The sequence below is a fragment of the Amblyomma maculatum genome, chromosome 1, assembly GCF_055883805.1.
Source record: "Amblyomma maculatum isolate TAMU_Amacu chromosome 1, ASM5588380v1, whole genome shotgun sequence".
NCBI classification, from domain to species: domain Eukaryota; kingdom Metazoa; phylum Arthropoda; class Arachnida; order Ixodida; family Ixodidae; genus Amblyomma; species Amblyomma maculatum.
The window spans coordinates 393811401-393955579 of NC_139344.1; the positions used below are offsets into that span (position 1 = coordinate 393811401).

The following is a 144179-nucleotide window of genomic DNA, read 5'->3' on the forward strand; positions in this document are numbered from 1 at the left end:
CTGACTTAGTAGTATTTTACGCTGTGTTCTTATGTAACTTTTGCTCATACTTATAATATCTGAAATACCTGCTTTATTATCTTTATAGTCTTCATATTTTTATCACAGTGTTTTGTTCATTGTCGGGTTATTTTTTTTTTCTCTTATCATTTATTTCTTCGTCTTTATCAATATCTTGTCGTGGCGTTGTATTCTCTTTCATTGTACTCTATTATTATCAGTGTAATTTTGGTCTGCTATTTATAAACCTTCAATTGTTTGTAAAAGAAAGTGACCTATTTGTACTTATTCCTCAATCACACACCGACACACGTGCTTCACGGGTTGACCGGCCTAACTTTTAAATGTGTTCACAACCCTCATAGAGGAACGACGAGTAATCGTAAAGAGGATCCCGCACCTCTTGTGACCGTAAAGGCGGGGGTTTGTGACAGGCAAAATGGTTGGTTTGGTTGGTTTGTGGGGTTTAACGTCCCAAAGCAACTCAGGCTATGAGAGACGCCGTAGTGGAGGACTCCGGAAATTTCGACCACCTGGGGTTCTTTAACGTGCACTGACATCGCACAGCACACGGACGCCTTGCTTTTCGCCTCCACCGAAAAGCTGCCGCCGAGGCCGGGATTCGATCCCGCGTTCTTGGGAACAGTGGTCGAGCGTCGTAACCACTGCGCCACCCCGGCGGGGTATCATGCGGCAAAATACCAATGTGGAAGTGCGGCCCATGTTTTTGTGCAGTTTTCATGCTTCTACAAAAGTTAAAAGCAATGTTATTTGTACACCCATAGTGCTACGTGGCATTACAATGGCAAGGGTTGAGTTACATGAAACACAAAAAGTAAAACCTGAAAACCATAGCTCCTAATATATTATATGGAGAATATACAGTAGCCGGCCGATCTGCGATGGTACAGAGCTCGGAGATTTCGACCACTGTACGAAATGCGTACTTCACGACTTCGTCAGCTATAGGATTTTATATATATATATATATATATATATATATATATATATATATATATATATATATATATATATATATATATAAGCAGATAAATGAAGGGGAAATGAGGGTGCTCGTTATAATACATGAAGGAAAGAAGCCAACAGTTGACGAGTCCAAGGAAAGCTTTGCGGATTGTACTTTGTCTTTTTTTTTTTTAATTTTTACTTCGATAATCACATAAATTAGTAATGTAATCTGTTTAGGGGAAAAGAAATTAAACACAAAGTAGAAGAAAAAAACTGCGTGCCGATGGTGGAAACCGAACCCACAACCTCCGAATATATATATATATATATATATATATATATATATATATATATATATATATATATATATATATATATATATATATATATATATATATATATATATATATATAGAGAGAGAGAGAGAGAGAGAGAGAGAGAGAGAGGACTATTTACACCGACATGGACCTCTAGACAGGGGTTCAGCCAGGGGCAGGGTTTCCTTGCCGGCTCTCCTGCGCCGTGGCCGCAGAGAAGGTCTTGGAGTAAGCCTCCTCCGCCAGGCGTAGGACGATCTTTTCTTCATCCGCATTTGGGCTGCGGATGTAAGACTCCCAGGTAATTTGATCAAGGGGATAAGTTTCTTTAGCTCCCAGAGAATCGGGGCATTGCCAGATTAGATGTGATGCCGTAGACCAAGGTTTGAATTTGCCGCACAAGCGCCACGCGTTTCGCCGACGGGAAAATTCGCAGCAACATGAGCATCAGCAAGATGGCCGCACCCAGCAGTTTCCGATCTCAAGTCGCCGACAAGTGAAAGTTTACGCAGTCGAAAAACGTTGCCTGAAAACGGTTGGTGCCGACTGTCTACGCTGCGGTCAACAGTAAAACATGAGGTGAAACTAGCTTGGCTGCTCTTTGGTGCAAAGCCCCGCTGTGCGTATTAAAACTGTTTTCAAAGCATGGTGAGAAGGGAGGCACCGCGAAAGAAACCGGTTTTGTAGCCTCGCGGCTAATTCAGCCTATAAGTTAAGTAGAGCAGAAGCAAGGGCTTCAGGGGCCAACGAAACCGGTTATCTAGTGCTGCCGACCTTGCCCTTCATGGACCCCTCCCAACGCTTGCCTTTCCGTCCCTCGCGAGTAATTGAGCAGTGAGCGGGCGTCCCTTTCGCAGGTGCGAATCTGACGACGAGGGTCCACCGGAACTGTCCGACTATGCGAAGGCCGCACTGGAGGAATTCTTACGTGAAAGAGAGGCGCTGGAAAAAGGCGCTGTACCGGAGGAAGACTGGGTATGCTGAATAGCCCACCATATAGTACGGTACGCGCTGTGGTGATGGCAATATTACGGGCGTCTTCAAAGGCAGTGAGGTATTTGTGACACTTCTGGAGTGTTGCGTGTAATATTACAAATGTGAAGAGAAAGTGTCACATTAACCGGTTACTGAGATTAGCGTCATTCAAACTACGATACTTAAAACTCTCCAAACAAAATCGTGCAGCAAGGAAATATTTTAGTGAAATCTGTTTCCGAGTAGAGCTATGGGGGCCTTGCCCCGCTGGGGTGGTGCAGTGGTAAGACGACCGACCACTGTGCCGGAGTACCCGGTAACCCGACCTCGGCGGCTGCGTTTCGATGGAGGCGAAACGAAGAGGCGTCCGTGTCGAAATTACTCCGTAGCCCTCCACTACGGCTCCTCTTTCTCTCTTTCACTCCCTCCCTTCCCTTACGGCGCGGTTGAGGTGTCCACAGAGAACAAGTGAGACAGTACCGCGCCCTTTCCCTTCCTATAAATAAATCAGTTCGCTTCCGAGATTCAGATGTATAAGATATGCATTATCGCATTTAAAGTACTTATTTTGGTACACATCAGTTCATTTGTGGTGTCAGCCCCAGAATTCAGTGCCATAAGCACAGAAGCAAAACCATTGCCAATTGCACACTTCTCTTTCCCCAAGCAACTGAGCCAGTTCTGGTACAGCGACGAGACGGCAGCAGCTTTGGCCAAGGAAGCAATGAGAGCAGCAGGACCAGAAGGAGCGTGAGTAATACTTTGCGCCCCCCCCCCCCCCCCCCCGTCTTCCTAACCCCCCTTTTCGCTCGGGTAATTCGATGTCTGCATAAAGGTAAGCTCCCAAACCAAATGTCAATTTCTTGACAGATCTCTGAATTGGGCTGAAATATATTCCAAGGTGGAATGACAGATACACAGCATTGTATGCATAGTTGACAATGTTTTATGCTGTGCAGCCAAAACACTGTTTCCTTCCTGAGCCTCAACAAATGTTATTTTGAGAACATGTGCTGCCCATTCTTCATTGTCAGCCCCATTATACGTTTGGAAGAATGAAATTATGGCATCTGCAAAGGAACAGCACAAGTACTGTAGATAGCTTTCCTTTTTTCATCTAGAGATACTTTTCTACTATACTAGGTTGTCATTTAAGGTATCAGTTTGCATGTCATATTGTGGCTTTCCTGAAATGGCAAGTCATGTGGATAACCAGCCTGTAGATAGCCTACATAAACTAGGAAAAGGAAAAGACATACAACTTTCAGAATTCTTATTGTAAGCATTTCTGCAACTGGTGGCTCTGTAGCTGCCATATTTTACAACTTTAACAAACAACATTTCAATTCCCCTTTTAAGCACCCTTGTTGAAACTTGCACTCCAACATAACTGAAGGTGTGCCTCAATGGCATTGTTATTGCAGCATTGCCTGTATATCATGCCCAACTTTGTATATGAAGCTTCGTGACATGGGCTGCAAGAACATGCTCAAGCTGCTAGAGTTCGACCGTCGATTTGAGTGCCACGGGGAAGACTTTGTGCACTACGACTACAACGCACCACTCCAGATACCTCAGGACTGGCCAGGAAAGTTCACTGTGGTGGTGCTTGATCCCCCTTTCCTCTCCGAAGAGTGCCTGTCAAAAACTGCTGAAACAGTTGTGTTCTTGAAGCCCAAATTCATAATCCTGTGCACAGGTAAGGCATGAAATTTGTAGCCACTCCTAGGCCTTTCTTCTGTTTCTCATACTTTCCAGCTGCTGGGCTTAGTGCTGTGTAATGGGTGACAAGTGTATAAGACTGTTGCTACCAGTGTGGGTGCTGATCATGTGTCAACTTTATCATTTGTAAGGCAACTTTTGTAACATGCCTTTATGGATGGCATGCAAATGTTGTGCAGCCAAGGTTGGGACATGTCAGCTGTCACCTTTGCTCAAAAACATTGAACTGCCCGATTAACATATTAAAAGGCAGGCTTGATGGTGTGCTTTGATTCTTCCCTAGAAAAAGTCCTCACGTGATGTCGTGGGGTAGTGGAGTTGGCTTAGTGCTACAAGTATTGTACAAGTTATTACTCTAGCATAGTATCAAGCCACATATTTTATCTTAGTCTTTCTGCTGTGACAGACTATTAGGTACATATCAGTTTATCTGCAAAGTCATGAAGTCGTAGAGGCTACCACAACATTTGTTTCAATTGTGTGGCATCGTACCCAAGCCCATGAAAGTACAGCATTTCTCAAAACCTTAATGAAACCTTGTGGCTGGTGGTGGAAGATATCTATAAAAGCATCATGCAACAGATGCAGCCTGCAGAATCTGTTTGTCAAAATATGCAAGCAAATAGAGCTTTGCTCACCACTGTTTTATGCACATTTTGTCCTTGTTGCTTTCAGGTGCAGTTATGGAATCCCATGCAGAACAGCTTCTTGGCCTTCGACCGTGCAGTTTCAAGCCAATGCATACACGGAAGCTCGGCAACGAGTTCAAATGTTTTGCAAACTATGACCTAGATGAATTCTGTCGCCGGGTAACAAACTAAGGTTCTCCTTCCAAAACGAATTAACTAAAACAGCAACCACTACAGGCAACGAAGTAGGATGAATGCTGCTGTCTTGACATTTTATTTGATACAGTGCAGTACATGTAGTCCCAAATATGCTATTATTAGGCTAGAAATGAGCTTTCCAGTAGCCCAAAGAAGTAGTTTACTAAGCAAAGTATTTTCTTTACCTAACCATGCTTGCTTTCTAGTCTGGTAAATTTCAGTATTTTTTTACAAACGTTTTGTATGTGTTAGAAATAAAATATATGCAAAAGTCGGTGGACGTATGTATTGAAATATTCACAACATAAGTCTTGCATGTAACTTGCATTTTCAGGAGCACCTTGAATGAATACTTTTCATTATCATAGTGTTTAGAATGTTCATTTTATTACGCAGCATAATAGTTGATATCTGTATAACATGTCAGAACATGGCAGGTATAGAAGCCATCTCAAGTGATACCTATTATATCTTCACGGAAAATCATATTCCTGCCCTACACATACAGCTCCTACTACTAGGCAAAACATATTCCCAAACATTGAAGTCCTAGCTCTTGTTTTCCACTTTCAAGGTTTGGTTATATCTGAAAAAGAGAGGACACCATATTCTTTAATGGAACATTTTTTTTTTCTCCAAACTTCGTTACAAAAGCAATATCCTCCATATAGGCTAATGGAGTATTTGTGTGGCCAAAATCTGATTTAGTTCATTGCTTTGTACTTCGTGTCGTGTATGTTAACTGCTACTTATTGTAAGCAGACATAGTCAGGAAAGATGCACCGTACCTGTAGATCCTCAACAGCTGATACAACCCAGTCAAGGCTACAAAAATGTTGACGCTGAATAGATTGTAGTTTTTTGGTATGATGACCATCGAGTATCTAGACCATATGATCCCTGCAAAACAAAACGCAGCACATCGTAGGCGCTTCATGCAAATGCCATGCCTGGCACCATCATACACACCAGTAGCAGCTAAGGCTGTCGACTGAGACGCGCTAAGCTTCTCAGCTGGCCTCGCTAGGTCACCGATGCCGGCAATCACGAGCGCCTGCGTGGTATTCACATGAACAGCAACAAGATAATCAAAGCGTTCTCGCAGTGAAGCAATACGGGATTGCACAGGCTCACTCACCCATTTGAATGAAGGTGCCCAGAAAAAAATAGTCTTGGGACCTGCGGAGGAAAGGTTTGAAAAATGGGATAACTACACAAACGCGCAAACATTTGGTTTCGAGTAACTTTTGTGGCACGCGCACGCGCTGGATAAGAGTAAATACTGCACGCGATTTTGTCAGGGCAGCACGACGCACAAGACAAACAACGCTTTTCTCGTATACGTCGCAATGCAAGATAACGAGTGCCGAATATTACCGCAATCAGAAGGGAACCGCCACAGTTGGAATGAGCGACGGTGGGAGAAGCGAGAGCATCGGGCATTCGTGTAAATAACAAAAGTAAACAATTCTGAAGGGGCTTTGATTTGACTCACCAGCTGGATGTTCCCACAACGGGCGGAGTGCAGAAGGAACAAATTTGTCCGTTGTAGTCACAAGGGCACGATAAAGAGCAGCCATCGTTCTACAGGCTGCAGGCTGCGGCAGCGGCTTGGATGAGGAAAACCAAAACTGCGGAGGCGGGAAATACCACCAGGCGGCGGAGTCGTCTGACGGTCTGATCGACCTTGCGACTTGTGTGGACGATCCGAAAGAGGTTTCTGAATTCACAGTTCACACTGCGGTCTGCGGTGCAGCTTGAACTTGAGCGTTTAGTGATCGCGATCAGAAATCCTCGCTATTAAAAGTAGTTTTGGCGAGGTGGGAATGTGTGTGTATTGAGGTGCAATAACTAGTCCTGCATACAACTACACGTCTGCAACCGCTATGCACTCTTCGGTGGGCCGAGTCATCTCCGATGTCTTCAGTGGACACAAGGTGAGCGTGACGCACGCCCCAAACAGTGATTGGGGAGAAGTGCACAGCACGGAAGCCGTGGAACAGTTACACTGATTATCATTTCACATGTAATCACGTTTGACGGTTTGATACCACTGTGTGCCGCGTTTGTAGTGCATTTTATTAAGGATCGGTCATGTCATCTGTTCTACTTATTCATTTGTAGTGTTTAAGTTATAACTTGTGTAACCATTTGGAACATAAACAGTGAGCACGCTTATCCCACTGTGCATAATATATGCCGAACCGACGTGACCGATAACCAGTGATCTCTTTTGATGCTCGCTTGCAGAGATGCATCTTCGCTGTTATCAGCAAGCGCAACGCTTCCGAGGCGACCTTTCAAACAAAGGTAATGATTCAAGAGTTTACACGGGCCCGCATTCAGTGTCGAACATTGCGGGCTTTGTCCTCTTCGTAACAAGAATTCTTGAATTTTCGAGCTGAGCCTCATTTATTGGTTTTCATCGCGTGTGTTCGTCCACTCTTTCCTCGTCTATCGCCGGTAGTTACGCTCTAAGGACGCATCTTGTATTTTCACCAACTAGCTTAAGGATAACACTTAGCTCATTGTAGGCTAGGATGGGAAGATTATAACCTTTCTTGTCCACAAGACGTAAAATAACAGCTATTAAATGCTGCCGTGTCTGCTCTTTAGGCATTCAGCTAACACCATTCATGGTCCTGTTATGTCTTTTCTTTTTTGCGTTATCTGTAATTCAGAATCGACATGTTAAAATGTAGTTAAATCTCTCTGTGCAGAATAATACATTCCTTCATAATTTGGGGTGATGCTTGCTTAATTCTTCATTATGATCTTCAGCACATCTTGAATTTCCTTGAATTTCTCTTCAAGTTCTCTTGCAATGTGCTAATAATGTAAATACCACTCCCTCTTAACAGCCATACAAGCTGCACAGGCTAGATCAAGGGCCATCGACAGACGTCAGCTGCACGAAGGAGGATGGACTTAAGTTTTACAGGCAAATGTTCGCAATTCGCCGCATGGAAGCTGCAGCAAACAGCCTTTACAAAGCAAAGATCATTAGAGGCTTCTGTCATCTTTATTCTGGCCAGGTACAGTACTCCCCCAGCACTGCCGAATTTTAAAAAATGTCTGTTGTTTTTTTCGTGAAGTCTTGTACATGTGTAGTCAAAATGCATTACATTGTAGTAGATTAGTATAGCACATATAAACACTGGCATGGTATGTTGGGTTTATCATCGTGAAGCGACTCGGTTGGGAAGGAACGCCCTAGTGGAGGGCTCCAGATTAATTTAGGGCGACTTGGGAATCTTTAATGTGCATTGATACAGCACATACACGCCTTGTTACATGTTGCCTCCATCGAAATGTGACCGCCGTGGCTGGGTTCAAACCAAGGTAATCTGGCTCAGTAGTCGAGCGTTTCTTAACCACTGAGCCAGCATGGCTGGTGTAAGCGCTTAAATGGGTTTTGATAAGTGCCATATGTCTTGTCAATTGTTCTGAAACAGAAGTGAACTGAGAGGAGCTAACTCAAAATGCAAGACTGACAAGAGATTTTAAAGTGTACCCTGCTCGCAAAACTAAGACCATGAGAAAGAAGTTACACATTTCTAGAACTTCAAGTATTTTTATGTGCAAAAGCAAAACTGGTTTAGCTGCTGGCTTCAGATTAGTGTTGGCCTCCTGGGAACATGCACGAAAATTTTCTTGCACCTCTTTTTCTTTTTTTTCTTTTTTTTGCATTTCATCTGTATCGCAATGTGACTACCGTGGCTGTTAACCAGAAGCTTGTTCTGTATAGATGACCTCTATAGCCACTGAACTATTGTGACAAGTGGCGTTTAAAGCAAAAACTTCCTTTTTGCCGTGAAGGCATTTTTGTGACTTTTCAGTTGATCTGCTTGGTGTGCGTAGTAAGTTCATCTCAGTGTTATAAAAAAGTGGACACATATTGTACAGGAACTAACAAGGTATAGAGACCGCAGTTTGTCGAGCCTGTGGAAGCATGCTGTGTGGTTTATCATTTCTCTTTAACAACATGGTTAGCATGCTATATAGTAACACACAGTCTCCACACATATGCCTCCTCATTTGGCACACAAGCTGACAGTCTGAGTGTCATCAGCTCTGGGGAAGCAGTGTTTATTCAAGTATCTGGAACGTGTTCAAAAATTCAACTGTTTCTATGTCTCACCAAGTGATTTATTGAAGAATAGTTAAATATGGCGGCTTCACTTTTTATAACTGACCGCTCAAATCATGATGTGTCTATCTACAAATTTTTTATCGCATGTAATTACAGTTTTACCAACCAGCTCTTCCTGTCCTCTGTAGGTGAGCACTTTCCACTTTAGCAAAAATAAGGGTTGGTGAGCTCTTCAAGAACTTGCAGGCAGAAGAAAAAAAAAATACTGACAGACAATTTTACCTCATTGGTTTCCTTTTTTTTAGCTAGGAGGTCTTGAGCTTCTCTGCCAAGTAACAGAATGTTTTCAGTATTTGTGTTAAGTCATGCATAGAAAGTCGCACTTGTGCACCTATGCTAGGTGTTGTCACTGTAGATTCGATGTCGTAGGAACTGTTTTTGTCTTTTTATTTGAGGCTTGGCCATCAGTGGTTGTTGCTGGTCATTTTTCGTGATGGCAGGCTGAAATTGACTTTTGCAGGAGGCCTGTGCAGTAGGCATGGAGTCTGTCCTTGAAAAGGGTGACAGTGTAATAACAGCGTACCGTGCACACGGCTGGGCTTACCTGCGGGGCGTGAGCATATCTGGCGTCCTCTGCGAGCTGACAGGTGAGCTCGGTCATGAACTTGGGAGGCAAACTGCTGCTTGTTCGCGAAGGCAAAAAAAAAAAAAAAAAGGCATTAAATTAAGCTGGCAGCTTCCTGCAGTAGAAATAATATGTGTTGCAAGTTTTCAGCCACACGCGCATTTGTCATCATGACGTTTAGTAGGATTATAATGAAATCTGCCATATTATGTGTACTGTTTGCATTATTCCTTTCGCACTATTAAAATCCGACTGTTCTTCTATTCTTTATATGATGTCAGGTGCCTTTAGTGTGCCAACTGCAAGTCCCCTGTGCATTTTATTTGGGGTGTTATAATCTTATTATTCTTTTGCAATTCTACTTGACTTTGATTGTCTGTGGTGGTTACACAAGCCTGCTTTTATTGAGATTGAGTTAGAGATAGGAGGAAACTTGGGGCATAGGGTCACTTTTGCGAGTCTCAGAAAGCAAGAAAATAAAGATGGAATGTAATTGTGAAGCAGACCTGGTAAATCTCAGAACAAACCCACTGTATTCGTGGACAGCTTTCTGTGGCTCTGCAGCTTCTCTAGGCTGCAAAGGGAAGGAGACTGGCCTTTGTCGTTGTAGCCACTGTTCCTGTAGCCTTCGCTTTAGGGCCGCAGAAAGTTATCCGTGAGTACACAAACACTTCAGCTGCTCTTGGTGGCTAGGTGAAACAGCAGTGGGTTCCTTTTTTTTTTTTCTTTACTTGATATAAGATACTGTCATAGTCAAAGCTGCCTTGTTGGGGTGTTACTTACGGGAGAACAGTATGGCACTGGTTAATTCTCGCAATCCTAAGGGCAAGAGTCATGGCGCAAACCAACGACGAGGGTGCAGAGAAGAAGGGAGGCATGTGTCTTTTAGCTCAGCAACTTTGTCTTGCGCTATCACTCTTGTTCATTAAATGACAAACCGAAAAGACCAGCACTGTGTACTGCTCATCCCTTACCCTCAGATTTTTTTCTTGCAGGAAGAGAGCCTGGCTGCTCACGTGGCAAAGGAGGGTCGATGCACCTGTACTGTCCCGACTTTTATGGTGGGAATGGCATTGTTGGAGCTCAGGTAACATTCATGCATGCACATGTACACAGGCTTATTTAAACATTTGTGCACTGATATCACTGTGTTTACATTGTTGGATGTGTTAAAGTAACTGACGAGCTAAGAGAAACTGCAGAAAGAGTTCAGTTCATGTAAGCACACAATGTGGCTGTTTGCATTTTTCTAAAGTGTGTTGGTTATTTTTCTTTCTTAGCTTCCTTAGGTTTCACATACCATTGGGTGAGAATATGGGTGGAATTGCAATAGAATCTCGGGGATACAAATTTCACAGGGTTCGAAAAAAAAAATCATATTATCGGAACAAGTAAATTTTGTATTCAGGAGCATAGAAAATGCATTTACACAGATCTATCGGTGACTGAGGGAATGTACTTATGGTAGCTACAGCTGACTGCTGGCAATTGCAGTGTCGCCGATTTGTGGCCCGGGCCCCTGCAAACTTCTTCCTGTGCGTTCAGTGTGACCAGTGATCCTGGTTTCAGTATTTCTGAAGTCGCAGAGTTAACGATGTCCATGTGGTGCATGTTATTCGTAGTGGAGCGGGAGGTTGTTCGGAATGTATAAAGTCACCCACATTGTATCCACAGTGCACGAATGTCACCAATTCATATCATTTTGAAATTTGTTTCAACTGGGTTCGTATCACCAAGATCGTACCGTAGATGGCTTGGTTTGTGCAGCATGGCAATCAATGGACATGGGGTTATGTTTAATGCATTCTTTCATAATCCTGACCTTGTCAGGCAGCTTGCCTACTTGGCCAAGTAGCGTTCCTCTAAGGGAAAGCTCTGGTTTGATCCTGACTACCAGTTCTGTAACTTTCACTGATGCAGCACAGCACGTGAACATCTTGTGCATTTTGCTTCCAACTTCAATCCCACGACCTTGTAACTCTAGCAAGCATGTTGTTCCCCTGTTGTCAAAGGTGCCACTGGGAGCCGGCATTGGTTTCGCCCATAAGTACCTCGGCACGGATCGAGTCTGCTTGGCACTGTACGGGGATGGAGCGGCCAACCAGGGTCAGGTCTTTGAATCCTACAACATGGCGAAGCTATGGGACCTGCCTGTCATCTTTGTCTGTGAGAACAATGGCTTTGCCATGGGCACGAGTGCGGAGAGAGGTGCCGCCTCTACCGACTACTATAGCCGTGGGGACTACATCCCTGGTATTTGGGTGAGTGGCAGCTACGTAGCCGTTTAGAACCCAGTCATCTTGAACTGCAGTAACATGGAGGTGCGAGTTATTTGGCACATGCAGGAGATGAAGTAATGATGTGATATGGTGGTGTTGTATTGCTGAGTGTAGCATTACACAATCCCACTGAGCAGTGCATGGGTGATGAGGCATTTTTAGGCAAGAAATACTGTAAAATACAATACAAGTAAAATACAATACAGTACAAGAAATACAGCTCATTAATTTGACTCCCATTAATTTGGAAAATCGGATACTTCGACCTTCGCTCCTGGTCCCCAGAATTATGTATAGGAGTCTATGGGACGAAACTCGCGTTAATTCGGACCGATTTGACCGCACAACGGATAATTCGGACAACTTTGGGCAGCTACCGAGGCTCGAAAACGAAAATAAGACGAACGCGGCGCAGTAGCGATACCCAAAAGCAGCATCGCCATGGACATCAATTAATCAACTTGGCTCGACTTGTGGCTGGATGGGCACTTTTTCTTGTTTTTTCACGAGTCGACGTTACTGGCGGTGCCATTTTGTCGTTTTGCTGCTGTCGGTACGGTGGCTAGATGGGTAGGTGTGCCGACCGGCAGGGCACAAAGCGTAGTTCCGCGTGCCTCCGCTTCATGACGACGAAACTGGCGCTGCTGTTCTCCGCCCGGTGCTCACCGGCGGATCGTCTGCTACTTGTCGCAATCGCATCGCGCGTTTTGTTAACCTCATTTTTGTTTAAAAACATTGCTTATTACTTGCGTTATCAGTCAAAATAGTAGCTGAAACTGAGACTTTTGCGGTCTGGCATTGAAACAATAAACAGACGACACTAGCTACCTGTTTTCTCGTCTGTTTGCTATCTGTCATCGTCCACATGCAAGCGCCGTAGCGGAGCAGGCGCTGCGCTTTTTGTGAGAAGTGATCGGAATGAAGACCAAAAAGGACACAACTTGTTTCGCACCCTTCTGCAAATCTGGCTACAAGTCATCGAGAAAAGGACTGAAAGTCTCGCTGTTTTCGGCGCCGCGGGATCCCGAACTGTTCAAAAGGTGGGAGCTTGCTCTTCATCGTGCCGACAAGAGGTTGCAGCCACACTCCGTTGTGTGTGAGTGGCATTTTGACCAAGAGTGTATCGAACGGGATTACAAATATATGATAGAAGGCAACGTTGTTAGCCTCCCACGTTCTCACCCACGATTGACGAAAGATGCCGTGCCTTCTGCCCTGCCCGATGCTCCTGCTTACCTGTCAAGAAAGGTGACCGCGAAACGAAAGACGAAGAATTCCACAGGCTGCCGCCCAACCAAGGCTGCCAGAAGTGACAGCCACGACCTTGAGACAGTGCCGGACGATCCAGTACCTTCAAGCTCCAGTGAAGGTATCTCTACGTCTGTAACCGAAGTGTCACGTACCTCGTGCGGTTGACATTGACTTCACCACCTGCACGGTATCCCACAGCGACTGGACACATCACTCTATTGAAGATTCTGGCGCCTCTGCGTTCTCGACTTGCAGAAAAAGCGGACAGAGCATCGTTCTGGTGAAAGTAATACTCCTGGAGCACTGTGCGTCAAAACTGCGAGCCACCGTCCGTGCAAGGCGCCGTAACACAGAAGCTGGATTTGGAAACTCGTGAACAGGTTGGGGACCTTTGGCTGACGTGGATGCCATGATTCCATGTCAAGGCGTAAAATGCAATGACCAACTTGACACCGTCCTCGCGAAATCCAAGAATATAAGAATCCACGGCAACACAATTCATTCAGCTCCAAATGCGTCGGCATCGCCGCAAGTCAAGGAGACTCCTGTTTACATTGCCGATACGCAAAAAAGTTGCTCCTAAATCAGCTGTCGTACAAAAGAACAAAGGACCGGAGGTCGAGGGAGCGCGAAAAGAAGAGAAAGCTTGCAACCGCAAAGTTCAAGAGACTGAAGCGAAATATGTTTACTCTTGAGACAAAACTGGAAGAGATGAGGAGGAAGAACTCAAAACTAGAAAGCTGCGCGCTCATGTCAATAATAGAAAATTTGCCAGTAAGACAACAGTCACAAGTCATGGCCTGTTTAAATGCTTCAAAGCGGAAAAGCACGAAGGGTTTTAAGTACCAGCGCGAGTGGCTGCTCGAATGCTTGATAATGCGGATGAGGAGCAAACGGCTTTATGAGCACCTGCGCAAGGAGTAGATATCATGCTGCTGCCCGGCAGAACGTGTCTCCAACTGTTACTGCGCGGATTTCGAAGCGGATTCGGCTTCAACAAACGGGTGTTTGCTGCCTTGAAGGAAAAATGCAGATGCATGACGGAGCAGCAACGTCATGGCAGCATTATGATGGATGAAATTAAACTTTCCGAGAACCTGACGGTCAGTCACTACGGGAAAGTGAACGGTTTGGTGGACCTCGAAAAATTTTCATCTAGCTCAGAATTGGCGGATCACGCCCTAGTTGTTCTCTTCCAACCATTCACGGAAAGTGGCACCAGGTGCTTGGCGTTTTCGCCTCGAAGGAGAACGTGAAAGCTGATGTGCTAGCAAAAATTACGGTGGAGGGTGTGATAATGGCAAAACGCCTCACTTTTTGTGGATTTCATAACAACAGACGCTGCTAGCTGGAATCGTTCCATGTGACGTATTTTTGGAATTTCTGGGAAAGCAGGACAAGTTAGAAAGTCTCGCAGACTTCGCCTCTTTTCTGCAGCTCAAACCTTCGCCTATGATCGGTTGTGAGGACCATAAGATTGAGATCACTAACAGCGTCGTCAAGTTTTACTCTATCATGCGCCTCCACTTCTTGGTCAAGAGCAAGAACCTGGCCCGTGAAAACGCGCGAAAAAAAAAGAAAAAAGAAAACACCTGAAATTGAGACACGTGCTTTGAACGCATAGGCATGATTTTGGGGTGTGTTACTTCACTGACTCAAAAACACTAATGTGTGCATGCCATTTATTGCACTTTCAAAAGTTCAGCTAGAAGATACCGTTTTGCAATACAAGCTTATGCGCTCGTTTTATTTTATTTATTCGCAAGGTCTGCTTACGCCCATGCACATGCATAAATCACAGCTGAGCACTGTGTTAATATATATTCGCGTTGCCTTGTGATGGCGTGGAACATTTAATGAAAAAAAAATTAAGAACGAGGAAGTGACATAACAGTGTTTGGAGTTGCTTGCCTGAAAAATCGGGAACGCAGCAAACACGCTGTACGTAAAAAAACAGCCTTAAACTCGGATTCCCTGCCTTTGTAATATGTTTACATCCCTTCCCTATTCCTGTAAGACAGCTTGTTTGCAATAAACTCATTTTCACTTGGAAAAAAGTGAAGCGAGTCGCTTTCTGTCATGCGTGGCGACAGCCGGAGGAAACGGTCATGAACCGGGCTTTCGCTGGTGGCGCCACTGCGGCGTCATGAAGAAAAGGCACGCGTTACCCCCGCCGGTCGGCACATCTACCCATCTAGACACCGTACTGTCGGTGCGCTACGCTGTTGTATTGAAGACTGCTTGCTTTAGTGCGGCTCATTGCTTCTCTGTTGTGCGCTGGTATCACCGCACTCGCCCCCGATGGCAAAACCGGCGAAACGGCCGGTGTTGCCGAAAACTGAGGAAGAAATTGTCCGGGACGTACTGCATGGCGAAGATTCGGAGAAGGAAGAGGGGCTACGAGAGGAGCAGCCTCGGCCCCCTCGCACTGTGAAGGAAGCAGCAGAGGCCCTCGTTGTGTTAGAGGAATTTTGTTGGGGCACTGCAGATGGCATGCGTGCTGCTGAGCACCTGGAAGGACTGAGGAAAATAGTATCCGCGCGGGTTTCTGCGGGAAAGCAGACAAGCATCCGTGATTACTTTAAGTAATAAAGGTATGTTGAGATAAAATCGTGCATGTTTTTTTGTTTTTTTGTTCTCTCGATAATTCGGACATTCGGTTAATTTGGACATATCTTACGGTCCCTAGAAGTCCGAATTAACGAGCTTTTACTGTATGTGCATTTTTAACCGTTACATTGCATCTAGTTTGTCTGAAAAAAAAAAAAGATCTAAATTAATCTGCAGTGCAGAAGCTTGGACATTGATGAAAATGCTTGTAATTTTACTGGGGCATTGAAGAATGCTACAGCGAGAAAAATGACAAAGGTAATGTCAAGAGGTGACAAGAGAGCGTCTTTGGTTGGAGAACAATTGGGATTTAGCAGCATTTTCTCAATTGAAGAAGCAAAACTGGACATAGGCAGGGCACAAGTACTAATTGATAATTCATTAGGCTAATGTGGTAGGTTCTAACGGAACATAAATGTAGCAGTGAGTGACAGAGTGTTAGTTTGCCTGATGAGATAATAAAATTTGCAAAAGTAGATTGTGCGCAGATGATGCAGTACTGGTTTAACTGGAGATAGTGTGTGGGATCTATGTTTTTCATGATGAATAACTAGAAGGAGGAGGAGCAGATGATAGAAACACATAGTACTTGCTCACTCATGAGAATGGGGTAAAGTTTCCATTGTGTAGTAGGCTGATGAAGGATTTATTTTCAACAGGCGCATGCTGGAGTGCATTGCTGCCGGTTGTACTAATGTGTGCTGAATATATTGGGCAAGCAATGCTAGTTTATTGAGCCAGGGCAACACTACCATGGTGAAGGGGGCCGTCCACTCTTTGCTCTCTCCTCAGGTGGATGGCATGGATGTGTTAGCAGTACGAGAAGCCTCCCGTTTTGCTGTCGACTACTGCCGCAAGGGCAAGGGCCCGCTGGTCATGGAAGTGGCTACCTACCGGTACTATGGCCACAGCATGAGTGATCCTGGCACAAGGTAGAGTGGAAACTGTACCAGAATCCTTCGGTGCACCTTCTGGTCATGTTGTGGGTGGGGTCCCTAGTCAGGGACTTCATTGGCTGTTGCTTGGGCTCCCTTGAGGAGTTGGTCGGTTATGGTCTCTGGGGTATGAACTGGATTGAGTCACATTCAAACCCACAATCATTGGCTGAGGTATCATTTCGATTTCTGAATTTCCTTGGTAGGCCCATACCCCTTGGTACAGGTCCATCTTCTCCCCACAGAACTGGCATCCTTTAAGCTAAGATGCTGAGTCCATGGCATGCAGTCTAGACGGGGGTTTACAGGTCTGTGTTTGTAATTGCCCAAGGTGAACTTTCCTTTGGCTAAAGGCCGGCTGCTAGAGGTGCCACTGTTTGCTAGAGTGCACCTCGCTGCCACAAAACTTGTTGTTCGGCATTCAATTTTGGGCAAGTATCTGAATTTAACATTCTGAATTTTCCTCGATCGTCTGGTTTGCTCGCCTTAGAATGTGCAACTTGTTTGCTAATAGAATTTGTACCTTCCATTAGAAAATATGAGGACAGCATTAGAGATGCACAAATGCCTCACTAGAGCAGGTGTTTGTTTTGAAATTAACTGCACAGAATTTCAGTAACCTCCTATGAATAGTCCAACAAACCCCTGGTCCGCAGTCCCCAGCGGCTGCGGAACTGACCATGACGGCGGTCAGACCTGTAATGCAGCGAAGGGTGCTAAAAATCGCTGGCTCCGGACAGGCTGCCATTGGAAACTGACCCTGGCAACGTTAACACTAGAGCCCTAGCTAGTGAGGCTAGTTTAGCAATGTTCTTCAAGGAACTAGCGGGCATGAAATGGGATATCATAGGGCTTAGGTTAGGAGGCCAAATTAGGCTTATACAGTACTGAAGTGCAGGAATGTGCTCTGTTAACGGGTTTTACCGGAGAGACGAGAACTAGCAGTAAGGTATGTTCCTTGTCAATAAGGATATAGCTTGTAATATAGATGAATTCTATAGCATTAATGAGAAGGTGGCAGGCATCGTAATTAAGTTTAATTAGCGATATAAATTGAAGGTTGTACAGGTCTACACGCCTACATGTAGTCATAATGACCAGGCAGTCGAAAACTTCTATGAAGATGTTAATTGTCAATGGGGAAAGCAAAGGCGCACTATACTGTACTAATGGGCGACTTTAATGCCAAGGTAAGGAAAAGCAGGCTGGAGACCAGGCAGTGGGCAACTATGGCATTGGTTCTAGGAATAACAGGAGGAAGTTACTGGTTGAGTTTGCAGAGTGCAATAACTTAAGAATCATGAATACCTTCTTCAGCAAATCGAAAAATTGGAGGTGGACAGGAAAAGCCCTAACGGGGAGATTAAAAATGATATTGACTTCATACTGTGTTCTTACACTGGAATTATGCAGAATGTAGAGGTAATCGGAAAGGTGAGATGCGGTGACCACAGAATGGTAAAGTCTTGATTTATTCTGGATTTGAAGAGGGAAAGGAGCAGGTTAGTGAGGAAAAAGTCCATCTACGAATTAGCGATAAGTGGAAAAATAGAAGAATTCAGGCTCTCGCTGAAGAATAGATATTCAGCTTTAACCGAGGATGATGACCAAGTGTAGAAGTGAAGAATGATACCTTAAGAGATATTGTTACTGGGTGTGCGGTAGGAGTAGGAGGTAAGATAGAGAGGTAACAGTAAATTATCTAAGCAGACGAAATATTTGATTCAGAAACGCCAAAGTATGAAAACATTTGCATCTTACCTGTACTCACCTATGGGGCTAAAATGAGGAGGCTAACAAAAAGAGTTCTACATAAATTGAGGACAGTGCAGAGGGTTATGGAACGAAAAACAGTAGGTGTAACATTAAGAGATAGGAAGCGTGCAGAGTGGGTTATAGAAATAACTCGAGTTAGTCAAATTCTAGTGGAAATCAAGAACAAGAAATGGGCACGCGCAGGGGCAGGGCATGTGGTGTGAAGAGAGGATGACCGATGGTCGCTTAAGGTAACAAATTAGATTCCCAGGGAAGGAAAGTGTAGCAGGGGGGGGGGGAGGGGGGCAGAAAATTAGGTGGGGGAAAAGGGGGGGAGTTAGGTTAAGAAGTTCGAAGGGGTCAAGTTGGATTGTTGTTTCTAACTCTGTACTGATCAATCACTAGCTGTAGCAGCTGCTGATGTCTCAGCTGATGCAAGGCTGAGATCATTGATGCATTTTCTTTATGTCCTGCTCTTATGGCTGAGTGGTTAGTGCATTTGACTACTTAAACGGGAGACTCAGGTTTGATTCTGGCTGCGGTAGCTGTGTTTTAATGGACTGGAAATGTAAGGGGCTCATGTATTGTACAACGTCACTCCATGTTAGGGACCTCAAGGGGGTCGAGGTTATTTGGAGCTCTTCACTTTAGCCTCCCTAATGGTGTGCACCCCGTTGGGACTATCTCATAAACAAATCAGAACCATTTTCTTTCGTGGTGTACTTTGCCATGCAGTGGCTCATGTGCTGTCTAGTGTATGGGTTGAGACATGAGTCACAGGTGTGACAAGTGAAGATAAGTGATTTGTTGTCTGGGCCATTTTCAGCTCGCAATCATTCAGCTCGCAGTCATCTGGCGATGGCCTTGCTGATATTAACTCATCTGCTGATGCTGGCGCATGTACTGGTCGGATTAAGTTAATTACTGGTGTGCTTTTTAAAGGGAAACTTAGGAGAAATTAATTTGCTTGGCTTATGTTTTTATATTATTGCCTCATATTGAGCAAGTAGCTACTTTTTATGTATATTAAGCTAGAAAAGGCAAAAATATGAAAATTTGAAGACCTCCGAGTCTGGCCTACACTACCGTCCATTCAATGCAGGCAGTCTTTTTCATCTGTGTGTAACATCACATGTGAAAATAGTGTGGAGAAAGAAAAATGTTGCATGTTTAGTTCCAATTTCATTAGTAATAAATACATCTTTTGCTCCTCAGCTAACATCAGCGTAGTCATAGAAAGTAAGACATTCCAAGTTTTTCCATAAAAGAAAAGAATGCAGTTGTCAGACTCTTTTTAATACACTGCTATTTATTTGTTCATTACTTGGTATAGGAGTTTTGAATGTGTACTCCTTGTGCAACTGTATTTGTTGAGCATGGCGGTAGTACTTGCAAAATTGTGGCTGTCATTTGTGCATGTTTCTTTTGCTCCTCATGAAGAAAGCTTGTTTTCTCTTTATCTTGTTATCAATGATACACAGTATATTTTTTTGTTTCCCGATTTCATTTTTTTTTGCTTGCAGTTACCGGACACGTGAAGAGGTGCAGGAAGTGAGGCAGACAAGAGACCCAATCACGCATTTCAAGGACAAGCTGATCAGCTCGCAGCTGGTTGCAAGTGACGAGATAAAGGTACCATTTTCAACTTTTCTTTCTGAGGTCCAGTAGTACCAGACTCAGCTGTGAAGCTCTGTGTTTGGGGACTCCAACAGTACAACATGCCGTTCCATGTAAGGTCACGAACCAATGTCACTGGGATTTTAGATTACAGTATCTGCTTGAGTGAAAACCTGTACGTTGGTGACTCTTCCCTAAAATCTATTTTTATACTTTTTAGAACTGCTGCACAAAAAAAAAAAAAAAAAAGAAAAAAAAAAAAAAAAAAAAAAGTGCCAGATTGTTGTTTGCTAGCCGGTGACGTCTTTCGCACGTGATCGCGGCGAGTTTGTTTACAAAAGCCATGATGATGCTCCATGCTAGTAGCAGACCTTATCTTTGTTTACAAAAGCCATGATGATGCTCCATGCTAGTAGCAGATCTTATCTTTGCATAATCAATGCCGTTCAAGGTCTTCATGCGAAAAAAATGGCAATGGTATCAGTCGATACTGCTATAAGACCATGTGGAAGATGCGCAGTGTGCCCTGTCTAATAAGCGAATTCTCGGTGCCTGGATGTTTATTGTAACTGAGTTTTGCATCTGTGAATATTTGTTCTATGACTCGGTGCTGTAGTGGTAATGTTATCTTTATTCATATTAAGTGAACGTTCAGTATAAGTGTGACGTTCATTATTAGTGGGTTTGATAGTATTTCTTGTGTTAAAGGACTTTGCATTGGTTTGATTTTTGATCACAGTGAACATATCTGAACTTTGTTCCTTCCTTGCTTGCTTCAATATAAATGTACAAAGTTGTGCATTTTGGTGCCTTAAAGAATACATAAAAAAATGTTAAGGCACTGGAAATAATGCTTATTTACAATTTTGTGTTAAAAAGTAAATTTTTTGACACAATATACAAAGAAATAAATACATAATCACTAATTTTAGGCTTAAATTTTATTAGATATCAATCAATTTTGAACATGTTTATTCATCACTTAAAGTTAATGGAACTTGAAATCAAAATCTTTGAAGCTTTGAATGTGCAAGCTGTATTAGCTCATTCCTAGTATGATCCATCATTGTTAACTGTGGTCTAAAAAAAAATTGCAAAAAGAAAAAAGTGTTCTGCTGGTGTGACCATTGCTAAAGCCCCTCGTGCACTGTGGAGTGGTAACATAGCCTTCCACTGTGGCCTTCCACTGTGGCAGCCCTCATAGCTTGCATTCGCACTCTTGAATGATAAATGTAATATGTGGACTAGGCTTGTGAGAAAGCGTTTTTTGTGCGCTTGCAAATCTTTGCTTGTCTGGTCCTTGCACGTGGTCTAGTTGGCAAGCAGTTAGACTTGCATTCACTGATTCCACCGATGCTTGTTCAGTCTTTGGCCTCTGGCAGGCGGTAATTGAGGCTAATATAAACTAAAGACACGATTGCTGGGCGTGAGTGAATTTCAAGCCCATGGTGACGCGAACAGTTCAATTGCCTCTATTCACATGCCAGAACGCATCACTATCTCATTGCCCTTGTACTTTAAGCGTCCCCAAAATTTTATGGTGTGCTACCACTAAGGCCACCACTCAGGCTCCGCAGGTCTTTGTCTGAAGTCTTGAAAACAGAGTCTCTAATCGAAACTGAAGCGAAAACCGAAGTGCTAGTGCACCTAACTTGCATTTGTTGTAATTTTTTTTTCTGTTTGGCTTGAAGAAAATTTGAAATGATTACTGATTTTCGTGGAATGATTTCAAAGTGAACATTTTAAATACTAGCTATGGCACACAAGGCAAAAAGGCTGTCCAATGTTCCGAGCATTTGGAATGGATTGAGTGCAAAACACTTTACTATTGAACTGAATATTTGAAATTTCCGAATTTGCATTCTTAGGGAGCAAATAGCCACGGACATATTCACCTGTAATAAATGGTTCTGTCATGGGATGCTGCTTGCTTTCAATTGTATTTGCAGAAAATAGAGTCCGAGGTGAAAGCAGAGGTGGAAGCGGCTACAGAAGCATCGAAGACCAGCAAAGAGGTCCCACTTGATGAACTATTTGCAGACATCTACGTCAATCCACTGCGCACACATATCCGCGGAACAACGCCATTCACGCAACACAAGCATCTTCGGCTGGTCCAGCCATTTAACCTCAAATAATGATTGTCCATAGCTTTGGTTCTCTAGGGCCTATTTATTACCCAAAAACTATTCTTTTGCTGCCTCATTTATGTGCCAACGTCTGAAAGTGCATCTCCTTTTAACTTTTAACATTTGTTTTTGTAAAATACAAACTAGGGAAAATTTTGATCTGCCAATGTTTTTTTTTTTTTTTTTTCATTGATAATCATTTGGAAGAAAGAGGTGAGCGTTTTGCTGTTAGCATACATCTGTTTAGAAAATGTTCTCATTGCATCTTCGGTGCAAAGCAGAACAACTCGCAGGAAATGGCACAGAAATAAATAGGCTGTCTGCATCAGGTTTGTCTACTTTCTTAATATTGACCATCTCACCATTCGTTCACTTCTATCTCTGTGCTTCTTCTGAACGGCGTAAAGTAAGGATTTTTTGCTGGCTATGGGCCCATGAATCATTCTATCGAGCTTTATTCTCATGTGGTGGATACTAGAACAGAGGCCTTATTTCTGCATTTTCTTGCGTGTGGGCCACTCATTTTGGGGGCCCTCAGTCCGCATCACTTTTCAGTGTGGCAGCCGTCATGCACTGGCCATTTTAGTAAGCCTGAGCGCTGCAATAAAACCCGATTTGTGATGCAGAGAGGGAAACATTGTAGTAGTGTTGACCGTAGTTTTATAGTATACCTGGTCGGTTCGCTAACAAAAGAAAATATTACACTTAGGTACTTGCGCAGCTGTATCATGGTTAATTGGCACAGTTTGCGCTCCCCCTATATTTTTGACAATGGCAAGCCAAGTCTAGTCATTTGAGGTCAGGTCAAAAATTAAAGGTGGAATTTTCTTTTGGGTTAATGTCCTTTCTGGCAGATATGAAATGCTAATCGAATGAGTTGGTTCACAGCCAACATGCCATTCTTAAAATTTCAACTTTACATATTTGACCTGGCTAACTGATATTTTGATATACTTCACTCTCAAAACTTCTCTGCTCAAGTAAATGCTTCCTGGGTAGTGACAGTAGTTTTCCATGAAACATGTGCCAACAAGTCGATGGCTTTCACAACACTTGTTTATTTTCATAGTGATGCCAAGGTTCCATTCACTCCAAACTGTGGTTTTGCGATACAGAATGATTAATATGATACATTCTTTGGCAAGCAGGGCTCTTCTAGTGGGGTCATCACGAAATATAGAATGGGAGCTGTCATTAGTTCCTTGTTCGAAGCTTTTTTCATTTTGAGATTCCCCCAAAACTCGTTGGTTTAAAACCCGTAATGATGGGCAAAGTCCGGGTTCTCGCAGTCTTTGAAAACTATCGCGATGCTTCTGAGCTTTTTGATATTAAATGGAGCTCTCTGGGAATCGCCACTCTGGTTTTGTGTGCACTTAGCAAAGCCACCAATACAGTGGCAAGCGTGCCCCAAACTCCTCTGTTTTAATAAAAGCTTTTACTGCTACTTAATGCTGCACCCATTTATGCTTGGTCGGGTTTCATAAATAAAAAAAAAAAAAAAAGAACCTTCACCATCTGAAAGGCTCATTCTGAGAATGTCTGGGGCAGACTGTATGCGTCGAGGTACCGGGACACCAGCTAAGTTTCTCAGAGTTTGATCGATGCTGCTTTCACTTAAATTTTCATTATGTATACTAAGTTACCCAAGTGTACAATCTGCATAAGCAGTAAAAAGGTTAAGAGAATAGCTAAACTTGGGTCTCTCCTCAGAGCAGTATGTTCTCTGCTGTAGATACCACTTTAAGGCGAGTCTTCAGAATTGATGTAGTGGCGACACCCAGCGGGGTACCAATACTGGAAGAAACACCGGCTTGTCGTTGTCCATCTTCACTGGAGCTGGTAAGGTTGAGACTCAGTTCTGGGGACCGGTGGTGGAGGAATTCGTTTCCCCTGGGGGGTCGCTGCCGGTGGAACCGTTGTGGGAGTGGCTGGAGCTGCGGGAGCAGATTTGACCTTGTCCCCGCCGGACGTTGCGGATGTATCCACGTTTGCTGGCAGTAGGTCTCGCGGAAGCAGATCGGCCGGGAAGAAGTCTTGCGTGAAGTCATGTGTGAAGACTGGCGGAAGCAGAGTCCCACTGAAGAAGTCTGATGTCGTGGCACTGCGATATGCAACGGCCGTGTCAGTAAAGTTGATTTTGCTTTTATCGCAAAAGTACTCTTGCGTGCTAAAATGGTTTGATTGCTTTAGTGGTGGTTTTCTGCAATAAATTTCTGGCCTGGTTCTGCACACTGGTCAGTTGAATTGCCCTTGCACCTAGGTATGACTCCAAAAGAGACAGGAAAGTGAATTGGAGGCATGATTGAATGTTTTTTTCTTGTTGTGGGGCTCCAGTGCTTTTAAAATGTTCCAAAGTCGCGTAACCCTTCTGACCTGCACAGCTGGTGCAAAGACATGGTTTAATGCTCGCTTTTTGCAGCTTGCTCTGTTGACGCCAGGTTTATATTTATGAACTACTAGGGGATCATGGGGGTGGGTGCATTATTAAGACTTTGTTCGCAGCGAAAAGATGAGATGTGGGCTCAATTGGGAATTTCGTCGTAATGAGGGTGTAGGGGGAGGGATATGCACTTGGACATCTGGCATCAAGAGCAAGCGAACTTGGCCGCCTCCAAAATTCTGCGATGCTTAATATTTGTTACGCATGCATAGCACCCGAAATAAAACAGTGACGGCAGATTTTGTGCGTCCTGTCGAGCCTAGCTTCCACCTGAGCAAATGGAAATAAAGAGGATTATGCAAATGCATAGTCTTTTGCTGCTCTCCTGGTTCTGAAGATGTTGATCACTGGTGATAAGGACCCTGCGCCACATTGTGCATCCTGGGTACTTTTGGAAAGCATTCCTCATTCATGCATGCCATGGAGACGGTTCATTTTTGCAAAAAGGACTATGTAGATTCTTGCGAATCTTTTCTGTCGTATTGCCTACAGCTGCAATTTGCATTACATATTGCGCTGCTATTTTCGCGTCGAACCAGTACTCTGAATCAGCAGTTCTACCTGCAAGAAGTCATGCAACTTAGTTACTTTTCAAGAGTGACCACGTTGTCATGCGGTTGTGTCCATGCGGGAGGGTGGTCGAGAGGGAGTTGTCCGGACTCTCAGTAGTGAAGGCGTAGAGGCAGGCTGCATGCGTGAGCGAGTCAGTGGCGGAAACAGCAAGGCGAGATGGGAACACAAAAAGAAAAGACGTATGTGCAGCAGGTGGTGAAAAATTTCGGAAACAGAGGAACAAGGTGACGACATGTACCACATATAACGGGTGTTTCAGTGAACGCTTTCAGATATTCCTAAATATAGGGAGTTCGAAAAATAATTCTTCAGAAACAAGATGCTAGCCTGGGTGGGTGTAATTTACTGTAAAATCTACTCGATTACACATCTGACTAAAGCTCACTAATGAACTTTATAATTACCCCAAGTGGTTAATATCAATTGACAGTTCGAAGCTGTAGACTAGCCATCCAGGAAGGGCAGTGGTAACATGTCTGCTGATGACATGGTACAGCTGCGGCACCCAGTTTACACTGCATGCGCTATTGTGTTACATAAGGACCAGCTGCAGGCTCGCTGTTTTTGACAGTGACGAAGCAAAAGAAAGTGCATGACACGACACAGTAGAACAGGCACTTCGAATTTGGCACTGTATAGTCACTGAAACACGTTACCGGTGGACGTGTTATTTCCGCTAAGCATCCGTGCTGAATGCAGTCATTTTCAGTTTTGTGCGCAAAGGAGCTTTTCTTATTTGCATTTCAAGCACTTATATGGCTATCCAGGGCTTTGAACTCTCCATTAGCATTAATCATTCAGCTTGGTTCATTTGAGAGGTTAATTAGTGCATCTTGATTAGTTATGTAATCAGATGGGCTTTTTACAGTGAATTACAACTGCTGCAGCTGAAAGGTTATTCTTGAAAGTGTCTTATTTTTTATCTTGAACTCTCTTCTGAGGAGCTTTGAAAGTTTTCTCTGAAACACCGCAAGTCTCATTATTTCTCGCGTGCACTGTACGTACTTGTGATTTGGTTGTACGCTAAAGGGATCAGGAAGGGCAGGGTGTGGGAAGGCTCGAATGTGGGATATGATGTTTCTTGAAGTTAAAAGAAAAAAAAAATGGAAAAGGTGATGACACAGTGGTTATTGTTGTTTAGTTGTCTGTTGTAGAGCTTTCTGGAGCTCTGTAGTGGTTGATAGACAACACTAGCTTTGCTGCCAAACTGATGCTAAAACTTAAAATCCGTTGAGGTGGGAGGTGTCATTTATATACGTACTAGCTTGTTCATCGCATTGTTCGGTGGACATGTTATTTTTATTAAGCTTCCTGTGCGCCAAATGTGCTTTTTCTATTTTTTATGCAAAGAAACAAAGGATACCCTCTTTCTGCAGGGCTTTAAAAAAAGATGCGTTTGTTTAAGCACTTCTCTTGTTTAGGGCTTCATACTCTAGCACTAATTACTCTGCGTGCTTCATCTGGAAGGTTAATTAGTGAGTCTTAATTATTTAGTTATGTAATTGGGAAGATTTTAGTCATTAAATTGCATCTGCTGCATCTGAAAGATTATTAGTGAATGGATTTTTTTTTCTATAGAACAGAAGAGAAAAAAAAAAGTGAAAGAGGTGATGACACAACGGTTTTTGTTTAGTTATCTGTTGCAGAGCTTTTCGGAGTTCTCTAGTGGTTGAGAGACAGCGCTGTAGCTTTGCTGCCAAACCAATGCTAAAAACTTAAAATCTAGTGGCCATTTATCAATGGAGGTGGAAGGTGTAATTTTATTTATACTGCCTTGCTCACCACATTGTTTGCCTTGATATGATAATGCTGAATAGGCACCCTGAATATTATTCATTCATTTATTTATTATCAATACCTAAAAAAAAAATCAATACATCAATGCTTTATAAGTAAGTGTGTGAAGCTTGCTTGAAGCTAATTATTATGATTGCAGTGCATTGTACTGACCACTTCCGATGCTGTGCTATACATGATAACAGATGATTGTTAACTATATTCAGTATAAACAGGCAGCACAGAACGAACATATATTATGCATGGCTTCATTCCAGTGTATTTCCATCTGCCATTAGTTTTGACATTGATGAATTTCTGTTGAAGGAAAGTAAAAAGTGTTTACTCCACACAGAGCAGCTTTTAGGTTTTCTGCTAGTGCCATGTCTCATGTGCAGTGATGTTGGTTCTACAGGTTTGGCTCTACATGGGTGCTGAAAGCTGTGTGCCTTGGATTTCTGGTAAGACTGGCAGCCAAGCATTGGTATCAGTGCTAAGGATGTGTGGATGCTGTCTAGCACAAGTCAGCAACTTTGTCTTCCCAAACAGGCACCTGAGCTCAGTGTGGTGTATAAGAGTAGAGTTTACAGATATGGGGTAAGCTGGGACATAGACAAAGCACGAAGGGGTCAACTTTCTCACGGGAAGTCAGACGCAGTGCCTTTGCGACCCTCCACTCCTTTTCCAGTTCCACTGGCTACAGATGGGGGCAGCAGGTCGCGTGGCAGCAGGTCCTGAGGGAAAGGCGGGAACAGTGCACCTTTGGGGAAGCCCAGAGACCTGCGGAAGTTGATAAGGTGGTGTAAGAAAGGTTGGTAAAGCATCACAGAAAATACCACGCACATGAGATGAGATTAACTATTCATTCTCTGGTATGCAACTTCTTTAATTTGTATTTGTTCGAAGAGTGTTGCCAAACTTCTTACAGTTTTAACGCAATAGCATTAGAGTCTACATAACGTCCTGAGCCTGTCACAAAAATCCGTAATTGGTCGAGGGGAGTGTGGTCTTGTGATGTCACGCCTCATCGATCATTCAGCAGTTAGCCTGGTGCGTGACCTTGTAATGTCAACGTCTGGACAAACCGGGGAATTTTGTAGTTGACTTGACAGGTGACTTTGCCGAGTGTTAATTTCTTGGCAGGATGGTGAAATGGCAAATACCATGCGACCTGACTAAGTCTGCAGAAAGAAAACTGCGCTCGCTTGCGAACGAACTCATCTAGAGGGCGGAGGCCCAAAGCCTGACCCTGGCCCACTGCTTTGAACCCGGGTTGGTGCGGGTCCACCGAATTGTCACTCCACTGAGCCCTGGTCCGGTCTGGAAAGCTCTGAGTGAAGCCCAGCCCTACCCGGGCCTGTTTTCATAGTAACGCATGCGGAAAATTGCTCACTGAGAGCATACTGCTGCTACAGAAAGCTGTTCTAAAAAGAAGCCCAAGTTGGCGTATCGCTTGAGAGAGAGAGAAATAACATTTATTTGCACCCGTCAAAAGGTTGGCGGGGATCCAAGGCGCAGCTCTGTCCCAGCCATGTCCTCCCCCTCAGCCGTCGACATGGATCTCTTGGATCTGAGCAGCAGCCAGGGCGAGACAGACGACTTTACGTTGTCCTTTCTCGTCCTGTTTAAGAAGTAGCGCCTGCCAGGACTCATTTGTTCTGTCAGGTTCTCCAAATCTATGACATTTGCATATCATGTGGATCATGTCCGCTATGCCATTGCAACGTTTGCGCCTGGAGCTAAAAATTTCCAAGTGCCACTTGCTATTAAGCTGGGGGTTAGGAAATACTCCAGATTGTAGCTTACGCCACATAACCTCCTCGCTTTTGGTGAGTTGCTTACACGCTTTTGGAAATATCGATCTGCCTAATTTGTAATGATTTAGGATATCTTGGTTGAAGAATTTCTTTTTTTTTTCGGTAATGACGCGTGTTCTCGCGGTTGGCTTTTTCGGCAATTTCGTAGATGCGCAGCGATAATACAGAGACACTTGGAAGTTGCAAGAGCTAAATGAAAAAGTTGCAGCATGCGTAATAAACTACTTTGCTTTCCCAAGATGTTTAATCATTCATATTTTATGACCCACAATGTTTAAATATTAAAGCATCCTTGCAGCCAGTGGAACTGCATTTTCTTTTTTAATGAACACGATTTCACAGGTGAGTTCATGATCGAACTCGTGGCGGCATAAACATCATTGTCAATGGGCGGTATTGCACCACTACATCTCTACCACAGCCTAACGTCCCGTGTGTTAACTGACCGTCTCTCGCGCTGCGCTTGGGAGGTATGTCGTCGTCGTCGCCGGCTCCCATCCGTGCCCAAACCTGTGCCAGCGAGCTCTTTCTGTTGCACTAACTTGCGCAGGTTTGGGCAGACACACGACGCCTACATCTCGCAGGTCTGCATGGTCAGCGCTAAAGGGCGAAATTCAGTGAAAATATCTAATAGACAATCATTAAGCATTATGTGTTGGGAATGCAGTTCAGTTCAGTCGTTCAGTCATGTCCGACTCTTCGTGACCCTATAGACCATGTCACGCCACGTTTTCCGGTCCCTCACTATCTTCCCAACATCACATAACTTCATCTGCAGCTCCTCGAGGATGCCACCTAACCATCGCGTCCGCTGTCTACCCCTTCTCCGGTGACCCTCAACCTTTCCCAACATCAAATCTTTCTCCAGCGACTCCTCTCTTCTCATCAGATGACCAAAGTATCTCACCTTTAACTTTAGAATTTGACCCTCCAATGAGCAGTCAGGGTTTATGGTGGACAATATTGACTGATTTGATCCAAGGAACTCTCAAGAGTCTCCGCCAGCACCACAATTCAAAGGCGTCAATTCTTCGGCGGTCAGCCTTCTTCTCAGTCCGACTCTCGCATCCATACATCACAACTGGAAATACCATAGCACGAGTTATACGGATCTTGGTTGACATACTAATGTCTCTGCTCTTTACTAGGTGGTCAAGGCTAACCATGGCTCTCCTTCCCAGAAGCAGGTGTCTCATAATTTTATGGCTACATTCTCCTTCCGGGGTAATCTTGGAGCCCAAGAAGAGAAAATCTGTCACAGCTTCCACTTCTTGTCCCTTGATGCTCCAGGACTTGATAGAGCAAGACGCCATGATCTTTGTCTTTTTAATGTTCAGTTTAAGCCCAAACTTCTCACTCTCTTCTTGTACACGCATCAGAAGTCTGTTGAGTTCCACTTCACTTTCTGCCATTGAAGTGGTATCATCCGCATATCTAAGGTTGTTGATACGTTTTCCAGCAATATTCACTCCAACTGAAGACTCGTCCAGACCGGCCTTCCTCATGATGCACTCTGCATATAGGTTAAATAGGCAGGGCGATAGTATGCAGCCTTGCCTCACTCCTTTCTCAATCGGACACCAATCAGTAAGACCATGCCCAGTTCTGACTGTGGCCTCTTGCCCTTCATACAGGTTTCTTAGGAGACAGATAAGGTGAATTGGAACTCCCATCTCTTGGAGAGCTTGCCACAATCTGCTGTGATATACGCAGTCAAACACTTTCGCATAATCAATAAAGCAGAAGTAGATGGGTTTCTGGAACTCTCTTGCTTTTTCCATGATCCAACGAAGGTTGGCAATTTGGTCTCTAGTTCCCCTGCCCTTGCGAAACCCAGCTTGCACGTCCGGAAGCTCCCGATCCACATACTGCTGCAGCCTACCTTGGAAGATTTTCAACATCACCTTGCTAGCATGCGAAATAAGTGTGATCGTGCAGTAGTTGGAACAATCTTTGGCACTGCCTTTCTTTGGAATGGGGATGTAAACTGACCTCCTTCAATCCTGTGGCCACTGCAGGGTTGTCCAATTAATCTTCTGACATAATGTATGCAGAATGTTAACAGCGTCGTGGTTGAGGTTTTGAAGCAACCCAGCTGGAATACCATCAATTCCGCTAGCTTTGTTCATAGCAAGGCTGGCTAAGGCCCATTCAACTTCACTCTTCAGGATGCCCGGCTTGAGATCAGTAATCACAACTGTCTTATGTTGGGTTTGCACATCCGAGTCCTTCTTGTACAGTTCTTCTGTGTATTCCTGCCACCTCTTCTTTATCTCTGAGGCTTCAGTGAGGTCCTTGCCTCGTTTGTCCTTTATCACGCCCAGCTTAGCACAGAAGCTTCCTTTGATATCTTTGATTGTCTTATACAGAGCTCTTGTGTTCCTTAATTGGCTGTTGTCCTCAACTGCTTGGCACTGTATGTTCAGGAAGGCATTCTTATCTCTCCTTGATATTTTCTGAAAGTCCGCATTGAGAACCTTGTATCGTTCTCTTTCCCCCATAACTTTTGCCATCCTCCTTTCTTCAGCTATTTGCAAAGCCTCTTCAGATAACCAGTTTGCTTTCTTGCATTTCCTTTGTTTTGGAACTACCTTAGTAGCAACTTCTTGTATTATATCACGGACATCAGCCCACACGCAATGTCATTTAAAATCTGAACTCCGCTCCGCCTGCATATCCTCCTGTTTCACTGCTTATCGCCGTAGATGCAGAATCAATGCAGCTGATGATACTCCATTTTAAACGACACGTTCGTGGTAGCCATCTCCGCGTGCGGGCATTTTCCGCTACGTTAGGCACAGGCGGCATTGATTCTGGCTCGATTCCAGCGGATCTATCTCTACACTTTGCGCACTACCAAGCGCTAGTGCCATGACCGCGCTCGAATTACGTGACGAGTTTTCCTGCGAACTCAACCGTGTCGTGTTGTTGTTGTTATGAACTTTATTTTTCCAGCGATGTAGGAGGCCCCCTACTCCCCGCCCCCGGCACGCAGGCCTATGGGACGGAGGCCGGGGCCTCCGCGACTAAAGACAGGCGAAGCGACAGTGTTTCTTCGCGGCTTCAGCCGCCAGGCGGATAGCTTGCTGCTGGTTGGCGGGGCACTCGCTCCGCAGTAGCAGTTCCCAGGCTTCTCTACTATTTATGTTTTCCTTGGCGCCAGGGGAATCAAGGCATTGCCAGATTATGTGATCCAGAGTACCCCTTTCTCCGCAGGTTTCGCATTTATCGTCCGCCTTTTCTTCCGCTTGCGTGTGGAAAAGCCAGACGGGACTTGGGAAATTCCCATCTTGCAGGTGCCGCCAAGCTACGGCTTCCTTATTAGTTAGCGTTTGGTCCGGTGGTGGCAGGGACTTTCTGCTAAGTATGTAGTGTTCTAAAATTTCCTTATAAGTTTGCAGCCTCTCGTCCATCCCATCGCAATCAGGCGGCTCTACGGCTGCCCGGGGACGGACACGTGCGCGGGGGTCCAAATAATTCGAATCTTTCTTTCAAGTTTTCCTTTCTCTAAAATTTTAGCTGCCTCCTTCGAGACGCTCCATTTTCCAAAGTTCCAGACAGCTGTTTTGCTGTCACTAATAACTATGCTGGCTTCCGTACCAACTCAAGCGAGCGCTATTGCAATTTCTTCAGCCGTGTCTACATTTCGGCTTCTAACGGACGCGGCGGCGGCGGGTACGCCGCTGCCGTTGACGACCGCAGCCACCGCTAAAGGGGAGAATGTTTTTGCAGATCGACGATGCGCAATCACGTGACACATGGGTGACGTAGCCTATACGTCACGTACGCGTATCTCGCGGAGTCTTTCTTTTTTTTTTTTTTTTTTTTTTTCTTGTAAGAGGAAGCGCTCGCGGCAGATTTGTTGAGGGGTTTAGTTTTGTCCACGCCATGGCTCCTCCTTCAACACAGTCTTCTCCCCTCCCCCATGGCTTCAAGCAGTAAACAGAATTTTCCTCCCCCGGGGGAATGAGTGAGCGCAGATTTTGTGCGTTCGCAGTCTTTTGCTTTCGTTCTCTTTCTTCCGGTGGTCTGGCGGGGTTAGAGCTGGTATTCGAAGCGACGCTGGGACTTCCGAGTCGCGAGTCTGCTTCTTTGCAGCGCGCTGCAGGGATTGTGATTGCTTCCTCACTACAATGAAAACGTGCAAGAGTACTGACCTTATGCGGGGCCTCAAATATATTGAGTACCTGCGCATCAGTTATTTGCACACACGCGCGCCCACACACATGCAGCTTTTTAGTGGCAAAAAGCAAATACCTTTACAGCATCTTGCGGCGCGTAAACGTTGATGTTTGGAATTAAGCTGTGAAATTATACAAGATGTTACTTAGCTTACGGATACGTCACTACATTATATATATATATATATATATATATATATATATATATATATATATATATATATAGTTGTTGTATGTACATAATTGAGGCGTAACTTTTAAGGTGCAAAAGCGGCTGATTGAGCCAGGTAAACGACAGCAAATCTTCAGCACTCCTTCCGCTGCCTCTCAAGCCAAACCAGCCCATACCTCACAGCTAGCGAAAAAGAAAAAAAGAAGCAAGCGTGCATACTGCTTTACCGAGGGCAGCTCCAAGCCGTCACTCGTTTGAAACCACGCTGTGTACGTTGTCTAGCCTGCCCGCCCCTAAACCCGCCCCTCCTTTAAACCTCTCCCTACTAATAGGAAAACAAAATACAGAAGAAAGCGTGCGGACGGCTAGATGCTCTCCCTCCGCCAGCTCGAAGCCGCGCTCCGACGGTCAAGCGCTTTTCTCGCTGCCCCAGTAGAATAAAAACAAAACAAAACAAAAAACGTCGACAGGACACGCAGAAGTGACGTAGTAGCTCTACGTCACTTTTGTGTCACGTGATTGCGCGTTCACGACCGGCAAAAATACCCTCCCCCGCTAAAGTCTTTAGCCACCGCCGCCCCCGACTTCCCGCTAGCCGCGTCCACGTAGGCGACCTCCCCCGGCTTCATTTTCCCCGCTTTCTTTGCAAGAGTCTCAGCCCTCTTTCGGCTCCTCTCCTTGTACGTAGGGTGCATGTTTTTAGGTAGGGGGGGCACTATTATTCGCGACACTTTCGTGGAATGTAATTTGTGGCTTGTTCCTCTATCTGACTGCAGTCCCACCCAGCTGAGGATGGTTCTGCCCGTGGTGGTTCTGCTCAATCTTTCTAGTTGCGCCATGCGCACAGCCTCCGCTAGGTTCCGTCCAATTGTTGTGCACCCCCATTTCGAGGAGGCGTTCAGTCGAGGTCGAGATGGGTAGTCCCAGAGCCCTCTTCGCGCATCGTCTGATGAGTGCGTCTATTCTCTGCTTTTCGTCTGATCTGATGTTTAGGAATGGTGTGGCGTAACATATGCGGCTAGTGATGTAAGCCTGCATTAGTTTCAGGAGGCTTCGTTCCTTGAGACCCCGACCCTTGAGTGCGATTCTCCTGAACAGACCCGTGACTTGCGTGGCGTACACGTTCAGTTTCGTTACCGTTGTATCGTTGTACCCATCTGCTTGTAGAAACAGCCCCAGGATCCTAATTTGTTCTACTTTTGGTACTGTTTGGCCGTCTACTGTTACGCTGATGTTTATCTGGCGTTTGCACCTGAGCGCCTTCGGGTTGTAGATAAACAGTTCCGATTTTTGTGGACAGCACGAGAGGCCCCTTTCGGCCGCGTAGGACGCCACGGTGTCCGCCGCCGCTTGCAAGCGCTCCTCGATGCTCGCGTCACTCCCCTGGGTGACCCACAGGTTGACGTCGTCCGCGTACATGCTGAATTTCAAGTTTTCCACTTTCCTCAGTTCTGCCGGGAGGTTTCGCATGGCAACATTAAAGAGGAACGGGGGCAGCACCGAACCCTGTGGCGTACCCCTACTTCCTAGTTTGACGGTGGAGGATTCAATGTCCTGAAACTTTATCTTTATCGTTCTACCCGACAGGAGGTCTTTTACGTAGTCGTACGTTTTCTTTCAGACCCCCAATTCTTGGAGGCCAGAAAGAATTGCGGCGTGTTTTACGTTATCGAACGCCTTTGTCAGGTCTAGACCTAGTAGTACCCTCGCGTCCCTGGTTTCGCTTTCTATGATGTCATGTCTCAAGCGGAGCATTACGTCCTGTGTGCACAGGCCGGGCCGGAACCCAACCATTTCGTGCGGCCACAGCTGGTCGTTGAGCTCCATGAAACGCGTTAGTCGCGTTTGGACTACACGCTCCATCAATTTCCCTATACAGGAAGTTAAAGAGATTGGTCGTAAGTTCTCTAGTTTAGGGGGTTTGCCTGGCTTCGGTATCAAAATTACGTTTGCCGTCTTCCACTGTTGTGGGAGGCGGCCTCTGTCCCATACGATTCTCATGTATTTGGTGAGCGTGCGGATAGAATTATCGTCCAAATTTCGGAGAACCTTGTTTGTGATTCCGTCTGGGCCGGGAGCCGATTTTGTTTTTGGGCCTAATATTTCGGCGCGAACCTCCGCCTCCGTGATCGGCGCGTCTAGGGCCTCGTTTAAGGGTCCTTCGTAATCCGGCAGGGGTAAGGTTTGTGGGTCGCCTACGCACATGTTAATTAATTTCGCCATGAGTTCCCCGTCCGTGCCCTCGAACGCGTGTCTGGCTTTCGTCAGTCTTATGCCCGACTGAGTTTTCGAATTGTCAGGATCAAGTAGGTGTCTGAGTAGGCTCCACGTATTAGCAAGGCTCATGTTCCCTTTCATCTCGTCACACCTACTACACCAGTTTTGTTCGCAAAGTTTTACTGCGTAATCTTCAATCTCTTTGATATATCTTGCTATCCTTCGCCTAAGGTTCCTGTTCCATCTTTGCGACCGGAGACGCCCCTCTATGCCGCATTTTGCTTCCCCCATATGAAGGAGTTTGCTGTCAACCGTCACCGGCGCATCGTCCTCCCCAGCAGAGAAAGGTACGTTTCCGCGCCCTCTTCCGCAAAGCGATCAAAACAGCAGGAAACAATCCTCTTATAATTCTAGGAGACTTCAATGCCGCCCACCAAGAATGGGGCTTAGACACGACCCCAAGGGTAGGCAACTGTGGGAGGACATACATGAGCTCGGCCTCACCCTCCTGACGGACCCTAGCTGTCCGTCCAGGATGGGAAACAGCGTCTGTGCAGACACCACCCCGGACCTTACCCTAGAAAAAAAACACAGACGCAGTCTGGAAAAACACAGCTCAAAATTTAGGCAGCGATCCCTATGTTCTGGCTCTCACCCTCAGCAAGGACGTCAAAACGCGTCGCCTCAAAAAGCCCAAAATCACCGATTGGGACAGGTTTAGGCAAATCAGAGAAAACTGCGAATCGGGAGATGAAATCCAAAACATAGAGCAATGGGCAGAGACGCTTAAGAAAGAAGTAGAGAAAGCAACCACGACCCTCAACCGTGTCGAGTAGTTTGATGACGTCTCACACCCCGCCAACCAATCGGCGTTCGGCACCGTCACTTGACTCTGTAATGTCATCACCTTCTCGACCAATCAGCAGATTTTGATACCAAAGGTAGACACGAAATCGCATGATGTGGAGTCTGATGCTATCGCATCAAAATAGGTTCTTGGGAGCGCCATCTCGCAAGCATGCAGCATATGCCACGGAACGGCGGGTGATTTGAGCCAACATTTAAATTATTATTAGTGTTCATTAACTTCCATAAAATATGTCATGATGTCGCATATCCGGGGGGAAGCGGCAATTACGAGTTCGTGAGTTTTCGCATTTTGCCTCAATCGAACTGCGGTCACCGCAGGCAGGATTTGACCGTGCAAAGAGCGGCACAGGGGGTTAAAAGGAGAGTACAAAGTCCACAGACTACAATGTCTTACACAGCCCACTTGTACGCTTGCACAACCCGCTGCTGCGGGTTTACATATTGGCTAAAAAACAAACCATGAGGTCGAAATTTCTGGAGCTCTTCGCTGCGTCGTCCCTCATAGCCTAAACCACTTAGGGACGTGAAACTCCACAAACCATTCAGCGCTTTAGATGGAGGCGAATGCGAAATGAGAGGCGTCCGTGTGCTGTGCGATGTTAGTGCACCATAACGATCCCCAGGTGGTTGAAATATTACTCAGCAGCCCTCCACTACAACACCGCTTTCGCTATTTCAGCTTTCACTCCCCCCTTCATCATTTCCTTACATTGTAGTTGAGATGGACGTGATGCTCCGACTCAAATACGACATATTGGACTCGTATTCTAGAGACGCCAAAGTGATCCTCGGCCTGAACATGACAAATACTTTTGATAAAATTAAACACGAAGCGATCCTCCGCGGTCTCCAAGAAATCGGGGTAGGTACACGAAGATACGAGTACATCAAGGACTTTTTGTCGGACAGAACTGCCTGCATGCATGAAGTTTCAAGACATATGCAGTCTGGGAAACCAGTTCTAAAGGTAGATCAAATCAGAATATTAGGACTATTCATTCAGGAAAATGGATATAATGATGGGACAATCAAAAAGCTAGAGGAATTCGCCACGCAAGCCATTGGCGCATTTAGAAGGACTGCGCTGAAAGGACGAGGCCTGAAGGAAATAAGTTTGCTTAAAATAACCCAAGCTTACGTAATAATTAAGTAGCGTGAGCTATGCCACGCCGTTCTTAAATATCAGGTCGGAGGAGAAGAGGAGCTGACTTTCGCGGCCGAACTCGGACGCACAGCATCAGCTCATGCTAGTAGCCGCTGCTGAGGCCAACGGACTCCTGGACAGAGGACTGCCGACTACTGCTCTTTCCTAACCCACTACCTCTAACCCCAATCTTCCCCAAGGAAGTTTATCAATCAATCAGCCCCCCCCCCCTCCCTTCTACCTCGTAATATGCATCCCATATTCAACACAGAGAGGAATGAGAAGAGAAGCACTAATCAGACGCTTCGACTCGATGGACAGCAAGTCGGTTGCGTACGTGGACGCGGCAAGTGGCAAAACGGGGGCGGCGGTCGCCTCGGTGGTCGACGGTCGAGGTGCCCGTGTACCGACCGCCACCATTAGAAGCCGCAGCACGGAAACGGCTGAAGAAGTTGCAATAGCGCTCGCTTGCTTCGGAACGGAAGCTAATTTCATAACCGGCGATAGCAAAACGGCCATTTGGAATTTTGAAAAGGGTAGGGTCTCGCCGGAAGCGGCAAGGATTCTGGCCAGCAGACGACTAAACAGAAAAAATTAGCCTAATTTGAACCCCTGCACACGCGTCCGTTCATGGGAACGAAGCGGCCCACGAGTTAGCCCGAACTCTACTTCCGGGTAACTGTGGAGCAGCTCGACTGCCGGAATATGGACGAGCGTCTGTAAAATTATACGGAGATTCTCGAAAAACACAGGTTAGACTGGTGCCATCACCGGATAAAAGTCTGAACAATAGGGAGGCAGTCGTATGGCGGCGCCTGCAAGCTGGGAATTTCGTAGACCCAGTCTCGGCATATTATGTCCAAACAGATGATTGAAATGATGATACTTATGACGATAGAAAAAACAAATGCAAGCACTGTGAGGCGAGAGGGACCCTTGATTACATAATCTGGGAATGCGCTAGCTCCCCAGGAGCTAAAGCAAATACAAATTGTACAGAAGCCTGAGAAACCCGGCTGCGGAGCGATGTCCCTGCTCCACAGAAGCCATCCGCCTGGCGGAAGAAGCCGCGAAGAGTCAAGACCTCTTTGCCTGTTTCTAATCGCGGAGGTTTCGGCCCCCGTCCCCTAGGCCTGCGTGCCGGGGACAGGGACAAGAAGGCCTCCTTACCTCGTGGAAGAATATAATTATCATCATAATTATCAAGGATTCTGGCCAGTAGACGACTAAACAGAAAAAAATTAGCCTAATTTGAACCCCTCACATGCGTCCGTTCCTGGCAACAAAGCGGCCCACGAGTTAGCCCGAGCTCTCTACTTTCGGGTAACTGTGGAGCCGCCCGACTTCCGGAACATGGACGAGGAGGAGGAGGAGAAAAGGAGGGCGGAAGGCAGGGATGTTAACCAGAAAGAATTAATTCCTGTTGGCTACCCCGCACTGGGGAAGGGGAATGGGGGATTAAAGGGGGATGGTAGAAGAGGAAAGGAGGTGAGAAAGTCACAGTCTGTCAATCAGGCTGTGCTTTGAGCGCAGATGACGTTTGTGGCCATGGTCCCAAGATCTTCCGTCTGCAAAGTTATACGGAGATTCTTGAAAATTACAGCTTAAGCAGAAGAATGGTGCCACCACTGGATAAAAGTGTAAGCTGAAGCAGTCGCCTGCAAGCCGGGAACTTTGCAAACTCGGTCTGGGCACATTATGTCCAGATGGACGATAGAAAGAACGATAAATGCAAGTACTGTGGGGAGAGAGGGGCCTTCAACCATATAATGTGCTATCTCCCCAGAGGCTAAAGCAAATATACATTGTAGAGAAGCCCTGCCGCGGAGCGAGGTCTCTGCTCTACAGCAACAAGCCATCCGCCTGGCGGAATAAGCCGCGAAGAACCAAGACCTTTTTGCCTGCTTCTGATCGCGGAGATCCCTGCTCCCGTCCCTTAGGTTTGCATGCTGGGGGCGGGGACTAGGGGGGGGGGGGGGGGCTCCTTATCTGGTGGAATAATAAAGTTGCTATCACATCACACATCCACGTTAACAAAGTTAATAACTTTGTTAACGGGAAATTTGGAAGGACGCAGTAGCTGTCACAATTTCTTCGTGGATGTGTGATGTGATAAGCAACTCAGCCTATGAGAGACGCCGTAGTGGAGGACTCCGGAAATTTCGACTACCTGGGGTTCTTTAACGTGCACTGACATCGTACAGCACACGGGCGCCTTGCTTTTCGCTTCCATCAAAAAGCGGCCGCCGAGGCCGGGATTCGATCCCGCTTCCTTGGGAACAGTAGTCGAGCGCCGTAACCACTGCGCCACCCCGGCGGGGTGCGACCAGAAGCAACCAACAGCAGCATCTGTGCTTTTGCATTACTACAATGCAGAATCTGCAGTGCTCTTCAATTTTTATTTGCTTTTTATGAAAGAAGTTTACGATTGAGTGCGGTTTCTGGCAGTTCGCTTTTCTGAGTATACTTATTCTAAATACAATCCTTACTCCTGCGCGATCACTTCTATACCGAATCAGACATTCCCCCACATGCCCAAATTGTTGCGAACATTATGCAAACTTAGAACACTGCATGTTTTCCTGCCCTGTTGCAATACAGTCACCTCACTTTCCACACCCTCCTCCCCCAACCTGGTGGGCTTGGTTAGCCCCTGACCAGCTGATGGACCAGTTGGCCTTGGTGACTCTGGCCCAAGACATTCTCGACGCTTAATAGCGTGTTGAATAAAGTTGTTTCCTCCTCCTCTTTCGTTTCGTGGAAAAATATATACAAAGAATTGATATCTATACCGTTCCCCCCTCCATTGTATTGTTCTCTATACTCTAATTGTATGGGACATGATATATATGTGCGTAAAATGCTGACCTTGCCTTGTACTAAAACGTTTTTCTTTAAACTTCATGCCGAAGTTCAACATGTTAAAGTGTGGCTTCGAAAAAAATATTTTTGTTTCTTCTATAAATTGTCGGCTATGTTATACACTTGAAACTATCGACCACTGTTTAATTGACTCCAAAGCTGTGATATTATTTTGGGACGTTCAAAGAATGTTGAAGAAACACTTTATTTTGAATTCTCACACCGTGCGTTACCTAATGGCCGCTCAACATGACCATGAACCCTTTGACACGACTTTCCTCCATGGACTGCACAGCCTGTGGAAAACGCGCATGTTGAACCGGAATGCTTATCTCGTTTCCCCCAGTACTCGTTTTGGCCACATGGCACACCATGACACAAGAATATAGTGACTATCAACCGGACTGGCTCCCATTATTGATGTTATTTTTCTTTGCCATCGTTTTAATAGCGTTGTGTTAAGACGCGTTTTAGTTGTGTGGTGTTGTATATTTCAATTGAACTTGTTGGCTACAGGCTGTTTACTTTGTAAATAATAGCTATTTTCTGCATGCTAAACGAGTGTAAAAATACGGCGATGAAAATAAAGATTCCTGGTATGCGCAGTTGGTTAAAGCGCTCAGCTGGGGATCCGAGGGATGGAGGTTCAATTCCCGGTGAAGACAGGATGTTTAATTTTCTGATGACGTGATCAGGATGATTGACAAGTGATACATCATGTTACGTTTCTCCACCGACGAGTGGGACAGCTGACGCGGCCACCGCATAGCAACAGGCAGAACCGCGAGCGGATCGGCCATTTCGGCGCCGTTCATCGGCCGCGCAACGCTTCCTCCCGCCGACAAGTCTTAAACGTGTTCCTGCCACGCGCCAAATGTGTGTGCGTGCGTGTGTGTGCAAAAGCTGGCCAAGCCTGGAGCTCGAGGGAAAGTGCGTCGCCCTCTCCTGTCTGCAGGAGGTGGAGGAGATGAGGTCGGAACACCTGCGATTGAGTCATTCGTCGTGAACCAACATGTTTGGCTCTCCCTTTCCTGTGAGGGTTTACCCTTTCCCTGTGCACTGGAAAAACTATAAAAAGCAGCGGCCGACTCCGCTGAGAGAGAGACTACTTTGACGCGCCGTTGGCACGACGCTAGACACCAGCTGTGTGAGAGTGTCTGTAATCTCTCCGGGTCAGCTTCACTGCCCGTTTCTTCCTGATGTTACAGTAAAGGTTGTTTCGTTAAAAGACGCCTCGTCTTTGCTGGGACCGTTCATGCCGTCCGCCGTCCACGGAGCCGCCAGGCCAACGCCACCGAGGGGCCGCGCGCCGCACGTAATAGCTGGCAGCGGTACGCAACCCCGGCACTCGCGAACCCCAAATGCAACAATTGGTGAACAGCGGTGGGATGACGACGACCAAGCCGTAACCGTGGTTGGAGGGACGAGCCAGGCGATACCGTCGTCCAACAACTGGTGAACAGCGGAAAGCGGAGAGACGAGGACGACCAAGCAGTGACCGTGGTCGGTGAAACGAGCCAGGCCTGACCGAGGTGCAACATCTGGTGGGAAGAGCGGAGATGTCCGAGGCGTGACTCGTGATCAAAGCAGCTCAGCGGAAAAGGCGGGAGCAGTGCAACGAGCCCTGTGTGATGACTGGTTGCCTGCAGCGGAACGACTGCGTTGGATTCTTGGCTGCGAGGTTTGGTGAGTGCGGGACTTTCTTCTACTGAGTTTTGCCAGGCTTTTGTTAAGTAGAGAACAGAGCTGGTAATTGTGTTGTCGTTGTTGCTGGGTTAATTGCAGCAAGGCAATAGTGGGCAGTAGAGAAGGCAGCATTCGGAACAGCCATGGGTTTGGATTTGAAGTCGTTGCGCAAACCGAAATTGCTGGAGCTTGCGGAGGAGTTGGGTCTGAATTTGTCAGACAAACTCAGAAAACTAGAAGTGTTAAAGGCTATTCTTGAGTTGGAAGCTGAAGATGACGAGCTTTTGGAATGCCTTGAGATCATTGACGAACGTCAAGAGGATCGTGTGCGTAGGGAACGTCACGAGAAAGAGGACGCCCTCGTAAGGAAACTGATCCAGCTGGAGATTTCAGCACATCGAATGAGCGTGGAAAAGTTTGACGCTTTCAGTGCCATTCAGCGTAACGGTTCGATACCGCGAGACGGTACGCCACCATTCCTCATCGCCGAGGATATGGTAGATTATTTGGCAGACTTCGAGAATGTCTGTAGAAGTAAACGCTTCGAGCGAGGTAGTTGGGCGCTGAAGTTGGTAGCTCTTCTCTCCGCTGAAGCGTCGGAAGAAATGAAGCGATTAGTTGGCGACCGGTTGCATAATTACGATGAACTAAAAGAGTCATTGCTGATACGATATCAGATAACGCCTCATGATCTTCGGAAGAGATATGAGAGCGAGAAACATTGTGACAAGTCATACTTTGATTTGGCCTATCAGTTGAAAGCCGCTGTAAGTGAATGGCTAGACAGTGCGGAAATTCCGAAGCAAATCGAACTTGCACCGGAGTGCGAGACACAGCTTGGGGAAGCGGCCGAGCAACGTGACCGCAGTAGTGAGCCGACCGATTCTCGAACAGAAGAGCATCGTGTTACCTTGGTCGAGCCACTAGCTGAGACGGTTAGCACATGCTTAATCGGCTGGAAGTCCGAAGTGACGCCGTTAAGCGAGGTGAACTGCACGCCGACCCAAGTAGCTGTAGGAGATACAGTTCCATCAAATGAGTGTGGGGAACTGATAATAGCTGAACCGCCTCTCGAGTTAAATGCAGAAGCTGGCCTAGAGCGTGGCGGAGATGGAAATCAGCTAGGAAATGAGAAAATCAGCTGTGTTGTAGAGCAGGGCGCGCAGAAAAGCGAATTGCCAATCAGGGAAGCTGCGCAACCCGCGAGTTGTGATCAGCCAGGGCAGACCGACGAGGAGTGCGCGTCCGCTGTAGACAGCGAGACTTGCGAAGGCGACAGCGAGCGACCAGAGCAGAGTCAGAATCGTTCGTGCCCTGATACCACGCTAGGTTGTATTCGCGAAAGCAACCCCAGTGCGAACGCGGACGTAGCACACATGACCCTCACGCAATCCGAAGCGCTCCAGCTGTCGAATGAGCTTGATCGTGCGCCGGTTCGCGCTGAGCAATGCGGCTCATCGGAGGACCCGTGTAACGTGAGTGGCGAGCCGCCAGAGGAAATGCCTAGCTTGAGGGCTGGCATGAGCGGTTGTTCGGATTTGAATGAAAGTGAGTCAAGCGATGCAGCCGCGGCGCTGCCAGAGGAAATGCCTAGCTTGAGTGCTGGCGTGAGCAGTTGTCGTTCGGACTTGACGGAAAGTGAGTCATGCGCTGCTGGCCGCGATGCAGATGCGGCGCCGCACTTCGACGACACCCGTGTCCTACTAGCTCCGGTTACCGCTAGCTTGCCAGAGCTCGCGCCGAAAGAAAGTGGGACTAGAGTATTCAAGTGCTGCCACCGAAAAACGCGGAAGGGCAGGCACGAGAAAGATTGCTGCCGTCGTAAGGAGAGCAAGCTCAAACGGTTGCAAAAAGAAAGCAGAAGGCTAGTATTCCAGCGCTGCCGACGAAAAACGCGAAAGGGCAGGCGCGAGAAAGAATGCTGCCATCGTAAGGAGAGCAAACTCCAAAGATTGCGAAAAGAAAGCACAAAGCATGTGTTTCAGTGCTGCCGTAGAAAAAAACGGAAAGGCAGGCGCGAAAAAGAAGCGAGGAAGTTGAAGCTATCGCGAAAGAGAAAGCGACTATCCCAGCGGCACAAATGCGCCCGTGAAAAGCAAATGCATCACTGGTGCGCAACACGTAAGGAGAGGGATAGGTTGTTTAAGAAAGTGAGCGACTTATGCTCATGTGTTTCTTTGCACAGACACAGGAAGGTACGGTTGTTTCGAGAAACGGACAGCCGAAGCTTTAGTGAAAAGGGTGATCTCAACGGTAATGCCGATGGCTTAAGTCGGAGCCGCTAACGTGAGAAGAAGCCTGTATTCACTAGTTGGTGTTTTTCTTCCTGACATAGTATTTTGAACAGATTGAATTGCATTATTTTTGTTTGAGAATTGTGTTTTTGAAAGCGCAATTTTCAAATTTGTGGACGCGTTCCAAGTGCTGCTGAGCTGCCCTTTAGTATAGATGGGGGCATAAGAGGGAAATAGTCTGGCAAAACTTAGTGAAGTTTGTGCCGTGCTTGCTGGCTGAGCGGTTGAGTGTTTAGCGTGGTTGTGACGTTGTGGGTTGCCAGAAATCTCTTCTGAAGACAATTTGCAGAGTGCCTTGGAAACCGGACTTGCCAAGGACTTCTTCAGGCTGATTGAGCTCAAGAGAAGCTGAGTCGGACGACTCCGGCTAGCAGCAACATCCCGATCCCTCCGGACAGCGGATGCAGTCCCCTGCCCTTCGGGATCTCCCTTTCCCGGCGGGGCAGTCTGTTACGTTTCTCCACCGACGAGTGGGACAGCTGACGCGGCCACCGCATAGCAACAGGCAGAACCGCGAGCGGATCGGCCATTTCGGCGCCGTTCATCGGCCGCGCAACGCTTCCTCCCGCCGACAAGTCTTAAACGTGTTCCTGCCACGCGCCAAATGTGTGTGCGTGCGTGTGTGTGCAAAAGCTGGCCAAGCCTGGAGCTCGAGGGAAAGTGCGTCGCCCTCTCCTGTCTGCAGGAGGTGGAGGAGATGAGGTCGGAACACCTGCGATTGAGTCATTCGTCGTGAACCAACATGTTTGGCTCTCCCTTTCCTGTGAGGGTTTACCCTTTCCCTGTGCACTGGAAAAACTATAAAAAGCAGCGGCCGACTCCGCTGAGAGAGAGACTACTTTGACGCGCCGTTGGCACGACGCTAGACACCAGCTGTGTGAGAGTGTCTGTAATCTCTCCGGGTCAGCTTCACTGCCCGTTTCTTCCTGATGTTACAGTAAAGGTTGTTTCGTTAAAAGACGCCTCGTCTTTGCTGGGACCGTTCATGCCGTCCGCCGTCCACGGAGCCGCCAGGCCAACGCCACCGAGGAGTGCACACCCCAAATGTAACAATCAACACATAGATCCAATGCACAGATGCCATGCACAGATCCGACGTACAGATCCTACGGACACCTCTCGCACAACTTTCGCGCACGGGATTTCATATCATGAATTGTTGAATCATGGTATGCCCCGCCGGGGTGGTGCAGTGGTAAGACGCCCGACTACTGTGCCGGAGTTCCCGGGTTCGAACCCGACCGCGGCGGCTGCGTTTCGATGGAGGCGAAACGAAGTGGCGTCCGTGTGCTGTGCGATGTCAGCGCACGTTAAAGATCCCCAGGTGGTCGAAATTACTTCGTAGCCCTCCACTACGGCTCCTCTTTCTCTCTTTCCACTTTCATTCCCACCTTCCTCCCTTCCCTTACGGCGCGGTTCGGGTGTCCACAAAGCAAGTGTGACAGTTACTGCGCCTTTCCCTTCCTGTGAACCAATTTAACTTATTTAACTTTAATCATGGTACCCACCTACCCAACAAAGTATCTTCGTACCATGAGCCTAGAAAGGCTATCGCCTTAAAAGCACTAAAAAGTGAATCAGTAAAAATTATAAAAAAACATTGCGGTAGCGTTATGCTTTCGCGTTCTTCCCATGAAATTTCCGCAGGTACCTCTAAATTTTAGCGCGAATGCACTGTTTCGCGAGGTCTGGCATCTTGCTGCGCGCCATGGTTGCCTGCATAGGCGCACCACGCCAGGATGGCGATCGAGTGAGACGGGTCTTTCTATATGGCCACGGCCGAAGAAGAGGGCCCGTGTCCGGCGGGCTGAGTTGGAACGGGAGAGAAGACGCCGTAAACGTTAACAGGTTGCCTAATGGGCGTACATCCTAGAGCGTAACCAAATCTAAACTTAGAGAAAAAAAATAAAACAAATACCGACCAACAGATACACTGAATTGGACCGTCACGTCTAACTCGGTTTAACGTTAATTGAAACTCTGTTAATTTTTTTTTAGCTGGTCTCGCGACCAACCCTAATAATAATTGGTTCACAGGAAGGGAAAGGCGCTGTATCTGTCACACTTGTGTCTGTGGACACCTGCACCGCGCCGTAAGGGAAAGGAGGAAGTTAGGAGTGAAAGTGGAAAGGGAGAATGAGGAGCAGCAGTGGAGGACTACGGAGTAATTACGATCACCTGGGGTTCTTTAACGTGCGCTGACATCGCACAGCACACGGGCGCCTCTTCGTTTCGCCTCCATCGAAACGCAGCCGCCGCGGTCGGGATCGAACCCAGGTACTCCGGCACAGTAGTCGGGCGTCTTACCACTGCATCACACCGGCGGGGCGACGTAACTATACCTTAATTTTGTTTGTAGACGCGGACGGCGTGTCAACCTAGAGTGGTTTTTGCCTATGCTTTCCTCAATAACAACATTCTTTTCTTTGAATTATATGCTACGAGCCCGAAGCGACGGCTTTCATAAATACGCAGTTGGCTCGTAAGCCCGCGCGCTTGTGTCGTTTTTGTTGTTGCTACATAAGGAAGAAGGAAAAGAAAATGCACTGGCCTGCTACTGGCTCTGTAGCTAAACCTTCTGAGCTGCGTTGTTTTGACTGTAGGAAGAAGGAAAAGAAAATGCACGGGCCTGCTACTGGCTCTGTAACTGAGCCACCTCCGCTGCCTCGTGCGGACAGAAGACAGAAAGTAGAAAAGAAAGAAAAACGAAGAGGGAGAGAAAGACGCGCGCCGCAACAGCCATCGTCCCTCATTGAAACGGTAGCGGGTGCAATGACGGCCTACAACAGATACAAAAGCGGTGGCAAGCTTGTCCCCGCCTCAAGCGGCAGTGACCTACCAGCCCCAGACCCGCAGGACCAGGAGCAGCCACAATCAATCGGTCACCTCGTGCGCGTAGGTTCTGTTGTTGCATAGTCGAAAAAAAAAAAAAATGTACCATCTTACATTTCATTCAACGCGAACCAAAGGGCTGCTGGCATTATAAGGTGCCTCCATCCCAATCCTTCTCGGGACTCTCTATCTTTGAAATAAGACAGGCGCAGACCGTTGAAATGCAAGGCGACGTGTTGGATAAACAACTGGCCTCGGCGAATGCGATGCAACTATTTGGAAAAAAACTTGAACTTACTCTATGCCCCTTCACGTGTATATAATGACACCATTAGGCAATGGAGGCCTGAAATGGTTGACTTGATTCAAGAGCGCTGTACCGCATCGAGTGACGCGCCTGAATGTGACCCTAGAGAAATGACTGCGAGCGAGCTTTGTAAGAAGGTGTAGCGCTCCAAGCTCTTGACGATGACCAATGCAGGAAAATGCGCAAAAGAAGGCGGATGAATCGCACCATTGTTTCCCGCCCAGCAGATGTAAGAAGCTTTACTTGGCTCCGGCAATGGGAAGCGCTACCCACGGCCGATCGTCTTGCGGCGTGGGGCGTGGCGCCCTCCGCCTCATGCCCGCAATGCGGTCGCACCGAAACTTTAAATCACGCCGTCTACGAATGTCAGGTTGCGCGCATTTTTTGCCGCCTTGCAACCCGCATGTTTCAGACACACATTCAGTGGCAAAGCCGTCACCGAGATGCCTTTGCCGAACTCATCATGAGCATTGGCGCTTTCGTACTTTGGAAGCGGAGAGGATATGCGAGTCTGCGGGGACGCCCGCAGAGAGCCATGTTCCATCTGCTCCATCGTTTCAGAACTCTTTTATTGAGGCATCTAAATGAAGAACTTGTAATGCTCGGGGAGGAGGCCTTCTTCCTGCATTGGTCAACGCGATTCATTTCCATTGTTAATGGAAAAGTGACCGCGTCCATCCTTCCTTACTAGGAAGGTGGACGAGTGTTTGCCTGTATTTTTGTCTACTTGCATATCCTCTCCTTGCGTTGTAAGCAAGATGCTGCACAATGTCAACATGTGCAAAACACCAGTAGGATGTAATAACCAAATAGCACATTTGTATGCCTGAATGCTCATTGTATTCTTGTAACATTTTTGTAAGTGCCCTTTATTGCTGTGTCAAAAGATCATCATGAAGCCTTGTCCTGTACCAGAGCCTTCAGCACCAATAAAATTCTCTTAAACGAGTGACGCGCAACCCAGCTCATGCATTATTTCCGGGTTCATCACGTCTTTTATGCTGAGGCTTCAACACAGTGCAGTTTTTCAACCCTTGGAACAGGGTAGGCAAAATTTCCGAAAAAAAAAAAAATCGATTTTTGATTTCTGTGTAATTTGAAACCCCTATATTATCTTTTACACAGTCCTGGCTTTCATTTACGACCACACGAAATATTTACTCAGAAGCCGACATTTTTCGAAACCTTTCGAAAGCTAGCTAGCAAATTCTATTTAGCCAATGAAATGTTCACACGCAGCCGGATTACTCGCAACTCACAGTATTTTGCTCGTGCTTCGGCGTGTTTTCTCGGACAACCGACATTTGTATATCTTGAAGCTGGATATTTAGCGCTCATACAATGACGAAGACAAATAAGTGCTTTATAAGACAACCTTTCTACGGGAAATGACTCCAAATCTTTTCGATTTCCTTTCTAAACCTGGCAACCGAACTGCTCGCGGAAAAAGATTCCGGCATCACAAAATCTATATTCTCTTATTTTGACTCCCTATGAAGCACTAGACACAATTGAAACAATTGCCAAAGGGATGGAGAAGCGCTTCTGGTCTGCACTTCTTTCATGCTCGATATATCTGTAATGCCAATGGATCCAGTTAATTATGATCCTCAAATTAGCGTTTCTGAGCTTTCTTTTATAGTGATGAGATTACCAGCCGCTGCTCCCGGTCCTGCGTAACTTCAAAAATGTTAAAGAGCCTTTCTGAGGAGTCACCTGACACGCTATTAAAGCTAGTAAATTATTCCATCAAACATGCTTGGACACACCTAGAATGGAAACTTGCCAAAGTGATTCCTTTACTCAAAGGCCCACTGTCCAACCTCCGGTCGAAAATATTTTCTTCCCCGGTGACTGTGAGACTTCGCCCCTAGAACGCAAGGCCGCAAAATATTTTTGAAAAGAGTAACTAATAACGCAGTTACAGCCACCGCAATCACCCGATTCTATCCTGCCTCTCTCCTTCCGTTCCCTCGCAAAGGTTTTTCACTCTCCTACCCGGTCGTCTAGCCTCCGCAAGACAAATTCCCCTTCCCTTCCTATTTTCCAGTATCGAGGGGTCATTATTGAGGACAATCTTTCATGGCATCCCCACATTAACTATGTCGACAGAAAATGGGCTCGGGCCGTGGGCATGTCTCGCTGAATAAGTCTTCCCAGGTCTGGAATGTGGAGAGATGTGCTTTTAATGATTTATATAATGTATGTCCGTCCAATGGGTCAGTGCTGTTTTCTGGTTCAGCAGCTAATATAATTCTCCCACTTGTTCTCTTGGAGCGAGAAGCGCTTCGGTTGTATCTTGGACTTCGAAAATTTGTCGCCAACAATGTGCTCTACCTTGAAGCCCGGATTCCTCCTTTGATATGTAAATTGCAAATTCTAACTGTTCAGACATACCTAAGAATATATATGAATCAGAGTTTCACCGATCTATTTCTATTTTTTGCTGTCAACCGACCTATTGGCCTAAATTTCACGCCACGTGGGTAGTTAGGGTCCAAAATTTCCTAGACTCTTTAAATGGTTCACTTCCTAGCATTTTTCCCATGTAAACCAGCGGGTCGTCTGTTGAAATTGTCTTTGACGACATATTCCCGAATAATTCTAAAAACTTATCAACTGACGCATCTTAGTGTAATGAAAAGGCAGGTGTGGGTATATATTGTCCGCATCTAGACTGGTCTTTTTCTGTACGTCTTCCGGACTTCACCCCAATTTTTGAAGCGGAGTTTCTGGCGGTGGTACTTGTTTTACGGAAACTATACTTCACTTTTTCTAATGTGGCTATAATTTCCAACTCTCTACCCTTGTGTTCATCCCTCTCTTTGTCAGTGCTGCAGTTGTAAAAACCTTCCTCTCCCTGATTCCTCGACAACTGAAACTTGTACATATGGTATTGGTACCAGGCCACAGCAATGTGACTTTAAATGAATATGCTGATAGCTTGGCAAAAGAGTCCTTCAATGGCCTTACGCCATTTCCTGCTTTATCCTTTCCTGATGGATGGTGTGGGAATGGATTGCCGTCTATGGCGTTTAACTTCTCCGCCAAACTAACCATAGCGATGTTGAAGAGAAGGGGCGAGATTACAGATCCTTGAGGCGTACCCTTTGTTAGGTCTCCGCCAAACTAACCATAGCGATGTTGAAGAGAAGGGGTGAGATTAGAGATCCTTGAGGCGTATTCTTGTTAGGACAAGATCAGGATGCCTAACAAAGGTGCGTCTCAAGGATCTGTAATTTCGCCCCTTCTCTCCAACATCGGTATGGTTAGTTTGGCGGAGAAGTTGAACGCCATAGAAGGCATTCGGCATTCAATGTACGCCATGACAACGATTTGAACGACGGAGGGCGCGAAAGGTCTCAAGGAGGAGAGGCTACAAGCAGCCGCGGATTGTGTCGACAGCTACGCAAGGGCTAGGGGACCATAGGGAAGTATATAGGCCCCGATACGACGGTAAAGTTGGCCTCACCGTTGTGCTAGCTGGGGCTCGCATACCAGAAATGCACGTGCTGAGAGTGTTGAGAATGTGGATTTAGTCCAACCAGAGGTCGGACCACACGATCAGATTGCTATCTGGAACTGCGGCCCAGATAACGAGAATGATTAGGCGAGTGACCTATAGAAGAAAGAGGATGAAAGAGGAAGACACGCTCAAGTTAGTGCTGGCGCTTGTGGTAAGCAGATCCACATACAGTCTTTCCTGTCAACACCCGAGCCAGACGGAGAAAGAGCAAGTGGAAGCAATCCTCAGGAAGGCGTACAGACAGCGCTGGGGCTGCCAATAAGAACAGCAAACGCGAATCTAATGGCCCTTGGCTTAACAAACACATACGAAGAGGACCGGGAAGCGCAGCTTGTCTCTCAGAAGATGAGGCTACAACGCACTACGACGGGACGAGCTCTCCTCCGAGGCTGAGGCTGATAAAACTTTATTCACAATATGTGGGATGAATAGGGAAAGTCAGCTAGCGTGCCGCAGGCCGGGGAGACTTTTGGCTACGCCGGCCCATTCGACGACCTTGAACTGAATTCCAGGATCATCGCTGGACCTTAGCTTGTCCCAAGCTTCTTTAGAGGGATCAGGCAAGAGGACTGGGCTATCATGGCCACATACTGGAGATTGAACGGACGAGAGACATACCGGACGCGATCCGGTCTAGGTTTAGCTCTAATTCCCAAGAACATGCATCCTATCGTTCATCACGGTAGGCGTAGGGCCAGGGCGGAAGCCTTAGCCAAGACCTATCAGAACAAGGACACCGTCTCTGTAGATGCGGCGATGCACTCAAACGAAAGAGTTGCGGTGGCGACGGCGATAGATTTCCAGCTAAAGGAGAAAATGAGCGCCTCGCTACGGAACTGCACAGTGTCGCCGAGGAGGCCGCTATTGCTCTAGCGGTCGCTGAGGGCAATAGGCCCGTGTGTTCGCTGGTAGTTATGACCGATTCGCAAAACGCTTGCCGAGGATTCACCAACGGCATGATTGGCTAAAAAGCGGCCGCCGTCTTGAAGGCCGGCGGGATAAGCGACGCAAAACAACTCGTACTTTGGGCTCCGGGGCACGTCGGCATTACCTGGAACACCCAGGCCGATCTCATAGCTCGGGGTTATGCAAACCGAGGGAGGTCAGAGGCCGAAGAGAGCGAGGCAGTGACTCGTACCTACGCAGACATTTTGGTGCACTACCGGGGGACCAGAAGACGGTATCCTCCGCCCCACAAGTTGTTAAACAGTGAGAAGTCGGTGTCTTGGCGGCAGCTACACACAAATTCTTATCTACGCCTGTCTTTATTCAGCAAGATACATCCGACAGTATACAGGGACACATGTCCCTGGTGTGGACAGAGACCGACAATTTATCATATTCATTAAACCTGCCAGAAAATAGATGAAGTGCCGATAATTCACAACGCCACGCAGGAGCAGTGGGAGGCTACGCTGTCCAGTTCGGAATAGAAAGACGAGTTTTGGCTGGTTGAACGGGTCATTCGGGCAGCAAAGGCCGCGGGAGTCCTGGAATGAGGACCTAACCACGGGAGCTCTACATTATTATTATTATTATTATTATTATTATTATTATTATTATTATTATTATTATTATTATTATTATTATTATTATTATTATTATTATTATTATTATTACTATTATTATTATTATTATTATTATTACTATTATTATTTGTTTTTGCATTATATAAAGTTTGCTTTCTCTTTTTCTCTCTCAATGGCCCCGTATTATCTATCCTTCCGGCGACAGCGTATATCACCGCAACGAGGTTTCGGAGAAACATTTTATTAAACATGCAAACTTGATATCTTTTAACATCTCATGACTACCTACATCTAAAATATTCCTGGAGTAGGAAATTATGTCATCCACGGCAACCTGAGATTTCTCTAACAAGGCTGCGATGGCGTATCCCACCTCTAAATTTCTATCTTCATAGGTCTGGTTTGGCACGTTCTCCAGGCTGTGTATTTTGCGGTGAACGGGAATCATTAGATCACTTTTTATTGTTTTGCCACCGCTTCACTACGTTGAAAAGACAGTTGTTGGAAAGGCCATTGCGACAGTTTGGCCTAAGTTTAAGTAGCCTGATATTGTTATCATTTGGCGCCACCATCCTTGGACAAAGTCACAGGTCTGTTTTTACCGCCATGCAAATTTGTTTACTGGAATCAAATCGTTTGCCTTGCTAAATATTTCAAAATCACTTGTTATACAATTGCATTGTCAATATCCCGTGTGTGTTACGACTTTTCATTTTGGGTTTCATTTGTTTCACCTTTTCCGTCCTTTCCTCTACCTCTCCTATCACATACTTTTTTTTTTTACATGAAAGTATACTTCAAAAACTTTTTTGCTACCCAATTAATACTTAGCCGATCCCCCTCTGTGGGTATGTGCACTATGTTACTTGGACAACAACAACAACACAATACAGCGGCGGACGCCGCGGCTACCGCGAGCGTCTGTATCGAAGCTGTCACGCCTGGCGGGACGCATATAGAGACCATGGTAAATTTTTCGACCGTGGCAATGGACTGATTGGCATTAAACTTTTCTCGTGTGCCGTCGCCGAAAGCTGTTTGTTTAAAGCATGTGGTGAGGATTTGGATTTGGTTGAACACGTTGCACGAAAAGGAGTCGCTTGTGCGTTCACCCAGCAATGTGTTCTCAGCGCTCCGGTTCGAGGCATACAAATGGCAAACATCGAGCATCATGGCTTAGGCTGACATTTAAGGTTTTTCGGAATTTCTGCAAGGTGGTTCATAGTCCACCGGTTATGCGAAACTGACTGACGGCGACTATACTTCATGCAAAGGGCTACATGACAGGTCACTAAGGAGGTCCGTAGGGAAAGACAGGTAGCACAGAAAAGAAGTATTGATATTGGAGGTGATTAACAGGCTGGTGGATATTTCGGACCCTTGCGGACTTGATACTTTCGGCAAAGGTTGTGCGCATTTACTATGCTTTGGAGACGCAGGTATGCCCTCCGGTGCAGAAGACTATGTCACATTTATCAATCGAATGCTGCTAACTGGGTGTCACGCACTGACATAATGATACACCCCCGGTAAACTGTCATCAAGATGGTGGTCGCCGCACGCATAAATCATGCGTCAGCAGCATACAAGTCTCGTTTGTACGCCCTTGACCGGTGTTCGCCGAAAAGGAGGCTTTCATCAGAAGGCGGCCTCCTCGGCTAGGTACTCGATCGGTGCTAGTCGCCCCAGAAGCGTCTGCGAATTCATTTAGCGCGTGACCTCGACGTGTCTTTTTCCTCCTAATGTCCGATGGCGATGACTGAAGCACTGCACGCACATTATAATGCCTACGGAAGGTGTCATTTACTCAGCGTTCCACTTTTGCACTGCAGCCTTCTCTCGTTAACTGACGTGCCACGACCCGCTTATTTTCTTTTTCTGTGTACGCGCATTTGTTGTGCGCCGCCGTTTACTGAGGCTGCTGCTGTTGTCGTGACGGGCTGTTTACGAGGCCACGCGCGAGGAAAATTGAATTTCCATCACAGTCGAACGATAGGAATGTGAGCCTGCGGGTATTTCCTATCCAAGTTTTTTCTTTGTTCTTGTGATCATTTTCTGATGACCGGGATTGCCCACTGCGGCCTCTTTTAAGTTCATTAGCAATGTACTGACTATAATCGCTCTACAGGCATGGTTTGGACGAATGTTTCCGAAAAAAGTTCAGGAAGCCGAAAAAACAAACTTTACGAGGTAGAAATGGACAAAATGGTTTAAATTCGTCACAGATTAATTGCATATACGCATTTGTTTCACGCAGAAAAGGACACTTTATGTGAGATTTTGTGGCGTTTTTCGGCGCAGTGTTCACTGTAATGACTGTGTGAGGAGCACAGGCGTTCGCTGTCGCAGTCTTCTGGTACTAGCTTGAGAGACGCCGTGAATTAAGGCCTGGGGATAAAAAATACCGGCATCCAACCTTTCTTAGAGGCCATCGCCATCCTGTGTGCACAGTACGCGCGCATATATACATGGGCGCACATACACAGGCGCGATCAAATTAAAAAAAAAAATGCGCTCGTTCCGCCACACTGCGGCTGCAATTTAGTGTTGCGAAAATGAGCAGATCGCATCCGCATGTCTTTTTCAAAGGATGACAAATGAGAAACACAGTGGTGTTGTGTCAGCCGCAGCTAAAACAAAGAAAAGCCACCCATATAGCAGCGGGACGTTGCCAAGATCATGAAGTCCTATAATGCTATCCGGAATACTTTATTAGTGCGGGAAAAACCTTGTCTTACATTTCTATACAAACACTACTTATATTTCTGTTTTTCTTGCTGTCCTGCATAGAAATGACACGACGCGTATCTCCAGTTTTCAGTAGACCCGTACTTCAGCCTCCTGACCGGAGTTGTGCAATCCCTATTGTCGCGGCTAATTGGATAACTGACGCCTCTTTCAGGAGACAGTTGCCAATCTTCTCTTGTTTCCTCCTTTGAAATAACCCTCCATTTCGCTCATGTCAGCTTAGGCGGCTGTCTGCACACTCAACGTCAAGCGTGAGACACGTACATACGTGTTTGCCCAGCGCTTCATCGATGGTTTCGCCATTGCGTCACGTCTCCGTAGCGGCTCTCGACGCGTGGTACGTATATGCACAGGACTCATCAGTGGGCGCCACGCAAAATGTACGTGATCGAATCCGTCCCTAAAAACGTGTACCGCGGGGAGACAGAAAAGACTCAGAACGTTTTGGCGCGCAGCCCAATTGCTTCGGCTGATGAAAACAACCAAGTAACGACGGCAGTTTATTATGTTTGCGTCACTATAGCGCTTGCGCCCGAATGGTGTCACTTCGAGGCGCACTCTTGCGGCATGACGGTGCTCTCCCAAACCAAGTACGCCGTCTCTGGAGTCTTCACCACGGGTGGATGAATGGAGAGGATTCGCACTCTCCTTCGCATGCCGAGTCGTAGCCGTCGACGTGCCAAGGTGCCACGGCGCCACGGCGCGCCATGCTGTCGTGCAGTCGGGGGTGACTGCGACTGACGACACCTTGCGCGCTCCTGGACGCGAATATTTGTACTTTCCAATCATGATGGCCGACCCTCGAATGTTGACGAACTGCTGCTGCCGGATGTTGTGCCAATTTGTCAGTGATGCCTGCGACGTGGATACATATTTTGGGCAACTTACAGTAGCCTCTCTCGGACGATGTACGAATGTCGCACATCGGGGCCTGGTATATGGTGGCGATTTGGCCAATGCGGCATCGCCGGAACTCCTGCCAGAATGTTCACATCCTGACATAGTCCATAATAAAGTGCTTGCAAAGGCGTCCTTGGACATCCAAGAAACCTTGCGCCGAAGTTAATTGTTATGTCTTCGATATGTCCTTGTGTAAGATCACTCTAGGCATTATGAAACATGGTTTGGAGCAAGTAGCGCGTACTGTGTGCAGATCATGCCCGTTAAGTTATAAGCAGTGAAGGCAGTTGTGCTAATCGACAATAAGTTCCTGGTTCGGCGGGACCCACAGCCGGCCGTTGTCACGGTGACTAACGACTTTTCACCTGCGGTTTTCTGGACGAAACACTGTGACACGACACATATAGTACCAGGAACTTTTTCTGACGCGAATGGGGCCACGAGTGCAGTAGCAAGGGTGCGCTTGGTCTTCTTAAATCCCTCTGAGTCATGGACTCGCTTAGCGTCTCTTGATGTGGCGTGGAAGACATCACCAGTATAAGCTCTGCTCATTTATATCGGTATGTTATCTGTTTCAATGATACCGTATACAGTATTGCCACTTAACGAAAAACCAAAGCAATTTGGTGAATGTGTATGATATGTAAGCACGCGCACATAAAATTTCTCAGAAACTAAGTGATTACAGCGACGTAAGCAGAACACCCTACTATGCTGTTTCCATACATATATTCGCCCATACTGAGCGCTTATGATACGAATAGTTATCCAAAATAAGTCCAGCGGCTATTCGAAGACTGGAGTTGAGCGTCAAATCTTAGACTACTGATGCTGTATCATGGTCTGCCTGAGCAATAAAAGACTGCGTTTTTGGCACCTTTTATGAAAAACCTATGGCATTGCCAACTATCTGTGTTCTGGCTTCTATTGCTTACCTGAAGAAGTCGAGGTGTGGGTCTCCGAAGCCAGGGAATCGAGGGAAGCTGAACTTGGACGGGTCCGGCAGCAGGCTTCGTCCCTCCACGTCACCATCGGGGTCGTCGCGGATGAACTTGCGCCTGCCATCCTTGCCTACTTGGTAGTGCGTGAAGCGGCTCTTGCCGCTCGAGTCCTTGTAGCCCGAGCGGCCCATTATGATGCCGTCAGGGCCGAAACTCTCGTGGTGGTAGCTGCTGACAGAGTACGAATTTCCCTGGCCGGCCGCCCGCGAACTCCATGAACACAGCAGGACCAGCACCAAGAGTGACACCGCAAACCGTGTACCCGCCAACTGCAGTAGGATAATGATGGGGTTCGCCGTGTGCCTAAATCTTAATTCACTTTGTTGCCTGGTTAGTGTGTGATGAGGACCCATCACGGCACTGAAAGCGACTGCTGGGAAACCAGTATGAGAGATCCCACTGCAGTAGAGCACACTGGGCAAATCCGTGATGATGCCAATGCAGGAATGCGTTAGTCTCGACTAGAAGCAACACTCGTAAAGCGGCTTGCGCAATGCACCGAGCAGCAGCTAGACAGATTAACCATTCGGCACGCCTGCTTGCTTTGCATTGATTTGCTGCGCTGTTCGCGACGAACAGGTCATATGGTAATTTCAAAGTGCACGACGTCGAGTAGATGGAACAGGACGATCAAGGTGGAGTTCATAACGGTAAAAGAACTCCCACCCAGTCTGGAGCTTCTGTTACAGTTACTTGCGAATCTCCCGTAACGACCAGCGCAATCTCCATCCAAGAAACGCCGCGACACCATTATTTCTCTTTCCGTGACGTCCACTCCATTGTTTTTGTCGCCCTATAACTCCAGTGCTCGCGCGCTTTTTTGCAAAGCTGATCGACACTGACCATTGTGAAGATGTCTTCCGCGTAGATCCCGCGCCGCGTCTGCAGACAAGGCTCTGAGAGAAAATAATCCGGCGCAATCGATTAACCTCTGCAGTGGAGAGTATATATAGGAGACCTGGATCGGACCCTCGTCTCGCGCCTTCTAGGAAGCCACCCGGACGATGCAGGAAGCTAAAATCCCGTGCGACTGGGCGTCCTTGGGTGAAGCGTGCCCGCCAGACGTGGCGGCATCTCGTGTCGGCGCTGCCATCCCCGCTCCATTCGTCTCCACGCCACCGATGCGCTGATTTCTGTCCCTGGGGGAGGGACAGCTTGACCGTAGCCGGAGGCGTTTCTTCTTGCGGTGCGCGAACCGTCGCGTCGCTTACCCCGTGGGGAAGGGAAGGGGGGGGGGGGGGGGGGCTGTAACAGCTCCAGCCACCTTGCCGGGGCTTCAAAGCACACGCACACATCCCCGCTTCCATCTTTTCTTTGCTTTTTTGTGTGTGCGTTTGAGCCTATCTTTTTGCCACATTTCTACTTTCTGGAGCGCTCCCGCTATGACTACGCGATGAGACTGCTAATGTCCCTCGGTCGATGCAAGAAGAGTAGTCTCTTTACGCCACCAGATTGTGCGTGTGCAGGCTTTTGGGGTGCTGTTACAAGATCTGCATTTCATCGTGCTGCGATTACGAAACGCAGTTGAATTAAGGCACGTTTCTCGTCGTTTGGCAGGCTGGTTTAGACTGAAGACAAAAAAGGAAAATATCGCGGACATTCCGCGCGGTTACACCGAGTACAGCCCATGAATGCTCGCTGTCTTCCTTCAGCACCTGTCCTGCTGGATACGAGCCAGACATACGGACGTTGCAGAATCTCTTCTAACACCTTGTTCTGACCAATACATATACCACCAGTGTATGTGCACGATTGCCGGTGACAAGCGAAAAATATAAAGTAGGTCCCGTGTCTCGACCGCGCAGAGAATCCTATTAGTGTCGCTTTATTGCCTTCGATGACCCCGTTGGTTCAAGAGGGCAGGGATGATAAATACCTGCGTCACACCGGCTCAACCCCCTCTCTCTTTCTTCAGGTGTCTGCCTGAGCATGCAGGCGGACGCGGATGCCTGCGCCGCATGGTACGAAGGTCGTCCAGCCAAGTCTTACACTGTGTACAACCTCGACGCCGAAAAGAAATCGAAAGGGAACGATCATTTACCAGGAGGATGCGAGCTGTCGCGCTTTCACCGTCGGCAGTGCAATGCAGTGCGCTTTGTATCGGTGATGTTGTGGGTGTATTTAGTATTAGTACTACCGTTACAGGTCGTTCAAGGGTCAGTGGTTCGTCTACAGGTTTCATTATCATGCGGAGTCGCTTTCAGCAGTGCCACGCGTAACAGCCTACGTGACTGAACTGCACTTAATTTTAATTGCCGGAAGGGGCATGGGGTCGTTGCTAACAGGATCATCGTAGCCTGCGCAGAACATGAACAGATAGCCTGGAAACTGTCTAGATACTTGTAGAAGGGCGCTATTTCCGCTATCGCTATTGCGTGCTATGGATGGAGTGCACCAGGACGCTGCCTCCATATAGAGCACGTACCCATAGTTGTTTCTCAAAGGGGTGCACAAAATACTTTGCAGCCTATAGCGTCATTGCATAATGCCCTACTAGTTTTTCCAGTATACTCCTACGGAAAAAAGAAAATAATTTTTCGTGTTTGCTCCTTTTCGAATTCCTTTCTTGGTGATCCAACTGCGACAAGACCGGCATTGAGTATCCGGCCCGGTGACAAACACATGTACGGAGCACACCATCTCCATTTTTTTTGCTGGCGCGGACCGAACAGCTTGCAAACGGGTGCGCCCTTATTATGGGCAGCTTCGAAATGGGGCGGGTAGTTCAGGTTCAAAGGGCGGACCTAAATCAATTTATGCATTTGCCTTATTATGAACGTAACCTGACGGATACGGAAGACGATGAAGAGTCGCCACTGTCATCATATGCCCACACCTGGACAAGGACCTGACAGCGGCCTCAGATGATCCCCGTTTCTGCTCCAGCCGCGGTCAGCGCTAATCTTGCGAATTTCTCATTCTCACCAGTCCACATGATTTTTTGAAGCCTTGACCTCGCTTCGACTTCCATGCTCACTTCAGGCTAAGGGGCCACAAGGGGCAAGCGCGGTTATTTGTTCAGAGCATTGCAGGATCTGGTCAAGGATATTTCTTTCATTCAGGTATGATGGCGTCCTGTAGCATTTCGAACTTCCCTGGAAGTGAAGCTGCTTGCCTTGTAGATGGCTGGCCGGTCACGCCGACGACTATAAGTACTGAACCATGTTGTAAACAAGACGTGCATGCAAGGCCGTACCCTCTACATCGTTCCGGCACACGCCGGTGCTAATTAGCAAGCGCGGTACGAATGGTCGGCTATTGGACGAATGCCAGTTATTAAGGCTTGACACAAATGTTAGACGGACGTGGAAAGGCTATAAGTATACCTTGTGTAGCAACGAGAACAGAGTACGGAAAGGATTACAATAAATACAGATCGAGTGAAAATAGCGCTGTCCTCCAACTGTTTACTTAAATTGTAGCCCTTATGTAAAGCAAGAAAACGGTGTGCTTGACTGGCTTAATTTATAGTCGTATACAACTCAAGTCTCCAGGAACTACTGCACGGGATTCTTCTGCAACAGAAAGTTGCCCCCTGTTAAAGATTTTCTTGCTACCCAAATGAAATCTAACCACTAGAACGAATTATAACCTCAAGAATTTCGATGCCTTTGGCTTTCATGGCATAGTCTCATATAAAAAACTTACTTATTTTACTGTTCATTGCAATAATACACGCGCTGCTGAGCATCATGGCCCATAGTTACCAGTTGCTTTATTTAATTTGGCTCCTAGAAAAACATGATCGTGTATGAGCTTAGCGATGGGGTGCTTATATGCTGATAACCTCAGCATATAGTTAAAGTAGTTTTTTTTTTTTTTTTTTTTTTTGCTGGAAAATAAAATCATTTAGCTGGTTTAGACCACATTTAGCTATAAAATGCACGAAATATCAGTTTATAAGATAGGGACATCTTGCACCAGAGACCTCCTACAGTAAGTAGTTACATCTATAACAAATTGATTTAGGTTAATAAAAATCTGTCGCTGCATATACTATCAGCCTAGCAATGAAATGTGAACGTGCTTTTTTGGAATGTCGTATTTTACGGTCGCATGGACGTTCCTTCGATTTTCGATGTAGCAAATTTGTTCACAGCTGATGCAGCACTTCGCCTCTCCGCGGAGGTGCAGTGGTAAGACGCCCGAATACTGTGCCGGAGTACCCGGGTTCGATCCTGACCGCCGGCGGCTGAGTTTCGACGGAAGCGAAACGAAGAGGCGTCCGTGTGCTGTGCGATGTCAGCGCACGTTAAATATCCACAGGTAGTTAAAATCACCCTATAGTCCTCAACTACGGCTCCCTTTTGTCTCTTTCTACTTTCACTCCAACCTTCCTCCCTTCCCTTACGGCGCGGTTAAGGTGTCCACATAAACACGTGTGACATATACTGCGCCTTTCCCTTCCCGTAAACCAAATATTATTCTTATTATGCAGCACTTGCTTCGTGCAGGGCATCCAGTTTGGGCGCCATAAATGCGGAATTAGGCCGTGGTTATCGACTCGAGAAAGCTGAGCGCGCGACTGAGCTTCGATTTGATCATGGTTCTCGAAAACGTGAAACCACATAGCCAATAATGGATCTATAAAAGCTCACTTAGCCTGTTGGCTCTGGCTCCGTATCCACGGAAGTGTCAAAGAGGTGCCTAGTGTAGAGACCCGTCACAAGAAAATGCCTGTATCGGCTGTGAACAGACTTCATGCAACGCAAATGGAAATAACATTCGAGCCACCGATGAATGCAAAATTAACTACTGATAGTGAACTGCGCACGAGAAAACAAGAATGGGTGAAAGTTAAATTGATTCATATGTGACGTGCAGGCTGTTGCAAGTTGGCTATAAAGTAAAGATAATGGCGAGGGCTTACAGGAGCACGAAAGTAATGCGGACTGTGGAAGGAATATGGGATTGCCCAGAGAAAATAAAACCGTAGAAACCCGCCGGGCGAGAATTGCGTCCTGCTTTCTCTCTGGGCAGTGTTCCAGTGGCTGAGTGTGCACTGAATTAAATTATAACAAAGCTGGACATTCGGACTGCTGGCGTACTGCGAATATTAATACTTCGGCGCTCGGAGATTTTCGATTCAACTCGCAAAAAAAAAAAAAGAAAAAAAAAAAAAAAGGGAGATAAAAATCGGCATGAGTCAAATGTTTTCGTTCGCAGCACTGCTCTATTATTTTTGTTTTGGTTCGCTACCGCCAGCAGTACCAACGCTGATTTGTAGGCAGTAGCTACCGATATAATCTCTCGGTGCCGACAACAACATGAGAAAAAAAAAATTAGGGTGCCAATAGAGTAAGGGTTTAGCTAGAAGTACGTGAATTATAGTTATTTACCGAGAGAGAAACGCGTGTGAAAGCTCTCGTGCATTTTCGCTTGGTTTACTGGCTGATTTCTGGACTTTTATTTCATCCCAAAGACACGCGCGGGCGCACACACATATACACACAGAGAAGAGGCGGAGATGCCATCCTCTCGACTTAAACGGCTGCACTTGATGTCGAGATTTGTTTTACGAACTGGGAAGGTCGAGATAAAAGGCAGCTAAGCTTGACTAAGCCATCGCTTATATGCTAGGCAGGCGTCTGTGTGGCGATGTTATCAATAAAAGAAATCGATACGCAGATTCAACTTTGAATGAATAGGCATAAAAACCGAATATATGAAAATTAAGAAATAAATAAAATTACAAGAGACCTTCGCGATTAAAGTAGTGAAAGGCGAAAGTCTGAGTACCGCATTCTGCTACGCAAGTTACACTAATTAGTAAGTAGCCGTTAGTAAATAATTATTTACCAATTAATTAGTTATTGATCATTCATTGCCATATGACCATATAAGGCACATACTGTGGTGGTGCGCTGTGATTGGTCGATACCTCTATGTTAAAGGCTTTCGCATAGGAATATATAGCACGCGTACGGCACATTAGGGCGATATTTTTTATAGGGTGCACGTAGATAATCGAAGCTGGATATTACAGAAGTCATTTGGTGTCATGCCGCGGTCTAGACAAATGCCATTACATGAATTCTACTTGGAATTCTTAAGAAGGTCGAAAACTAAATAAAAAAAAAAATGACTGGTTTTAGTTTAGCCCTGGGGCTACAATGAGGGTTATGGTGGACACCAGGTGAGAGGCAGTATGCTTCTATAACTTAGCTTACCTAGATATGCCAAATAACTTTTCAAGTCTTTACTTTAGGAGGCCGTTGTACTTGCAGAATTGAAGCTGGTCCTACAAATAATATAGGTAAGAAAAACTTTTCTCAAATAAAATTGTAGTGTGTGTTACAAGACGCACAGATGTCAGCCTGATAGGCGGATTCACACCTTGTGTGTGACGAATATCACTCCTCCCAGAGATTTCGTCACTCTGTGGACGTCACGGGAGAGCAAGACGGGTGCGTGGCTGTTCGTTGCCAATTTCGTATCGACCGCGGCCGTTGCTTTAACATCCCCTACCAACTCGACATACATTTCAGCTTATACGCAGGCGACATCACTATCTGGGCTAACCAAGGCAGTGATGGCGACATGGAACACGACTTACAATCGACCTACAATCGGCCCTCAACATAATCAACTCGCGCGGCTTAGCCTGCTCCCCTTCCACATCTTACTCAACCGCCCCAGGCCGCATGACCCTGCTCAACCACCCATCTCACTCACGCTAGGTAATCACCCCATTCCACTACTCCAAGATTCGAATCTTGGGACTCATGTTTCACTCCCACGGCGCGCACGGTGACACCATCCTAGCTCTCCAGGCTCAAGGTGCGCTGCAGCTTTGGCCGAACATGTGGCGCCGTCTGGGAGGCGCCGCTGTAAAAGGCGGCTGTCTGGATCCGCAACCGGGGGTAGCGCCGACGCTGTGTTCCGATTTCTTTTTGGTTCCCCGTAAGAATAAAAAATAAACAGCGACTAATACAAGGGCCTGTACTTACTTAGTCATTTCGAATCTCATATCGCACCCATTGCTTTTCGTTTCGGCTACGCATTTCCCACTTTTTTTTTTTTTTTTTTTTTGTACAGTACTTGACGCTAGGTTTCTTTCAAGCATGCACGAGCGATCGCTTCTTTGTATCGAGCGCGCAACACGCGAAAAATACACACAAAAAAAACGGGTCTTTTTTTTTTTTTTTTTTTACTTCTGGACCCAACTCGAGCTCTAAAAGTTGTAACAACTACTAAAAGCTGTTGTAACCAGCGCTGGCAGGTCTTCGGACACAGCCTGTGTTGTAGAGAGCGCGGAGCCTTCCTGCCCAACGGGAGCTTTTCTTTTTTTTTTTTTTTTCTAACGACTTCCTAATGATAGTTTCCAGCTGTTCTCGGTGCTCGCTTTTGGGAAGCCTAGCCTGACGTAAAAGACGTAGAAGCACGACATGGAGAGCGAAGTACATTGCAGGAGTGCGCGCTTGCTGACTTCACACACGTTCATGGCTCCCCGCAAAGAGAAAACGTCCTTTTAAACTAACAGCTCGATCTGCTGTTGTGTTTATGGGTGTCATAATAGGTACAAAAAAAAAAAAACCGTCGAGAGGCAATCGGAAATCAAGTTGTTTCTTTTTTTTGCGGTTTCCTTGGAAATCATACGAGAGCGATGTGTCGCATCGTTAACAGTGGCACCCGGCCTTGCAGATGCAACTGGCACCCGTCATATTGCGTGGGTTTGCCAACAACTACATAAAAAAAATGATTACATATGTGGTGAAAAGACGCCGAAAGGGTTGAATAAAACTTACCTCCAAGCTGACTTCGTAGAAGGCGGTTTTCATTTCGTTAGCGCATTTTCTGAAGGCCCTTCTGCACTGTGAAGTTCCCCGCGCACTCCACGCACGTGCTGGCTTCGTAAAGTTTCTGACCGCGCACCAAGCAGTTATTCTTAAATCAAGTCTCAACATTCCCGATCACGCAAAATCCCCCGAACAGCACGCGCTGTGGAGCTTGCTCAGCTATGGCTGTTTTTCCGCGCACTGAACCGTCACCACTTATTTCGACGCATCGAGTAGAAAATAAAAACTACGGTAGAACTGCCGAGCGCCGAAAAAGCACGTGCACGCAAGGCCCGACGCCTTAGGGTACATCTCCATATACAGCCTGCTCGTCCCGTTGATTTTTTTTTTCTTTCTTTTTTTTTTTTAAGAGCCTTTCTATTGACCAACGGAGCCCAGCTCTCGGCTGTCGCTTCTGGGGGGTCTAGCATGCCGCTTCCACATACACTGCCACCGAGGGGAAAAGCCAGTGCTGCGCATTGCACACTGGCTTAGTTTTTGTTTTATTTATGTCTTTACTTTCAAAGTGCCATATTGTTCGGGTTCCGAATTCCTACTTCAAAGGAAAAAAAAAACAACCGTAGAGCCGCCAGCAGAAGCGCTCGCGCGCCGACGATGCGCTGCGCCCAAAGCGCCGGCTGCCGTCTTAATGGGTAGCGGCTTTCTTCGCTTTGTTTTTGGTTTATTTTTCAACACGCACACATGGTACATGTGTCTGTTATGTACGCGTGTGACAAGAGGCAGGAAATGACCGACAAAAGTTTTCTTCTCACAAGGTTTCTGCCGAGAAGAGTAGACTTCGCGTTCACTCCGCCGCCTCTCTTCGACGAGCAGACATACCACATATGGGTGCGCCGCCGGGAGGTGGCGCTACTTGTTCCGGAGCAGTGGCGCCTCCATACCAGCGCACTAGGCCCATAGTCTCATCCGGCGCGTGGCGAACCGGCGCGCTGGTCTGACAGAACGAAACACATTTCGCCTCACACAAGCCTACATCATGAGCCGCACGGCGTACTCATTCCCCTACCTCCCTTTAAAGCAAAAGGAGCGGGACCGCATCAAAGCGCTCCTCATATGAGCTGTACGAAGGTCTACTCCGCAACTCCTCTACTACCTGGCTTCTCAACTCGGTGCACACAACATATTTGAGGAGCTGGCAGAACCCACCCTAACAGCACAGCTGACTCGACTGTCGGGTACTGCTGCAGGCCGCACTCTTTTCTCTCAGCTAGGCATAACCGCGATGATCCATCCTACCTAGGGGGTCCCTTTTACGCTCTTGGCATTCCACCCTCTCCGTAACCCATATCTGGGCCCCAGCACACGCAGTCCTCCTGAGTAACGAGGAGGTCCACTCCCTCGTCCGAGGTCTCACTTTCCGGGCAGGAGTCGGATCCCGTACGAAAGTCCAGGAGCGTCTGCTTATCTACTACCGAGATAGTAGGCATGTTTACACCACCGGCTTCCTCCCTAACATTAACCGAGGCCTCCGACTGGCACCAACTCCAGACACATACTGCTCCCTACCCTATTCTCCTTCATGCCCGCTACCCCCATCAGTTCCTGTCCTCCTGTAAGCTCTGCGGGAAACCGGGAGACTTTTTCACGTCCTCCTCACATGCCCTACCTTCTCACATCCTCCATCCCTAACCACAGCGGAGTCATACGGGGAGACTCTCCTGGCCAGCTCCACTGCTACAGAGCAGCGCTGAGTCGTCACCAACGCCTTTAATCGAATAGCCTCCAAGGGTTGTCCTTTGCTCTGTAAGGGCGGCCCCCTAAAGGCTGACTCGTGCCATGTAAAGGAGGGGGTTTGTACCTTTATATGTTTTGGCAATAAAAGTTTTCACCACCACCGTTGCTAATAGCCGCCGCGTCGGTACCGAATGCGCGTAGTCATTTTGCTTGCAATCCGGCCATAGGCGGAGTGATCTCTCTTGTTACGGTGCGACATCAGTGAACTTTGTAACGTGCGCTACCCTAAAAAAATTAGTTACACTAGTTGGAGGACACGCTCTAATTCTGCTAATACAACATGCCCTAATAATTTCAGAAGTTAACTAACACATTAAGTTAATTAGCGAACTAATAGAAGTATTCTGCCTCTTACTTGGTGACTGCCGTAGCACCGAATATAGCCCCATGCTCTTTATAAAAATTTTGAACCTTATAAAAGAAATACCCTGTATGATTCCTGGCGATGCCGATGCAACTTTCTAATCATACCAGACATTCATAACCAAAAACTAATTCCGAACTCAGTTTCGCCAACTTATTTCCAGCAAGTAAGTGTAAAAGAAGAGTGACTGTGACGCAAGCGATGGAAATTTCACTAATGGAAATTTTCACTGTTCTAGAGCTACTGCCCCGGGAAGGTGGTGGTCCCGGGTTCGAATCTCGGACTAGGATGAATTTTTATTTAACTACAACATTTTTGAGAAAGCTCTATAGTTTTTCTTTGTAGTCGTATGGCTGGGCTTAGGTGGATCAAGGAGTAATTACTAACTTATTGAAGCTGATTTGTAGGAGGCACCTGGCGCGTGTATAGATTAGTTTCTGACCACAACATTATCAATGTCTTCGCTTCTACACAAAGGGGTACAGTATTATGCTCCAGGCAGCCGTAGAAAATAAAATGACAAGGGCTCAACGCTGCTGAACCAAATATTGAGCGAAAGCATTAGCTGCGGGTGACCGACCTTTCTTCTTCTCTTTTTCTTCTTCCTCAGTCCACATATAAAGCCCCGCTTTAACCAACCCGTATGAACGTGCATAGGGGTAACGTGAATGCTAGGGTCCTAGCAGGCTGATTCTGACATAACCGTCCCATGTGAAAAGAGAGACCTAAGTTGGCAGCTCCTGCCAGCCCACACCCTAGTGTCACGTGGGATGTGACGTCACAGCGTCACGTGGGTAAGACGTGGCTACAGTCCGCGCTACGCTGAAGGCTCGAAACCTAGAGTAGTATTGCTTTCGCAATAAAAATCGGCACGAGCCGGACAAAAAATTAAAAAGCGTCGCCCTGAACGCCGGCAATCCTTGTAGCAACGTATGAACATGCTCATCTGTCGCTGCAGCATGCTCACGAGTCTCCGCTGCAGGGGTGACTCGTATCCTGGAAGTACTTTCAAAAACGACCGCTAGACGACTTTCATCATCATCATCATCATCATCATCATCATCATCATCATCATCATCATCGAGCCTGATTATACCCACTGCAGGGCGAAGGCCTCTCCCATATTTCTCCACTTAACCCGGTTCTGTGCTAGCTGCATCCACTTGACCCCTGCGAACTTCTTAATCTCATCCGCCCACCTAACTTTCTGCCGCCCCCTGCTACGCTTTCCTTCCCTTGGAATCCAGTTTGTTACCCTCAGCGACCATCGGTTATCCTCTCTTCGCACTACATGTCCTGCCCATGTCCATTTCTTCTTCTTAATTTCTACTAGAATGTCGGTAACTTGCGTTATTTCTCTGGCCCACTCTGCACGCTTTCTATCTCTTAATGTTACCCCTACCATTTTTCGTTCCATAGCCCTCTGGGTTGTCCTCAACTTAAGTAGAACTCTCTTGGTTAGCCTCCAAGTTTCAGCCCCATAGGTGAGTACAGGCAAGATGCAACTGTTGTATACTTTCCTCTTGAGCGATACCGGTAAGCTGCTAGTCATAATCTGCGAGTGCTTGCCAAATGCGCTCCATCACAATCGTATTCTTCTTGTTATTTCCTTTTCTTGGTCCGGATCTGCGGTTACTACCTGTCCTAAGTAGACATATTGGCCTACTACTTCCAGTATTTCGCTACCTAATGTAAACTGCTGTTCCTTCCCGAGGCTGTTGAACATTACCTTAGTCTTCTGCATATTGATTTTCAAGCCTACCTTTCTACTTTTCCTGTCTAGGTCATCAATCATTATTTGCAGTTCATCCCCCGAGTTGCTTAGCAAGGCAATGTCATCAGCAAATCGCAGATTACTGAGGTATTCTCCATCTACCCTTATCCCTAACTGCTCCCAATCCAAGTCTCTGAATACTTCCTCTAAACAAGCTGTGAATAGTACTGGGGAGATTGTGTCTCCTTGCCTAACACCTTTCTTTATGGGAATTTTGTTACTTTCTTTATGCAGAACTATGGTTGCTGTGCAGCCGCTATATATATCTTCCAGCACTTTCACGTATGGCTCGTCTACCCCCTGATTTCGCAATGCCTGCATCACCGCCGAGGTTTCAACTGAGTCAAATGCTTTTTCGTAATCAATGAATGCTATGTATAAGGGCTGGTTATATTCCGAGCATTTTTCTATCACCTAATTGATGGTATGGATATGATCGATAGTAGAGTACCGTTTCCGAAACCCTGCTTGATCCTTTGCTTGATTGCAGTCTAAGGTTGTCCTGATTCTATTAGCGATTACCTTAGTAAATACCTTATATGTAACAGACAGTAAGCTGATTGGTCTGTAATTTTTAAGGTCCTTAGAGTCCCCTTTCTTGTGAATGAGGATAATGTTTGCATTCTTCCATGGTTCCGGTACCGTCGATGACACCAGACACCGCGTATACAGGGTGGCCAGGTTTTCTAGCATGATATCCCCCCCGTCCTTCAGCAAATCTGTAGTTATCTGATCGTCTCCAGCTGATTTCCCCCTTTTCATAGTTTCTAGTGCTTTCTTGACCTCGTCCTTCGTCACTGGTGGAACGTCTGACTGTTTTTCCCTACCGCCAATCTCATTACGGTCCTGACTACTTTGGCTACTGTAGAGATCTGTATAGAACTCCTCGGCTACTTTGACTATCTTTTCCATATTAGTGATGACGTTGCCCGCCTTGTCCCTTATCGCATACATCTGGTTTTTGCCTATGCCCAATTTCTTCTTTACCGCTTTAAGGCTTCCCCCGTTCTTTACGACTTTCAGTGGGGCCCATATAGGTAATTATAGGCGGTGCACGGGGCATATAGTTTCTTGAGAAATGCCGAAGTTTAGTAAATGACTCCAAGCACAGCTTACACTTGGAGGTGATTAAACATAAACTCTTTAGATAATACATGTATACATTCGTCACTTGAACTGTGCCAAATAATAGAGGCTAACGCTATTTTTTTTTTTAAATGTCGCACATAGATCTACACGTTATCAATACAACGCAGCGTCAATGCTTAACACAGTTATTACGAACGTTGCATTTAAACAAGTGTCATCAGGCGTCATTTCAGCAACAATCAGTGACCACCTGCCCATTTATTTAGTGATAACTGCTCTTGGTTGATTTATCTTTCGAAATCTAAGACATAAAATTCAGTGACAGTAAAGGTTCGAAACACCTCTCGGGAAACACTAAACGCATTTTATAATGAAATAAATGAGCTAACAGGGATGCCATTAAAACAAGGTGACACGGAGGGGTCATACGGTAAATTTATTAATGCTTTTATTGACGTATTTATGAGTGTATAGCCATAGCACTGCCTCAAAAAGCCCGGAAACGATGAATGATAAGGGAATAATAACCCGTTACAGTACGCACTGAAAACGAACTGTACAAGTGTTTAATCGAGACTAAAAGGGATAAAGACCTCAAAAATTTTAGGGAATGCAGAAATAAGACCAACGCAATTCTTCGGAAAGCAAAAAGGCACTGCACTAATAATTTGTTCAGCGATGAAGTATTGAAAAAAGCAGATGTAGTCTGAAAGCGGTTGGTTTGTTGGTTTGTGGGGTTTAACGTCCCAAAGCAACTGAGGCTATGAGAGACGCCGTAGAGGAGGACTCCGGAAATTTCGACCACCTGGGGTTCTTTAACGTGCACTGACATCGCACAGCACACGGACGCCTTGCTTTTCGCCTCCACCGAAAAGCTGCCGCCGAGGCCGGGATTCGATCCCGCGTCCTTGGGAACAGTAGTCGAGCGTCGTAACCACTGCGCCACCCAGGCGGGGTCTGAAAGCGTTTACACAGTTACTTAATGACTATAACAAAATAGGGTAGATGTTAAACTGTCCTTAAGCCAATTTCCACGAGCGTTAGCCAAAGGCCGTAGCTGCAGGTGCTGCCGCCGCATCAATCATGGCTCGCTTCCGCGCTGCGTTATACGTTATCTCAAGGGTTGGATGGATGGATGGAAGGATGGAATATAGGAGCGTCCTCTTTGAAAAAGGGTGGTAGCAGTAGCTATCATGCTCATTTTTCTCCCTATATCTTAATTATTGTTTTAGATTGGTTAACTATACCATCGTTTTATTTATTAAATTTTTGTTTTTATATTACTAAAATTATGTCACTTCTCTGCTTTTGAGCCACCAATCTTCCAGTCGTTTTTTGCTAGCTTCCACCGCCGGTTTATTCACCCGGCCACTGGTATCTCTAAACCCCAGAGCTTCAGGAACAGTGACTGCGCCTGCATTGACTTCCGAATGGATACCATTACATTCGAGTATAATATGGTCAATTGTTTCACTGGAGTTACCACATACAGCACATGCGTCATCTTCATTGTGAAATTTCTTTTTGTAGCTGCGTGTTCTAAGGCACCCTGATCTATCTTTCAAAAGTAGGGCACTGCTTGAGTTATCAAAGAAAGCTTCCTTCCTGATCTGCCTTTTCCACTTTCGGTATAATTCCACATTCAGTTTCTTTTCCATGGAATTTATCCAATTTTTACCTTCTGTGTTTTTCACCCGTTGCTTAACGCTCTTTATTTCTTCGTCCTTGTGACCAGCATACTTACTGGCTAGTTTCCTAGTTCTTTTCCTTAATTGTGAGTCAACATTTTTTAGGTATCGGTATTTAAATACTTTAGCTGCCCATCTGTTACTGGCCAATTTCCTCAGGCGTTCCTCATATAATATTTTACTCTGAGCTTCCCGTACTTCGAAAGATGCCCAGCCCATATCTCCCTGTACCGCCTCATTTGTGATTTTGCCGTGGGTACCTAGTGCTAATCGTCCGACGGCTCTCTGATTTATTTTTAATGTCGACTGTACCTCTGATTTTAGGCACAAAACCGCATTTCCGAAAGTAAGTCCGGCCACCATAATTCCTTTCCAAATACCCCTCAAAACCTCATACCTGTTGTATCCCCAGAATGCCCTATGCTTCATTATCCCGGCATTTTATTTTTATTTATTTACGTGATACTGCAGACCTCTTTGGTCCAAGCAGGATGGGCAAAATCAGTGTTAAGAAGAAATAACAAAGAAAATGAGAAATTTTTGCGTGTCATGCACAGATACACTTTTACAAATAACCTGGAAGCATGAATTGGTACAGATGGCCATTTTGATTATGTCGCTACAAAAAAGAAAAAAGAAAAAACAATAACTTTCTCAGAGGTCAAAAACATTGCAAAAAACCGGACAAAAACTCTCTCAGTGGTCACAAACATTGCCAATGGCTTCCCTGAATTTTTCACAAGTGAAAACCGCCCCAGGCAGTACATTCCAGTCCTCGATAGTTTGTGGAAAAAAGGAGAATTTGTGAATGTTGGTTCTGGCGAAATGGGGAGTTAAGCTATAATTGTGTGTGTGTCCTGTTTTTCGAGTGAGGGATGGTGGGACATAAAGTATTGCCGATATTCCGAGCTTTCCATGAATTAAGGAGTGTAAAAATTCTAATCTTGCTATCTTTCGTCGGGTACAGAGCTGTTTTATTTTGTTCGTTTCCATAAGGAAAGATGGAGAATCAGAATTTCGGTATTTGTTATAGATGAAGCGTACGGCCCGCCGTTGAACTTTTTCTACCCGCGCGATGTCTTTTTTCGTGTGAGGGTCCCACACCACGGCAGCGTACTCGAGTTTTGGCCGAATAATAGATTCATAAGCTAATTTTTTTTACGTTACTTGGTGCACCTTTGAACTTGTGTCTTAAAAAACCCAGATTTTTCATTGCAGATGAAGTTATATGGGAAATGTGATCACTTCATGTTAGCTGGTCGTTAATTATTACGCCTAAATACTTGTATTTATTTACTTTAGTCACATGTATATTTTTAAGGGTGTAGACAAAGTCCAGAGGCATCTTCTTTCTCGTAATACGCATAAATACAGTTTTCTCAAGGTTCAGTGACATTCCCCATTGGTTACACCAACACGCAACATCATTTAAAGCTGTATTAAGCAGGGTTTGATCTGAACCAGAGCGAATTTCTTTAAATAGCATACAATCATCAGCAAAAAGATTAATTTTAACATTTTCATCAATAAAAGAGACCAAATCATTTATATAAATAAAAAACAATAAAGGACCCAACACACTCTCTTGCGGAACACCAGAGGTAACATCAAGTGGGGGGGAACAGAATCCGTCAATCTCCACATACTGTGTTCTCTGTTTTAAGTAAGCAGAAATCCAGTTGATGAGTGGTGCAGGCACTCCAATTGTATTGAGCTTCAGAAGTAGTTTATTATGAGGAACCTTATCGAAAGCCTTGCTGAAATCGAGGTATATGACGTCAACTTGTCCGGATTTATCCAGTATTTCGTTAAAGGTGTGAATGGCTGTAATTAATTGCGTGGCAGTTGAAAATTTCTTTCTGAAGCCATGCTGGCATGAACTAAGAGCTGAATTTCTTCGCCCTTTGGCCTTAAATGATTGCTCATGCTTTCCAATGTATGCCAATCCTTCGTTTACCCATACCCCCAAATATTTATATTCTGCTACTCTAGGTATTTCAAGGCCTTGTATTTTAAGACCCTGATCAGTTGAGCCGTTGAAAATCATCAGACCAGACTTTACCACGCTATAACTGAAGCCTAGATCGTCTCCTTCGTCTCCGCAATACTTAACTACAGTTTGCAATTCTTCCAGACTCTCAGCTAGCAGCACAATATCGTCTGCATACATCAAACCGGGGAGGCGCTGCTCTACCGCCTTTCCACCTAATCTATATGACAGGTTAAAACCTAGGTTACTGTCTTGTATCCTCCGTTCCAGGTTTATCATATAAATCATAAACATCAGCGGTGATCGAGGACAACCTTTTCTTAATCCTTTGCATACTTTGACATCTTCCGTACTTCTTCTTCCTTCCCACGTAATTTCTACTTTGTTATCCCGGTATATTTCCTGTAGGAACTCTATTATCTCATAACCGATACCTTCATCTTTTAATATGTTCCACAGGAGTTCCCTGTTTACGTTGTCGTACGCCCCGTTTATGTCCAGGAAGGCCAAATACAAAGGTCTATTTTCCACTCTAGATATTTCTATGCATTGGGTAAGCACGAACAGGCTATCATCTAAGCGCCTACCATTTCTAAAGCCGTTCTGAAGTTGTCCGAGTACCTTGTTACTTTCAACCCATGCTTGCACCTTTAATTTCACCGCCATGCAGGCGGTGAAATTAAAGGTGCGATTACATAACAGATGTTATGGTAATCGGCCTGTAGGATTTTATGTGCATCCTTTCTCCTTATAAATCAAATTCATTTTACTCTGCCGCCAGCTGTCCGGAATTTGCCTATTCGTTATGACTGTTTTCAAAGCTTTTAACAACGTTTCCTTACTTCTTGGACCAAGTTCATTAATCAGTTTGATCGGAATTCCATCTATTCCTGTAGATGCGTTTTTAGTTCTGCCGTTTTCCAGTTTAGATTGGTCAGTTCTAAGCTGCTTTGTATTCTGCTATCTTGTGTTGCTTCGTGTTTTGCGGAGATTACCCTATCGTCGCACTTAAATGACTCGGCTATAACTGGTGCAATGTAGTTCACTGTGTTGTCTCCATTTAAATAATTTCCCTCGTTATCTTGAATCCGGTCCTGCTTTCCTTGATTCTTTTTACCTAGCCAGCTTATATGGTTCCAGAATTTTCTTGGTCCGCCTCTAGAGGCATCGTGTATGTCAGCCATCATGCGATCGGTGGACTGCTTTATTTTACTTTGGACGAGTGTATGGCCCTCTGAGCAGTGTCACCTGGTGGCAAATAGCAGGAATATTGTTGAAACGGATAAGAGTACTGGCGTGTTTTAGCAGTGTCTGTATTGTTTGAAGTGTTGTCTGAGAAGGCAATAAAAAAAAAAAGCGCATTTGGTGCAATGTATTAATACCACCTACCTTAGCACCCAAAACACGTGTTCAAATCCCCTGAGTGCAATATGGTTTTTCAATTTCTTACTTCACAGCATTCAAATAAACCACTGACATTTTCCCTGGGGTATGTTCTTCGTTACGTTGTATTATATGATCTTTTTGATCCTTAATAGCCGCAAAGCCAGCACTGAACAGAGCCAGGAGGTGACGGTATGGCAACGGTTACACTATGAAATTGCCTTCACCGTAATCATTTCCTGTCTTCAGTGAGTGCATGTTACCTTTAGGTTGCGTTCAGAGACACGGCTCAGCAACAATCACCGTTAGCTCGCTGAGAGACAACCAGTGAGGAGAAACAAGTTGCGGGACCCTACCGTTGAGAGAACGGAATCACGCTTCCGCGCTTGGTAAGCTTCTCAGCAAACGGTCTAGTCTGCATGGCTCTTCGTTGTTCGATAGTCTCGGCAGCCTGTCTGGTACGGCTGAGATCTCTGTATTTAGTCAGACGGCGTATCTGTATGGCAAATTAACCTATTTTAAATGAAGAAGCGGCGCAGATGAAACTTCATGCAGGTGACGATGTTTACTGTAGATCGAGAGTGTGTTGCAGTTTTATCTGAGGCGCGATTGGTGGCGATAGCATGGAGATCTCGTGCTTTGGCACGCCAATGATGTTTTGTGCACAGCGCGCGATGAAGACAACAATGTCTGATAAGAGTACGCATGAGGTACTAGGCCCCGGGATAACGATGAATGACGCGATACTCGCTGATGACAGCAGCAGACCTAACGCTATAAACACAATTTAAGAATCGAACTAGGTAGCCTTATACTATTTGAAATAGCTTTAGCAAATACATTTAATGACTTTTTAATCACCGACTCTGAAAACTCTTCATTCGTTCCTATGGCACCGAATGTGAGCAACATAGTCCTTAAGGTTTTGGGAAGTGCATTCCTGCGGCCCACTACAGCTCGAGAAATTTGTGAGACGGTCTAATCACTACGAAATAATAAATGGTGTGATACAGATGAGCTGCAACTAGAGCCATAAATATGTATCAGACATAATAGCTTCACTTCTAGAACGTATCGTCAGCATTATATTTTCCTCTTGCATCTTTCCGTGTAGATTACAAATAGCTATAGGAAGTACGATAATTATAGATTTAGAAAAGAGAGTACATTATCGAACCGTCGACCGATATGATTGCTTTCTAGCTTTGCCCAAGGCGTTAAAAAATTAAAACGTTATAGTCATCGCGCATTTTGTCAAGAAACACAACATAATAACAAGTTCTCAATGCAGTTTCATAAAAGGCAAGTCAATGAAAACGGCCGTTCTAACTCAAAAAGAAATTATTTGAGAATAACTTGACGGCAACTACACCTTCATTCACTTTTTTAATTCGTTCGATTCTCTTAAGCATCACATGTTCGAAAAGCTAGAACGTTATCGCTTCCGTTGTAATATAAAACTGTTTAAAAAATACTTGCAACTATGCCAAATAAAAATTTTAGTTAGCAATTTCAAGATCTAAAATCGATCCAATCAGGTTTGCCGCAGGGCATCAATCTCGGCGCTTATTGTTCAATCTCACCATCAACGACTTTGTACGCATAGGTGATGGCTTAAACATTTAACCTACGGATATGGCGTGGCCATACTGCACGGGCAGAGGCATATTATTTTCTATTACTTTTAGGCAGCCTCACCATAATATATGTACACAGAACCGACGGTTACAGAGCTGACCGACTTGTGCTAACAGAACAATAATAATTTATTAATCTGGAGGAGAACAACGTCACTAAAAAAAATAAAAAAATACAGGATTGCACTTAGCTTCGTTTAAGAGTTTAATGCGAAAGTCTTTCCTCCTTATTCTCTTCTTCCTCTTCTGTCTATACTTCTTCTCTTCTTCTATCTTGCATTTCATCACTTTCTTTTCTTTGGTTCTTTGGCCTCGTCCTCAGAACCGATTGCGACGTCCTTACCGGGGAAATTATGTTGTCTTCAGAACCTATTGCGACGTCTTGCTGACACATCTCGCGGAATCTCGCCGATGCGAGATATTCACCATGAGCCTAAAAAGGCTTTCGCCTTAAGATATACACCATGAAGACGAAATAAGTTTTATTCTGACCAAAATACAAACATCTGTGATTTTTGCGTACCCTTACACTCGGAAGTACACATATAGAAATAGCTCATTCGATAAAATCTCGCGGAGTAATATAAGAAACTAACGTGTCCTGAGCTGGCGTAGTGTTCTTGGCATGTTTCCAGAGTTCGCCCCTCTTCCCTCCTGAGATCAAGAAATTAATATCTATTTACTTTTCTTAGTCAAAACTAATGTACTGCCACTTGGTCAGCAGAGTTGCAACGTCCATGAATATATCCAAATTGCACAAACTACAGGAAATCTTCGAATAAGGTTAAGCACGTGTGTGTCTGACACCTTTGGCGACTGCTGGCGCGATGCCAGGTCATGACAACGATACCCTTCGGCGGAACCAGTTGTATATACGCTGTCACGAATAATTAGCCAGCGGGGATGTGCGAAAGCACCGTGTGGCATGGTTCTTACGTGGCTTTATGGCATTTAGAAAATGGCGCAGAGTCTGACAAAATGTTAAAGGTGTTTAGTTCATTTGGTTTTTGGGGGAATGGAAAACACAACATCTGTCGAGGTTCTCTCTGGATAAGTACAATTAACGGTGTATAATTTGAGGTCTAATGTCGACAGTTCGCATTCGCGTCGCAAAATGGCTCCCAACTTGACTAGCCCGTGGATGCTAAAGGAAAAACTATCACATAAAACGGTAGTCCGCATAGTCGATGATGCTCCTTTTGATAGCTATAAATCACAGCTTTTTAATTCACTAGGTAGAGAGCCAGCCGCTGATGTTTACAACCCAACACGTGGATGCTGAATGCAGGAATCCGAGCGCAGAAACCCATTCTTCGACTACACAATTGTAAATTTGAATGAATCGTTTAACGTGTTGGATTGTACAGCATTGCGGAATTGTACTGAATTGCAATGTGCAAAACCTATATCTAGCACATCTGTGTGTCCTTATTATATCAGGAACATTTTGTATGTTTGTAGAAACCGTTTGGTGGAAATAAAACTTCTCTTTGTGTGCGCATCTAGCATGCCGCATCCTCCGTACGATTAGGCGAACTTTGGAACATACCACTGAGCAGAATCAACTATGGACACGATATGCTTAGATTTAGGATCTTAACTACTAAGTGGTTTTAGTTTGTCTTTGGATTAAGAGGTAGTTAAATATACATCATTGATTTATTTTCCCCACCCTTTTTCTTTTTTTTTATTATTTCTCTTTGGTGAGACATGTGTGCAAGTGAATTTGAATGTGTCATTGTTTCTTTTGTGATTGTTGCAAGCGTCTTTCGTTAAGCATTTTGTCCGTATGTATCGTATGCAATTTGCAGGCGAATTTGAAGTGCATTCATTAACCAAATTTCTACCCTTCTACCATTCAGGCTGTTCCATAAGTATTTGATACTCATTTTTTCTTGGATATACATTGCAACTCTGTTTTGGAGTGCCCATCAGATATGTCTAAACATGCGTATGTATAGTGTCAGTGACAATGAGCCGCTAAATTACGTCTTTATATTCACTGTTTACTGCTCTTGCGAAACTTTTGAATAAATAAATTAATAAATTGAGCGTTGAAATAGTTACATTTTCGTTGACCCCCATGGGAGGCTTAATGCTTCACGGGGACAGTGAAAAACGTAGTAGTGGATACTTCTCATTAGTATCGACCACATGGGGTTCCTCAGAGTGCGCTGACCTCGCACAAGAACGTGATTTGTTTGTACTGCCACAGCAGCCGAGATTCATGCATAGGCTCAGGAACCGACTGCCAAAGCGAAGGGAGCCACCGTGGCCTGCAGAAATAGCTCGCCCAGCTCCTATCCAGTGAGAGATCAGAATTCTTGGTTGGTTGGTTTGTGGGGTTTAACGTCCCAAAGCAACTCAGGCTATGAGAGACGCAGATCAGAATGCGGATGAGCAGTTGACCCATTGAGTGCAATGAGTGAGCGAGCGAGTGAGTTGGTGAGTGAGTGAGTGAGTGAGTGAGCGAGTGAGTGAGTGAGTGAGTGAGTGAGTGAGTGAGTGAGTGAGTGAGTGAGTGAGTGAGTGAGTGAGTGAGTGAGTGAGTGAGCGAGCGAGCGAGCGAGCGAGCGAGCCAGAGAGAAAGAAGTAGAGTGCACTACATGAGTGGATCAGACACTGCTTTTGATACTTACGAGTGGTGCGTCAAACAGGATTAGCTTTTAGGGAGGTCATCCCGGTACGAACAATGCGATGGCCTCGCATATCCTGCCGGCTTTAAGACCGGTTTATCAGACTTTTCTATACACACCGCAAGGCAAGCGTTGGTGTATTTTGACGTCTTCCGACCTCTGCGGCCGTTGGAGAACAACGAGACGACCTTGACGCTCGTCTGTAGTGTGCGTGCTCCTGACCGGAAAACAGGCTGCATCAGAAATACGGGTTCTGTTACAAGGCCTCGTTTGTCAGTTGCCCAGTAAAGATGGATTTATGCTCGACGTTCACGGCTGTGTGCTCCTTTACTGCTTATAGAGAGTGAGCGGTCACTGATACGGAAGTAGGCTCATGTGAATTGTGTGCTGAGTAGAAAGCGAAATTAGTGCGTGCAAATGTGAACGGTCGAAGAAAGGGCGATCACGGTGATCATATACGAACTACCTTTATATGTAGTGTTTTCACGATTTCAATTGCGGCAATATTGATGCCCTTGCATTCGATGTACCAGCTACCAATGACATTTAACCTTTTACCTCGCCCTACGCTCAATCACAGCCTTCAGTTTGAATCACCCTAGCCTGCAATGATGTAGTATTGAATTGTTTGGACAAGCGCTCTTTCAAGAACAGTTTGTTTAGACCCTGAAATGGCCCACAAATACAAATGACTGAACTGTGATTTCAATAACTATACCAAATGGTAGAGGGAATGAATACAGTTTAATATCTGACGATTTCCTTAAAAAAAAAAGGGCAAGTATTGTTTGTTAAATATTGTTAGGCGTTTTTTCTCGTGGCTGTTAATCGTTTTCTCACATTAGAGCAAATGAAGCGCTAACGGGATTTTATTATAACACGACCTGCAGACAACTGCAGGCACACCTCGCCGTGGTGGCTTGGTTACCATAGGGCACTCGACTGCTGAGCTTGAGAAAGTGGGTTTGATCCCGGACGCAGGGACCGCGTTTGTTTAATTCCCAAACGCTAAGCACCCGTGCACTGTGTGATGTCAGCGCACTTTAAGGAATCCAACGAGGTCGAAATTATCCAGAACACTTACCCATGGCGCCCCTCAAAGAAGGCTGCATATCGCTTCGAGACAGTAAATCTCATAAACCATACCATACCATACCATACCATACCATACCATACCATACCATACCATACCATACCATACCATACCATACCATACCATACCATACCATACCATACCATACCAACAATATCATATCATACCCTACCATACCTACACCATGACGCTATACTATACCATGCCATACTACACCTACCGTACTGCACCATACCATACCATACCATACCATACCATACCATACCATACCATACCATACCATACCATACCATACCATACCATACCATGCCATACCATACCATAGCACACCATACCATATCATATCATACCCTACCATACCATACACCATGATGCTATACTATACCATGTCATACTACACCTACCATACTGCACCTTACCATACCATACCATACCATGCCATACCATACCACACCGTACCATATCATATCATACCCTATCATACATACACCATGACGCTATACTATACCAGCCATACTACACCTACTATACTGCACCATACCATACCATACCATACCATACCATACCATACCATACCATACCATACCATACCATACCATACCATACCATACCATAGCACACCATACCATATCATAACATACCATATCATATCATATCATACCACACACCATGACGTCATAATATACTATACCATGCCATACTATACCTACTATACTGCACCATACCATACCATACCATACCATACCATACCATACCATACCATACCATACCATACCATACCATACCATACCATCTACACCAACACGTGAAAATAACTCGTATATTCATTTGTCTTTATTGGACCTGTGAGGCGGAATAGTGCTACGTTGTACCGCAGAGCTACGTATTGTTAGTAGAAGCCACAAGCTGAATTTCTAACAAGCCTATTCAAGTATTCTCCAGGCTTACATGCATCCGGGACGCTCGAACATTACAGAGCTCACTTTGACGCATTTTCGCTGCTTTATCACACGGCTGTGGAGCTCGTGCATTAGCGCCGCGCTTCAACATACAAAGCACACCGGCGGTTTCGTCAGGAGGAAAATATATATCCCCCTGTATTCGTGTACGTCTTCCTCGTGTTTTCACAGGGTGGCCGTATGTGGCCGAGTGAGTCAGGCCTTGTATGCAAGAGGAGGAGATGAGGCCGCACGTACATACATCGATGGAGGGGGAAAGGGCGGAGCGTGCGAGGTGTCGCCCTCCAACCTGTCCTTGGAGCGTCACGTTCTGGTTGTCTTACGACTGCTCTCTTCCACGTGGCGTCGAAGGCGGCCGAAATGACTGCAGAGCGTGCACCAGTATAGGCGTCCTCGCGACGCGTGCCGAAGTTTCCCGTGTTCTCTTCAAGGTATGACGAGCAACAGGACAAGTCGGGCGTTCGCAAAGCTCCTTACGGTGGCTTAGTGGCTGCGGCATCTGACCTCTGAATACAAGGACGTGGAATCGAATCCTGGCCGCAGCGGCCGCTTTTCGATGGTGGCAAAAAAAAAAGGGGGGGGGGGACCATGTTCTGTGCGACATCAGCGTGTTCTTAAGATCCCCAGGTAGTCGCACTTGACCCGCAGCCTTTACTTTTGTTCTGTGCTCTTTTCGTCCCTTTTAATGCGATGACGGTTAAAGGACCCGGTTCACCGAAAATCCGGCGCCGGTGGCATTGTGAGCAAAAAATCACCGAATCATGGCGGCGCTGTCAGGCGGCAGCTGGCAGATCACATAGCCGAGCACTAACCCGAAGTAGGGTTGCCTGACATTACGTTTTGCAAGAGCTGCCAACTCGGGCGCTGCTTTCATATGGAAGGTTGATAATCAGAATCACCCTGCCACGACCGTTGCATTCACGTATAACCCTAGGCCAGGCAAGCACGTTCATACGGCTTGGTTAGAGCGGGGCTTTATATGTGGGCTGGTACAACGCTATTGCACCACATCGTTAAAGGCGGAGCTTAAGTGTCCTCCCCCATAATTTTAGTTCCCTCAGCCGCAGCTGGAGTGCTTAAAAAGCTATTGTCGCGGTCTGTAACATCTTTCCCTCCTTTTTGTGTGTCTTTTGTGCAATAAATTAATGGTACTACAAGTTACACTATTAGGTCTGTCATAATTCATGCGCTGGTTAGGGGCGTTAACCCTTATCATACCCCCCATAACACACCACACCACACCACACCACACCTTAACATACCATGCCGTCATATAATATTGTTACGGTACGCAGTGAAAGAGACGATGACGAAGTGCTGGGCTAGTGGAGAAAGACGACGCTGCAGCTACGTCTGGTTCTCCTGTGAGTGTGTCCCTGACGGTGAACTGTTGCGGCTACGACGTACTATCGCCTTCTAACATCTCGACGTGCCTCGCAACATCTTGGTGGAGCTGCTGGGTAAGAAACCAATACCACAAGCTGGATCTCCGTAGTGGCCGCCAAGTTGGTGCTAGCACTATGCAGTCCGACGCAGCTACCTCTACAGCGGCACAACCAGCGCCCACTGTCGTCGTTGCGCAGCCTCGTGATCCGGGGACCTTTTGCGGCACCGATGACATCGACGTCGAAGACTGGCTCGCTGTGTACGAGCGAGTCAGTAAGCACAACCGATGGGACGCAACGTTGATGCTTGCAAATGTCATTTTCTACCTGGCTGGTACGGCGCGTGTCTGGTTCGAGACGCACTACGAAGATCTAACATCCTGGGACATGTGCAAAGAGAAGCTTCGGGATCTCTTTGACAAGCCGATCGGACGCAAGCTCGGCGCTAGAAAGGACCTGGCATCGCGAGCACAGTCGTCGACCGAATCATATCTGTCGTACATACAAGACGTACTAGCTCTATGCCGCAAAGTGAACAGCGCCATGCCCGAGTGTGACAAGGTGGGCAACATCTTAAAGGGCATTGGTGACGACGCTTTTAACCTTCTATTTTGCAAAGATTGTACGACGGTCGACTCCGTCCTCGAGGTATGCCGGCGGTTTGAGCAAGCTAAACATCGTCGTATTGCTCCCCGCTTCGACCGCTTGCCAAACACAGTTGCTACGTCTTCGTGCGAAGATCTGCCAACACTGCAGCAGCCGTCCCATGAGCCAAACTTGATCAGGATCGTTCGCAGAGAGCTGGAGGCAATGGCCCCCGTCGCATTCACACCTCAGCCGGCGGATGCTACTATAGCACTCATCCAAGCTGTCGTTCGCCAAGAATTCGCGAACGTGGGCCTTAATGCGAGCGTAAGCCTCAGCTCTGGTCAGCCGTCCGCACAGCCATCTGTCCAGCCCACCGTTCCGGTGGTAGCTGCTGTGGCTCCGACTGCGCCCTTTCCGACGCGATACCCCGAATCTACCCGACGCTACCGCAACCCAGAAGAATGGCGGACCTTGGACAACCGACCCATATGCTTCAACTGCTCACGTGCCGGCCACATTTCTCGCCATTGCCGCAGCCGTTGGGTTCCGCCACCTCAACCTCGCTACTATCATGATCGCAGCACCGCCTACGGACCACACCCAACCTCTCTCCGTGATACGCCCTTTCGTGACTTTAACCCGCCATCCCCGCGCATGTCCAGCCGATCGCCGTCTCCCCAGACCCGCCGTTCCCGCTCGCCCCTACCTCACCGTTCCTCGTCCCCTCACTTCTCTGGCCCGCTCCCGGAAACTGATCAATGTAGCTCCCGGAGGTGAAGCTGCATTGACGACCCGGCCCGAAAATCCTCTGCTGACCCTCGCTCATCGCCGCAATCTTCTAGATATCTGTGTAGATGGTGTGCCTGTTACCGCCCTCATTGACACTGGTGCCCAAATTTCCGTCCTCAGCTCTTCGTTTCGCCGCCGACTCAAAAAAGTTGTCACACCCGCCTCTTCATCAGCCGTTCGTGTCGCCGATGGAGGCGTCGCTGCCGTCGTGGGACTTTGCACTGCGCGCGTGAGCATTTGTGGTCGAACTACCCCTGTGCGCTTCACTGTAATCGACCGCTGCCCTAACGATGTGATCCTCGGCATCGACTTTTTAACGGCGCACTCTGCCCTGATTGATTGTTCAAGTGGCCTCCTTCGCTTAGACCTGCCTTTCTGCTCCGACCGCACAGATATCAAGCCACGCCTCTGCTCCGTCGAGTTTGTTCGCCTACCGCCCGAAGCTGCCATGTATGTTCCTTTGGCCCCGTTTCCTGCTATTCCTGATAGTACATACGTCACTTGTCCAATCACCGATGTTGTTCTCCACTGTAACGTCATACTCCCTCACACTGACCTGACCGTCACGGATAACAGAACCTATCTTCCCGTCCTTAACTTTAGCCGCTCTGTCCAAGTTTTGCCCCATGGCATTGCGCTCGCTGACTTGCTTCCGTTGGCTGACTGCGAAGTTTCTGCCCTCAAGCCTGTGCCTCTGTCTGAACCCCCCGTATCAGCTTCTCGTTCGACCCTTTTTACTCCCATGATAGCACTGGATTTGACACCTCAGCAAGCCAGTGCTCTCTCCGACCTTTTGTTTTCCTACAGCGACATTTTTGATTTTGGCGACCGGCCTTTGGCCCAGACATCTGTCGTTACCCATCGCATCAGTACTGGTGATACCAGCCCTATTCACAGAAGGCCTTATCGAGTCTCTCTTGCTAAGCGCCGCGTGATACAGAAGGCGGTCGACAAGATGTTGACAAATAATATTATTGAGCCTTCTTGCAGTCCCTGGGCGTCTCCTGTCGTTTTAGTCAAAAAGAAAGATCAAACTTGGAGATTCTGTGTAGATTACCGCCACCTCAATCAGATCACTAAAAAAGACGTTTATCCACTCCCGAGAATTGACGACGCCCTCGACTGCTTGCATGTTGCCAGCTATTTCTCCTCGATCGACATGCGTTCCGGCTACTGGCAAATAGCTGTCGACGAACGGGATCGAGAGAAAACCGCATTTGTCACCCCTAACGGACTATACCAATTCAAAGTCATGCCATTTGGCCTCTGTAACGCTCCTGCGACCTTCGAGCGCATGATGGACTCGCTTCTCCGTGGCTTCAAGTGGACAACGTGCTTATGCTACTTAGATGACGTTGTCGTTTTCTCTCCCACGTTCACAAGTCACCTTGAACGGCTTTCTACGATACTAGCAGTCTTTCGCCGCGCCGGTCTTCAACTCAACAAAAAAAAAAAATGCAGCTTCGGCCGCCGCCAGATCAAAATCTTGGGACATTTGGTTGACGAAAATGGTGTGCAGCCCGACCCTGATAAAGTTCGTGCAGTCCGCGAGTTCCCTACACCACGTAATACAAGTGATGTGCGAAGTTTTCTCGGGCTCTGCTCCTACTTCCGTCGCTTTATTCGGAACTTCGCTGACCTAGCACGTCCCCTTATCTCCCTTTTGCAGAAAAACGTGAATTTCTCGTGGAGCCGTGAACAAGCTCAGGCCTTCACAACGCTCATTTCCGCGCTCACCGCTCCTCCTGTACTGGCGCACTTCGACCCGTCTGCGCCTACATAACTGCGCACCGACGCTAGCGGACATGGTATTGGCGCCATCTTTGCCCAGTACCAGCACGGCCACTCTCGTGTGATTGCCTATGCCAGCCGCCTTCTATCTCAGTCCGAGCGCAATTATTCCATTACGGAGCGCGAATGCCTTGCACTTGTTTGGGCGTTGACCCGCCCTTATTTGTTTGGGCGGCCCTTCAGCGTAGTGACGGACCATCATGCCTTGTGTTGGTTGTCATCAGTTAAGGACCCTACTGGCCGCTTAGGTCGCTGGGCCTTGCGATTACAAGAATACACGTTTACTGTTGTGTACAAGTCAGGCCGCCTACATCAAGACGCCGACTGCTTGTCCCACCACCCCGTTGACCCTCCTGAACTTCCTGACAATGCTACTGACGACTGCGTTTTGTCCATTTCGAACTTTCTCCACATCGGCCTCGAACAGAGTCGTGATCCTTCCCTGCGCCCAATTATTGATCACCTGCGCAACGACAGCACCGATCCGCCTATCAGTATGTTTGTGCTGCTTAATAACACATTATACCGACGCAATATGCGCCCAGATGGTGTAGACCTTTTGCTTGTTGTCCCGACACATCTACGATCTGCTAATAATGCAAACACGGGGGCCAGTTGGTTGATCATTCTGTGGAATACTGCGCTACTTGATATACAGAGACAAATGGACGACGACACACGAATGAATACGCTCTGCTGTTCTTGCGCACCTTCATGATGCTCCTACAGCAGGGCACCTAGGAGTGTCCCGCACATACGACAATGTTCGACGACGATTCTACTGGCCTGGCCTCTACCGCTCTGTTCGTCGCTACGTCGCCGCCTGTCAGCTGTGCCAGCGCAGGAAGACCCCGTCTCTTCACCCTAGTGGGCCCCTGCAACCACTCGCAGTTCCAACTGAGCCCTTTTCTCGAGTTGGTCTCGACCTGCTTGGGCCATTTCCCACATCCACTTCAGGGAACAAATGGATTGCCGTAGCGACCGATTACGCCACCCGGTATGCCATAACCAGAGCTATCCCCACGAGCTGTGCCTCCGACGTTGCAGACTTTCTTTTGCATGACGTCATCTTGCTTCACGGTGCTCCTCGTCAACTGCTCACCGATCGCGGTCGCTGCTTCTTTTCTAAAGTTGTTAATGACCTTCTGCGCTCATGCGCTACGCGCCACAACTTCACAACGGCCTACCATCCACAAACGAATGGTCTTACTGAGCGCCTTAATCGTACCCTGACCGATATGATGTCAATGTATGTTTCTGACCATCACCGTGAATGGGACATCTCTTTACCTTTCATAACATTCGCTTCTATATCCTCACGGCATGATACCGCAGGATACTCTCCCTTTTATCTACTCTTCGGCCGCGACCCTCTACTTCCCTTCGACACCTTACTGCCTCTTGACGATTCCTCCTGCAGTTACGCTTCTGATGCCATCGCCCGCGCTGATGCCGCCCGTCATATTGCTCGAGACCGGCTTCGTGCGTCCCAGCGTTCTCAAAAGCACCGTTACGATCTCCAGCACCGTGACGCCTACTACCCTCCTGGCTCCCTCGTACTCCTCTGGCTCCCTGCTCGACGTGTAGGCATGTGCGAGAAACTTCTGCCCCGCTACGTGGGCCCTTACCAGGTCTTGCGGCAACTTACCGACGTGACGTACGAGATTATCCCTGTGAACCGCCACTCCCCGGCAAACCATCATCCAGAAGTCGTGCATGTCGCCCGTCTCAAACCTTATATCTCGCGTGTAGTCTACGCACCGGGACTGTGCTTCTCCCGCGGGGGGGGGGGGGGGGGGGGGGGGTATTGTTACGGTACGCAGCGAAAGAGACGATGACGAAGTGCTGGGCTAGTAGAGAAAGACGACGCTGCAGCTACGTCTGGTTCTCCTTTGAGTGTGTCCCTGACGGTGAACTGTTGCGGCTATGACGTACCATCGCCTCCTAACATCTCGACGTGCCTCGTAACAATATCGTATCATATACACTGTACCGTACCATACACCATACCGTACCGCATATGCCGTGGCATACCATAACATACCATATCTATGCTATGACACACCATACCACCTGATGCCATGTAACATACCGTACCAGCTAGTCACAAATCAAGACCAAAACATAGGTGCCCGCTAGAGTAATATTAGAAAAACAAATAGCACAGCAGAGACCAGCTACCATAATTGTATACCGGATCACTGTACGCCGGCGGCGCATTGACAATGGTCTCACCTAGCTGCCACTGCGCTCGCGTACTGGGTGTCGGATAATCCGGTATATATAGAGCTATCTTCATATGCTAATCTGGTCAAGTTCTGCGCGCCTTGACGCCTACTCGTTCACTGCTAACACTGGTTATTGTTATAAAATCTTCAAGGCCTCTTGTACGTACATTGTCTTTTTTCTGCTGAGTTATAGGCATCTGAAATACTTATTGTCCTATCGAATTTATTTAAACACGTATCACTGCCGCAATGTGCATTTTCCTTGTGTCGTGTGTTCAATGTAATGTATGCCCACCTGCTTGGGCCCCGTAAGGGGTTCTGCAGTATTGAAAATAAATAAATAAAAATATAAATCTACGCTATAGTGCGTCTCCGCTATGCTCTATACATGAGAGCTTTAACAATACAGGAATACTAGCGTAGATACGCACCGGACCAGCCGGGGTGTAGTGAAAGCTGCGCGTCTGTACCTCGCCTCTAGTTTCTCTAGTGTAGGAACTTCAGCACTCCGTTGCACTAAAGCCACTCTATTAACGACTCGGCCACCAGCAGGTGGTAACTCCGCGACAGTGGCTCTGTACTAATTTGTTTCGCTTTACTCTCCAAGGGGTCACGTCGCACCTAGACTATCGAAATAAAAATCGAAGTCGGTTCCGAACACTCGGGAATTTCCCTTTTCTTGTCGTGAGATCTCGCTTTGGCAATCTGTACCCTTCTGCACGCGGTTGGAGCGGTCGGCAACCTGACCTTGCGATATCGCTTCTAATATCTGGACCTGACAGCAGATGACCTCTCAAAGTATGACAGAAGTCGTTGGTAACTCGTGACGATAGAACCGAGAAAACAGGCGAACATACGGGGAACAAAATTGCTCGCGGAGTGAGTGACCTTGCTTGCGAGCGTTCAGCTGATCGCACTGCGTCAACAGTTATGAGGGGCGACATCACGGACTAAATATCGTACTTGCAAATGGCTGCAAAGCGGCGGCATAATGATATAGGGGCGCGTGGGCAAAGAGGTCACCGGGTGCCTAGAATTGGTTTTCAACATATCAAGCCCATCAATTCCAGAGCGGGTAGATACATGAGTCGCTGCTATTTTATTTTATAAATCCAATGAGCTAAAACCCTAAACAGAAGTTATATAAAACATATTTACTTCGACGTTTCGGTCGTAGCACGACCTTTCTCAAGGATGTCTTTACAGTGCGCTCACGTGCCTTCTTAAAGGTTTGACAATGACAGCGACAGAAAGCAGAGAAAGGGGAAAGAAATGGGAAGACTTAGGAGGGGGACGGAAAAAGGAACAAGACGTGGGGAGAATTTCGCCGCCATGCGAGCACACAAAGGGCGAACACCACAGAGAAGCGAGCGAGCGCGCGCGCGCGCGCAAACAAACAAAAAACAAACAAACAAACAAACAAACAAAAGAAAACAAGCAGACAAGCAAACAACAATTAGGGTGGGTGGTCAACAACTCAAGAGGAAGTCGGGCGTCCCTATGGGTGTACGCATTTGCGTTGAGTGCAGGGATTTGCGGCGCCTTTGTACTGGTGCGGTGCAGCAACACGACACAGGTGTAGCATGAAGCAGACAAAGCAGGTAAAAGGCATATATTGGAATGTTCAGTGCCCGAGCGAAAAGGAAACCCAGGAAGTAAAACCAAAATGACACGGAGAAGGAGAAAAAAAAAAGCGGTAGGTATGAACGAACACATCACTGTAAATGCGGTCTATACAACGTCATCGAAGAAAACACAACATAACGGGTTGAAAGTATCCGAGCAAATACGAAGAAAGCACCACATTTCCTTAAATAGGAATGTCACTCTGTGGGCAGTGTCCAAGATCAACACAGGCTGTTCTCCCGATAGTCCGCTGTGTGGTCGCCATGGAGCCCTTGCGCTTTGAGAAAGCCTTAAGGGTATGTATGACCATTCGTGTGTGGCTTTAGCATAGGCAAAATAAGTTGTCCCGCGTCCTTAACTGCATCCAGACTCGGCCACTGGCGGAAAAGGAACCAAAACAGGCCCTTTATTTATTTTATGCTTTTACGCTTACTGTCGGGGCGCAACGAAGATAATGTTATGACGTGTTAGTTCAGATGCAGACCAAAAGCGTACTTTAGACTAAAAATTTAAATACAAGGAAAATGTGGCTGTTAAACATATATTTTATATATTGGTTTCACTTACGTCGCTGTAAGAGCAATTGTGACAAAGTGAGCGTGCCTTAAATGAGTAGGTTTCTACTTTGCTTGGACGCAAGCGTTGGGTTCATCCTCACAAGCATAGTTCCAGCTTTTCAATGTACGCTAACACGAGTGAAGTATACTTTTAGGCAATACGGATACGGATAGTTGGTATTATAGTAGCCCAAAACTTTTCTCACTGAAATTGACGGTCTATCTAGAAGCATACACCTTTCTTGCATGTCACCTCCGTGGGTAATAATGATCGCTTTAATGGGTAACGGCAGCATATATAGTGCTCTAGTTCAAAATGCTTCGGCACAACTGTTACTTTTCCCCTTGCTAAATTGTACGCCATCCCTGGCACACTTCTTCGAATAAGACCACTGATCGTTCAGGCAGGGGGTGTAATTAGACATAGCTTCCCAGTCGGAAAAAAACTACAGAACATTTTCTGCTTTTATGAAAAAATTTCTCTGCGTTTTTGACAGGAAACCAGACATGACCTCACCTGAGTTACTACAAACAAGTACTGCAGAACTGCAGAAAACAGAAAATTATACTACAGACGAAAAACTGCACAACTGCAGAAAAGTACTAGAGAACTACAGAAAAATCTGACGCCTACGACAGAAGTACAGAACATTTTGTACATTTGACGCGGTTCATGTAGTTTTTTTCGACTGGGACAATTCTCTCTTTAATTTCGTGCGCCGGTCATACTGACATGCCATGTCACCGTTATTAATCTGTTGTCTATTCCAGGCAGCAGGATTGTAACAGGTTACAGCCTTAATCGAAACTGAGCGTTCCAAGCTAAAATTGGTAGAACGACTGCGATATTCGGAAATTTGCAGCCTCGAAATAACAGAAAATGCATTTTTTAGCCTCGGGGCATCGACATCTTAACGCACTCAGCGCTCGAAAAGGGCTCATGTTAAATGGAGGAAAATAATAATTCTAACATAGATAGCCTAGTAATTCGCATCAACAGCGCGCACACCAATTTGCACGGAGGTTCCAGTTGTATGGACATGAGGCGCCTCGCGAATGCTATGCATAGCTAAGGAATGGCCTTGCGCTCGGTGCAGTATCAAGACATAGCGATATCAGAGAACAACTGGACGATTTTCGTTACAGCATGGTCCAAAGAGACTCTTGGGGCCGCAAAGACAAGCCATGCTTTCTTCTTCAGTAAAGACTACCGAAAAAGGCTACAATATATACTGCGTTGTGACGAACGCCTAAAGCTGTCGTGTCGTTGCGTCTTTTTTTTCGCCCGTGTCCGGCCTGCACTGTACTTTCCATATGAGCTACCAGCAAGGCAGTTTGACAGTCGTAACGAACTGTGCAGTACCTGCACACACTCGTCAGCTTGATTTTCTTCAAGATACTGGTCCTTAAGCCTCCTTGTATGCTCTTCCTTCAGTAAACGTATACGCTTGCAGTGCTTTTTTTTTTCTTTTGCAGCCCGAGCTTCATTTGTTTTATTTTAAGGGGTAACGAGTGAGGCACTGAGACAATCAAGTCCCCATAACATTTGCCAGCGCGCCGCGAAATCTTGTGTTCTGCGCATGTGTGGCGGTGTAAGTGCGTCAAGTTCCGAGCTACTGAGCTCCATGCTCACCTACAATAGTGGCTCGAAACAATCAGTAAGTGAAGTCTGAAATGGAGCAGTGTAAAATGCGAATGCTATTTTGCTGTCATTTATTCGCACAAGAATTCTTCTATTTCTGCGCATGCGCAGAGCGAAATATCGCGCTCCGTCACTCATTACTGCGTGACGTCACAAATGAGCTGATGGGCGCGTAACAAATAAAATGCATAACCGAAAAATACTATATGGCTGCGAGAATGATTTTAACTCAGGGAGAAACTAACAGTTCAGCTTAACTGGCCGCTGGCTTAGGCAATTGAGTCATCGATGCGTCATCACCATAAACAGCTAGGCACTTTCTCGCGCTGTGTGCCGTTGTCTTTTTCAAGTCAGCCCAAAGGGCACGCAGCCACTTGGGCGTGCAAGACAAAATTTAAACGCGTGCCCGCATCCACTTGAGTAACCGTGACGCGCTGCAGACGCCGACGACTTGCTCTACTCCGTTATTGTGGGAAGGAGCAGAGATAAGTACAAGGCAGCCGTCTGCACTCCAAGTTGAGATCCGCAGCCTTCTACTTCTCTACACATACAAGGGCGAAAATGGCAATCAGCATGTCAAAATTCGCTCGGAGTATAACCAACGCGAGAGCATAAAGGTATAGATTTCAGTTCGTACGCAAGCAGCCCACAGCCTGCATGCCTGGAGAAACGGACAAAAGGAAAAAAGAAAAATACAGCTCAAATTTTCTAAGAACAATAACGAAGCTTCGTCGCTGCTTCTAATTTTGCGTCCCTCATACTTTTTTTTTCTCATTTCACTCCTCCCCTACTAGCCAGGTATAGTGCACCTTTCCTGTGATAAACATTTTGTAGCGTGGCACGAGCTATTTATTCGTATCCATTGCTGTATCATTTCTGCTGCCTCGTATTCGTGGGCTGTTTCCTGCGTTAAGGCGCTTCCTGCGAGAAACATAACCAGTCTGTCGAGCGTTGAAAAAGCGTTATCCTATTGTGGGTAACACATGTTCAGCTTTCCTGGACATTTGAGTGTCTTGATAGCCTATAAAGGTAACGAGCTGCAGTTTACTGCTGCTGATGATGATGATTATGTGGCTATTCCTTTGCATCGGCAGGGGGGGGGGGGGGCGTACGATGTGCACCCCATAGCTGGATGGATGGATGGAATATAGGAGCGTCCCCTTTGAAACGGGGTGGTAGAAGTAGCTATCATGCTCATTTTTCTTCCTATATCTTAATTATTGATTTAGATTGGTTTAAACCATCATTCTATTTATTAAATTTTGTGCATGACCAACTGGCGCCATCTGTCGGCGGCCAATATCGAACATTGTTACAACGTGCAACTCAATGCGGATATTTGTAATAGAGAGCAAATTAAGGAGTGCGATGCGATACATGCTGCACGAAGTTGATAGCTTACTCATCGCCTACAGTCCAGTATCCGACATGTATATATATGAAGGAAAGAAGCCAACAGTCGGCGAGGCCAAGGAAAGCGTTGGGGATGGTACTTTGTCTTTTTTTTTTAATGTTTACTCGGATATTCACAGAAATTAGTAATGTAATCTGTTTTAGGGGAAAGATAATTAAACACAAAGTAGAAGAAAAAACAATGTGCCGATGGTGGGAACCGAACCCACGACCTCCGAATAACGCGTCCGGTGCTCTTCAAACTGAGCTACATCGGCCGCTGTCGCCCCTGCTACTTTCTTGGGTATTTGTGTTGTATGTATACGAACCTTGAGAGTGTTCACCAGCGCCACCCTCTGCCATAGCGGCGGACGTGGAACGTCCTTTGTTACCGCCAGCGTCACGTAGAACGTGATCAAGAGCGAGGGCGAAAGCTGTGCTAGAACCCTCTTACGCTACCTATGGCTTCAAGACTGCCAGAACCGAGACCCTCGTAAGCTACAAGCAGATCAATTAAGGGGAAGTGAGGGTGCTCGTTATAACACATGAAGGAAAGAAGCCAACAGTCGGCGAGGCCAAGGAAAGCGTTGGGGATGGTACTTTGTCTTTTTTTTAAATGTTTACTTGGATATTCACAGAAATTAGTAATGTAATCTGTTTTAGGGGAAAGATAATTAAACACAAAGTAGAAGAAAAAACAACGTGCCGATGGTGGGAACCGAACTCACGACCTCCGAATAACGCGTCCGGTGCTCTTCCAACTGAGCGACATCGGCCGCTGTCCCCCCTGCTACTTTCTTGGGTATTTGTGTTGTCTGTATACGAACCTTGAGAGTGTTCACCAGCGCCACCCTCTGCCATAGCGGCGGACGTGGAACGTCCTTTGTTACCGCCAGCGTCACGTAGAACGTGATCAAGAGCGAGGGCGAAAGCTGTGCTAGAACCCTCTTACGCTACCTATGGCTTCAAGACTGCCAGAACCGAGACCCTCGTAAGCTACAAGCAGATCAATTAAGGGGAAATGAGGGTGCTCGTTATAACACATGAAGGAAAGAAGCCAACAGTCGGCGAGGCCAAGGAAAGCATTGGGGATGGTACTTTGTCTTTTTTTTTTTAATGTTTACTTGGATATTCACAGAAATTAGTAATGTAATCTGTTTTAGGGGAAAGATAATTAAACACAAAGTAGAAGAAAAAACAACGTGCCGATGGTGGGAACCGAACCCACGACCTCCGAATAACGCGTCCGGTGTTCTTCCAACTGAGCTACATCGGCCGCTGTCCCCCCTGCTACTTTGCCGATGGTGGGAACCGAGTTGGCACGTTGTTTTTTCTTCTACTTTGTGTTTAATTATCTTTACCCTAAAACAGATTACATTACTAATTTCTGTGAATATTCAAGTAAACATTAAAAAAAAGACAAAGTACCATCCCCAACGCTTTCCTTGGCCTCGCCGACTGTTGGCTTCTTTCCTTCATGTGTTATAACGAGCACCCTCATTTCCCCTTAATTGATCTGCTTGTAGCTTACGAGTGTCTCGGTCCTGGCAGTCTTGAAGCCATAGGTAGCGTAAGAGGGTTCTAGCACAGCTTTCGCCCTCGCTCTTGATCACGTTCTACGTGACGCTGGTGGTAACAAAGGACGTTCCACGTCCGCCGCTATGGCAGAGGGTGGCGCTGGTGAACACTCTCAAGGTCCGTATACAGACAACACAAGTACCCAAGAAAGTAGCAGGGGAGACAGCGGCCGATGTAGCTCAGTTGGAAGAGCACCGGACGCGATATTCGGAGGTCGTGGGATCGGATCCCACCATGGGCACGTTATTTTTTCTTCTACTCTGTGTTTAATTACCTTTCCCCTGAACAGATTACATTACTAATTTATGTGATTATCGAAGTAAAAGTTAAAAAAAAAATAGGACAAAGTACCATCCCCAATGCTTTCCTTTGCCTCGCCGACTGTTGGCTTCGTTGCTTCACACACACATATATATATATATATATATATATATATATATATATATATATATATATATATATATATATATATATATATATATATATATATGCTTGTTTGCAGTCGAATGATGCAACTCGGACGTCCTTTTTTTTTTAAATCCTGGCTCATCAGTTAAAGTACGATTTTTTATGGCATGCAACGAAAGCCCTCAAAATATTTCCATGAAGTTTTGTATCGTTAGTTTGTTAACGCTCAAAGCCTCCACGCGCTGTCTTATCATTTTGTTTCCGCAGTGAGATTCGATGAGCTTGAATCTCGAATGATCGCAGCCACATGGTCGTGTTTGTACTCACATATTGTTCGATATTGACGTACAGTAGCTGATTTGGGCGGCCTCGGCGGAGTGCGACATGCATTATGTTTTTGGGCGGTTACATTGTCGGTGCAAGTCAGCACCGATAGAAATTTGGGTAGTCTCTCGGTAGGGCACTCTGGACTGCGTTGGAAATATCGCGGCACATGGGGCTGCCCGAGGATTGGCTAACCCGGCCTCACAAGGTGCAGATTTTGGAGGTTCTAACCCTCTGATCACACCCAATGACACAACGCAGCGCTACAGACACCCGCTGGGGCCGTTTGTTTCATTTGTTTGGTGTATGCCTTTTCTTTTAATCCTTGGCTAATGTAAAGATGGCAATCGAGCCCCGGCGGTGATCTTTGTTCTCGACTAAATTTTCGCAATTGATGAACGAGTCTGTTCTTGGGGGAAAAATTGTGTATCACGACGGATCGAATGCGCTACTTTTGCAATTTCACAAAATTTGAATGCGTAAAAAACGATTTCATCACAAAAATTTGTCGAATCTGAATCTTGCTTTACTAGTTATGCGCAAACATTTCCACTCGAAACAGAACAGACATCCTTTGAAGCTCTTTTGGCTCTCATTATATTGCCGAAAAAAAAAAAAAAAGTCACTCTTGGCGCTGAAAACGGTATGCCTTTCGAAAAAGGACACATATAGAACGAAAGTTAGAAAGTGGCATGAGGCTTTTTTTGCAGCCTCTTTAACCGCCCATAATAGAACATTCGGGCTCCAAGGTGAGCATTGTTTTATCCACGTACTGACAGTGTCCAGAAGTGAAAATGTGCAAAAAATATTGATTTTAAGCCGAATTTAATTTATGCTCTAGAGTCGATTTTCAAAATTTTAGGGAAATGTCTTTAGTAACTGGTACTCTTTGAGCAACAACATATTATTGATTATATTGTTTAGAACAACGCAATTAACCCCATAATTTTGCTCATAATTCGCTCACTCATCATTATTCGACGCTGCTCCTCATAAAGAGCAACGGTCACGAGTCCAACTTTGCTTGAACTTCGTGTGGTTTCATTTTAATTAGCTCAAGGGTCGGATTTGAGAAAACAATTTGGAAACTTGCTTCAGCTTATTAGCCCTCTTGGTATTCCATTAAGACGTCAACAAGTTCAAGTCCAGGAATTCGGCTTGCACCTGCCTTCTGCGGTTGTTCCTTCCCTTGAAACTGGTATGTTTCTACAAAGAAACGGATATGAATGGGTTACCATTCGATGTTTTCTTCTCGAGTCCGAACGTCTCCCACTTGATTTTTGTTCCAAATTTTAACTTTTGAACCCCATTTCCCAAAATTAATCATCTTTGTCGCATAAACTTAACGAACCTTTTATATCTGAACATTTATGCATGTGGTGACAACAAAGAAGTAATTTTACGAAAGGAAAAATAGAGTGGTCGACCGACAATAGAGAGACTCTTGCCTGCTACTCTATGCCGGGGAAGGCGGAAAAGAGAAGTAAATATGAGTTAGGGTGCGAATAAAGGGTGATTATATTGTTACGTACTTAGCACGCACAGGGGGGTTTATCTACACAGGGATTGATGGAAGCAGGACCACGACTATAAACGTCCTCCTGACCCTCGTTCTTCTTCCTCTCCAGCCTCTCCTTCCTTCCCTTGACGCCCCGAAGCACGTGACAGTTCCCCCATCGCTGACGAAGCCCCCAGGACAAGCAGTTTTATGTGGCGGGGTTGGAACCTTTTTAGTCGAGCCACATGCACCACCTGGGTCCGGCGTGAGCATCGGCCACTTTCGGTGCGGCGGGAAATTACATAGTTCGCGTCACTCAGGCGCTCCACAACGACAAAAGGGCCGCTATAGCGAAAAAGCAGCGTCTGGGCTAAATCACAGGGAAACTTTGGGCTATTATCCAAGTTAATTATTGGGGAGTATTCGCACACACTTGACGACACACACACACACACACACACACACACACACACACACACACACACACACACACACACACACACACACACACACACACACACACACACACACACACACACACACACACACACACACACACACACACACACACACACACACACACACACACACACACACACACACACACACACACACACACACACACACACACACACACACACACACACACACACACACACACACACACACACACACACACACACACACACACACACACACGCGCGCGCGCGCACGCACGCACGCACGCACACGTGTTGTGATTGTATACACGTCTGCACAGTTGCAGAGAACTCAGCTCTTTCGCTGCAGACACGAACGATTAAACAACCGCACCACACACTGCGACAGAAGACAGCTACCGCAGTCTCGGTTGTGACTGCACTCATACCGGCACTGTTGCAGTGAAGAGCGCAGATGCGTAAGCACGCACATCACTGCACCAGAACAAATTCAAAACACACACCCACACTGGCTTTGTTGGTTTGTAGGTTCCAAATAAACAAACAAACGTTCCAAAGCAACTCCCGCTATGAAAGGAGCCCTAGTAGAGGACTACGGAGTAATTTCGACCACCTGGGGTTCTTTAACGTGCACTAACATCGCAAAGCCCACGGACGACACTCTATCGAAACGCAACCGCCGGGGGTCGGAATTGAATCTGGGCACGCCGGAACACATGTCCCAAAAGAAACGCGTATGCATGTAGGGCGCGACCTGTAAACCATGCATGTCTTCGCGCTCAAGCAAAGCCAGTGTCACAGGCGGGAATCTCAACCCTTTTCTCCTAAAATCTCAAAGAGAGCCTACATCGCAAGATAGTTATGAGACAGTTTCGTCTGGGCGCCTAGAGTAGCTTTTCAGAAAAAGGGCCGCTCTCCAACTGCCTAAGAGCAGTTTATACAGTCCTCCTCTCATCAGCATAGTGAGAACACTCACAAATGACATGTTTTCTCCTGAACATTGTCGTTCGAGCAGTTAAGGCTGGCTTCAGCTCCGATCTTATGAAGGTAGCTTTTTGTGTATGCTATTCCAAGCCGTAATCGATAGAGCTGTCTCCTAACGTCGCATAAATTTATAAATTGTAGGTAAAGTCGTAAACCTTAATCAAGGAGAGAGATGCGGTCCTGCTGACGTCTTACATCATTCCAGTGTGATGACATATGGTATGTTGCATTGAATGAGCGAGTAAGGCTTCAGCGTCACTGCTCGAGTCCTCGAGAAAGAGACTTGTATTGAAGACTGACCAGCATGAGCGAGCTTAGCTCCGCATCAGCGCTTTTATCTCCTCTTATACCGCGATGACCGGGTATCCGCTGAAACTTGATGATGTGCTCGAACGCCTCAGCTAGCAGAAACACAATTATCCCGCGCAACTGCTCGTATCTACTTGGCTTCCCGTGTTTTTATAATCTGCAGTGCAGGTCTTGAGTCGCAGAATATTGTTCAGTGATTTGATCTCTGCTGACCAATGCAGCGGATGGACTTTCGTATATCTTCCAATTCGGTTCTCTTGGATGATGTTCCACGTATTATCATAACTTTAGGTGCTTTCAGGTACTGTAAACGTCGCTGTTGAAGACGTGGTCGTCACTGAGGAATGGAAATAAATGTTCACCGAGTCACCATGTGAAATATTAGATATATAATAGTGGCAATGTTTTAAGTTTAGATATTGCGACGTGCGACATTTTTCAGTATTCCTGGAATGTTTTCCCACACGTTGAGTTTTGGAAATGTCCATAATGAAGCCCTTGCAGTTTGTTGGGGCATGCAGTTCGTAGGCGTCACATTGCGTTGTGTCCTTATGATTTTCGAGTAGCCTGTATCTGGGCGCGTACAACTAATACGGGTGAGGTGATGATGTTTGGTTAGATGTCTCAAATGCATCCTAACGGCTCCTGTTTGAAAAGAATGCAGGCAGGGCAGGCTCGGGCTGCATAAAATGTGCCCCGTGTTGAAGCCTTGCATGGTAAATTCAAGCACACAAGCACACACCTGAGTGTTTTCCTGTGTTCACAAGGCATTTGGTCTTATCCCCAAAATAACAGGCGCACTGTATCTTAGACAACCGATCACCAGCACCTTGTAGAGGTAAATGATCGCCCAGATGGATCCCGGGATTTACATGTTATAAACCTTGCAATGCTAGTAAAACTTTCCATCTTTTTCTGAGTAAATAAGAGACGTGCTTTGTTCAAGACTGGCCGTGGTCTATATAGTGACGCTTGAGAACGTATAGTGTGCCACGTATAGATTGTCTTGACCATCAATTGTGCCAGGGTACTATACCATCAACTTGCATGTAAAAGCCAAGAAGACGCTCTTATTTGCGATAGACCAACTTCCCAACGACGCAAATACGCAGACACCATGAGCACTGAACGCTGCGATCTCGCCTGTATTACAAGGACGCGTGGCACTTGATGTCCGTATGCAGATGTAGTCGGCGTACACGGATACCTAAACCGTGTTTGGAAGTTCTTTGAATAGGCCGATTAGCACAAGATTAAGGCACTCTGGATGACAAGATGATTTCTCGCGTCACCTCCATCGTTCTGCATGTAGACTGCCCGGCTCCTTGAATAATTTGCAATCGACTGATGCCAACGTCCGCCAATTCCATATTTCTCGATGGCGTCTAATATTGCACCTTGATGGACATTGTCGAATGCACCCATGACGTCGAGGAAGAGAGCAGCGAAGAGAGCCTATGGCGGCGTTCATCGTGCACAACCGCCGATACCAGATCAATTCCACTATCGATAACAGAGCGGCCTTTGAGAAATATTGCCATTGCATCTGGATACTGATTTTTTCAAGAAACTCTTTAAGACGTGTTAGTAACGTGCGCTTTATTGTTTTGTGCGAGAGCTGCATGTCTGTAGTATGTCAGGCAATAGGGTGATTTACCCGGTTTCATCAGCGTCACAATGCGACTATTTTTTTATTGTTGTAGATCACTGGCAGTGACCCAAACTATGGTAAACCAGGTCAAAAACGTTTCTTCTCTGTTTTCGGACCCAGGTGGTGAAGCGCGCTGTAGGCAATTCCATCGAGCTCTGGTAAAGAGCTAGGATTGTTTAAAAGCGGAAAGGAGCTGCTTTGAGTTCGTGTAACGTGAAAGGAACGTCTAGGAGATCATCCATGGTAGGAGGAGCACACTGATGCTGCGGTACTAGATGTGCTTCCATCAATTCGCGAGCATAATTCCTCCGCAAATTCCAGATATTTGCGGTGCTGGCGCCAGTGCGCAGAAACCATGCTGCTGCTGGAGAGGAGATATCACTGCTTAAGTGACACGCCAGGTTCTTGAGGAGGTTTCTGGGGATCCAGCTTGCCGCAAAATGGCCGACACCACTGGCTACTGAGTTTCTTAAAATTGCACAATACTTGCTTTTTTGCACGCCGAGAAGCCCGGAAATTCTATTCTATACATGTTTTATCCTTTGGTATTTTCTTTCTGCGTGTCGCCGAACCGCACGTAACTGCGCATAAAGCATATATACCTCAAATTCGGAGCAGAGAGGCTGCAAAAAAAAAAAAAAAAAGAAAAAAAGAAGTCGCAGACTATAACTTGGTCAACCTTCTCTACGGGAATGCGCCACTATGTTTCGAGGTCAGTAGCCACAACATCAGAACAGCAAAAGGGCAGTGTAGGGGAGTGCCCACAACTGCCCTTGTTGGTATATTAGCCAATATGTTTAGCGGTCACTAACCGCAACATCAGAACATCTCAGTGTAGGGGAAAACCTGCAATCACCGTTGTGGGCATGCGCCATTATGTTTCGAGATCGTCAAGATCTACTACAAAACACCGAAAGCAGTGCTAGCGGACTCGGTTGAAATATACTGAGTGCTGCCGCCAAGACATTCAAGGAAAAATTTTCAGTAAAACCCCCGGCGTGTTCGCGCCCAAATTTCACACAGAGGTGGCAATCGGGTTTCTTTTATACTAGTTTGGAATGGGCACTTGTCTGACCGATTAGAATGAATTGAAAGTCCGCACTGTACGCGGTCTTGCCGGTGCAGAAGGGCAGTTGCGTAACGGTTGTACTGGCAGTGCCATCCTTAGTTGACGTCATAATGTCAGAGGTAGACGAACATAAGACGCGATACAAAGCGTGCTCTATCCAAACTTTTCAGTTTAGCTATTACGCGGCTGGTAGAGCTTAAGTATTTTCATGGCACAGTATCGACGCACGCTATGCGGAGTTTCGACTTTTCCCATCAATTCTAGAGACTATTCGACTTGAGTGTAGTGCAAAGCAAAATTTAACTCCCAAATACCACTTCCTTACGAAATTCGGTAGCGAACAAGCCAGCGGCTTGATGAGATAACGTTATCGGCGCGAAAGCACTATATGCTCGACGGGGTAAATCGGGAAATCTCTGAATCCTCGACATTTGGGCACCTGAGGATTGGATGGGCACTGCCAACTCGCGTTTCGCCAGTTATATGGGAGAGGGACGTCGGAACGCAGATTTTCACGAGAATCGGATCCCGAGTTACACACGCCGCCTTCCAGGCTATAGTACGCGTGGGATAGTAGAAGAACAAATTGAAATATTAGTAGCGAAGTGCATATATGGCGGCAAGACTCCGTAAGAGGGCTGGCAAAGAAGAGCAGTTAATACTGTCGTGTCCCCCCCCCCCCCCTCCCCCCCCTTTTCTTTTTTATTGAAGCTACGTGAACAGCGGGCGATAAAACAGTGACACCGTCGTCTACATTTATACCATCTACAAACTACGCCAAACTAGCGCTTTCGTTCATACGTTAAACATCTGCAAAGTTTCTCTATACTTTTTTTCTGACCGACGCAACATTCAAAACATAAAAATGGAGTCTACAATTAAGAAGAGCATTCTTAATACATCTGATAATGATGGGGCGGAGGTGAGAGCGAATTGAAGTAAACCTAAGATTCGAATTACACGTGCACTCAACCATCTTTGCTGTTGGGCGGTAAAAAGAAAACAAGAAAAACAACGCGTACCTTTATGAAGCGAGGGGTACAGATCAATTTGCACAAAGCTCGGCAAGAGGAAATTGTCGGTCAAGGTGGACAGGATGAACTGCGAAGAAAAAAAAAAGGAAATAAGAAAAAAAGGGCTGGAAGGCGCGTGTGCCACGAAAACATCACGATTTCAGATAGGCATCTGACTTTCCTTACATCATACACCGACGTCAAAAACGGTGCCATTAAATTTCCTTTCTCAACGCTAGCGCATTTCTACCTCTCTCCTACACTCCGATGACGTACAACAACGTGAATGTTTTCGCGGTGGAAACCGCCTCATGAGTTTTTTGGAAGTGCAAAAGTGCAAGATTGGCACGACTATAAACATGAATCTGCCCACTTTTTTTTAGAAGTGCCCAGGTCCTATAGCTTACGGCGATGAGCCGTGTACTGCTGTAACTAGAGCAACATTGAAAGCGTGTGAATTGCAGAGTGGGAACACCTCACGTCCACGTGCTTTCGGAAAGGCAGGGGCTCATAGTTTTTTTTTTTTTTTTTTTTTTAGAATTGTCCAACTAATATGGCCCAGAAGTCTTGCCTTGCTCAGGGGGTCTTCTGAGCAAGGCAGTGCCTAATTTATCTTTGCTATAAAAAGCTTCTTTTACCCAACCTACCCCAAACGATCAATTACACCGACCTTCACTGCGAGCAGTGTTTAGTGAAAATGCAAGGAATATAAGAATGAACCGATCACAAACCTCTGGCGTGCAAAGTACGTCCTAGCTTCTATCTTCATTAGTCCTCTTATACTGGCCGTCAAACTTTCCGTAAGCTTGCACAGAAAGTAGAATTTCAGAATTTTTGGCCAACAACAGCAACAGGAGAATCAAGATTTTTTACATAGGTTATACTACCAGGAGGACACAAAATGTGAATATAATTGTCGCTAGTTCTCCAAATAACTGAAACAAATAAAATCATTTTAGCCCTGGTGAGACGTTGCTGATGCTTGCCGATTTTCCATGATTTCTGTGCTGAAAGCGAAAAGAGAAGAGTTATCAACTTCGTATGCCGCTGTACGCCGTTGACGAACTGAACGTCATACACAACTTTTGCATCATATCGCGATAAATTTTTTTGCCATTTTTCTACGCTTTGTACGCGTAATTACAGCGATTAGTTCGGAAATCTTGAAGCGAGTATATCGGAACACTATAGTTCTATGATTTCCCTTCTAGATGGTATAATCGAGAAATGCGACCGCTTCTAAGTTTCCAACACAAACGTGGGTGCAGGTAACAGCGAATAAACTGAGTTTATGTGGTTTTAAATAATTGGGATATTGAAGACAGCTACCAGTCTCTCGCTTAGTGTTCTCTTGATTATGCAACCTATGGGGAATAAAAGCCTTACGCGCATCACTTGTGGTTTTTTTTAGCTCTTTTGTTGCATCATGCAGGGCGGCATAGGAACATCCGGGCAAAAGATGAAACGCATTTCAGTTGGTTTGAGTTCGAACAAGCTGACACAAGGCAGATACAGAGATGACAGTGCTAATTGAATAGGCTGATATAGTAGTAGTAGTAGTAGAAGACTTTATTGAGGCGCAACACATAGGCGCCTAATACACGGATGGCCTGCTGGACGAGCAAGCACTGTTCTTCTTCACCCTCAGCACCAAGCCAGCCCACCCAGGTACAGATAGTATGGGAGGAGGTGGGAAAGAATCTCGATTGCAATGCAACCGTGCATGAAAATAGGCAGTGGGAAATGTTGGCATTAGGGGAAAGGCAGTTGGGGCATGATGGATCACGCATTTTCACATTATGAGCTGCTTTCTCAATACTCTTAGGGAAAGAAAGGTTGGGCTAAGAAGCCTCTACGGTGCCAACAAGCCACCCTCCAGCTAGCTGCCCCCTTGGTGGAAGCTTTGAATTTCAAGGGAGACTGCTGTGTGAGGAGTGTCGTATGACACACCAGCATTGTCAAGCTTATACCCTGCGTACAAAGCGTAACGCGAGTTTTCTATGAAGACTAAAGAACGAAGACAATAGGGGCAGAGTGTCGGTTAATTCGGAACCCCAAGGGCTGCGGAGGGTCTGATTACGATTTTACTCTAATCGCAAAGGCGAAGCCCGAGTTGGCATCACAGCCTGCTGGATCAGAGCGCGCAGCAGATTTGCTCCGACGCGGCGGATCAGTGGAAAGCGTCGCCCATGTAGGATCATCTGCTTCAACTGTTCAGCTATAACGGCCGCTAGTGTACCCTGCACTTGTGCACACCAGCAGCGGGTACTTAATGTGAGGTTGGAGATGTTGGAGAACGATACCTTAATTGTGATCATTCGAACCGTGCATCGGCGGAGCTACGTCGATTGTCAAAATTAAGTGCTTATATCTCTACAGCATTGCGCGACTTGAATCTATACAGCTAATAAAATGGCACATTTCAGTTAGCATTTAATCCTTCGACACTTACCTTACGCACAGAACCTTCATAATGGGTCGCCATTGAATTTACCAGCTGGTACATATATCCACTTTATTATTTAAATTTTAGTTTATTTCATTTCATACATTAACGACCCTATGTAATACCCTTGGCCGTAATTATACTGTTGATACCCCACATCATATTTTCCTCTAGCTGCAGCTCAGGTGTTTCATGCAGTCTTCACTGCCATCCTGGGGTGAGCAAAATGGTTCGCTTCCATTCAGTGAACAATTAAACTGTTAAGAAAAAGAAATAAAAAATTGAGCTGAGTTGCTAAGCTATAAATATAACAGAACTACTTACCATGTCTCTCACAGCAGCTTTCATCAAAGCCGTATTTTATTATTCCTGCTCACATTCATACTGTTCTAAAAACTTCCATTTTTTAAACCAGACGAAAGTCTTGGCCAGCTAGTTAAGCTGGTTTATGAGGAAATAGAAGCAACTGAGAATTGTTCCATAAGCTATACCCTAACTGGTTAAGATTTCTGCTTGGTATTTTAAAAAAAATACCTCTGTACAGAATTCAAAGCGTAACTCCATACCCGATATAAAATTAACTGAATATGCAGCACCAGCTGTAGCTTCACACCGTGCATCGACTTTTCTATGCAAATAAGAGCAATTGATACACTGTCATTTTCTTGGAAAAGAGGCATGACTATATATGGAAAGAAGGCTTCGAAGTCATCCAAGGTCATTCATTATGTACATTATTTACGTTAGGATGAATGTAAATTCATTATAAAGAGGGGAAAAAAATGAAGTCACGTGCAAAAATTAAAAGGATAGACAGAGATGCATTATGTACGCAATAAAAAAATGCACGACAGGCATACTGTAACTTCCACATATATACCCTGCACTGTGTGCAAAAATCAGCTAGGACGATACCCAAAGAAAGGATAATGCACACATGGCGTGCAACATGGTAAACAATCTCCTTTTTAGAAGTATTACGAGTGCTTTTCAATGCACACCATTGCCATTAGCGTGACCACACCCATGGCGGGGCAAATGCCTTTGCTATATCCTTTCAATTAATTAATCTTTGTCTTGTGCCAGCTGCACCCGCCTAGTCCTTACGAATGTCCTGATCTCATCCACCCACCATTCTACCTCCCTCTGCGACGTTTGCCTTCTCTTGAAATCCAGCCAGTTACCCTTAGCGACCATCGGTTAGGTTGCCTGCACATCAAATGCCCTGTCATGTCCATTTCTTCCTCTTGATTTCAAAGAAAATGTCAATAACTCGCGTTTATTTCTGACCCACTCTGCTCACTTCCGGTATTATAGTGTTCCACATATCGTTTTCTGCACTAAAACTGTCTTCATTGTCTAAAAGTTACATTCAACCATTTTATTAGCCTCCTCACTGCTGCCCCGTAGGGGAGTACTGATCAGATACAACTGTTACATACTACTTACTTTTTGAGGGATATCGCTGAAAGTACCTGCAAAATGTACTGGACAAGTCAATTTTATTTTTCTAGTTGTTTGACTCCCACCACAGAGACAGAGGGTTGCTACCTGTATTAAGCAGACAGTTTCCTAACCCTTTCCAGAGCCCTGCTACCTATCATAAACCAATGTTGCTATCGTAGCCTGGCGTTACTTTCATTTCTCCATATAAAATTTTAGACCTATTGTTCTACTCTGCCTGTCTGAATTCGTTCCCTGAATTACTTTGCAAGACATCATTATCAGTGCATCGCAGGTTAATGAGGCATTGTCCATTAACTACAGCACACATATATCCTTCAATAAAAAGCTACTGAATGTTTCGGTGAAATGAGAGATAAGGTACAACTGTGACTTTCTGAGCCAATGATTGTAATGGCGTAATTTGTCGCGCAGGCGCCTTCGTTCTGACCCAGAACTCGCTAGCCTTCTGAAAGCATATTAAAAAAAAAAAAAGCGCGTTCTCTTCAGCGAGCACTTCCTTGTCATGGAAATGATAGAGAATTCTGCACTTTTCCCAACCTTCCACAATCTTTTTATGCATTCCTGAACGCTCTGTAGGAACTGCTGGTTCAGAGACTGCAGCCCCAGAGGTTTCTGTTGAGTTTTCCTATGCCTCAACATCACTCCAGGATGGTGGAATTGTTGGTGTAGAACGGTTCAAAGTAATATGCGGCTCATTTAGATAGACATGAGGCAATGACAAAAAAGAATACCCATCAACAAATTCAAAGATGACATAGAAGTGTTTACATGAGTAGTTATGTTTATGGAAGTCATGACAAGTGCAAGTTAGCTTGCTAAAGCAAGTTAACTTGCTCTTGACTTGTCTTGAAACAGTATGAAAAACGTTCCCAGTTCTCTCTGAGCAGACACAAAATCGTCTCTCACCGGGCAAAGAATCTAGATCAGCTTGTGTGTATTTCTCTGTGTTTACAATCTTTTTGAACATATGCTTGATAAAGCTGTGAGGTAGTCCATGAAGGTACGCGGGGACGTTCTCACTGTACTGTCTATAAAGTGCAGATTACCCCATTTCTGCCTCTACAATATAAGCACAGTAACAAGGTAAGTAAGAGATCAGTTTCCACTTGCACTTTTCATACAGTGCGCCTTGAGTAACCTATTGTGGGACTCAATGCCATTGTTTGTCTGAGGGCAACATCGTATTCAAGGCAGTGGAAAAGGACCAAAATCTCCTTCACAGCAAGCTATACTGTTCCAAATAACTCCGAAAGTTTTCATTCTTCCACTATTCTGAATGCATAAGTGCTTGCAATGCTTTTTCAAATTCATCTGCATTACAAGCATTGCCTACACATTTCATAAGGTTCAGAGCATCGCCAGAATGTGAAATATCATTTTCTGTTCCCACCTATGCCGTGCCTGGCACCTGTGAAAATCAGAGATGGATAATCTGCTTTCAGGAAATATTTGCCGTATGTCGTTCATCTCAGTGACAGGCCATTCAATATTGTGGTGACAGATGATCAGCCCACATTCTGAAACCATTCAAAGCTTCAGCAATACAAGAAGCAGTTTCAAACTGCACAATACATACAACAGCAGTTGTGTAGCCTGATGATGTTTTTACAAGGAAAAGAAAAAGCGGGAGGACATAATCACTTGTTTTATGGGTAGAATCTAAACAGACAACCGCACTCCATATTTTGAAAGCATATTTTTCATAAATTTTGACTGATAACGAAAAAGCAGTGTCTGCTCACACTCAATCGCGACATTGTTTCACACCCGTTTATTTAAATATTGCACAGCTGGATAGCGTCGCAACTGCCTTACGAGAGAGAGAGAGAACTTCTATTTGTCTAATAGAGTGACTATCCTGCGCTTCTGGGGTTAGACCCGGAAGGTGGGACGGTCGCCTTAGTTGCAGGCTGGTAGTTCTTGGACTTCGGCGGCATCTTAGGCCAGTCGAACAATTTCTCTTTGGGCTCTTGGGTGCGAGCTTCGAAGAAGGGTCTCCCAGATGTCTTTAGTTACATTTTTAGCCCTGCCTGGTGACTTCGCACATTCCAATATTATGTGATCTAGTGATCCCCTTTCCTTACATAATGAACACCGGTTTGATCTTATTTCCGGCCATATATGGTTGACTAGAACTGGGTTTGGGTATGTATTTGTATGCAGCTTTCTCCACGCTATTGCTTCTTTGCCTAACGTGGAGTCTGATGGTGGTAGGACCCTCCTGCTTAGTCTGTAGCGCGTTGTTAATGCGGTATAGATTGTCAGGTCTTCTTGTTTGTCTTGCTCCGGTGACACTCTTCTAGTCCGGTGTGTGAGATCTCGGGATAGTTTATGTGCCGCCTCGTTTCCGGGCACGCCTGCGTGGGCTGGCGTCCAAACAAGGGTGACGTCTCTCCCTATTGGCTTTTTATCGAGGATTCTACCCGCGGTCGTCGCTATGATTCCTGTGGTGTAGCTCCTAATTGCGCGTTTGCTGTCATTGACTATGTATATTGCCTCGGTCTAAGCAAGAGCCTGTGCTATTGCAGCCTTTTCCGCTGTCTGTGTCGATCTTGCTTTTATGGAGATAGCTGTTACCACTTCTCGCTTTCCATTGACTACGCCTGCGTTCATTTTTCTTTGCCGCAGTATTCAGCGTCTACATATGCAATGGTATCTGAATTTTCAGCCTCGAATCTCCGTTTCTGTTTCTGCCCCTTTCCTTCGTCTTTGCTTATTATATTCTGGATGCATATTCTTTGATATTGGGGGGATATGGATCAGTTTCCGGTCCTTCCCTCTCATTTCCTCTTTCTTGTTCCAGTATTCCTTCGGTTGCATACCTATTTCTCTGAGTACGTTCCTTCCGCCCTCAGTTTTCTCTAGCCTTCTTTGTTGTGTAGCTAGTATTGCCTCAATTATTTCGCCTAATGTGTTGTGTATTCCCAGCATCATTAGCCTGTTCGTGGACGTACTTGCCGGGAGGTGTAGTGCTTTTTTATGCATGTTTTGATCATGCTATCGATCCTATCGTTTTCTGCCTTCTTCAGGTCTAAGTATGGCACGACATAGCCGACCCTGCTTATTACTAAAGCTTTTATGAGCCTTAATAGGTTACTTTTCTTAAGGCCTCCTTTCTTATTTGTTTTTCTTCTTGTAAGGTATGTCGTTTTTATGACCTGTCCTTTCAGTTTCTTTATAATTTCTTCGTGTATCAATTTTTTTGGAGGACCATTCATAGCAACCTCATTTGCTCGACTTTCAGGGCCATTTGTCCCACCACTTCTATATTAACGTCCACGTGTTCTTTTTGCCTTATGTGTTTCGGATTGTATATAAGCAACTCTGATTTTTTGGAGAACTTTTCATTCCCTTCTCTTTTGCATATTGTACAATGTTTTTTGCCGCATCTAGCAGTTCCTACTCAATTCAGCGTCTCTATCTTTGTCCAAACGGTTATGTAATCCGCATATAGACTGATTTTTGTGCCTTCCATTTGCCTTAGCTTTTCTGGGAGTCCATACATGGCTATGTTGAAAAGTACGGGGTGGAGGGTACCTGCTCCCAAGTTCGAATATCTGAGATTCTATCTCATGATATCTGATTTTCGCTTTTCTGTCCGTTAGAAAGTTTCTTATATATTTATACATTCTTTTCCCTACAGTTAGTTCCGTGAGGACCTGGAGAATAGTCTCATGTTTTACACTGTCAAATGCCTTCTTCAGGCCCAATCCTAAGATAAATGTACCATCTTTGAATCTTGATTAATGATGTACCCTGAGCATAATATCTTGCGTACTAAGATGCATGTTGCCTGAACCCTATGACCTCCCGGGACTATAGCTCATTTTCCTCCATGTATCTGGTCAGTATTTTCTGAATCACATGTTCGAATAGTTAACCTACACATGACCTACTACTTCAGCTACTAGGTCGAACAAGAGGAAGAAGATGGTTTACAAGGTATGAAGGAGCACTGAACAAGGGTAAAGTGGGTACGCCTCAGTTCGCAGGTGGAGCTAACGTTTCGACAAGTGGACTTGTCGAAACGGAGCCCAGACGAAGACAAGTCCACTTGTCGAAACGTTGGCTCGACCTGCGAACTGAGGCGTACCCACTTTATACCCTTGTTCAGTGCTCTTTCATACTTCAGCTACTGTTATGGGGGCATCTAGTCGCTGATTTGGGTGTCCTTTGTATTTTTCTAATTTATCTTTCCTGATTCCTCCGATATATTTGTCTTTAAGTTTTTTAATGAAGTCCTCATCGCTGCCGCCATGATTATGCCTAGCCTTTATCAAGTTAATGGAAGCTTGTGGCTTAGGTTTCTCTGGGCCTAGCAGGTGTCGCATTATGCTCCATGTCATAGCCATACCAATTTCGTTTTCCTTATAATTGCATCTATCGCCCCGGTTTTGCTCGCGTAAGTTTTGTGCATTGTCTTCAATTCTTTTGTTAAGCTTCGCTATCCTCCTTCGAAGACAACGGTTGGGCCTTTTTTCGAGACTCTGCTTGGCTGCCCACATGTGTAGTAGCCGGCTGTCTACCGTCTCTGCAGCATCATGCCCCTGTACAATTTTGGCGTGCTTTTCGACGTCTGTTTTAATCCTGTTACACCACTCCTCGATGTTGATTCCCCCCGCAGTTCTCCAGTCTCTGCGAATTTCCCCCGCAGTTCTCCAGTCTCTAAACTTGTCCCACTCAGTGATTTTGCTTTTCTTGATCTTTCGCACTTTAGGCCCTCCTTCTATATTAGTTACTATGATATAATGGACGCTGCCTAAGTCCAGGTTGTACGGCTCTAGAGCTTCTGCGTTCTTTGAAAGAGCGAGGTATGTAAATGTGTCCTTGCTGACACTACTTCCTATCCTCGTCAGGCTTTCTGGGTTATTATTCAGTGTGGAGCTTTGCTCCTGAATGTCTTCCCATAGCTGCCTTCCTTTGGGACATTGTTTGCTGTAACCTCATGCTAGATGGTGTGCATTGATTTCACCTATCAGTAGCTGTTGCCAACCGCTCATGTTTTTAACCTTTTTGATTAATGCTCGGAATCTGATCTTTTTCTGCTTTGGCGAGCTGTAGACTTTGAGTACGAAAACATTCGGCTCTGTGTTGCTCCCGGTTAATACCTCCACAAACATGTGTTCTATGTCCCTGGATCATATTTCGTGCCCCAGGACTGCTACATTTCTTTTGACTAGCGTTGCCGCCCTCGTTTTGTCTCCTTTGTTGCTATGGAAAGATTGGTATCCTGCCAATTCGCAGGGTGCCCTGTTTTCTGTAGCGATAATTGTTTAAGATGCTGCTGTAGCACTGGCCTCTTTCTCCTAAAACCGCTGCAATTCCACTGCCAGATTTGATTGAATCTTCGTTCTGGCCATCTTGAAGCTGAAGTATCGCTTCCTTTGATTTTTGCTGCCCCCTTTGTTGGCTGCCATCTCCACCTGTATTAGACTAGTATTATCCGCCTGTCTTTACACCCATCTTCATTTAGCTTCTGAATCTGCGCATTTATTTGTGCGTCATTTGTTTCATAATATCTGTGAAGTTTGTGATCACACTTTCTAGCTTCGTGAAGCCATTTTCCAATCGGAAACATTTTTTTTTTTTTTTAGTGATTTAAGTCCCGAACTGCCCAACATTATGCTGGCTCCGCAATACAAGATCGCCATCATTGCCGCCTGCTAAACCTGATAGTGAATAGGGCTCACATATGGGTTGGTAGCTTACACTCTCGCGTCATACCCTCATGTGTCCCCAATAATGTAGCGTCCTACACTGATAGGGCGTGATAGGAGAATAATGTAGCAGGCAAAAGAAGCTTCCGCTTCCATCCAGGTTTGACAAGAGCTAAACCACAGCTAATTATTTATTTGGTTCACAAGGAAGGAAAGGCGCAGTAAATGTCATATTTCTCCTTTAGGGCACCTGAACCTCGCCGTAAGACATGGGAGAGCCTGGCGTGGCTGTCTGGATGATTGACAGCTACAACAACAACAATTAATAATAATAATAATAATAATAATAATAATAATAATAATAATAATAATAATAATAATAATAATAATAATAATAATAATAATAATAATAATAATAATAATAATAATAAATAATAATTGGATTAAAAGAAAGAAAAAGCGCAGTAACTGTCACACTTGTTCTATGGGGAACTGATCTGCGAAGCGCTCCGTAAGGGAAGGGAGAAAGGTGGGAGTGAAAGCGGTAAGAGAGAAAGAGGTGTCTTAGTGGAGGGCTCCAGAGTATTTTCGACCACCTGGAGATCTTAACGGTACTCCCCTGATGGGGCTGGGGCAGGTAGGTCACCATCGCTTGCGGCGGGGGCTAGCCTGCCACCGAATTTGTATATGTTGTAGGCCGTCATTGCACCCGCCACCGCTTCGGTGGTGGACGACGGCTGCTGTTGCGGCGCGCGCCTTTCTCTCCTCTTCCTTTTCTTTCTTCTTTATTTTCTCTTCTGGTTTGGTTTGGTTTTGGGGTTTAACGTCCCAAAGCAACTCAGGCTATGAAAGACGCCGTAGTGGAGGACTCCGGAAATTTCGACCACCTGTCCGCACGAGGCAGCGGAGGTGGCTCAGCTACAGAGCCAGTAGCAGGCCCGTGCATTTTCTTTTCCTTCTTCCCGGGGTGGCGCAGTGGTTACGGCGCTCGACTACTGTTCCCAAGGACGCGGGATCGAATCCCGGCCTCGGCGGCCGCTTTTCGATGGAGGCGAAAAGCAAGGCGCCCGTGTGCTGTGCGATGTCAGTGCACGTTAAAGAACCCCTGGTGGTCGAAATTTCCGGAGTCCTCCACTACGGCGTCTCTCATAGCCTAAGTTGCTTTGGGACGTTAAACCCCACAAACCAACCAACCATCTTTTCCTTCTTCCTACAGCCACAACAACAACAACAGCAACCACGGCAACCTTGGCATTACCTAGCAGTGAAGCTTTCACTTCAAAAGCGATAGAAATCCCCAGGTAGCGAAATTACTCCACAGTCCTCCATTAGGGCACGTTTTTCTCTTTTCCCACTTTGACGATCACCTTCCTTCCTTAACTTCCAGCATAGTTCAAGTGTTCAAAGAAAAAAGTGGGACAGATACTGCGCCTTTCCATTCCTGTATTTTTTGACCCAGCTTTCTGACCCACGACTCGGCACATTTGATGAGAGGTAGCCAAGGTCACCGTATGCTCCGGTGACCTTCAAAATGCTTCGAGGTCAAGTTGGAACTCAAGCCACGACCACTTTTGGTAGCTTTAAGTAGCATAACGCTATCGCAGCTGTGTAGCGACACACGATCGCTGACGCCAATATTAACTACAATAGAGGCACGCCGCGTGCCTCGGCCGGAGTATACTGCTTCACATTAGGTTTAGCCGAAGATAAACCATATCGAATTTTTTGCGACCCGCAGGTGACCATCACTCTTTACATTTGTATACTCAACACAAGCCCTTAACCATGGCTTTAGTCATGACTTCTAGATAATGACTCATGTCTATGACTCATGACATACTACAATGACTCACACGGCCATGACATAGACATGACATACCGTTTATGTACCACATACCATATACTGACATTCAGCCACGACTACCAATTCCACTATCTTATGACTTTATATCACGTTTGCTTCCACATTTTGCGGACACGTTTGGTAAGTCTTTCGCCATGATAAGCGTTTCAATTGCTTCCGCCGGACCGGGTCGCTTTGGAAGGGTTTAAATTTTGGCATCTTTTTTCCGTGAAGCTCAGGCATTATTGTTTTTTTTTTTTTGCTCCTTATGTCATTATGTCATACTTCATATTCATTAAAAATGGCCAAGTCAGCTGTCACTCTCATCTACGTTTAACATGAACCTTAATATGCAGATTCCCATCGCTCTTCCGAATATCCGCTGCATGTTAGTAAGTTAGCCGGACAAATTTGGATATCCACCAGACATGTCAAAGATCCAGTGCTCTACATTTTTTAGATGTCCAGGAGGTGTTTGTGGTTTACTGAGTATGTTCCCCTTCGAATTTTAATGGCGACCTCAAAGGAAGGTGCGAAAGCGTTAATTTCGAGCCGAGACACCCCGCACGTTTGTTACGTGTCTCTTCCCAGCACATACAGTGTACGAGAGCTGGCGCACAGTTGCGCGTACACTGCAGAACGCGCCGTGACTCAAGCCGCGCCGTCACATGTGCGCATTCGGCAGGGATTAAATGCGAGCGCAGAACGCTAAGATGCCTTTCAAAATCGGGGAATTTCCGCAGCGCTCGTGCCTTGTACCGTGTTGCGAAGAGTAGCAAGAAGGGAATTGCATAAACCAACAGATTCTGAACCACGCGCACTCTGCAACAGTTCGACTTCTTCACTGCATTTACTTGCACCTATGGAAGGGTGCTGCTGTAAACGCGGCCTTGGCTTTGTTGTGTAATGGCGTAAAGTGAGAAGAGAAAAAGAGCGTAGCATGGCGTAACGGGATGAAAATGAATGGCCCGTCAGCGCAGGGGGACCGAGGCAGCAATCAAGGAAGAACAATGCGCTTTGTAATGCGTCTGGTCTCGACCTGGACGTTCATAGCACATGGTGGAAAAAAGAATACTTCACCCGAAAAAAAAAAAACGAAAAAAAAAAAACCCTTCGATTTATCTCAGTCTCCCAGATAGAACTCGGAGCAACAGTGAAAGCTCCATCGTGCAAGGGAGCAATAGTAGGATACAATTTGAAAAATAAAATAAACAACAAACTATGGCCAAATGCATGCGGAGTGAGTAATACTTCGCTGAGTAGTCATCCAAATTAGTTTTTGACATTTGTCCGTTCCAAGAAAGTCAGATCCATCTTAAGTCTGGTGCTTATAGCTTGTTCTGATGGTTAGCTTTTTAATCACGCAAGAAGTATAAGCTTTATCAAAGGTCTACTTTTTTTCACGGAGGAAAATTTGATGGCGGTTACTTTAGTTAAGTTGTATCCGACTATGTTACGTTCGCCGTTGATGTGGAATTTTATATATGAATTTTGGGCAGCCGCGGCCCTGATATCGAAGCGACATTTGACACCCGCAGTAAAATGGAAGTTTAAAAAGGAATAAACAGCAAAGATGCAAGGTTAGTTTCTTTATTTGCAAGTGCTTAGCAAAAGTAATGGACCAAAGCTCTGCACTGTCCTTAGCCTCAGTTTACCCGTTTATTTGTTAAATTTGCTTTGCTTTCGCCAGGGCTCGAAATTTTTCAAGCATTTCTCATGACGAAATTTTTTTTTGCTAATTGATGCTTTTCTGCTCTGATACTTCTATTTCAGATTAATGTGTATTTAAAATTTCTATTTGCATCTTTTCGTTATTTTCTGATGATGTTTTATTATCTTCTCGGTTTAGGCAAATTCATCAGCTCTGTTTACATTCGCATAAGGAAAATGAAATGAATTTTACTTCGTAACCCGGTGATCCTTCGAAGTTATTTTTTTCTTCTACTATTGTCTTTTCCCAGATTTTTTAGTACTGCCGATAGTGACACAATACATGTTAGTGGCTTCACTAGCGGCAAGTTTCAGCAGTACACCTTACTGTTTCCTGTATTTCCTGCGAAGTCCGGAATTTCTTCATGCGTGCTGCTATCGCACCGTATACTACGTCCTTGTATGCGGCATGTCGAGACACAGCAGGGAGTTACGCGCTATAGTAGCGACATCTCATGGAGTTGTGCAAAACTAATTATTACAACAGTGCTAGAAAACCTTCACTGTGATGCGAGATTACGTTCTGCTAATCTCGAAGTGCACAGAAATCGTTCAACATTATATTTGTTTGGCTAATGGCATCACCCACATGCTCATTCCGCCAAGAACTCGCACATGTGACCAATAACGATAGCGCACACTGGATAAAAAACACTTCACAAGATAGATGCCGCCACTATAGTGCAGAAGCTTCAGGCGATGCCTAAACGTTTCGCCGTGACGGTAAAGATCCTGTTACGAATGACCGCGCCGCTCCTTGATTAGCTGGACCAGTTTACATGTCCTGGTGTCAGGTTTATGTGAATGTTACTCACTTTGAATAAATTTTAATCGGACGCTTTTTTATGTAGACACATGTGGAGCCAACAAAATGTTATTCCCCGAGCAATTAAATCCCAGAAGCCGCCTGGACCCATCGCGGCGAGCCGTGTCCATCTTCAGAAGTGCAAATCCAGCTGAATGCATTACGTGCTCTCAAATACGTTTTTTCGCTTTTTACTGCTTGCGTAAGAAGTTGTGGAGGGGGGGGGGGGGGGGAGAGATTTATTTTGGTTGCAGCTGATAATAAACATACGGCGCTACTATCAGACTCACCTAAATCTAATCTTAAGTTCTGTCTATTTAATTACTTCTTCATCTCTTCTATATAACTGCCAGTTAGGGCAGAAATTTTGTTTCAAAAGATCAGCGATGTGCGTAGTTGACCACTGCATAGAATCAGACACCGATTTCTGCTGATGATCAAAGAAAAGGAAAAAAAAGCTTCTCTTCTTAAGCTTCCACACGCGCGCGCTGCAGGCTCAGGACCAGAGGCACATGTGCCTAACGCAAGCATGGATGCCACACAAAAACATGCCGAAATAATATAAAAGGAAACATGCCCGATTCATTTAAATCTTGTTCAAATACGTGATGAGCTTTGTATACTTATTTGCCTTTCAGCATCGTGTACATTGTAGTTTTCCCTTGTTTCCTTGCCGTTATTAACACTCCTACCACTCTGTGTTTAAAATCAATTCACTTTTGTTAGACCAGCATGTAAGATAATCGGGCTTCACAAATTTTTACGACAGCTATTAACCGCATAGAAGAGAAGAATCAGTTTTATTCGTAGGCAATGATTTACTTGCACCAAAACTATTTCCTCATTTTGAGGTGCAAGCCATCCCCATACAGAGTGTTTCAGCGAATTTGTGCCAATTTATAAGTGAACAACAAGCAACGTGCTCTAGATTAGACTACTGCAGGGCTGTAGGCAATCTTTGGGTGCGCTTGATTTGCTATGGTAAGTAAAGGAACCTATTCTTGACTGTTAATTCAAGCAAAAGCTCTTCAGTGGGAAAGTATTAGAGTATGTTGAGAAGTGGCGATTCTATTTCTTTAAAGTAACTTTATTGCAATTCCTTTCTTCAAGCCATACCACAGTGGTACCGGAGTTATGCGTTCTGACAGTTGTATTCAAGGACACGGGATTGAATTCCAGCCGGGGCAGCCTCTTTTCGATGGAGGCGATAAGTATATGGCGCCCGTGTGCTGTGCGATGTCAGTGCACGTTTAAGAACCCTATGTGGTCGATATTTCCGAAGCCCTACACTATACTTTCATAACAGTCATTTTTTTTGGGACGTTAAAGCCATAAACCAAACCGAATTAAACCTTTTTTCAACTGTTTAAAAATGATCTTTACAACTTTGATCACATATATATTTCAGAAAAGGGGATATGTAGAAAGGTGTGGCTCGCGGCGTAATGTGCAAACACGTCCAAAGGTCTTCTCTTCTTTTTTTTTTTTTTGCAGGCTAGTTAAAAAATGAAAATTCAGCGCAACAGTCCAAAAGTTAACGTTTGGTGGGGTCTTCTTCATTGCCGAGAGTGGGTACATTATGTTTTCTTTTTTTCGCAGAGGCATCTGTAACCTCAGCTGACGGCGCAACCTGGACATGATGCAACTGGTTGCATTGCCGTAGACCCAAGAAGTGCGACCTGACCATCTTCCAGCACGATTTTGCCCCTCCTTACTGGACTTTGGTCATTAGGGACGATTTGAACGACGTATTTCCAGGCTTTTGATTAGCAGGGATAGTCCGATTCATTTCTTGGCCGCCAAGGTCTCCAGATATAACTCGTCAGATTTTCTTCTGGGCTTTGCGAACGATACGGTCTACCACATCCCTGTGCAGGGCCCCGCAAAAACTGGGAGCTCGCATCACCGCAGTGATTGCACATGCTAATGAATACAAGCAAAGCCGGACATGGCAAGAACGGGAATACCGCTTAGATATCCTGCGTACTACAGATTGCGCACGCGTTGAACTCCTACCGAAACTTTAGGTGTTTGCGAACATCACGCAGCAAGCCGCACCTTTCGGCTTATACCCATTATTGAAGTATATACTTGATCAGAGCTGTAAAGTTATTTTGAAATTTTGGAACGGGGGGGGGGGTGGGGGGGGGGGGGGGGGGGGGGGGGGGGGCTGTGTATCCCATGGGATTTAATATTACGAGGACTTCAGCGACTACAGTAGTCAAAGACGAAAGCCTGAGTGCCGCATTCTGCTACGCAACTGGCACTAGTTAGTAATTAATTAAATTATTCGTCAATAGTTATTTAGTTATTGATGTCATCATTTGATAGGCAATCGATTACTAATTAATTAGGTAATAAATTACTTACTTATTCAACAATTATTCATTACTTAATTAGTAATTGATTGACATATGGCCATGTAAGGCACGTATTCGCGCATACTGTGGTGGGGCTCTGTTATTGGTCGATACCTCTATGACGTCATCCCGCCTCGGCCAATCAGAGCCGCCGCAAAAACGGGACATATTATGTCCACGACAGCATGAGCCATTAAAGGCTTTCGCCTTAAAACTTGTCACGTAATGTGCATGCGTTTCTGCATCCCGACTTCAGAACTCTCTAACTGGCCTCGTTTGAATGAATCGGGGAAAATGCTGTGAATGATCAGGCTGCCGGTCACAGCTACAGTTCTGAGGTGAGCGCTACCACTCCGCTTCGGCAGAATGGTTGTGCTTCCGCAGGGGCGCATCGATACCGCCGCCGTTTTATTGCCACTGCACCGATACCTTCCTTCATTTCCAGTGTGGTAGCCCCTATGCTGTAGCATCACGATTCTAAAAAAAAAAAAAAAATGCGCCCAGGCTCATAGCGGTACCAGTGCTGTGACCGTTTGACTGTTTACTCACTGCTGTTCTGAACAATCGAATTCCTTCAATCGAGGCATGTTTGAGTGCGGAAGCGCACTCTCATTTGAAAATCCTTAAAATCTCATTGGATTTTATTTGTTTGTCTTAGAAATAGGCCCCATGGTCTGAACTAGACCTCTTACGCAGCGGATCGAGAGAGTTCACAAAAATCAACTTTAAGTATTATTACAAATTGGACATGCCCTTTATTAAGCAATAAACCTAAACTGCATTCTTATGCGCGTAAAATGCTTACTTTCTAGTTTTTGATCTAACATATTTTTAGTGGCTAAAAACATGACATTGACAGTTCTCGATGCCCTTGCATCGTTCATCATCATCACTAAGCTGATGTCGCTGGCAATAGGCTTCTGCACGCGTTTCTTTCCTATAATTACGCAACCATTTGCATCGGCCTTCTATAGGACCGGCAATTAAGTTAACTCGAAAAAAAAAAGCGAATTGGACATTCCTCAACGCGTTCGCACTGAGCATTTTATGCTAAAGTTTGCAGTAAAAGTTAGCTAATTTTTCTTTGTAATTAACAAGTAAATCAGGGGCATTAACAATTGTGCAGTGCCCTGCTAAAGATGACTGCCTTAAACCTCCTATTAATTTAATCTTCGTAGAGAGTGTTCTCGCTTGTTAAAGTTTAGTGCAATTCAGCTGAAACATCGTGTGCACAAACCACTGGTTCTTCACTCGCTGTGTCAGGCGTTCTTCGCCGCTGGGCATGCAGGTGGAGGCGTTGGACACGAAAACCGCGGCAGGCTAGAAAACCATAATTTCTGGCTTCCCTGTCATCGCCCTATAGACGCACAGAAAAGAGTTCTAGGAGTAAGCGAAGGCTATATATAGTTGGCAGCGGTCCTTGTGACATAATACTCTTACGGTGAAGAAAGAAAGGGGGTTGTTTATTTTCAATGCTGTGGCGGCGGGACAATGTGAAGCCTACTAGCCCCCAAAACACCAACGCCTCTTCCTCCTCTTCTGCCACACAATCCTTTATAGTTGTCAGCGTGACATTTCCCCTCTACTCAGCCGAAGCCCTCTGGGCGTGGTCATGAGTCGTGCGAGGTTGACACGGCTTCAAGCGGGCAAAGTGATATAGTTCTGTTTTGGCAGACCGACGATCCGATGCGGCCAGGCGGGCTAGTGCATAAGTTAAATCGCTGATGCGTTTGACAACCACGTATGGGCCGTCATAGGGGGCCAATAGTTTTTGATGTAGGCCGCGATTCCGAATTGGGCGCCACAGTCAGACTAAATCGCTTATAGAATACGTGACACGCCGGTGACTGGCAGCGTATCTTACTTTAGAACGTTCTTGTGAAGCACCAGACCGTAATCGGGCGATTCTCCGAGCTTCTTCGGCGAGACAGGGGGTCTCAGCCAGGCAGGGATCTTCACGGCTTTAGAAGGGCAGGATAGTATCCAGGGGGTAGCGTGGCGGTCTGGCATACAGCAGGAAGAATGGACTGTACCCATTCGTCTCATACGTGGCGGTATTGAGCGCATATATGATGAAGGGTAATTTGGTGTCCCAGTTTTTAAGCCCTGCATCCACATACATGGCTACATGTTTATAAGTGTTCTGCTGACGCGCTTAGTGGAGCCATTTGTCTGGGGATGGTGTGGCTTCGAGTGCCGGGATGTTACGGCGTATAAACGAATAGGCTCTTCAACAGCATCAGCGGTAAGTTGTCGGCCCCGATCAGTGATGTCGATTCGTGGCGGCCCATGTTGTAAGATGACTGAGTGCAGCAGGAAAAGCGACACTTGATGCGCCGTATGAAAGAGCGGCGGTTTAATCCACGCAGATTACAATTCAGCGATTTCCTTTCAAGGACTTCGGAAACGGACCTACGAGGTCAATGCTTACTTGGTCGAACGGAGCTGTGGGGGTCGTCACATGGTGTACAATCCAGATGGAGTTGGGGTGGGACGTTTGTGGCGTTGACATTGCTTGCAACTGACAACATATTGTTCAATCGTCCAGCGCATTCTGGCCCGGTAAAATCATTCTTGAACACGGGGGAGTGTTCGAACCGATCACAAATGCCCAGAAGTCAGATCATCACGCATGACATGCAATACGTCAGTGCAAAGCGTCTTGGGAACTACGAGTAGGTATCGCGGCCTAGAGGGGAATAACTCTTTTTCCATAGGAGGCCATCATGCACATAAAAACGGCTTGCAGCTCTACTGGCTTGGGCGGCGGCAAAGAGGGGCTGCAGACCGCTATTCCTTTGCTGTTCCGTTTTGAAAACATTCGTGTCAGGGAACGCCGGCTCGAGGGTCGATATATAATTGTCGAAATTGTTGCGGTCAGATCCGGGCACGGCCACTGGCACCCCTGTCGCGTATCTGGCATGTTGCGAGAAGCTTGCGCACACCTCCGCGAGAAAGGCACCCTTTTCGTGCGCTGGCCCTTTACCAACGCCGCAATGAAGTTGACGTAGCTGAAGATTTTTGTAAAATGGTTGTGGGCACAAACCAGGCACAGTTACCAATTTCAGAGGTTTTTGCACCACCTTCGCCGAATGATCAATACGACGTGCCCTTTACAATAGCTGAATTAGACGCCGCTCTTGCTTCTTGTCGGCATTCTTCTGCACCTGGTCCTGACGGGATTACTTATTCAACCTTATCGAACCTAGGCAAGTAGAACTGCACTACTTAATTATTTCAATGATATATGGGCTTCTAGTACTGTTCCTGAACACTGAAAAATTAGCCGCCTGGTTGCTCTTTTGAAGCCTGGAAAGCCTCCTCTCGAACTTACCTCATACAGGCCAGTTGCCCTAGCAAGCTGTGTTGGAAAAGTTATGGAGCGCATGGTGCTGGCAAGACTTGACTGGTATCTAGAGAGTAATGATCTTTATCCGAATATGATGACTGGATTTCGCCGCGGACGCTCTTCCATTGACAGCGTCATCGACCTTGTGGCGACAGTAGAACACGAAAAGCGTCACCGTCGACTAGTAGCTGCTGCATTTTTAGATATAAAGGGAGCTTACGACAACGTCCTCCATGAAGCTATTCTTGATGGACTTGACGACGTGGGAGTTGGTGACCGGCTGTACTTGTGGATTGTAAGCTATCTCAGCGGCCGCTCTGTTTACATGACTACGCCTGAAGGAGATACTACCCACTTTCAGGTCGGTCGTGGAGTTCCACAGGGAGGAGTTCTCAGCCCAACTTTATTTAACGTTGCGCTAATTGGCCTGGTGAGTGAACTGCCAACTAACATCCACATAAGTGCATATGCTGACGACATCTGCATCTGGGCCTCTGGTTCGACGCGCCCACAACTACGTGCGAGACTGCAACGAGCTGTGTCATCAACATCGATGTACTTACGGCGTCAAGGTTTATTTATAGCGGCAGAAAAGTGTGCAGTGATCGCGTTTACGGGAAAATGTCAGCCGCTACCCGATTACCCTTCATGGAGTCGTGATACCATACGTCTCCAGGCACAGATTCTTGGGAGTAATTATTGACCACCGACTATCTTGGTCGAAACATATTGCTATGGTGAAGAAGAGACTAATTAATTTTTGCCATGTACTTCGTTACATAGCTGGCATCAAATGGGGTCCAACTGAGCGCTCCTTAATACGGCTTTACGAGGCTCTGTTTGTTGGCTACATCCGGTACAGTCTCCCAGTACTCTCTAGTATGAGCATTTCCTGCTTGCGGACTTTAGAGAGCGTGCAAGCGCAGGCATTGAAAATATGCCTTGGACTGCCCAGATGCACCTCTAACAAAGGCACAATTGAAGAGGCACACGCTCGCCCAATGTCCATATACTTGTCACACGAACCACTTCGTGTATATTTACGAGCACTTACAAGACACCGTTTTCACCCACTCGGCAAGATTCTGGATGAGAGGCCGGACTGCAGTTTTACAAGTGCACTCCGCTGCCATCAGTCGCAAGTACCGACAGGATATGCCCTCCCATATCGTCCCACCCAACAACCATGGACGATGGATAAACCTTTGGTGCACCTTCGTGTTCCCGGAATACTAAAGAAATCAATGGTACCAATTAGTGGACTCAAACAGCTTACTCTGGCACACATCTGGTCAGAATATCCCAGTTATATTCACGTATACACCGATGGATCTGTGTCAGCACAGGCATCCGCTGCAGCTGTGGTCATACCAGCTCAGAAAACGACTCTGCATTTCCTTTTGGGACATACCTCTACATCAACCGCTGCCGAACTTGTAGCCATTCGGGAATCTATTCGCTATATATGTGGGGAACCACCTCAAAAATGGTGTATATTCACGGACTCGAAGACTGCATTACAAATTTTGGAAAACTTCTTACGCCACACTGCCTATCAGTCCCTGGCACTAAACATTATGGAGCTCATCACATCTGCCCAGCTGCAAGGCCACATGATAATGTTTCAATGGATTCCTGCCCACTGCGGCCTCCATGGAAATGAGCAGGCCGATGTTGAAGCGAAAAGCGAACTCATCAATGGCTTCCAAAGAGCTGTGCCTTTTTCAAGAGCGGATACGACGTGTCTTCTAAAGAGTTATACGAATATTGCTACAGCAGCTTACTGGGCTCAACCAGACGCCCGACACATCCGTCTAAGAAGGCTCGATCGAACATTTAAATTTATTGTTCCGCGTGATATTTCGCGTCATCAGACATGCTTGATACATCGACTTCGTTTAAACGCGGCTTTCACGCGCAAGTACTTACATTTAATTGGACAGATGGACTCACCGGAATGTTCAACTTGTGGCATCCCAGAGACTGTGGACCATGTATTATTGGTGTGCCCAGAGTATGCGAACGAAAGAAATGTGCTAGCTGCTTCCTTGAAGCGTTTAGACAAGAGGCTTCTGTCGGAGGAACTGCTGCTGGGCGCTTGGCAGGACAAGGGGAAGGGCGCCCAGGCTGTGCGCGCTCTTTGCCGTTATTTGAGCGCCAGCGGACTTGATTCACGTTTGTAAAGCAAGCTGCTGTGTCTATATATATATATTTCATATGCCTTCTCCCACATCGTCACCCATCATGACCTTCTTTCTTCTCTCCTTCCCCTTCCCCAGTGCAGAGTAGCAGGCCAGATTTGAATTATTCGGGGCAACCTCTCTGCCTTTTCCTTTCAATAAATCCATCTAATCTAGATAAACAATCTGTGTCTGCATGACGCCTTTCGCTTTTGTACACCACGGCAAAGTGATATTCCTGTCATCGGAGGGCTCAGCGTGCGAAGCGGCCACATGGGTTTTGAAGGTTTTGCAGCCAATAGTGAATGATGGTTAGTTACGATAGTAAACGACCGTACAAATATGAACGCAAATACTGCGCAGCGAGAACGACAGCCAGGAATTTCTGTTCGGTGACTGTGTAATTTCGCTCTGACTTGCTCAGAGTACTACTTGCATACGCAATAATATTCTCTCGTTCGTCGTGCCGTTGGACAAGGACTGCCCCGAGAACGATTCCAATAGCGTCCGTGTGAACTTCTGTCACTATAGCAGAATCGAAGTGACGTAGAATTGGTTTCGATAGTAGAAGAAACTTCAGTTGACGGAATGACGCGTCGCAGTCTGGTGTCCAGTCAAAAGTAGAGGTTTTGTTGAGAAGGCACGTCAATGGGTAAGCAACGTCAGCAAAGCGATGTATAAAGCGTCTAAAATACGAACGCCCTAGAAAACTGCGGAACTCCTTCACTGTCTGTGGGGGTTTAAAAGACTCAACAGAGGCAGTATTCTGGGGACCTGGCATGACACCATCCTATGTGACGATGTGTCCTATCACCAGTGTTTGGCGCTCTCTAAAGCGGCACTTTTTCGAGTTTAGAATTAGGGCGGCGTTGTGCAGACAGTTCAAGACGCGGACTAGACGGTCATTGTGTTCTTTAGAAGGACTTCAAAATATTACGACGATGTCCAGATAGCAAAGGCAAATGTCCCATTTTAATCCACGCAGAACTGTGTCCATAAATCGTTCAAATGTGGTAGGCGCATTGCACATCCGGAATGACATAACATTAAACTCTTAAAGACCATCTGGTGTCACAAAGGCTGTTTTTTTCCTTATCCTCAGGGTCCACTGGAGTTTTCCAGTAGACAGGTTAGAGATCCAGACAATAAAAATAGGATGCACCAGGGAGGCAGTCGAGTGCGTCATTTATGCGAGGATGAGGATAGACGTCGTTTTCGTAACAGAATTTGCACGCCAGTAATCGACACAAAATCGCCATGAACAGTCTTTTTTTGCGTACGAGAATGACAGGGGCTGCCCAAGGGCTAGATGACTCCTGTATGACCTTCTTCCGTAGTATGTCCTTCACTTGCTCATGAATGACTTTGCGCTCAGATGGGGACACGCGATATGACTTTTGACGGGTGGGACGAGCCGAACCAGTGTCGATGGTATGATGAGTCCTAAGTGTAGGGCGAGAGGTTGGTCCATCTGTTTGAGAAAAGTCAAAAATAGGCGAAAATGGTAGAAGAATGTCCACAAGAGTACGGCGTTGAGGTGAGCTGAAATCGGCGCTGATCATGCGGAAGATCGAAGTTTCATCATAAGCCAGAGGTACGGTGGCACTCGTAGCATCTGTGACCAAAGCAACGGCGCGGGGCGCATCGGGTCCACGTGAGGCAAGCTTTAATCCAGTTGGTTAAACTTCAGGCTTCGTACGATGGGTTGATTGTCCATAACGAGATACTATTGCGTGCACGAAGTTCATGCAATGAGGAATAATAACATATTTCTTCAGGCATGCTGAGTGAACTGGGTGCGCCACTGCCTGAAATGTAACCTTGTTAATAAGTGGAGCGGACGCAGGGACGAACATGGCAGACAAACGTGGAACAATACTGTGTCTTCAGTACTGCAAAAACTGTTTCTTCTTTACTGCCGCTTTCAAAAAGAGTCGGCAGATGAGAGCCGTCAAAATGAACCTCTTGATTTTGGCACTCCACGGTAGCGCCACAAAACTTCAAAACGCGTCCATTCGTAAAATGATGTCACGCGTAGAGTGGAGTAAGAGGACGAATTCGGTTTGTAAACTTGCACCACCCACAGACACTTGCGCACTACGCACACCCAGAGGCCGCAACGCCTCACCACTCACAACACAAAACGTTGAAGCGCGGTCGTATTCAAACATCAATTTGCGTCCCAACAAGCGCTGAACTGAATACTCATCACAGACACAGTTGTACCTGCACCCGCCAAAGCTAATGTACACACACCATCAATGAAGACACGAATTTCGTTTTTTAGTATTATCATTGTTGAAGGAGCGACATTGGCACACATCACATTTCCAGCGACATCACCCCCATTGGTCGCGCTAGTTAGTTTTCCTGGCGAGGTGACACGAAGCGCCGCCGTTGTGATGGAGAACGGCGCACCCGGAAAGCGGGTGGAGGAGTGACACTTCGATCAGATGCTGGGGAATGGTCGCGGAGATTATCGTTCGGTATGTTGCGGTAATACCCACGCACAGCATTTAGCTACTGTAAAAATTCGAGCACACTTTGGCGACTAAAGTGATGAAAAGCGAAAGCCCGAGTGCTGCTTTCTGCTACGCGACTGTTGCGGATATAGCGATAAATGCTGCTACGAGTTAAGCGAGCGACTACTCTTTCACATTCTGCGAGTGCATTTATTCAGGGAATTCTGCTTGGCAGCGACGAGATCGCGCTCCTTTTATGTTCGCAGTTGTTCTACGTTTCCTGCTGTGTGGGTGATTTTACAGGGTGCGTGGCATTATTCAGTAATTAATAATTTGTCACGCAACTCACACTAATAAGTAAATATTTAGTCATTAGGTTGTAATTAGGAATTAGCAATTAGTAATTAGTAGTCAGTAAATATTTAATTAGGCGCTCAGTGGACTGATTAATGATTCAATTATTGACAATTCGCAATAAGTGATTAGTTAATTAGTAAATAATAATTAGCAACCCATAGTTAGTCATTAGGTAGTAATTAGCTATTCATAATTAGTAGTTGATTAATTGATTCGTCATTAATAATTAAGTGATAATTGATTGGCATATGCCCATATAAGCACGAATTCGCGCATACTGTGGTGGTGCTGTGATGGTCGAGACCTCCATGACGTCTTAAAAAACGTGACCCTTTTGCTGACGACAACGATGAGGCAATAAAAGTTTTCGCTTTAAAACAGTGCTGTATTGCCGATTGTAGGGTATTTTTGGAGGCGCCGGGCGGTTGTAGCGTGGCGGCATCCTACTGCGACAGTACCTGGCGATGTGTGTGGCCTTCAACGCCGCAGCGGTAGCAAATCGGTATGGAAGGTAGAAAATGCTGTAGTGGATAAAGAGCCAGGAACAACAGGGCGCTTCGTAGCTCTGACTGAATGCTCATACTACTCAGGAATCTTGGTAGATCGAATTGAAGATCGAGGTGCACTTGAGGCGAAGTCATACCTTGTGGCGTCGCGCATCGACGCTGTCGGGTCAATAGAAGCTGCAATTTCAGGAGCTTGGGAGAAAGGCTGCGCTACAACACCTGTGGTGGTGAAGCCGGCCGTCTAGAGACCCTCTTGACAGAGACCTCTACAGATTCATGCTGGTGAAGTGGGTTGAGCCGTAGAAGTTCTCCCCGCATGATTTACCGGATATTCGAGGGACGATCCAGTAGGGTATGGTCCTCAAGGCTGGCCACGTTAGGCACGTTGGCCAGCCGCCAAGATTTCGGCGCAATGCGACGTGTTTCGAAGGCTTGAAATGCGCGGATGTGTCTAATGACATCGGAGACAGTGTCAAGGTTGTTTTTGGTGATTAAGAAGTTGTACACGTCATCTGCGATGGCCTTCGAAATATGGCCAACTCTGTTTTCCTCGGGCATGTTGGAATTGACACATTTGCATAATCTGAGGATCTCTTTTGTATAGCTGGTGCAAGTTTCATCGGGTAAATGAGCTCTTTGGGCAAGGGTATGCTCAGCCCGCTTTTTACTAGCGGAAAACGCTTTTTTAACTTTGTGGCAAACCGTTCCCAAGTCGTCAAGTTGTCCTCGTTATTCTCAAATCAGGTAATCGCCGTGTGAGTTGTTAGCATGATGACAGGGTCCCACCGGTTATACTGACTAACTAGATGATAATGAAGTAGCCATTTCTCAACGTCCTCACCTCCTTCTCCTGCAAACGATTGGGGTTCCCGGTAAGGCTGTGACGGAATACGGCTGGAGGGGGCAGGCCTGTCGCCAGCCTGGCCTACAGCGTCGCGGCGTGCACGGTTAGGGTCGGTTGTGTGGTCCATGATGGTTGGGAGCGGTGGCAGTCCAGGAATACGGCGAGTACGGTGAAACTCCAGTTGGTCTTGCAGCGCCGATAGGGGTCGAAGGAGCACGCGGCACCAAGTTGTTACGATGAAATAAGAAAAGGGGGGTTAACCACAGTGCCGTGGAAGCGGGACAAGATGAAGCCTACTAGCCTCTAAAACGCCAACGCCAGAGCACAGAAGATGCCTGTACCACTGAGGAAAGGGCTGAAGAAAAGAGACCCGCGCAGATTACGCCATCGTAACTCCCAGTAACACTGCATGCAAATGGCCAGTATAAGCCTAATATTTTTTTATGTGCTTTAACATAGATTCAAAGTGACTCAGTCTATGAGGGACGCCGTTGTAAAGCACTGCGGATAACTTAGACCACTTATGGTTCTTTAACGTGCGCTGACATTGCGCAGACCACGGGCGCCTTGCGTTTCTTTTCAATAGAAAAGCAGCCGCCACGGCCGGGATCGAACCCGTGTCCCCAGCTCAGAAGTCCGGCGCCTAACTACTGAGCCCTTGCGGCGAGATAAAAGACCTAAGAGAAAGAGTGCGTCACCTACTGTAAATTTAAGTTGAATGAAAAATACTGGGACGACCGAACGGGCGCTTATGGCCTCCAATACTCCCACTTCCTGCTGCTTTTACAATGAGACAGGACATGTATCCCATAAGCCCAAACATATCTGCCGTTAAACGATGTAATGTTGCCATTTAGAGCACTGCACCCTCCCTCCAAACTATCCCAATACAACTTGGCCTGGTGGATATGAAACAGTTATCATCATCATCCTGGCTACGTCCACTGCAGGATAGACGTCTCTCCAGCACTGGTCTACAGTTAGGCCTGACCTGCACTTCTGCCACCTGTCTTCAAATTGTATTGAAGCCAACGCCAATTAAAAGCCCGGATGACACACATTCCGCTGCTTGAGTGGGCCTCTACACAGTCAGTATTTCAGACGTATATACCATTCTGTTGTGCAACCACTCTGTCTTAATTCGTCCTAGAAAAATATCCTAATTTACTCCTGTTCCTCCTCAACTGCAAAGCTGCGGGCCAAGGACTAAACAAGGCGCTGTACAGCGATCTAGTATCTCCCTCTTTTTTTCTTATATGCTTTCTGGCAAAGCGCGGCTGCGCTAGAGGCGAGCTGAAAATTTCGACCTTACGTTGCCACATGGGTCAGTTGTAACAGACGTTACGAAATTGACTAAAACCGCATGAGCGCATGTGTGCATAAACAAAATCGACTAAAATCACATGAGCGCATGTCTACATTCTTATTTGAGGGAGTGCTTGTAAAGCAGTCATGCAACGTTCTTGCTGGCATGACATATTATGCTCTCCCACAAAGTCCTGCGGTTTCTTCTGCATCACAGCTCGACCTCACTCCTCTGGCTTCTTACGATTCGCACGGAGTTGAACCAAAGCTGTCTGACGTTCTGGTATTCATCTATGACCGCAAACAAGACTACGTTGCATGTGTCTACATTCACAAGTTTTAACTGTCTCCACAACAACGCCACCCCTTTTAAATGCGCACACTTGCGATGGATTCCTGATTTTAACAGCTGCGTCGACGGCAACATCAACGCAATTTTCGCGGTGCGATCTTACATTCTGCTATACGAGAGGCTCGCGGCTTAGCTTCGATGGTCTTTTCTTTTTATTGCCGTTGTTGAGCGGTTAGCCACAACTCTCACGCCCATCGCGTTGATGACGCCATGTTTTGTGAGAAAAGGAGCCCAACGAAATGGCGGTGGCGTAGTTGTAACCCCCTCCCCAGTTTCTTCTCAGGGTCACTCACAGCTTCCTTCTCAGGAGGGCTTCGGCGGTGGCGATGGATCACCCATCCTTGGCTGAGGCTGAGAATACTTGACACGTTTCGCACGTCAACCGTCGAGAACCTCTCACGTGACAGAAGAAGCGTTGGTTCGACACCGTGACATATGGCGGCCTTCGATTGGACCCTGTAGGCTCCCCGCGGTGTCAGAGGTCACTGAGCGAAGACGACACTTGATTCTATCGTTCAAAGGGTTTGTTCGCTGTTTGAGCTGTTCGAGCGCCGAAGGTCTGCGACGCTTTTGTGCCGCGAACAAAAAAATGTTTTTGTACTATTAGTATACTTTTTTTTCTGCTCGTTTTACATTATGCAGGCGTAACAAAACGAGTGCGTTTTAAAACCTACAAGGAATTTGGCGGCGTAAGATCTCAGTGGCGAAGCACGCGAGAAAGGTCATAAAAGAAGATATGACATTCCGCTATTTCTTTTTTAAACAATAAATCCGATATTTTGAGAAATTAGATTCCAGTTGAGTTTGCAATTGTCATAGTACAGCAGCAACAATAACAAAGACGACTATGGTGAAGACAACAACAATTGGACAAAAAGATCAGGCAATGTCACAGGGACCCCTAATGTCCGAGGTCATTTTCAGACGAATTTGAATCCTTTACGAAATGCAAAGAAGGCTTGCTACAATCAAGTTGTAGCAGTCGTAAGCAACTATGGTGCAACATCTACAAAGCAATCCATGCGCAGTGTTCTGCGCCGCCCACATCCCAATAAAGGGAATCCAATCCGTTCACGACCTGCGCGCTGAATAAGCTTCGTAATACATAATAAATGCTCGGCCTTGTGAAGCAAGGAAGAAAAATAAAAAGCAATCGCATAAGCCGGGTACCTCAACATTTGCAGTTATTAAGACTAATAACCTCCTATGGACGTACTGCATTGCGCGGCTGCTCTTATGTGCAAAGCAGCTTCTTTAAGTTGCCCTGACTCTGCAGTGTCCAAGCATCATCTGAGCGTTGGGCGTCGGACTACGTACACGATTTCTGAGGTTGCTGGGCTTTGATTTCTTCTACCATGAAGGTCGAACAGTCCTGGCTAGATTCACTTTTCCTTACGCTGAATGTTGGAGAACGTTTTACTCTGGTCTTTCTGATCAATCAATATGTGTCCATTTCTCTCTCGTATCGGTATCAATATAGCGCCCAGGTTGCAAATATAAAGCGCTAAGTGTTTTGCACGACTCTTCGATGAGTTGGTGACCTCATATCAAGCATATCCCCCTTAAAAGGGAGCGTATGTATCTTGGGTCTGCTGCGTCGTATCAGACACCGAAGGTCCGAGATGGGAATATATGCACTGGTTGTGATCCATAAACTTTACTTGCTTCCTATTGTTGTCGTTCGACTGCGCCCTATTTTCTGGCTGTGCTGCCTGCAAGCTTCGGTATCTTCTATTGCTTGAGCAGCAATCTTTCCAGTAGTCTTGTGGCGATAAACTTGCTTTACTTTTCGCGGTTTCAGCAGATTACGGTTCAGACGTTTCTAGCACTGTAGTGTTCACAAACAATTTTCATTTCTTCACTAATTTAGTTTTAGAATTCAATGGCATCGCTACAAGAGGTCGTAGGTCGTATACGTTAAGTAGCTTATATCCCCTTTGCTGGTGGGTGTGTGTTGTCTTTATCCATCCATTCAATTTTCCATCCCCTTCTCCATACAGTTTCATTTGGATTATGATATATATCCTAACAATGTCAAGTTATTTTATTGTCTACCTTGTTTTAAATCTTTTATGATCACTTAATATTTTCCAACACGTACTCTAATTGCTACTCATGCTGTGCCGTGTGGAGAAAAAGCAAGGGTTGGTATTTTCTCTTTTTAACTTGACTGTGCTTTCTCGCTAAGCAAGCCTCAATGTGCCGTTTTTTTTTATTTTTTATGGTGGAAGTCTTGGCTGTTGTATTAGCCACCCGCAGCGCCCTCAGCACTAAATTCTATGGTGTTCCCCTTGACTTCTTATACTGGATCTACTTTGCATCGACAGCTGTTTGATCTCGCGCCTCTCCCTGGCCACTGAGTAAGTTCAGTTCATGAATTTGCAGACTTTCCTGCGTAGTCGTCTTTGAGCGGACCTATCCTACCATAACTATCCCCTACATTATTAACGAGTAGGTACATGCTAAAAGAAAAACTTCCGTTCTTAAGCCAACCCAATTCTTCTTTTCTTTCGTGTGATGACTTCCGGTATTTGAATTATAAATGAAATTCAGGACAGTGACTTTCACGTCAATGTAAGGTGCCCATCTCTGACAAGCATTTGATGCAAGATCTATTCCCTCAGTTTCTACCCACATAAATCGCCTGTTCTCCGTCAGCCATGCGTTCATTCCGTAATGAACTCGAAGCATTGAATAATTGGTGTCGCTGTTTCGTCTCCTATCGAAAGCTTTTAGTGAAATATCAACTAAATAAAAGATCTCTATCAATGACTTTTCCAATCGCCTCCCATCGAAAGTTTTCCCCGAAAATTCATTTAAAGAAATGTATATCTATGAATGTTTCAAATGTACTCTCTTTTGGCTCTACTTGACCAGGCTTTAGCAAGGGGACTGTTCGCTCCGCTGTTCACAAATTCATTAATTTTTTTGGAAGATAAACCAATTCCGCTCTTTTCTTTTCAGCTTTCCTCCCAGTTCGAAATAAATGTTTGTTGTTGTTTTTCTGTCAGTATAGGGCTTTCCATAAAAGAGCTTTTAGTCTATTTTTGTCGCTTACAAGTGTGGACCACCTTCTTCGTGGATATATGTCGATATCTAAGAGCATAACAACAACGAAATCAACAACAGCTCTGGGACCCTCGCTTCGGCCGGATGTCACTGCCACCGCTCTGACAACAGACACTTCGAGGGAACTCCAATAAACGTGATCGTATTTGACTTGAATCTGTGTACGCTTGCTGATGTCAGCTCTTCTTTTTCGAAGTCAGCGCTGGTCACGGGGATCATCCCACGCAAGCGATGAAGGTAGCTGAAGGCCTGTCGATCGCTGCGAAAAAGTAAAGAGAAAAGCGGGTGATGATGGAGGCTTCAAGGTTGTAGTGCAGCTGCCACCGTCTTGTGAGCAGTGCTGGAATGCTCTGCGTCTCTTTTGCATACTACATCATTTTATAGGCGCAGTCCTGAGAAGAAAGAGGGAAAAACCTTTCAATACAAAGGCATTATATGTCCCATTAACACAAAGAGCAGCTTTCATGACACGGAAAACACTGCTATGTCCCTGTAGGGTGGTACGTTCTAAACGGTACGCTATATTATGCCCATAGGGAGTAAAAAGGGGATAATATGCCTCTCTAGCGAACTCTTCCGTTCGGCAACGATATTCCATCGAAGCTCTCGTGTAAATTTTGATCGCTAGGAACACAGAACACCTATGATCGGCAACGGAAGCCGATTTCCACTGCAAAACTTGCGGCGCTCTAGCAATTATCAAGATTTTAACAGAGGTTTAAAGATCTTCTAACTGATATCCTCAATGCGCTTTGTACAGCCATTAAAGTCCTCTGCATTGATAATTGCATGAAATAAATATGGTTGGAGGAGGGAGTTTTACTACGTTGCCAATAGTATAGCACTGCGTGCTTTTAGTGGTGAAAATACACACCAAAGTTTTAAGAGAATGACAAGAGAATGCACTAGAGGACATGTTACCCCCTTTTTACTCCCTTATGGGCTTAACTCGTGTTTAGAGGCAGGTAACACGGCCTGACACTGATTGGTTGGTCGTGGCATGAGTCAGCACTTCACAAAGGAACGTAACGTAAGGCGTAAAGATTGTACAAGTATTAAAGATTTAGTCATGAATCACTGTGATCACTGTCATAGTCATGGCCAATGGCTCATGGTCGCTATGCAACGTAGCGTTATTCAGCACTTTGCTAAGTAACGTACTGGTTTTGCATTCTCAGACGTGAGCAGTCTTGAAGTGTGTCTGCCAAATTTTATAAAAATGGTGATGGTTGTCAACGACGCGACACTCTTAAATATCTTTAACAAGCCTTAGTGATACTGAAGCAGCGTATGTTGTTTTCATTATCATTTTTTTTAAATACAATGCATTCAGCAGCGTTGCTTGAATTCCAGATAGTTGCAAGTGCCACAACAAAAACAGAGCAAGAAGAAGAAGAAGAGATGTGGTATTCATGAAGATGTTAAAGAGGAGTCATTGCCAGCTGCTTTCTTTTAAAGGTACCACTGAAAATTAAATCACGAAAGAAAGGCAGAATACAACAAGGAATAAAGTTCTCATATCCTCAAATGAAATTTGCAGTGAAGAAGTCTCAGTAATATGTGCAATGCATTCAGCATCCATGAAAACGCCGACCTTAAAGACAGAACATGCGTGACGTACGCGCAGCCGAATCCGATGATCACATGTGTTAATTCTGGATGTATTTTGTGGCCATCTGCTTTTATTACGATATACGTACACCAATCTGTGTATTAACTTGAAGTGGGCGTTTTGTCTATTTCATACTTCTTTAAGCTTTTAGTCTTCTTCGGTTCCTTGCTATTGTAAGTTATTTTAGAGCGCAGATTTTTGGCGCCAGTTCCTGGGTTTTGCGTCGGCGTCGGCCTCGTAACCAGCTCCGCCCCCCCCCCCCCCCCTTTCAGTCCCCTAGCTCAGCCCCTTTCTTCCTGCGTGGCGCCGAACGCACGTGCTGTCTGATTGCTGCGCGCGCTTCCCAGTAACTTAATTGCTTTCTTCATTTCTCCGACCACAAAACTTCTTTCATGACAGCCAAGAACTGTTTGTGAAGTATTTCTTGAAGGAATACGTGTGAAAAATTAAAATTGCCTGTAATTGTACATACGTGTCTTGATCGAAATATTTTCCTCAATCTTTCGAAAAGGTGAAACAGCTGCTGATGAGCTGCGCTCAAATCTCGCTCAAATCTCGCATTAGGAAGTAACGTAATCATCGGCAATTTTTTTTATCCATTAAACATTCCATTCTGCTCGTACGCAACCAGAGTTCTCATCTCTCGCTCGTTTTTATTGCAAATTTGATAATTTTGCTTCCGCTAATCAAAATCTCAGTGCTTCAGGAAGGTTGACCATGCCTTCCTTGACACCTGGATGCGTATATAGTTAATAGCCCGAAGCTTTACAATTTTACGGAAATATTTTCAAAGGTTCCCTCTTTCATAAACACATACTATATGAAGTAGACACGACCTTTACACGCAAGTTCCCGACAGCCATAGTTGTACGAGCAGCGTTTAAGAGACAGGCGCTCTATTTGAAAGGAAAACGGGTTCGTCGTCTCGTCTTTCACAGACTACACGTTTCTCCCCCCTGCATTCAAACTTAAGCCGTGACGCGCATCCATATTTGCTTTAATAACGTCCTCGGTGCACAGAGTGACAAGTGGTCGGAAATGCCTCCTAAACATGAGAGGTCAGAACCAGGTGCGTCGGGATCCCTCCATCACTTGGAAGCGTCACAAAAGGGCAAAGCTCACGCAACGAGCATCACGTACCCGCCTGCTAACATCTGACTATACACTTCCTCTATTCGTACTGCGCCGACACCGACTGTATAGTTACCACAGCCCGTTTACATTACGACTCGCTTACAGCAACGAGCGCGTCTGACAATGCAAGTATATTTGCACAGACGAGCGACAGGTTTAGTATATACCTTGTTCCTGATGGTTACACAGCGCAGTATATATAGTTGGCTTGCGTAGCGAAAGGTTAAGGGGAAAGGCTGTCTCGTCTGTCACCAATAAAAAAAAAATCAATGCTGCCTTGGTTGGGCTAGGAAAAACGTCAAGCGATGATGGTAGGGAAATCGCTAACGCGTGAGCTAACCCTTTACTTACTTTGTATAAGTTGCGAAATGCAAGCGCGCCAAGGCACTTCTCTAGTTCGCGCCGCTCTCTGCTACTGCTGCTGAAGCTGCTGCTGCTGCTGCCACTGCGAGGTTTTTTCCCAGTGTCAAACTCGCTTGAAGTGTCGTGCAAAAAAATAGCGACATGCAAGCGTGAACGTGGAAAGGCACTGCATATGTGACGCTGTCATAACGCAGTAACTTTACCAGACTTACTGTTTATCATGACAACGACCCTTCCCGCTTTTTATTTGTTCTTTTTTTTTTGCAACATCTGTCGCATGCCAGTTGAGCAAAAGCGTGGTTGACGACGATGTCATAACAGTACAATGCAGGCTGTGGAAGCGACAAGACGATGCGAGGTACAAGGCAGAGCGAGAGCAAAAATAAAAAAAGTTAACCATTTCTCCGCGTACGTGTCACATGAGTCATGCTCATAAACGAAGCAGGCGATGACGAGAGAAAAGACGGTCCACAAAAAAAAAAAAAAAAAAAGAACAAGAAAGTACTCTAAGGCCGTCTGCGTGGACACTGGGGCCTACCCCGCACTGGGAAAGTGCTCAATCTCTCGAAATGACCCCCAACTAAAGTCAGATACTCAAGCTCCTATAGCCCTCCGAAGTTAAAACAGGCTCTCAACAAGCCTCTCGAAACTTTCATAATGGCAGACTTTCCTAAAAAGCGAAAGAACTTCTTGGAAATGTCAGCCAAACATAAAAAATAACTTGAAAATCAGATCACGAAGAGCTAGCTGGAAATGTGCCCGAGGATTAACGCACTGGTCGTATCGTCATACTTACCCCACACCCATGTCTAGCACCTACGGTGACAGACTAGAACATATTAGATTGGAGTGCTGAAAATACTCATCTCCTCACAAAAAGCTCACTTCTCTCGAAACCACACACTGGAGGAAATCGAAAACCAATACTTTCCGAAACCTGTTCACATTACTCAAAATTAGCCTTATCCAATATCAAAACACATGTACGTGGTATCGAGCTTGCCGCACGCTCTATCATGTATCATGGGAATGCACAAACCTAAACACTAGCAGTGTCCAACTCGACATATTAGCAGTAGGAGATGGCCGTGATGAGACCCCGAATCATGAAATAAAGTTGACTCAGCAATTCTTTCAGTCAGCGAAAACCGGTGGCGCCCCCTGGACCAGGGGTAAAATCCAAGTGGCACGACCAACCTTCCCGATTTACGATAGACGTTTTATACATCTCTGCCACCGGAACAGCGCTTTTCTCGAACACTGCTGCATCACCATCGAACCTGCCCCTGGCAACGCATGTACCTCATTGAGGAGGAAACGGTAGCAACAGTAGCATGAAGATTGCTAAATTTACCCACATCTTAATGCCATGCATCCCAGGCATCAACCAGGCAAATTCCCACTCTGTGGAGCCTCTTCTCTTCTTTGTTGCGAAGCATGACTTTCTGACTATGAAATCAGCCCCAGTGACCGGCAACCCCAACTCTGAGCAGCGGAAAGGCGCACTGTCGAGCTTTATCATGAAAGACCAGCGGCAGCTGTGCACCGGGCCCAACTGACAGCAAAGGCATGGGAGCCCTGGACTGAGGGCCCCTCCCCGCAAAGGGGACAGACACCCTTCTGGGACAATGAACGTTGTAATCACCGTCCTAATCACCAGCAAATCGCCCCTCTTACTAATTTTTGATGCAACAAGAAAAAACTAAAAAATGAAGCTGAGCAAAGTGCGGGTGAGTGAAGTCGATACGAAGGCTAAAAACTACCCCGGTTTGAAATCCTGCTGGCTCCATAATGAATGCACAGCAGTCACCGACCTTGCACATTGTCAAATAAATCATATTGGTTAGCGTACTCTGAAAGCGGTGATGCTAGCTAGCCCAGCTTTCTGGGATATACCTTTTAATTTCTGAGCGATCTGTGCAATATTTTAGGATATCATTATGAACATGTTGATGGAAATTGTTTATACTTCCAATGCGCAGCGACATTTTATTTATGAAATTAGTTCTGAGCTCACAACTAGTATTTGAGATCTCGAAAGAAAAGTCAATAGGAAGCACTTTTGAAAATAAATATCAAGGCACAGACTGCCGAGGGGAGCATATGCTGATATATTTATTGGCATGGTGCAGTTATGAAATATGTTGGTTTGGTTTGGTTTGTGGGGTTTAACGTCCCAAAGCAACTCAGGCTATGAGAGACGCCGTAGTGGAGGACTCCGGAAATTTCGACCACCTGGGGTTCTTTAACGTGCACTGACATCGCACAGCACACGGGCGCCTTGCTTTTCGCCTCCATCGAAAAGCTGCCGCCGAGGCCGGGATTCGATCCCGCGTCCTTGGGAACAGTAGTCGAGCGCCGTAACCACTGCGCCACCCCGGCGGGGTGTTATGAAATATGTAAAAAAACAACTTTACGTTCAAATAAAATAGGGGACGTTCAAGCTTCAGCTTACGAGTAGACGCGATGTGTCCTTTAACCCTGCCTTCATCCGCGAATACTTCTATTATTGTTTACTACTACTACTACTACTACTACTACTACTACTGCTACTACTACTACTACTACTACTACTACTACTACTACTACTACTACTAATAATAATAATAATAATAATAATAATAATTAGTTCACAGGAAAGGAAAGGCGCAATATCTGCCACACTTGCTTTGTGGACACATGAACCGCGCCGTAAGGGAAGGGAGGGAGGAAGGTGGGAGTGAAAGGGTAAAGAGAAAAAGAGGAGCCGTAGTGGAGGGCTACTGAGTAATTTCAACCACCTGGGGAGGTGGTGGTGGTGGTAACAACTTTTATTGCCACAAAATTAAATTATTTCGGGCTGGGGCGAGTCTAGGGTGGCCTCCAGTTGGGAGTGACCTCTTGAGCTCGCGTGACGAGGGCCAGTTGCGTAGTTTTTCTTGGGCTGGCCAACAACTTGTCCCATTCCTCTGCTGAGGGAGCTGGCAAGAGTATCTTTGGAGGGGGATTGCTGGCGCATTCCCACAGTATATGGTCTTGAGTGGCCTGCGTCTCGTCACCGTATGCCGGCATGCAGGGTTGAATTCTCCGTTCGCAATTAACGATAATCGGTAGGGGCTAAGAATGGCCTTTGTTTGTAGGCGTCTGAGTGTCGTGGCTTGCGCCCGGTCGAGGTCGGGGTGAGGGGTGGGGTACGTGCATCTTAGCTCGCGATAAAAGTTTGTCATCTCCGCCTCTCCCGTCTCCCGGTTGGTTAAGCCTCGGGCTAGACGGTCGACCCCTTCGTTTCCGGAGTTACCCGCGTGAGCCGGAACCCATACGAGATTGATGTGATTGAGAGATCGGTTGCGCAGAATTCGCGCCGCGAGTGCGCTTACAGAATTTTGGCGAAATTTTGAACGGCGCTTTTTGACTCGCTTAGAATAGTTTTGGTGCGGGGATCCGCGATGGCCAGTGCGATAGCTACTTCCTTTGCCTCGCATATGGAGCTAGCATGAAATGTTATGGCGTTAATCAAGGTTGACTTTGGAGTGGCCATACATGCCACGTATGCTCCGTTTTTGATGAGTTGAGCTGCATCCACGTACACTGCTTGTGGATCGTCCTCGTACTGTTTCTCAAGGGTCTGTGCCCTTGTCTTCCTGCGGGAATCATGTCTGACTGGTAGCATTTTTTTGGCTACTGGTTTAACAACTAGTCTACTTGTTATGTCAGCCGATAAATGGGATGTTGGTGGACCTCCTCAGTGGGGTGTATTTGGAGCTTGTCGAGAATTACGCGTCCCGCAAGGCTGTGTGACAAGCGGGTCACTTGTGCTGTCTTATGGGCTTCAATTAGTTCGGATAGCGTGTAAAAAATTCCCAACTGCAGTAGTCGATCTGAGTTGTATACTGGCAAGCCAAGGGCCACTTTGTATGCTGTTCTAATTATGCTATTAAGTGCATCTTCGTCCCTACGCCGCAGATGATAGTACGGGCAAGCGTACATGATTCTGCTCATCGTAAAGGCTTGAATGATCCTGCACAGGTCGGCTTCTCTCATACCCCTGCGACGTGTGGCAATGCGTCTCACCAGCCCACCTATCTGGTGCGCCGTAACGCGTAGCCGGCGTATAGTTTCTGTGTTCTGCGTATTATTCTGAATCAACATTCCGAGAACTCTGATCGTGGCTACCGGGGGTATCGGATGGTTGTCAATGTGTAACTAGATAGGTTCTCGAGAATCTGGATCTGCCTGTGAAGCCTATTTGTTCCTTATAACTAATAGTTATGATTTAGCCGGTGAACAGGTAAGGTCATTTTCGTGCACATAAGACTGTACCGTGTCGATAGCTTGTTGTAATGACTTTGCAATATCTCCATCGGAGCCAGAATTGGTCCATATGGTGATGTCGTCGGCGTATATGGAATGATGTATGTGTGGGATATCATCTAACAAACGCGGGAGGCCGCTCATAACGATGTTGAAGAGAAAAGGTGAAAGTACGGCGCCTTGCGGTGTTCCTCTCGTCCCAAGTGTAATTTTGTCGCTAGCTTTGTCAACGAAATGAAGCTTAGCCGTACGCGCATTCAGAAAGGCAGCGATGTAGTCGTGTGTCCGTTTGCCTACGTTCAACAGTGAGGGGTGAGTGAGGATGGAAGCGTGTGACACATTGTCGAAGGCCTTACTCACATCGAGTCCCAGGATGGTTCGCGTGGCTCTTATGCGATTTGTATCTAAAATGTCTTGTTGAATTTGCCACATGATGTCCTGAGTTGAAAGACCTGCTCGAAACCCAATCATGGACGGGGGAAACGTGCCTTCCGCATCGGTGTGCATAAGGAGCCTGTTTAAGACAACGTGTTCCATTACCTTCCCGAGACATGACGTTAGCGAGATTGGGTGGAGGTTCCCCATCTCGAGTCTTTTGCCCGGTTTAGGTATGAAAATAATTTTAGCGTGCTTCCATTCCTCAGGGACGCTACCCTCTGTCCAGTACCTGTTGAAGAGGTCCGTAAGAGCCTCTACTGACTGGTCCTCTAAACTGCGCAACATCTTATTGGTGACGCAATCTTCCCCCGGTGCCGAGGTGGTGTTAATTTGTTTAAGAGCGGCTCTGATCTCTGCTACGGTAAAGACGCTATCCATGCGAGGATTATCCAATCCTGAGTACCCATCTGGCGTGGGTATATCCTGGGAGGTGTTAATGTATTTATCTTTTAATGTGGTTATGAGCTCTTCGTCAGTGCCTTGGAAAGATTGCGATATCCTATATAGGTTCTTGTGGGATTCGGCCTTAGTTCTTGTAGGATCCAGTAAATGTCTAAGTAAAAACCACGTGTTCTTGTTGCCCAGTTTCCTAAGGCGGTCGCAAGTCTGATGCCACTGGGGATCTTTACCGCGCAAGAGAAGAGCGAGAGGTGGTGAATGGTCGCAGTTCCTGGCCCTTCGTGGCTGGGATGGTAGGTCAACGCCGCTTGCGGTGGGGGCTAGCCAGCCGCCGAATTTTATCTGTTGCAGGCCGTCATTGCACTCGCCACCGCTTCGGTGGTGGTGGACGACGGCCGTTGTTGTGGCGCGCGTCTTTCTCTCCCTCTTATTTATTTTCTTTCTTCTCTATTTTCTCTTCTGTCCGCACGAGGCAGCGGAGGTGGCTCAGCTACAGGACCAGTAGCAGGCCCATGCATTTTCTTTTCCTTCCTACAACAACAACTGACATCGCATGGCATACACGCATCTCCGTTTCGCCTCCATTGAACCCGGGTACTAGAACCTGGGTACTCCGGAACGACCCGACCGCAGGCGTCTGCCAGGTTCGTTCCGGAGTACCCAGGTTTGAATTGTTTTAATATAATAATAATTGATTCACAGGAAAGGCGCAGTATCTGTCACACTCGTTCTGTGGTCCCCTGAACAGATCCGTGAGGTAAAGGATTGGTATATAGGAATGGAAAGGCGCGGTAACTGTCTCACTTGTTTTCTGTGGACACCTCAACCGCGCCGTAAGGGAAGAAAGGAAGGTGGGAGTGAAAGTGGAAAGGGAGAAAGAGAAGCCGTAGTGGAGGGCTACGGAGAAACTTCGACCACTTGGGGATCTTTAAAGTGCGCTGACATTGCACAGCACATGGACGCCTCTTCGTTTTGTCTCCAGCGAAACGCAGCCGCCGAGGTCGGGTTCGAACCCAGGTACTCCAACACAGTAGTCGGGCGTCTTACCACTGCACCACCCCGGCGGGGCCCGTGCGGTAAGGGAGAAAGGTGGGAGTGACAGCGGAAAGAGAGAAAGGGGTGCCGTATTGGAGGGTTCCGGAGAAATTTCGACTACCTGAGGCTATTTAACGTTCATTGACATCGCACAGCAAACGGACGCCACTTCGTTTCGGCTCTATCGAAACGCAGCCGCCAGCGGTATCTGTCTGTTCATATAGAGCTGACTGGAACACTTTGAGAAAAGGTACCGTTTACCTGAAGTGCCTTTTCTTTATTTTGGCTGACTGAAATGAGATCATGCTCAAAAGAAAAGACGGTTGCCGTCTTCAAAGCTTCACTGCGTCGAAACTGGCGGTGCAGTGAAAACTAATGGCAAACCATGCGAAGCACCAGGTCGCTATGTGTTTTGCCTCACTGGGCTTCCATATGCGGCCGCGTCGGACGAATGGTGCATTCAAGACAGTGGCCGTGTTCCAGCTAGAAGTGGACGCCATCTCTGTACATGCGCTTCCTACCCGCTTAATCACTAGAGATTTTAGTTTACCGCTGCAGTCTACCAAGTCCGGCGGAATTTGACAGGAACGTGACGCCATCTGTCGGCCTCATGGTTATCTGCGCATGCGTACTGATGCTCGCGTGGTAGCAGTAGGCGGTAACGGTGAGCTGTAGCGCTAAACTAGAAGCCTCTACTAATTCCATAATTCGGCCCTATGTTATCTCACACGCACTCATTAGCATACAGTTGTAATACCACATGATGTTACAGACCAACCGACATAAGGTTCTGCTTTAACCAAGCCGTAAGAGCCTGCCGCGTGACTCAGGGATCCAAGAGTTCAAAATTCGATTCCCATCTGAAAGGAGCCACCCGAGTTTGCAGCTACTATCAGTCCGGCTATCTCATATGACATCATGACGTCACACAACCTGTTGACCAATGATTGCCCTTCTATGTCGCCTGCTAAGTACCAGCCGCCAGTGATGCTCGCGGGTTTTCGCCTACAGCTCCGACATTGACAACTCCAACGCTGACACCGATTTTTTTATTGCAGAAAGGGGCCTTTAGAGCTGTCGCTATAAAAATAGATGCTAACGTCATTATACGTTTAGTATCCATGATAATCATTATCATAAGTCGGACCATACCCACTTATTAACGGCGGAGGCTTCTCCAATATTACTCCAATTAACCCAGTCATGCATATGCTATCTGCATTCACCTGTCCCCTGCGAACTTATTAACCTCATCCTCCCGCCTAATTTTCTGCCGTCCTCTGCTACGCTTTCTTTCCCTTGGAATACCCCACATAAGATCTAAAAAAAAAAAAATTTGGTAGAAAACTCAACAACCATTACATACCTAATGCGGTTACCACTATTGAAAAGATAACTAAATAAAATACAAAGACAAGTCTTTTTATATTCTGACTATATATGGAATCATGGGCAAAGATCGATGCACATGAGAGGTATAAAGTCAAGGGTCAGCGCGCATGCTTAATCATGAAGGAAACGTTAGGTGTACATAATGCATATTTGAGAGCAAAATAAATACGCAAGAACCCTTTTGCAGACCGTGTGATAAGCAACGAGAAAAAGCAGAGTCGGAGCTTTATCTGCTTTTTAATTGGCTAGAATGCCACATTGAGCCAGTATCCACTGAAATGTTATACAGCGGCCTGCGGCAATAGCTAAATGGTGTAGATACCCGGGGCCAAGGGAAACGGGCTAATTAGTTTTCTTCAGCAAGCTGGAGAGGATTCCCAGGGACATTTTGGAGGGAGTAAAGATAA

The 144179-nt window shown here is 46.0% G+C and overlaps 4 protein-coding genes across 5 annotated transcripts; 2 read left to right on the forward strand and 2 right to left on the reverse strand.

The window, feature by feature from the left end:
• The first annotated feature begins 1727 nt into the window (after nucleotides 1-1727).
• On the forward strand, nucleotides 1728-5086 carry LOC146208588 (EEF1A lysine methyltransferase 1). The gene is made up of 5 exons (XM_084595189.1): nucleotides 1728-1865; nucleotides 2144-2261; nucleotides 2929-3011; nucleotides 3686-3960; nucleotides 4659-5086. The coding sequence occupies exons 1-5, from the start codon at nucleotides 1861-1863 to the stop codon at nucleotides 4802-4804; spliced, it is 627 nt and encodes a 208-aa protein (XP_084451315.1). The 5' UTR covers nucleotides 1728-1860; the 3' UTR covers nucleotides 4805-5086.
• On the reverse strand, nucleotides 4866-6455 carry LOC146208589 (mitochondrial pyruvate carrier 2-like). The gene is made up of 5 exons (XM_084595200.1): nucleotides 6306-6455; nucleotides 5949-5989; nucleotides 5780-5864; nucleotides 5599-5710; nucleotides 4866-5396 (listed from the first exon to the last, which is right to left on the reverse strand). The coding sequence occupies exons 1-5, from the start codon at nucleotides 6388-6390 to the stop codon at nucleotides 5360-5362; spliced, it is 360 nt and encodes a 119-aa protein (XP_084451326.1). The 5' UTR covers nucleotides 6391-6455; the 3' UTR covers nucleotides 4866-5359.
• LOC146208590 (pyruvate dehydrogenase E1 component subunit alpha type I, mitochondrial-like) lies at nucleotides 6437-22432 on the forward strand. Its single transcript, XM_084595159.1, has 9 exons — nucleotides 6437-6747; nucleotides 7061-7120; nucleotides 7672-7845; nucleotides 9424-9550; nucleotides 10524-10615; nucleotides 11541-11789; nucleotides 16461-16600; nucleotides 19882-19990; nucleotides 21925-22432. Exons 1-9 carry the CDS (start codon nucleotides 6697-6699, stop codon nucleotides 22111-22113), a joined length of 1191 nt encoding a protein of 396 aa, XP_084451285.1. The 5' UTR covers nucleotides 6437-6696; the 3' UTR covers nucleotides 22114-22432.
• Nucleotides 22433-23592: 1160 nt separating this feature from the next.
• LOC146208591 (uncharacterized) lies at nucleotides 23593-58064 on the reverse strand. Of its 2 annotated transcripts, XM_084595177.1 has the most exons (4): nucleotides 57823-58064; nucleotides 56914-57248; nucleotides 27536-27673; nucleotides 23593-24205 (listed from the first exon to the last, which is right to left on the reverse strand). In XM_084595177.1, the coding sequence occupies exons 1-4, from the start codon at nucleotides 57823-57825 to the stop codon at nucleotides 23932-23934; spliced, it is 750 nt and encodes a 249-aa protein (XP_084451303.1). In that variant the 5' UTR covers nucleotides 57826-58064; the 3' UTR covers nucleotides 23593-23931. The 2 variants fall into 2 exon arrangements, with proteins under 2 accessions (XP_084451303.1, XP_084451294.1); XM_084595168.1 differs by lacking the exon at nucleotides 57823-58064 and having other exon boundaries at nucleotides 56914-57400.
• Between the last annotated feature and the right edge of the window lie 86115 nt (nucleotides 58065-144179).

Coding starts and splice junctions, on each gene's coding strand:
- LOC146208591 (XM_084595168.1), bottom strand. CDS start 57,332: ATGGGTCCTCATCACACACTAACCAGGCAACAAAGTGAATTAAGATTT. Junction 27,674..56,913: donor CCACACCTCGACTTCTTCAG/GTAAGCAATAGA, acceptor CAACTTCCGCAG/GTCTCTGGGCTTCCCCAAAG. Junction 24,206..27,535: donor GGCACTGCGTCTGACTTCCC/GTGAGAAAGTTG, acceptor TGCATATCGCAG/TGCCACGACATCAGACTTCT.
- LOC146208590 (XM_084595159.1), top strand. CDS start 6,697: ATGCACTCTTCGGTGGGCCGAGTCATCTCCGATGTCTTCAGTGGACAC. Junction 9,551..10,523: donor CGTCCTCTGCGAGCTGACAG/GTGAGCTCGGTC, acceptor TTTTTCTTGCAG/GAAGAGAGCCTGGCTGCTCA. Junction 19,991..21,924: donor TTGCAAGTGACGAGATAAAG/GTACCATTTTCA, acceptor TTGTATTTGCAG/AAAATAGAGTCCGAGGTGAA.
- LOC146208588 (XM_084595189.1), top strand. Junction 2,262..2,928: donor CTGTACCGGAGGAAGACTGG/GTATGCTGAATA, acceptor TCTTTCCCCAAG/CAACTGAGCCAGTTCTGGTA. Junction 3,961..4,658: donor ATTCATAATCCTGTGCACAG/GTAAGGCATGAA, acceptor TGTTGCTTTCAG/GTGCAGTTATGGAATCCCAT.
- LOC146208589 (XM_084595200.1), bottom strand. CDS start 6,390: ATGGCTGCTCTTTATCGTGCCCTTGTGACTACAACGGACAAATTTGTT. Junction 5,990..6,305: donor GTTGTGGGAACATCCAGCTG/GTGAGTCAAATC, acceptor TTTCCTCCGCAG/GTCCCAAGACTATTTTTTTC. Junction 5,865..5,948: donor GGGCACCTTCATTCAAATGG/GTGAGTGAGCCT, acceptor AATACCACGCAG/GCGCTCGTGATTGCCGGCAT.